Source organism: Pseudopodoces humilis, chromosome 4 (genome assembly GCF_049639895.1).
Source record: "Pseudopodoces humilis isolate 2021_Gansu_Grassland_sample_001 chromosome 4, ASM4963989v1, whole genome shotgun sequence".
Classification (NCBI taxonomy): domain Eukaryota; kingdom Metazoa; phylum Chordata; class Aves; order Passeriformes; family Paridae; genus Pseudopodoces; species Pseudopodoces humilis.
Genome location: NC_142203.1, coordinates 4,429,752 through 4,572,500, shown reverse-complemented (window position 1 = coordinate 4,572,500; position 142,749 = coordinate 4,429,752). Strand labels below are relative to the sequence as shown.

At 43.7% G+C, this 142,749-nt stretch overlaps 1 protein-coding gene across 5 annotated transcripts; it reads left to right on the top strand.

Annotated features, from left to right (window-relative positions):
• The first annotated feature begins 22,798 nt into the window (after positions 1-22,798).
• On the top strand, positions 22,799-111,907 carry ZNF462 (zinc finger protein 462). 5 transcript variants are annotated; one of them, XM_014260813.2, is made up of 13 exons: positions 22,799-23,048; positions 62,053-62,303; positions 63,350-68,463; positions 69,341-69,505; positions 71,098-71,372; positions 74,614-74,732; positions 78,856-79,047; positions 93,896-94,160; positions 96,674-96,810; positions 102,158-102,381; positions 104,757-104,889; positions 109,303-109,417; positions 110,330-111,907. In XM_014260813.2, the coding sequence occupies exons 2-13, from the start codon at positions 62,084-62,086 to the stop codon at positions 110,529-110,531; spliced, it is 7,161 nt and encodes a 2,386-aa protein (XP_014116288.1). In that variant the 5' UTR covers positions 22,799-23,048; positions 62,053-62,083; the 3' UTR covers positions 110,532-111,907. The 5 variants fall into 5 exon arrangements, with proteins under 5 accessions (XP_014116288.1, XP_014116286.1, XP_087910452.1 ...); XM_014260811.2 differs by having other exon boundaries at positions 62,924-68,463; XM_005532224.3 differs by having other exon boundaries at positions 22,800-23,048; positions 62,924-68,463; positions 71,269-71,372.
• The last annotated feature ends 30,842 nt before the right edge of the window (positions 111,908-142,749 follow it).

Below are 142,749 nucleotides of genomic sequence, written 5' to 3'. Positions count from 1 at the left end.
GAAACTAGGAAAGTTTGGGCTTGCTCTACAAGTGGCCCAGGTGCCTCCACAAAGTCCAAAAATGGGAAACTTCAAGTACCCCAGACTGCACAAATCTGGCCAAGTGTGGCTGGCCACAGTGTGACACACTCAGTCCACTGAAATGTCTGCAAGATCAGAGCAATTTTCCCTTCAACTCTGTGAGCTCTTACTCCTATTCTTACTACTTGATTGACCTCACAGAATGATGAAGTGTAGCAGAATCCACCCAAGAGCAGTTCAGATCAAAATTCAGATCAAAGAGAGCTTTTCATTACCTGAAAACAAAAACACACAGAGACAAAACTGTGGATTATACAGGTGAGTGTTTCTAAATGAGCCTCATTCCTTAATTCCTCCAAACAGCAAGCATGCAGTCAGGTCAGGGAGAATTGCTAACCTGAAACAATAATTATGATTTGCCTTTTGTGATTTAGCAATTAATTAGCACATGACTAGTGAACATTAGGCTTATACAAGATTGCAAATCTGTAGTCCCAACCCCAGCTGGAGGCTGTTAGACTACACTGCTAACATAAGTCTTAATAAGTAGATTGGTAATCTCTGTTATGGGTTTCTTTCCTGTTTAGAGGGTAAGAAACATCCCATTCCTCTAGGTCTGAACCAGGATTAATTGATTGGTCTCATATGAACCTGAAAGCCATTAAGAGCATGAAGGATGAAAAGCAATTCAAACTGCTTTATTACCATTTTCTAGTAAAGTACCAGTTTAGACTCTGGACCTACTGTGAAGCAGCAGGTTTCCAGATATTGACTGTGCTGGCATGTGCTTCTGGAAAAGAGGAAACGGCTGATTCCTAAAAGCAGAAACATCTGCTCAAGTCATGAACACTCTTTCTGTCTGAGGCCAAACAGCAGGACTGATAAAGAGGTCCCTGTGCTGCCAGCCACATCGGCCAGAATCACAGCAAAACAGTGGTGAACTGTGAACCACACTGATCCTCCTTCATCCTCAGCCTAAAATATTTGTTTTATGGGGCTCACCATAGCCCTTACCATGTTGGCTTTCACAAATAAGGCACAGAGAGTCATTTTCCCCACCCCAGTATGGGTGGAGGAGCAGAGCTGTGTGTGCAGGAGAGTCATCAAGGAGTCCAGAGAGACTAAACTTGCCCATCTGGGTACTGCACTAGAAGAATCCATGTTTTTGATTATGGTTTTTCTCATGCACCAATTTCTTGGTCTGTTTGATGAGTTTGCTGGCCCATTTAGATCAGTGCATCTAGCAGAGTGCTCCTGACAAGGTAACAAAAATGTATAGAAGAATTTGGCCCCATCTAACATGCTTCTTTGTCTGCCCTGAGTTCAGTTTATTGGACAGATTTCCAGAAGTAAATAAGGGGCAGTGACCATTCCAATCCTTGCTTGAAGCAGCAGAGCTACAAAATCCAGGCATAAATATAATGACACTTTTGATAGGTAAGTACTACTGGTAAGTGAATGTGATGGAAGAACCTGACTACCACTGGGATATTGGTCTGATGTTTTTAGAAGAAAAAAAATCTCTCCCTCTTTTATCTTGAATTAGAAGGGTGGACTTTTTCATTTGCATCAGGAGAGCAACATTCTTAAAGTCAGAAGAATGACAGCAAAGGGGCCAGACAGTAAAATTCAACCTTGTATCAATGAGCAGTGTGTGTAGACTTATATTCTGCAAAATAAGCAGAGCATGAGTTGAATTTCTCCCACTGAAATCATCAGATATTAACCATAGGCATTTCCTAAAGTGGAACGAGGGTCACAGAGAGAAGGAGAGTGCACAGCCAACCTGTGGGCCACGTTTTCCAACTCCTACTGCACCTTCCTTACAAATTGCTTACCCCTGTTGCCTGCTTCACAGCATTGTGAGGACATTTCCTGCTTCAGAACTGATGCTGCAGCCTTTGATCCTGCCTGAGTCCCACAGATGAGAACTTACAGCAAGGGGTTCTTTCTTCTTCTTGCTCCCAGCCCTCACAAAACCACGTCTCCACCCGCACTTCAGCAATTCACTCGAGCACGTGCTTAACATTAAGGTCATGCAGGACTTACGTCTGTGATTAAAATTAAGCATGCATTTAAATGCTGTGTGGAACTGGGACCTCAATGAGGATGGCTGTTGGATCAACCTGCTATGACCTCTGCTGAGCTGATTATAACTCAGCCTTTTGTAGCACTCTGTTTTTCCCCAAAAATCATAGTTTACACACTGTGGCTGGTAACAGAAATTTAAATGGTCCTGGTTTTTGGTTTTTGTTTTGTTTTTTCTTTTTCTCCTTAACACTCTGCAAATGACATCAGTTTTTCTAGCCCTGCAAATATTTAACATGAGAGGAAAGATGTCCCACACCCCCCAGCTTCCCCCCAAACCATTCTGTATCACCTTCTGTACACCAAGGAGGCATGTGAAACATAAATGCACCTTGGGTGCTTTTAACGCTCCAGGAAGGAAATAAAATCAGTTTCTGTAAAAATTTCAAGTTTCTGCTAGCCAGGTTTAAGAGAAAACAGGTGGGTGTTGTGTTTGTGTGAGTAGCAGAACAAAGAAGAATGGTTAATCACCCATACCACAGAGATTCCTGACTTGTCCTCTTTTGACCACTGGAAAATGTGGTGGCATAAATAATCAGGCAGATTTCCTTTACTTTCACTTCTGAAGGAACATTGCTTCCTTGCTGGAAGCTCAGAGAGGATCTCTGAGTACGCCTGACTGATTGAGAAGCAGAAGGACATTTTTGATTTTCCTTTTGCAGATTCATATCTGTGGATTATGTTAGTCTACTTTCCCAAAGGGAAGAAAAAAAAAAAAAAAGAAAACAAAAGCAAAAACAAACAGGCCATGGGATCATCTGCATCACTGCTGTAAACAGATTAGCCCCATGTCATGTGAAAACTTATCACACAGCTGGGATTTAACCTGTGAGGACTCACCCTTTGCTGTGTGGCCCTGCATGTCCATTTCACCCTCAAGTTCCAAAAGCAAAATATTTCAGCAGCGCTTTTTCCAATTTACCTATCGCCCATATTATGAACAGGGACAGTTGATCTTCCTTCTGATTTTTAATCCTTCCCCCTTTCTGTCCAGAAGGACTGCTTAACCTAAAACCTTAATCCTTAAGCTTGGAAAGTCTGTAGTCACTTGCCTTCATAACCATGTTAGCTTTATCACTGCATCATGAGAAGTACTATTTTTTTCCTTTTTTCAACAGAAAAGTCAATGTGCTAAGCTTCTGATATTTCACCCTCAGATACAGCTCGTGTCCTCGCCCAGCTTCAGAGCTGGGGCACTTTTTAAATGTAGGTTTATTTTATCATCCCCAGCAAGCCAGGAAATCTTGGCTAATAGAGAACCAAAGGGTTAGTAAAAATTTCATATCTTACCCTGACAGAGAAGAAAAAGAGCTGTTTACCTTGAGACAATTAAAAACAGGAGCGAAAGCCCAGCACGGTAAAGTCAATGAAAGCTCTGCTATCCACACCAACAGGCCAGAATTTTACTTGGGATGTTTTATTTGGTTCCTGGGTGCTCTTAGCTTTGGCTCTGCTCTCCTTGGGCAGAGGATTTACAGCAGCTTCAGCCCTTTTTTTTTTTTCCAGTGAGGAACCACTTGTATAATTGAGCGTATGATGTTTCCTTTTTCTTTCCCTGAGAGTGGCTAATAACCTCACCCTTTATTAGAGATGGGAAAAAGCACATAAGAAAGAGATGCTGAAAATCAAAATTCATTATTTCTGCCACTCATGGAAGACTTTTTCTTCATTAAGTGAGTTATCTTGAGGGCATAAGGGAGCTTTAAATCCTTTTTCTCTGGTTCAGGCTTCTGTTCTCATACGCTTTTACCACTCCTTCCAAACATTTCTCCTCTTACAGCCTTGGCACTTCATTTTTTTGTTTCTTCTACTACCTCTTCACAGGATTTGTTTGTTTAAAGACATACAGAACTTCTCCATGATACATGAGGTGCCTCTGTTAATACAAGATATGCAAAATATGCTTCACATTTTCATGCCTCACTATCAGATTGGGTAGTATGAGATTAAATAAAGCATGTGGATAGTCTTGTTTAGCTCTCTGGTATTCATGAAGGAAAAGCTGAAACCTGAATATTTACATTTCAAGTCTTAAATGTGTTTATAGTATAACCATTCATACTTTTTTTTAAACTTTAACTCATGAAAAAACCATCAAAGACAATATATTCCACTTTTTCCTTTTTTTTTTTTTTTTGGAAAAGGCTAGCTTTTCATGAAAAATAGAGAGAATTTGTAATATAGCAAACAAAGATTGACAAGTTTAGACTTCAGTGGTTACTTCATGTGAACAACTTAATCTTTCAGTATTTCCATTTTCTTATTAAAAAGTCATGAATGAAAATGACAATCTAGTAGTTAATATCTGACACCATAAAGTCACCAAAAACTGAAGAAGGACCTATAAAATGTCCATTGCATGACTTTTGTGAGAAAAGCAAAGGAGTTAAGCCTTCAGTCCTTAACATCCAGAGCTCCATGGTTCATCTATAGGGAAAACATGCAAATACAGCCTTCATTGCATGGAATTTCCTGGAATTACAGATTTTTGTGTATTTCTGGCATGAGAGCCTGCAGACATCTGGAATCCTGCAGGGGGAAGTCAACCCAGCTCTACTGAAACCAGTGCCATGACACTGTTACCTACTGGACAAGGATTTTGGGGACAAAAATGGAGATCTGTGTTCCCCACAGCACTGCCAATGTGCCCACAACCAGCACAGGTGGCTTGTGTTCCCATCAGATTCCTCCTCTGAAAGGCTTGTTAGGTGAATGGTAAGATTAAAATAAAATAAAATAAAATAAAATAAAATAAAATAAAATAAAATAAAATAAAATAAAATAAAATAAAATAAAATAAAATAAAATAAAATAAAGTAAAATAAACACTCCTGATTAAATAAAAAGCAAGGCATCAGAGAGCCTGTGTAACTTCTGTGGAAAATTGAGGCCTGCCCTAACATATACATCATTTTTTGCATGTCTGTCGTGCTCCTAATGCAGAAAGTGATGCTGTAGAGATGTTGTAGTGCCAGGATTCTCAAATTTAATCAATTTCCTTCTTCTTCACTAACATTATTTAATTAATAGCATCAAGCAAAATCAAGGCGCCATCCTACACAACTATTTGCCAGCATCATCAAGCAGAAGAAAAAGAAAATATGCAATTACCTGAGGTATGCAGAATTTGTCACGTTGGGTCAGATTGATCCCATCTCTGACAATGACCAGCAGCAGATGCTTGAGGAAGGAATTTGAAGGCAGAACAGCCACAAAGAGATCTTTTCCTGGTATACTCCTCCACATTCTGAAAAAAAACAAAAAATAAGGAAAGGCTCTACGAAATTGAATATATTACTGCATGCTGTGAGAATTTAGTGGTGTAATTGCCCCTGTGCTTAGTGTCATGCATGTCCAGAAGGGGCTTCTAATCCAATCTCATACTTTGAGCAGCAGCTGGCTCACAGGGCCTGTAACTCCACCAAAAAAACCCCGACATGCTGCATCCCAAAACAGTCCTTGAAAATGGTGTCAGAGAGCAGCACCTTGTCAAGACATCCACTTTTACTTCAACACAGCTCTGATTTTCAGCTCTGGCCAGGTCTGGGAGCCACCACCTCCACAAACCCTCCTCCAAAATAGGTTTAATTGGGAGTGAAATGCATCAGACACCTAAGCAGCAGGAGCAAAGTCCACCAGGCTGCTCCCTGTGCAGTGGAAGCTCTAAAGACAGAGGAATCTGAGGGCCTCTGGGGGAGTTAACACCGTGAGGACGACGGCCACAGTGCTACTAATACTCAACCCTGCAAACTATTTGGCCAAAATAGAACAGCCAATCCCTTCATTTCTGTAGAACAATCCTCACTATATTGAGCTTGGATTGAGGAGCTTGAAGCTTGCCAAAACTTTGACTTTATCAAATGCTCTACAGTAGCTCAGCCAAAATCAACTCACTTTTGACTGGTTGAAGAAGCTTTCTTGTTCTTTTCCACTTGGGGTTCGTATTATGTGCATCACTTGGTTATTATGTCTATCACTTGGGTCTCTGAGCATTTCCAGCAGGGCTGAGCAAGCCAGCTGAGGTCTGTGGTGTTTGTGTGTGTTTCTGTGGCCCTCTCACACTTTTCCAACAGGTATTTTGTACAGTTCTGTGTGTCCCCATGCACGCAGCACACACACATTTGCTTGTGGCTGTGCCTTTGCATGAGCCAGGGCAATTTCAAAGAAGCCCAGCTTCCTTTTTAAACAGTGCTGCAGTTTGCAATTGTCCTTATAAGACTGCTTCTTGTGGCCCCAAGCCCTGACAAGATGCTCCTGGGCAGGGTGGGGATCCACTGTGCTCTGCAGGCATGCAGGGGACTTGTTACCTCGGAAAACAAAGGGAAAGCTGATCGAGGCCCCATGGGATATTGTTCCCCTGCTTTAAATCCTTTATGAACTGAAGGATTGAGGGATTCTTCTATGAAAGAGCAAAGTGCAAGAGCACCTAGAAGGAAAAATGTTGTTTTTGTTTGTCTTCTAGGTTTGTTGAGATGTGTGGCAGGAAGGGGCGAATCCTTTGAAAAGGACCATCAGAAGTTGCAAAAAAAAAAAAATTAAAAAATAAAATAAAAAGCCTAGCAAATGGGTGCAACAGGCAGCTGCTTTGTGTGCTGCAGCATGGCCTTGCTAGGTGAGACCTGAAGCAGGGTTTTGGAGGAGGAACAAGGGGTAGCATCCTTCCCCTGCCTGTAAAGTTAAGGTCATGCTGAAAACCAAAGATGTGTGGGTGCTCCTCCCTCTCCACTCTGCTCCTGTGCTTGCAGAGAGGAAAAAACCCAGTGCCTGAGCTGAGGGAGAGGTGGCAGAGGCTGCTGGTGAGGATGAGGATGGTGGGACTACATCCAGAGGGAAGCACCACTTGGAGCCAGGAAGATTAGATGCCCTCAAGGTCAAGCCCTGTTGTGGTTGATGGGAAGGTTTCCATTAATTTGGGTGGAATACATTTATGAGTGGCGGCACGCATTGTTTATGTGGTAGTGAGTGTGCAGCTCCCCAGTTAGAGGAATGAATCAGAAAGGTGCAAGCTCATCATGCAGATGGAGTCCTTTTTAGATACTGATCACACTACAGGAAGTCTTTGATCTTCAAGGAAAACCTCACTTTGCCTTCAGCAACAAGGAATACACACACACAATGAGGCAGAAATGTCCTCCTCAAGCAACACTTGCTGTTGTTACACCGTCTTCACCCCTGCAACAAAACAGGAGTGAGAAAGTGACAGGGCTGAAAAACTCTGGACAGGATGAGGCTGCAGCTCAGGACACTTTGCTGCTTATGAAACGTGGCTTCCAGACTGATCAAACTCGACTAGCATTCGTTTTCCCACAAATTGTTTCTATATTCGGCAATTCAATTTCCAGCACTCCTGCTGCAGCCAGCCCCACCAATTGCTGAAGGACAGGGCCTGGGTTTGAGGGACTCTCCAGGTGTCAGAGGCATTTGTGAAGAAATCAGATCATCAGCAGTGTGGTTTGTACCCCTCTTTGCCACAGGAGGTGAGGAGAGGTGCTTGTGGATGCCAGAGTTAGAATAATTTGTGGTTACCCAACCCCACTTGAATTTAAAAAGTTTGTTTTCCTGACAGTTTACTTAGTGGCCATTAAAAACAACGCAGTGATTAATGAAAAGAAACCTGAAGAAGTGCCTGGATTAATTGGTGGCCTTTTGTGGTGTGTCTTTTAATATTTTTGAATAGGTTTGTGTTCCATTGCATGGCTGAAGTGACCCAATACAACCCATGTTTCTCAGGAAGATCTGTTGAAATCCTGTTCTCTTATGTTTCAGAGAAAAGGAGAGAATAGGGAGTGATTTATGCTCCCAAGATCTCAGGGAAAAGAGTCACCAGTAGCAGGGAATGGATTAATTTGATTTTTGTCCTCACCTGCAAGAGCATTTCTTAATAAACCAAAGAAAATGATCAACAGCATTCACATTTCAAAACCTGAGTGCTTTTTTTACCTTTCACAAACACTTTTCTTGAGACAGGAAAGAAGTTGATGGCCCTCTAGACACACATTTCCTCATCTGTACAGCATTTGGTTCCAATACTTTGTTCCAATACTTTGTTCCAGGTCACATCTTTGGTCTCCAAGGCCCTTCCCAGACCTGATTTCAACCTCGAGTGCCCAGTGGAGAAAAATGAGCTGAGAAGGGCTGGTAGAGCAGGATGAAAGGCTGGAAGGAGGGAGACATCCCTTCCTCCAGTCCCAGTGGAGATAAATGTGTCCCTCTGGGGCCGGGCATGGGCACAGCCAGCCCTGCTGGAGAGCAGATCCTTGTGAAGGACACGGGAATGCTGCTCCTCACTGTGGTCCCCAAGGGATGGGACAAATGAGGGAGGACACACCTGGCTGACAGGCACTGCCAGCAGTGGAGATTTTAGGGGATTTTAGGTAAGCAGAAGGCCCTGACAGAACTTGGCAGAAGCGAGGCTGAAATCATGAGGAAAACAGCCAGGACTGTGATCTTGATGTAGTGACTGATTTTTTTGTTTCTTTTTTTTCCCCCAGTAAAGGGATGAGCAGGAGTTACTGCACTTCCCACCTGAGAGCATTCAAGCAGTGGGGTTCTTTTGTACTGTTGAATTTTACACAGCAAGAAGAATTACCACTATAGAGTGAAACTTTTTCATGTCTCTTGCAATCTTCTTTTTATAGTGCATGCCCACAATGCTAAAAACTGCATATAAACTTTATCTTGCTGGTCTGGCTTGGAATCTAATTTAAAAAAAAAAAAATTAGGAATAGTGTGTCAGACTTATTAAAACTGAAAACTACAAAATGTAAAAAAACCTATTCACCTTGTGGTGAGTACTTGCATTTAGGTGTCTTCATAAGGTGCATCTATTTGCATCACTGCAAATCTCTTAGGTGTTCTGGTGTTTTGTGTTTTCTTTTCATGTAATTTAGTAACTTGTAAAATAACTTAAAACAATAACAATGGGATATAGAAAACCATGAAATAAGGACTGCAGAAGAAAAATGTCATCTTGCCTGCTATTTTCACAGAGGTAAGTTGATGAAAAAATCAGTGTTCGATGGTTAAACTATGAAAAGGATTGAATAGGAATGATGGAATTTCTTGATTTTGTAAGGCAACATTAGAGACAGTGGAGAGTATTGGTGTCTTTATATCACAGAACTCTCTAGGAGCAGACACCTCTGTGTCCATTTGTGAAAATTAACAATGAGGAAAAAAATAATAGACCTCCAAACCTGCATTCTGGCCTCAAAATGCCCGCTCCTCAAGTGGCTGATGTTTGAACAAGGTTAGATATGCAGGGACAGAAGAACTGAGGAGGATTTTGAGCTTGGCACAGTAGGAGCATCCTGGTGGCAGGATGTATGTGGCTTGGCTGAAACTCCTTGGCTGGTGGGCAAAAGATCTGGAATCAGATGGGTTCCAACACTGAAATGGCAGGAAGCCTTGAACAAAATGAAAAGGTTTGGCAGGCTTCATAACCTAGGAGTGAAATGAGGCTCCAAAACATATTCCAAGGCTTCTGCAACTGGGGTTGTGGGTCAGGGAAGAAGATTAGTCTTAAGGGCTTGTCTACACAGGAAATGGACTGGTTATATTGAAATAATGATACTACAAGAGCTTGGCTGGTTCATTTCCTGATGCAGATGAGACCTTAGCAAGGCAAAGAAATCCTTATGAGAGTGAAAGCATGAAGCTGGCACTCTTTACCCATCAGGATAAACTGTGGCTATCTCAGAGCTTAGCCCGAAGATGGCTTTCAGTCCTGCTTGCAGGGGAAGACTAAGTTGAAACAGCTTATGAACAGGTTAGCTGGGAAAATGGGCTCCTGGTGCTGAATGCTGAGACAGCACACTGCCTGGGAATGCCAAGTGTCCACAGCCTGGGAATGCCAAGTGCCCATCTCCTGGGATTCACAGCTCCTCAGCTCCACCCTTCAACCCCCTCACCCCTCAGCCAAGGGACAAAGAGCAATTGTTTAACCTAAGGACTTAACAGTAGAGGAGGATGGATGTTTGAATAAACTCTTGGAGCACTAAGCTGCTGACAATTGATAGTTGATCAGCCCATCAGGTAGCATTTGGTGGAACAAAACTGGTTTTGCTGGACACCAGCTGTCCAGCCCCAGGAGTGCAAGACCAAGAGTGAGTAAAAGGCATTTTGAGCTCCTCACCAAGCAAACCACACCTGACTTGGTGTGCCAAAGGATTCTTGTTGCAGTGAAATTGCATGGCAGCTTGATTTTACACTGAAGACACTGAAACTCATGAGTAACTGGCTATGAAGGCAATCACTCAGTACATTAATCCCACGGACAATTACGTAGGTAGGCAAACCTACCTACTTAATTTATTATCCAAAATTTATCGGAGTCCTTTTTTTTTTTTTTTTTCCTAGTATGCCATGAGTGGGTTCTTGCACTGGAAATTCCCATTTGCAGCTTGAAAGTTGTCAAGAGGGAAAATAGATATCACTGCAGCTCTGGGCTTTCACACCTGGAGGGCACAAGAAACACTTTGAAATTAGGGAATAAAAACTTCAGAGGGCTTCTATGAAATGATCAAAACAGAAACAGTTAAACATGTGAGCCCAGCTCTAAAGCTGGTGTTTGAGTTAGAGGAATGTGAAGAATGACAATTTAAGAACATACGGAGATGAATGCGAAGGTCCAAACCTCTTGGAGCTATTGCTCCAGGCTCTCTGCAGACTCACAAGTACCTGCATCAGCTGTGTTTGAAGCACATTTATCAGAATTTAATTTGCAGTCACAATGACTAGAAACACGTTATACAACATGCACACTTGGACCTTGGAGAACAAGCGGGCACCAGGGAGAAGCTTCCACAGGCAACAGCACCTGCAGCAAAAAAAAAAAATCACTGAGAACAGAACAGGCAAGCAGCAACAAGTATGATAATCCAGTCCAGAGACAGGGAGCAATTTTCTGGAAACTCAACTGAACTGGTGCTCACTGCAGGTTGCAGAATAAACCTGATTATGTACCCTACATATATAATTTATCTAATTTTCCTTCTGAAGAGCTGCAAACTTGCTATTGCCCTCATCTTTTCTATCCAAAACACGAACCCTTACTGTTTTCCATGAAGCTACTAATTTTTTTGCGGCTGTTCTGAAAAACTTTAACCTTGGTTCCCCACTTTGCCAATCAGTTCTGCTGCATTTCCTAATATCCACGATGTCCCTTTCAACCTGTCCCAGATACCACCACTAAGTATGAACATGTGACTCTCAACCTTCTCCTGAATCCCCTTCTCTGGCTACTACTTGCAATCAAGTAAAATTTGAACCTTTCTTTTTATTTTCTTTTTTTTTTTTTTAGATTCCCTTCCCTTTTTCCCTTCCCTTTTCCCTTCCCTCTTCCCTTCCCTCTTCCCTTCCCTCTTCCCTTCCCTTCCCTCTTCCCTTCCCTTCCCTTCCCTTCCCTCTTCCCTTCCCTTCCCTCTTCCCTTCCCTTCCCTCTTCCCTTCCCTTCCCTCTTCCCTTCCCTCTTCCCTTCCCTTCCCTCTTCCCTTCCCTCTTCCCTTCCCTTCCCTCTTCCCTTCCCTTCCCTTCCCTTCCCTTCCCTTCCCTTCCCTTCCCTTCCCTTCCCTTCCCGCGCCTTCCCGCGCCTTCCCCGCGCCTTCCCGCGCCTTCCCGCGCCTTCCCTTCCCTTCCCTTCCCTTCCCCTTTCCCGCGCCTTCCCCTTCCCTTCCCTTCCCTTCCCTTCCCTTCCCTTCCCTTCCCTTCCCTTCCCTTCCCTTCCCTTCCCTTCCCCTTCCCTTCCCTTCCCTTTCCCCTTTCCCTTCCCTTCCCTTCCCTTTCCCTTCCCTCCCTTCCCTTCCCTTCCCCTTCCCTTCCCTTCCCTTCCCTTCCCTCCCTTCCCCTTCCCTTCCCTTCCCTTCCCTTCCCTTCCCTTCCCTTCCCCTTCCCTTCCCTTCCCTTCCCTTCCCTTCCCCCGCGCCTTCCCTTCCCTTCCCTTCCCGCGCCTTCCCTTCCCTTCCCTTCCCTTCCCGCGCCTTCCCTTCCCTTCCCTTCCCGCGCCTTCCCTTCCCTTCCCTTCCCTTCCCTTCCCTTCCCTTCCCTTCCCTTCCCTTCCCTTCCCTTCCCTTCCCTTCCCTTCCCTTCCCTTCCCTTCCCTTCCCTTCCCTTCCCTTCCCTTCCCTTCCCTTCCCTTCCCTTCCCTTCCCTTCCCTTCCCTTCCCTTCCCTTCCCTTCCCTTCCCTTCCCGCGCCTTCCCTTCCCTTCCCTTCCCTTCCCTTCCCTTCCCTTCCCTTCCCTTCCCTTCCCTTCCCTTCCCTTCCCTTCCCTTCCCTTCCCTTCCCTTCCCTTCCCTTCCCTTCCCTTCCCTTCCCTTCCCTTCCCTTCCCTTCCCTTCCCTTCCCTTCCCTTCCCTTCCCTTCCCTTCCCTTCCCTTCCCTTCCCTTCCCTTCCCTTCCCTTCCCTTCCCTTCCCTTCCCTTCCCTTCCCTTCCCGAACCTTCCCTTCCCTTCCCGAACCTTCCCTTCCCTTCCCTTCCCTTCCCTTCCCGAACCTTCCCTTCCCTTCCCTTCCCTTCCCTTCCCTTCCCTTCCCTTCCCTTCCCTTCCCTTCCCTTCCCTTCCCTTCCCTTCCCTTCCCTTCCCTTCCCTTCCCTTCCCTTCCCTTCCCTTCCCTTCCCTTCCCTTACCTTCCCTTCCCCTCCCTTCCCTTCCCTTCCCCTTCCCTCCCTTCCCTTCCCTTCCCTTCCCTTCCCTTCCCTTCCCTTCCCTTCCCTTCCCTTCCCTTCCCCTTCCCTTCCCTCCCTTCCCTTCCCGCGCCTTCCCTTCCCTTCCCTTCCCTTCCCTTCCCTTTCCCTTCCCTTCCCTTCCCCTTCCCTTCCCTTCCCTTCCCTTCCCTTCCCTTCCCTTCCCTTCCCTTCCCTTCCTTCCCTTCCCTTCCCGCGCCTTCCCTTCCCTTCCCTTCCCTTCCCTTCCCTTCCCTTCCCTTCCCTTCCCTTCCCTTCCCTTCCCTTCCCGCGCCTTCCCTTCCCTTCCCTTCCCTTCCCTTCCCTTCCCTTCCCTTCCCTTCCCTTCCCTTCCCTTCCCTTTCCCTTCCCTTCCCTTCCCTTCCCTTCCCTTCCCTTCCCTTCCCTTCCCTTCCCTTCCCTTCCCTTCCCTTCCCTTCCCTTCCCTTCCCTTCCCTTCCCTTCCCTTCCCTTCCCTTCCCTTCCCTTCCCTTCCCTTCCCTTCCCTTCCCTTCCCTTCCCTTCCCTTCCTTCCCTTCCCTTCCTTCCCTTCCCTTCCCTTCCCTTCCCGCGCCTTCCCTTCCTTCCCTTCCCTTCCCTTTCCCTTCCCTTCCCTTCCCTTCCCTTCCCTTCCCCTTCCCTTTCCCTTCCCTTCCCTTCCCTTCCCTTCCCTTCCCTTCCCTTCCTTCCCTTCCTCCCTTCCCTTCCCTTCCCTTCCCTTCCCCTCCCTTCCCTTCCCTTCCCTTCCCTTCCCTTCCCTTCCCTTCCCTTCCCTTCCCTTCCCTTCCCTTCCCTTCCCTTCCCTTCCCTTCCCTTCCCTTCCCTTCCCTTCCCTTCCCTTCCCTTCCCTTCCGCCCTTCCCTTCCCTTCCCGCCGCCTTCCCTTCCCTTCCCTTCCCTTCCCTTCCCTTCCCTTCCCTTCCCTTCCCTTCCCTTCCCTTCCCTTCCCTTCCCTTCCCTTCCCTTCCCTTCCCTTCCCTTCCCTTCCCTTCCCTTCCCTTCCCTTCCCTTCCCGCACCTTCCCTTCCCTTCCCTTCCCTTCCCTTCCCTTCCCGCACCTTCCCTTCCCGCACCTTCCCTTCCCTTCCCTTCCCTTCCCTTCCCTTCCCTTCCCTTCCCTTCCCTTCCCTTCCCTTCCCTTCCCTTCCCTTCCCTTCCCTTCCCTTCCCTTCCCTTCCCTTCCCTTCCCTTCCCTTCCCTTCCCTTCCCGCGCCTTCCCTTCCCTTCCCTTCCCGCGCCTTCCCTTCCCTTCCCGCGCCTTCCCTTCCCTTCCCTTCCCTTCCCTTCCCTTCCCCTTCCTTCCCTTCCCTTCCCTTCCCTTCCCTTTCCCTTTCCCTTCCCTTCCCTTCCCTTCCCTTCCCTTCCCTTCCCTTCCCTTCCCTTCCCTTCCCTTCCCTTCCCTTCCCTTCCCTTCCCTTCCCTTCCCTTCCCTTCCCTTCCCTTCCCTTCCCTTCCCTTCCCTTCCCTTCCCTTCCCTTCCCGCGCCTTCCCTTCCCTTCCCTTCCCTTCCCTTCCCTTCCCTTCCCTTCCCTTCCCTTCCCTTCCCTTCCCTTCCCTTTCCCTTCCCTTCCCTTCCCTTCCCTTCCTTCCCTTCCCTTCCTTCCCTTCCCTTCCCTTCCCTTCCCTTCCCTTCCCTTCCCTTCCTTCCCTTCCCTTCCCTTCCCCTTCTTCCCTTCCCTTCCCTTCCCTTCCCTTCCCTTTCCCTTCCCTTCCCTTCCCTTCCCTTCCTTCCCTTCCCTTCCCTTCCCTTCCCTTCCCTTCCCTTCCCTTCCCTTCCCTTCCCTTCCCTTCCCTTCCCTTCCCTTCCCTTCCCTTCCCTTCCCTTCCCTTCCCTTCCCTTCCCTTCCCTTCCCTTCCCTTCCCTTCCCTTCCCTTCCCTTCCCTTCCCTTCCCTTCCCTTCCCTTCCCTTCCCTTCCCTTCCCTTCCCTTCCCTTCCCTTCCCTTCCCTTCCCTTCCCTTCCCTTCCCTCATGTGTGTATAAACTTTCCAAGACCCAGAGCAGAAATCACACTCACAATAATATAACTAACAAATCTGCTAAATCTCTGCTCAATTATATCACTTCTCATTACATTCCATGTCAAGTTTTGATGCTCGGCATGTTTTACTATTAGAATAATAAGTACCAGCTTGATTGCAGCTATATCTTTTGAAAGACTACACCGAAAGGAGTACCACCCACTTGCAGTTGTCAGATTTTCAGATAAATTAGTTCATTACTGAGGAAATGATGGCTTTTTTTTTCTGCCATCTTCTTTTGAAATTAATTCAAATATTAATATATTGATTGGACAGGTGGCATTTACATAGAGACTGATATGTATAAATAATTGTTACCTTTCTGAAGACAGAATGGGATGCTGGAATATTTTTGCAATTATAGGTGAGGATTTTTTTCCAAGTGTGCTGGTACTATTTATGGACTTTTTTTTTTGTGTGTTCTTTTCTGCATCTTTGTTTTGTCCTACCCTCTCCCTATTAATGGGATCCACCCAGACACCTCAAAATCCTGGGTTTCCATAAAATAACTGGAAAATCCTGATGTTTTATGTGCTAGCAAAAAAAGGAAGCAAAGTGTACCCAGCTGTTTCCACATGTTAGTGTAAAAAACATTACGATGTGCAGTCACAAGACAGGTAAGGATGTCCATAAGTTATGAAATATATTTGAATTTTAGTTTTTTTTTTTAATATAAACTGTAGCACCAGTCTCCTTAAATATGAGGTTACATTTCATTGACAATAGGATTGGCTATCCCTGACTAGATCAGTCTGCAATGTAATCACTGGAAATATGAACTCACACCACAAATGGTACATCTTCAGTTATTCTACAGAACACAATTGGTGTGAAGATAAAACCTGGAAAAAATGCCTTCTATGTAATTGTCACAACACAAGTGTAGGTGAGATGTTGCAGAAGAAGGGCTCCTTTGGAATACAGCATATTAAAATAAATTAATGCAGAGAGAAGCTCAGCAAAAGTGTTGTATAAAATAAAGGAGGTCAGGATGGGCATTAGGAGACAATAACTCTGGAGAGATCAGAAAAGGGAGCAGAGAAGAAATGTAATTCTTAAAAACAGACTAAGACTTTATGAGCTATCACTGTACCACAGATAAAACACCAATGGGGAGTAAGATTTCATTTCAATACATAACACCTACAAGTAAAAAGAGAAATCTCTAAATTACTGAAAGGAACTGGTAAAGATTATTAACCCAATTAGATGCAAGAATGAGCCAAGCAGAAGGTTTAAATTAGCAGTTTATCCATTGGAGTCAATGAAGCCAGCCAAATTGCATCAGCTGAGGATTTGGCTGATCATTTGGAGATGTGGAATAGCGAAAAAAAAAAAATTAAAAGTGCCATAAACACATGGGATTAGGGAAAATTCGATCTTTTAGCAGAGATGAATGGCCAGCAAAAGGATGAGGAAGACCTTGATTTTCTGCTGGTCACAGATTTAAAACCTTAACTAAAATCTTCAGAGGGATTTTGTCAAAACCTCTCTAGAGTAGCAGGGGCAGTGACAAGCTCAGAGAGAGGAAAGGTGTGCCCAAAACAAATGACATTGTTAGAAGAATAGAGCTTTGGCAGGCACTTCAGCAATGTTCCACTTTCTGCAGTGTGCATCCCTCTGCTCCCAGGGAAAATGAACTGGAATTGACCCAGGGGTACCACTGGGACTTCAGCAAAAGCTGATGAAGAAACAACTTCATTAGGAAATAAACTATAAACTGAAGTAGTTCAAAAAAGTAGAAGATAAAATACATTGTTTCCTTTTTATATCTTCAAAGGCATGCAAGATGGGAAATCAACTACGCCTGAAATCTGTCCACAGGCAACAAAAATACCTACTGGAGTTGCTTCAAAAGAAGAAACTTGGGCTAACTTTGTAATGTATCAATAAAAATGTCATCAAACTGCATATACCAGACAGATTATTCTGTGGTAGCAGGTACTTCCCTACAAAGCCAGAGACAGCCTTGATCAATTTTATGGTGTGTCTAGAAAAATTAGGCATCAGAAAGGAAGGGGAACTCAAGCCTTTTGGAGGCTGTATATTATACAGGTAGATTAGCACACACACAATAAAAATTGTTTGGCTGGTATTTGAGAGCTTAAGTTTTAAAAATACCAAGGTGTTAGAGAGACATATCAAGAGATGCAAGAGTTGTGTTTAGGTGTTGGGAAAAAAAAAAAAAAAAAAAAAGAAATGCTTTTCTCAAGGGTATACAAGCAAAAATTGATTTGTATTGAATTGCACAGATCTAGTAAAATACCTGAGGAGGGGGACACACACTGAAAAGGACCAGTAAATAAATATAGCCAGAAATCATTTGTATCTCACCCATAAATTCAAAATCATTTCACAAATCACTCAGTAACTCTCCCTTCTGAAGACAAAATCAAAATGTTTCTCTCCTGAAGTCTTCCTAGCAGTGAGCATAATGCAATACTGGGATACCATATTCCAACCAGCAAACTGTTGTCATCGTCCAGAGGTCAGATGATGTAAAATGACTGCAGTTTCAATCTCATTGACTCCATCTAAAGCCATGCTGAAGGTAAATGAAATCCAGCTGTATCTTTTGAAGGACTGAATTTCATAAAACTTAATTTGCACCTACAGCAAAGAATATTTTGCTTCTAGAGATTTCAAAAGTGAAAAAAAAGTGAATTTGATTAAGCTTCATGGTCACTGCTTTTTAGCAGTAAGTGAAGTCAGGACGTGCTTTTAGTTGCTTAGAAATCCTTGTTATGGTAATTGCAGATTTTTGCAAAGTCAGTTTGTTGCTTGTATTCTAGTGGTGGATAAAACATTCTTTTGACTAGACTGCATTCTATTATTTTATTAAATCAAACCTATCATTGAAGAGTGGATGCATGATGACAAATTACTTAATAAAGATCTAGGGCCATTTGTGGTTCACGTTTTAGTGACTAACGGATGTGTTTAGTTTGGTTCCAACCCAGTTAATTTTAACACTGAAGGAATTACTTTTCGTTAACCCTGCTGCCAGTTTCACTGGTCCCTAAATACAAGTTTTTCTGCTGCCTGTACTTTTAGACATGTTCTGAGGCTGGGGAAGTGTGACCTGTGGTACCCACCAAACCCACCTTGCGGTCTACCACAGCCTGCCAACACCACACATCCATTATTCCCCTCTCACGCCTCAGTTAAAAGGTTTTGGAGAAGGACTGGTTCTCTTTGCAAAGTGATTTCTTGAGTCCTGTTCCTAGTGAAGAGTTTCTGAGGAACACCAGGGGCAGGTATAAAAACCCAACTGTGAGTTTACCCAAGCATTTGACTGCCAAAGATTCAGCTTCCTCGAAGGAGCAAAACCTCTATTTCTAATAATTGCCACTTATGCATCTATCAGAGAAGGGAGTGACTTCCAATATCATGAGCATGGTCCTCACCAGTGCACTTCTCTTAAGCATTCTCAGCAACATAAAAATACATCTTTCTATGGGTTTTCAATATGTGTACTACATTCTAGGGTGTCCTTGCAGACAAAGTGATCTCACCTTGAAGAGCTTGCTCTTGGAGATTTCAGTCTGAGCTCGCCAGGCTTTAAAAAAAAAAAAAAGCGTTTCAAATTTTGTTAGCTGGCTAAAATTTTATGTTCTAATAGGAGCATTTTCTGAAGAGTTCTTCTAGAGCCTAAATTTGCACTATTTACCTGTAAACCTTTTTGAACACACTGTCTTCTACAAGAGTACTTGCTTAAAGAAACTTCTTGATGAGATATCTCTTGTCTTTCATAGATCAGAGCAAGACTTCAGCACTTCCAGACAACCAGCTTCTCCTCAAAATCCTTTCACAATAAGGAAACTCTTAGAGGTTAAAAAATATAAGAGAGTTACCAGGGTAAAGGTCAGATCAGCACATTACTAATCTTTTTTAGACAGGAAAGTGAAATTCTCTCAATAGCTGGAGAACATAATATTCTACAGACAGACTGATATTTAGTTGTTCAGCTAGCTGATACAATACTTACTTGCTTCTTGAATAAGGATTCTGAAGCCTAGGTCTGGTAGGATAAAACAGCTGTGAAGAAGAGGAAAATAAATAAAAGTTCATACAAACTTGTAGGAAAAGGAAGAGATTTCTTCCAAATCTGGGAAGGAAAAAAGAGAAGTCACTTCCAGTTCTGTGGATGGACTTTAACGACAGTGCTTCGCTGCTGACTGTGCACAAAGATTGTGCTTTCAGTGTCTTATTTTCCACATGGCTTTCCTGATGTCTCCTGCTCACTAAGGCTGTGTCCACTGTCCATGCTGAACGTACCAGTTTGCCATTCTGAGAAGCTAATCAAACCCCTTGGAGAAACAGGTTTGGCTGGGAGGTGTGGGCTAGGGGGAAAGGAAAGTCAGAACAGCATCATCTTGACCTCTCCAAGCTGTCTTCTCACCCCTCTGCCTGTGTTCTCGCTACCTTGGGGCTCACAGTGCAGCCCCCATGGGCTGCAGGATGCAGGTGTCAGCCACGGCCACGCAAACCTGACTCATCACACATCACACAGCCCCAGATTTAGGGACGAAATGCTTGGGATCAGGCTCAGGCTGGTCAGATTTTCTGCGTGAGGAAAGATGCAGTCAGTCCGAGAGGCTGGGAAAATGTTTGTGTTTGTCGGGTTGTTGGCTGTTGTTGTTTTTCTTTCTCACCCCTGGCTCTTCCCTCCCCTGGCTACATGGTGGGGAACATCGACCATCTACCTCAGATCAATGAGCAAAAAGGCTTAATTTATTTATTTACTTATTTTTTTAAATTTAAAACCAAGACCATCCCTTTTCCTCTGGCTTCAAACCAACACGGCGGTGGGACACCACCTTTGTTGGGAAGACAGGGAGAAGCTGAAGTTCCCCTCTAGGTTCCCACCCCCGCGTGGGGAGCGGGGCTGCCGTGGGCTCTGTCCCCCGGCGACCCAAACGCCAGCACCCAGAGGGGACCAAACTGTCCTCATGGCCCCTAATGGGACACTTATCCCTCCGTGGTAATTAAGATCAGGGGGCTGTCAGCACGATTAACCTCTTTATTGCCGGGCGCGGCACCGGGGAGGGACCCCCGCACGCCCACCACCAGCGGAGGGTCCCGCACCCTCCGGGCTCGGCCCGCTCCTCTCGGTAGCCACAAATGCCGGTTCCTAAGCGAAACCAGCGGACCGAGGGCTCGGGGGTCTCCGGGGATGCTCCCCCCTCCTCTTTTCCCCGGCGTCCGCTTCCTCGGAGCCCGGCGTGTCCACCTCGCTGCGGGCTGTCCCCGGCGGCGCTCGGAGCGCGGTGGGGACGGCAGGAATCCTGCGGGAGGAAGTTATGGAGCCGCGGAGCCCTGGGGAGCAGCCCCCCGGGCCGTGCCCCCCAGCTCTGCCCCAGGGAGCCGCGGTTCCTGCGGTCACCCCGAGCTCCTCCGGCCGGAGAGCGGCGGGGGCGCGCCCGGAGCCCCGCCGTGCCCGGGGGGCTCCCCCGGGACCCGGCAAGGAGCGACTCCCCCTCCCCCCCGCCCCAGGACCGGGGGGATAGGGCGGGAAAACACTTCCAGACTATCTCCATGAAGATCCAGTTTCTTTCTTTCTGGTCAGAAGTAACGTGTTTTGTGGTTGTGGGTTGCTCTTTCTTTCTCGCTCTCTTTTAATTTTTTTTTTTTTTTTTATTTCCCCCCTCCCCCGGTTTGCTCCCCCCCCCCTCACCCCCTTTTGTTTTTGTTTGTTTGTTTGCTTGGTTTTTAAATTTAAAATATAACGCTGAGAGACAAAGAGGTGAATTATCTGTCTCGGCGTTGGTGGTACGTCAAAGATTGCAAAGCCAAGGCGCTCTGTTCCTGCGATGAGGATGATTTATAGAAAATTGCAGGCAGAACACATGCACATTCTGGCAGCCGTAAAGTCAGTCCCTCCCTTTTCCTTAATGTTCTTTTATCAGCTTCTTAGGAGGTGTCCGCTCCGTTTGTCTGCATGAAACCAGTAGTCTTAGTAGGAATCCTCAGTTTTGGTGTTTTTTCCCCCCTTTTCCTTAAGAAGGATTCTCTAAATCCAACAGTGCTCCTTCTGCCCAGATATTATCCTTCCTCCCATTTCTCACAGCACTTGTTTGGGGTGGAGGGAGGGAGCGGAAAGAGGGGAGAGGAGGAGGAGGAGGAGGGAGAAGATCTTTCTCCTGTTTAGTCATTAACTTGCACGGCTCAAAGAAAAAGAAGATTTAATGGGAGAGGTCCTGCATGTGTGCTTTGTACTCACGGCATTCTTGCGGATGGGAAGATCGGAGGGTGCATGGGTTTAATATTTGACCAGCACCTGGGTTGACCGATTTTTATTTTATTTTATTTTATTTTATTTTATTTTATTTTATTTTATTTTATTTTATTTTATTTTATTTTATTTTATTTTATTTTATTTCTTTTTCTTGCTATGGTTACTATTCTTGCTTTTGGTCTTCAGCTGAGCTGAGAGAGACAATGAAGTTCTAACATGCCTGACTTCTCCCAGAGTCAGTAAAACGTGAACTCAGAAATTTCCAGGAGATCACCTAAGGTTCACCACTCATAAGTAACTTCCTCGGAGCAGGGCAGGATCTCCCCCTCCACCCGGACCGCCTCTCCGTGGTTCTAGTCTCTCTTCCAGCCATGCGAAACTGCGGAGCTGGAGAGCTCGAGAAACCCCACTGATGTTCCAATACCAGTCATGCCCTTGTGCTCAAATTGATTTTGCCTCACTCCCGCGTATTGATTTACTGAGTCTGCACGTAAACCCTAATTCCTCCCGCCCCTCCACCCCCATCCCCCTTTCCCCGCTAGACACAACCCCAGAAAGAATCTGACCTGGTGCTGTGGAAAGACTGGAGGGGAGGGGGGGGGGGATTTGCGCTGAGGTGGGGGTGTCGAGAAAAAGAAGTAGCTCAGGACAATGCTTAATAGAAACGAGACTAAATAAAAATGCAGGCTACAGCCGCTTTGTCTTTGTCTGCTTGCCTTCATCACCCAGATACCTTTCTTTGTGAGCCTTGATCGTTAGTTTCCACGGTTTTAAATAATCAGTCACAAAGAGGCAGACAACTAGGTGTTGGGAGGCATAAAAGTTATTTTAAGTGGAATTATTTATTTTATTTTGCGGCCAAAAACCGTTTCACCAATGTAGGAAGTGATTTTGGTGATAGTAGTACAAGCTCTCTTTTCTCCCAAATGCTTGTGAGAAATAAAAAACCTGGAGATGACTGTCTTTATTTCCAGGAGTAGACTTCAAAATACGTGCCAGAAATGGACAATTTGAGTGTCCTTTCTCCACATCAAATGCGAGCTGGAAGGGGGATTAAAAACCAACCACGTGGTAGATCTGGTTTTATACTTTGCAACCTCCAGCTCCATTTATGTTCTTTACCCTGCTCAGGGAAGATTAGCCTCTAGATGGATGTGTCTGAGGGATCACCTCGGGGGCAGATCTGCATGCAGAAACCGGTTTTTGTCATGGCTGGAAGAGAGCTATGACCCAGCAGAGCGCTCCATCCGAGCGGCTCCCCCAGCATCGCAGGGGCTGCTGAGCGCTCCTGCACTGGAAGCTTTGTGAAGGCAACAGCTTGGAAGGGGAAGATCTTCAGATCTTTCTCCCTTCTTCTCCTCCTCCCTGGCCTGTGAGTGATTCAGTGTCCCAAACCTTAACTTTTTGTTACCACCTTCCTCCTCTTAATCTCCTTCATCTTCAACACCTCCTCCTCTATCACTACCATCTTCTCCTCCATCTGTCTGCCTGCTGGATCTCTCTCTCGCTTGCTTGCTTGCTTTCCCCCCTCCTCTTCCATCTCCCTCCTCTTTCTTCTTGCCTTTTCCTCCTCTCTTTTCTTCTCTTTTCTTTCTCTTTTTCCTCCTCTTCCCCTACACGTTGTTGTTGTTGTTAGAAAGGATTCTTGCACCCCCTGGTGCTCTTGCGTTTTGTGTGGTAGGAGAGGAGATTGTCTTCTTTCTCTCTCTCCCTCTGGTTGCTCATTATTCAGAGAGAGACACAGAGGGTGAGAGAGAGAGAGAGAGAGAGAGACGGATATCTCAGGTCATCTGCAGCTGCAGCAAACCAGTGAAGGAGAGAGAGAGAGAGGGAGAGGGAGAGAGAGAGAGAGAGGGGGGGAAAAGCAGGGAAAGATGGCGATCCTCCATTGCTGAGACCTGGCAAGGAGCACATGAGACTCACAAAACAACTTCCACAACAATAACAAGAAGAGCTAGGCAGAGAAGAAGAGGAGAGGAGAGGAGGCAGCAGCAAGAGCAGCAGTGCCGGGACGCTCCTGTAAGTTCTTGCAATTAAAACCCATCTCTGGCTTGGCATTGGAGAGATCATCTCTCGTTTGTGTGTGTGTGTGCGTGTGTCTCTCTGTGTGTGTGTGTGTCTGTGCGTGTGTTATTTTGTTTGGTCTTTTATGTCCGTCTTTCTCTCCACCACCTTCCTCTGAAATCCATTCATTCGGTCAACGGAGGAAGGAGGAAGAAAGAAAGGAAAAAAAAAAAAAAGAGAAGAGAGGGGAGCGAGAGCGGGGTGTTTTGTTTGAGAGAGAAGTCTCTTGCATGGAGGAGGAGAAGAGGAGGAGGTGCTGGTGGTGGTGGTGGTGGTGGTGGGAGGAGGAGGAAGGCGGTTAATTAATTTTTTGTTGTTGCATTACGGGGGGGTTGGGGGGGGGGAAATATGGGGAGATAAGTGAGATACCAGCCGAGCTTTCGGGGTGGGGGGTGCCTGAGAGGATATGTGTGTGTGTGTGCGAGGTCTGGATGGTGCTGTGCGTGTGGACTTGGATCAGAGACGGGAGACACACGGAGGAGAGAAAAGCTCCGTGCTGGCACGACCCAGGCAATCGGGTGACCTCTTTCTTCCTTCCTTTCTTTCTTTCTTTCTTTCTCGCTCTCTTTCTTTCTTTCTTTCTTGTTTTCTCTCTCTTTCTCTCTTTCTCTCTTTCTTTCTTTCTTTCTTTCTTTCGTTCTTTTTCTTTCTCTCTCTCTCTCTCTCTCTCTTTCTTTCTTTCTTTCTTTCTTTCTTTCTTTCTTTCTTTCTTTCTCCCAACCACTGTCCCCCTCCTCCTCTTTCTCCTCGTCCCCTCTGGCTGCCCCTGGCCGCTGGCGAGGCAGGTCCCTCACGCCGGCGGTGGTGCCCCCACCGCGGCTCTCCTGGACTTGGGATGCGGGGGTCCCCGGCGGCGTCGGGGCTGGGGGGCTGCTGGTGCCCGCAGGAGGTGGCTTGGAGGAGGACAGCGTTCAGCTGGAGAGCAGGAGCCATTACACACGCTTGTGCTCTCCTTTGAGAGAAAAGAGAGCGAGAAGGGAAGAAAGGAAGGGGAAGGAGCCCACTTCTACTTGCTCAGTTCCCCGATGTCCCTACCTTTAAACCAGGCAAGGGAAGAAGGCGCTTTCTTCCCTGCCCCTTTCTCAACCCACCCGGAGCAGGTTTCTCCCTATCTCTCCCCCTCTTTCCCTTTCTTTATCTCCCTGTCCTCCATTTGCAAGCTGTCTGCTTTGGTTCCAGTCCAGGCTCCACAACACAAAGCTTCTCCTCGCTCTCGCACACATGCACACACACAGTCCACAGGCTCTTTATGTCTTCTGGAGTAACCTTCTCCTTCCCCCCCCGTGCCCCCCGGCTCCTCTCAGCATTGTGGTTTCTATTCTCCACACTGAGAGATCCTCCTGGAGCTTCATGTAGTTGTGATCTGATAGGATTCCTCCCCCCCTTCCCTTCACCTCCCTCTTTTTGAGGGAGAAAGGGGGAAAAGTTTCATTTGTTTTTCTGGTGTTTGGAAGGGGAAAGACCTCCAAGTTTTGAGTGCTTTCTGCTCCTGCTTTTGTGTGTGCGTCTGTGGGGGTCTGTTTGTCTCATGAAGCTGCTTGCATGTCTAAGAGGAAGTGACTAGTTTGGCAGAGAGCTGTGATCTGAGTCAGGTAAGCCATGTCATGTTCTCTAGCTCCACCAGAAAATGGAGGAGAGAGAGAGTAGACAAAGCTGAGATGGGAAGTGCTCCTAACATTGTGGATGTCTCTCCATGTTTTGAGGCTTTGCTGGGCAGGAGCTGGCTTAATCATGATTTTTTCCCCCTAAGGTTTTCCCCTTCAGATTTTTCAATGCACAACATTGTGATGGGTCTTCTCGCTGTCTTCATGCTATCAGGAAATGAGGATTGGAGGAAATTGCTCAGATTCTCCTTCACACAGAGAAACACATCCTCAGGCTTTTTTTCTCTGATGCTTTCATGCGGAGGTCACCTTTCTAGATATTTTTCTTTGGTTAAAGACCACAGGATTTTGGAGGTTGATCAGTTGGCCAAGTAAATAGTGTATATAAGCATATATTTTTAGATTTCTGAAAGCATTTGGAGGTAAGTGCATGCAGCTTGAGGCTGCTCAGGTTCTTCCAGAGGGTATCATGAAATGTCTCTTTTTTTCCTAGGTGATGATGCCTATTTTTTGGGATTTTTAACATCTCATTTTCAAGAGCGTTCCTTCTTTTGGATGTGTTTTAAATTAAGATGGAATATTTCTCTCCACTCACTAGGTTGCATTAAAGTGATACTGGCAAGCTTTTAGTAGGTTCCTCAGAGCATCATAACATACATAATTTCTCTTGGAAAAAGCAAAACAGTTTTCACAGCTGTCTTTTTGGTGTCACAAAATACTCTTTTTTCCTTAAAACTTAAAACAGCATTCTTACTGTGATTTTAAGGTCATTATGGAAACCTGAGATCTTTAAAGCGAGATAGGAGTTGAGCAGGAATTCGTGTGCTTTGTTTTTAACCCACCTTTTAATCTGAAGCAATTTTGAGTAGACCCAAAGCAGGCCTCAGGTCTTTTCCCACCCACTGAAATCTGCACATCAGTAGATGCAGTTCCTCAAAAAATTGAGAATACATCCTGAAATGCACGAGAGGGATACCGGGGTGCAGTGCTGCTGGGCTTGAAGGCACAGCTCCACGGAAAGGTGTGAGTGATGTCCATACATTGGTTGCTGTGAGATGTTTTAAGAACAGATACGGGAAGATGTTAAGCTGCAGCACGGGGGACCAGTGGATCTGAATCAGAACATGCTCCCAGATGTGCAGAAAACCAGAAAGATTTGAGGATTGCAGTGACGGGTGATGAACTTGAGATCCGTCTTAGAGATTAGAATCGGTGCCCTTGTTTTTATTTTTGCTGTGAAAGAAATGTTTTAATGTGAAATCTAATATACCTCGGAAGGATATTGCTTTATCAACTGTGCATTTCTTAAGTTCTGGTTGCTGATCTGTCGCCCAAATTACTGAGATTCTCTGGTTGTCTCCATCTTTCAGAAGAAGGCCATGGAACATACCATTTCAGGTATGTTTAATCTTATGTTTTGGCAAAAAGAGAGGTTAACTGCTTTTGGTTTTGGGGTTTTGTTTGTTTGTTTGTTTGTGCTGCTGTTGTAGTGCTTTTGGTTCCCCCCCCCCCCCCCCAACCCGAGGTGATATTTTTGATGCATTTTGCAATCTCTGCACAGGTCTAAATCAGCCATTGAAATAAAACTGAAAAATTGCCCACTGACCTTTGTTTGTTTGGGTTGGATGCCAGCTATCCATCCCCTATATGGACCGTATGCAGAGTGCTTGTGGTTCAGGGCTGTGAAATCTCCTCTTACTTCTGGAGAGGTCAGCCCAGTGCTGGCATTACAGGGTGCCCTGCAGATACACTGCCCTTGAACGTGGTGTGTGCAATCCAAGAACAACTCTGAGATTTAAGATCAGGATCTTTATGGGAGGGCCTCTTACGCCCTAGAAAACCAAACAACATTGCAGTGGTTTTAATGGGTTTTTGTTATTTTTTGTTGTTGTTGTTGGTATTTTTTTCTGTGTTTCCTCACTGTGAGGCTGAAACCTCTTCAGAGAATTATATTCTTGCTAATGGTGCTTCTTGCTGTGGTTCTGCCCAGACAGACTGAAGTTCACCTTCAAAATACTAGCTGAAGAACTTAAGTTAAAAAAAAAATAAAAATCCCAAAACAACACAAAACAATTCTACCTCCCAAAAAATCACAAACAAACAAACAAACAAAAAATGCCCCCAAACCCATTGGTTTTTGGTTTTTAAAGAAGCTCCAGAAAGATGATCTTAATTCATGCCATGCTGGTGACATGAATGTTTCTCCTAATCAGGCTTAAATTTCTTCAGACAGTGGCTTTCAATTGCTTTTGGTTTGAGGCACACAGAGCCTTTTATTGTTCCAATCTCTCATAGAAAGAACAAGCATTGGTACCTTATTCTCAGTATTTAAATATGCTTTCCTTAATCACTTTTCTCACACCTACTAGACATAGCTTATGAACCACTGCTTTAAAAATATTTAAAGAATTACTTGGTTTTGTTTTACATTTTCACTAGCTTCACACCAGATTATGTTGATGAGAAACTTAAGATGTCATGTTTACAATTTCCTTCCCTAATTAAAAATGTTATTTTATTGCAAGAAGAAAACTAAAAATACAGTAATGTGTATGCTTAGACTGAAGAGTATGAGTACATAATGGGATGCTTGAAAGGGAAAGTAGGGCAACTGCAAGTGAAAATGGAAAAAAATACCATCATTCCAATCCAGTAACCTTTATAACCAATTCGTTGGCGCTGTATGTACACTTTGACTTACAAGGGGATTGACTTTTATGAAGACTGATAAAAGGATGATTAAAAAGAGGAGTTGAGAAGTAGATGACTATTGTTCAACATAGATGTCTGGACATCTGGCAGATGTTCCTCTGGGCCCCAAGGAATGGGCAAGTTTAATTTTAGCCTTAAAAAGGAAATGGGAAGAACTTAAGTCTTATAATAGTACAACTTACAGTTTGAGGAAGATTACTTCAGAAGAGCTCCAGAGATGTCTCTTGAAGTCTGGAACTCCCAGAAACCCAGTGTAAATCAGCATTTCCTATTGGGTTTTCCTATTTTTCCAAACAACATGTGTGGAGCTACTATATAAATTAAGATTACCTCAGTTTACTGTGACACTTTCTCTGCGTGGTGTTGTGGATAATTTCCTTAAATGGGCAGAACAACACTGCTTTGAAGTAAAAAATTGCATAAAAAGGACTTGGAAGTGTGAAAGTGGTGAATAGCTGTGTACTACTCTTCAACTAATATTGTCCCGTGTTGAAGCTTCACCAGGCAAACTTGGGGACAAATGCAAAAGTCCCCAGTGAAATAGTGATTGAAAGAAGCTGCTGATGGAGGAAGGAGGTCCTGTTTTTTGCAGATCAAGAAAGGTCTACAAAGGCCAAGATGTCTGTGTTGTTCCATGTATTTTGTTTCTTTATATTTTGTTACACGTCCAATCCATTGTAGGAGAAAAATAATGGAAATAGTCCTAATACGTTCCTCCTATTTTGACTCTTAACAGATATTTTTGTACTTTGAAGTAGGAGATTATGTGTTTTATGAGCTTGTTCTGGATGAATATGATCTGCTACCAGTGCCAGAACGGTATGATTTGCTTAACTTGCATGCTTGATCCAAGATGTGCTCAAGTATGAACTTCTAATTGCTGGCTTCTGCGGAGATGTTGAACTTCATCAGTCCAAATGCCTGCTTGCTTTTCAAACAGTTTCTTCACTCTAGGGTACTAAGCAATCAAGAAATCCGTGGGCCCATAGGAGGTGAGCAGGAGGTCTGTTGAGTGTTAATTGAGGAGAGAATGAGAAATTCCTTCTTACTCTTTGGAGATTGAGAATAATTTTTGAGATGGGGGGTGGGAAATAAAAGGAGTGTGATGAGAGTGGAGGTTGCTTAAACATCATCTAACTTCTCAGAGAGAGGAACTGGGGTTGTTTAATCAAGAGGTGCTGGAGAAGGTGGTGTGATGCAAGTCCTCAGTTGCTGGCAGAGACACAGTTAACATTGTACACGGTTGAACTTCAGCATGGCACTTCTCCAAATGAGTTGACTGTTGAAAATAAAATGTTCCAGAAGAACTGGGAGAACAGGAAAGAAGTTAAAATAGCATGGTTTGTATGCCAGTGCTGAAAGAAGAAAAGGGGGGAGGAAGGGAGATAGATCGACTTATGATAATTATCTTGCTGGTTGTAGCAAAGGAAAAAAAGGTCTTTAGTAGAAGTTTCCAAACTTAGGGGGCCAGGTTTAATAGAAGGGGTCTTCATTTGTATCCTGAGTTTTGGAAGTATTCTGCTTTCAGCTTGGGTTTGGGAAGTTCAGCACATAGGTAAATACGAAGTCATGTGAGACTGTTTCTGGGTTCTGTTCCATTTTAGTCTTCTAACATTGAAAACAATACCAGAGATCTAAAAAGTCTGTCCCTCATCTTTTGAGCTGTGCCAGAGGTTGCAGAACTAATACATCTCTGAAGGGATTTGAAGAAGAGGAGAGAGTTTGAGATGAGGAAAAGGGAGCCTTTGTGTTTGGTGTCTTACAGTTGAACACAGTTTTAACACAATGCAATTTTTTTTTTTTCTCTGGGCTCTTTTCAGCTCTCTGGGAGTTGATGATCTTGGTGCAGTTGTTTTGGTCAGCTTGAGGCAACATATGTTTCTGCAGTAATTCAAAATATCCTGGCCTAATCACTATTTGGAGGAAGTTTTCTTTAAGCAGTGTTTGGGAAAGAGCTTTCTCTCATCTTTGGTTTTGACTGCTTTGTAGTCAATTTTGAGAAACACTGGTTATCAGAACATCAGTCCCAGACCTAGCAGCAGTGCTAGCTGTACATTGTATTTTATTTTGATGAAAACTTTCATCATTTTTTTGGCTGGTTTTTGTGGTATAATTATGGACCTCCACAGCTGCTGTCTAGGGGGAATACAGCGGGGTTTTGGCGTGGGCTGAAAGCAGCTTCTTAGGTTAGAAGATGGTAAGATCCATCAGGAGAAGCAATTAATTAAGTTGAGTTTAGCTGGTAATTGAAGGAAGATGGAAATAGGAGATCTCAGGATGTTCAGGAGTTGTTCTTGAGTGGAGTCAAACACAGTCTCTTTGAGAATACTTGTTTAATAGTGTCAGCATAAAGAGCTGTAGGCACAGCATCAATGTCGTGAGTGATTAGGAAGGACTTATTTAGAGCTTGTTAGGGTAGCAATCATTGCAAGGCCAGTGTGTGGTGAGGATGAATAATTCTGAGAAAGCACTTGATTCACTGGGCTACTTCTATTAGTTTTGAACCAGTTAAATTAAGACTTTAGTTCTTGAAGTGTGTCACTTGTTACTTCCTGGTGGAAAATAAGACCTTCTAATTGGGATTATGTGTGAAGAAGCTAAGTGCTTGCATTATGTGACAGTGTTTTTCCTTCTCCTTCCAGTTCCAGGAATATGCAATTAATAACATGATAGTCATTTAGATAATAGGTACTCAGCAGCCCTGGATGGTGTATTTGGTGCACTTGTTACAGATGCAGGCTCTGTGCTGACCTGAAGATTAGGAAGTGGGATGTTCATCAGAATGGCATTGCTGTTGCTATTAAAAATGTCTGGAAAGGGGCCTGAGAACCCCAGCTGCTGTCGTGGTGTGGAGGAAGTCAGGCCTTCAAAGGATACAAGGATTAGAGCATCAGGAAAAGTAAATGGTAGCATCAGCACAAGTAGAAAATAGGCAGAGCTATTCAGCAAACAGAAAAAAGTAGGCTAAGGCATGCCATAATTATGTGCAGTGGAAACTTGCTGCTAATAGAGCAGTGGCATGGGGTAGAGAGGCAGGAGAACGATTTTTCAAGACAAAACAAAGCAGACATTGCAGAGAATGCTATAGGAGGACTGAGGATTCAGTGTGCTCGTGATAATGTGAAAGAGAAGACTTTGTTTTGAAAGATGCTAAAAATGGAATCTTCTGATGCACATGTGGTCAGTGTTTCCGTGGCCTGGTAGGACAATGGGGGCTTCTTTTGCATTGCTGGGATGAGCAAACCCTTCCTTTCCGGCTGCAGCTCTTAGGTTCAAACAGTGGCTTGGGGTGGTATCAGTGGCTGTGGAAAGAAGGCATCACAGGATATTCCTTTTGGGAAGAAGATGGGTCATCCTGGGCTTTGGACTGTTGTCATGCAAATGCTTCAAAACACAATGGCCACTTACCACAGGAGCCAGGCAAATACATTCCTCCCACACACCAGCCCCCCAGACCTCTCCAAAGAAAAGAGTGGAATGGGGGAACGTAACACTTGGAACCTGTGCTCCAGCAAGCACACCTTTTTAAATTTTCTCCCCGTTTGTCAAATAAACAGCAAAGCTAAGGAGAGACTACTTGTGCTGGAAGATTTTGGTCCAGCATGATGGTGATGTGGAGGGTGGTTCATTTACCTTCTAATGACTGACTTGCTGGAGAATTTAATTGAGTGTGCAGCTGGGAAAGGATCATTAATGAAGACCTTGCTGTGGTCCAAAAGTCAGAATTCAGCTGTCTAGTGATGCTGAAAAGGGTTGGTTTTTTTTTTTTTTTTGTCATTTAATTACTGCCTCCCTCTTGTTGATATTAAATGGGCAGTTGATACAGATCCCAAGTCAGAAATTCCAGAGGGATTGGTGAAGGTGGTTTATGTCAGTGGCGGTTGTTTACCAACTTCTAAAAAAAATTCTTAATTTTCACGTTTTTATTAAACAAAGTAATTACTGCAGTCTGAGCTAAACTTGGAATAGCTTGAGGAGTGCTGGTCTTGAGGGGGATGCAGTGAGTCAAGGATGAGTACGCATCTCTAGTTGAGCAAACTGCTTCTGGAGAGAGAGCTCAAGAGGCCCATAGATGTTAATTTATTTTAACTTGGACTTGGATTCTCCAGTCCTGGTTAAACTCAGCTAGATTTGTGGGCATGTGGGTCTTTGTAAGAGGATTTAGGTCTCTCTGATCAAAAAGAAAGGAGACCAAAGAATTGCTGTCCAGCCCTTGAAATCTTGCTCTTAATTATTTTTATTCCTTCAACCATCTATCCCACTACCCAGCAAAACAGGCATAGTTAGGATTTAACATGGATGTTGGAAATTACCACCCTGGTGCTGGATTCTGCTGCTGTGTGTGTTAAAACAGACCAAGACCAGGAAAGAAAAGCCTCCTTTTGTGAGTGGTTCCGGTGTGTGAGGCTAGAGCAGAGCTGCTCTTTCCTTGGCAGGTGCTTTGAGAGGTGGGATGTGGTTACCTTCGTCCTTGTTTCTGTGTCACTGTTGTAATTCTGACTGAGCCTTTCTTCTCAAGTGTGTTGTTGCTTGTGCTGAGTATTTACAAGCACATATATATATATATATATATATATATGTATGTGTATCTATACATACACAGTACCTACTTAGGTGGTGATGCAGCAAAGTTTGGAAGGCAGTGGCCAACGGAGTCATCTTCTTGTTTTCTTCTGTGCTGGGAGACAAGTGGCACCATGAAGACAAATTATATAAATGAATAAATAAAACGTCAATGTGAACAAATTTGGAATTATTTCTCTCTGTATTCAATTGGGAGCTCTTGATTTTGCGTTTCAGGTTTCCCCCTCCCTTTTGTTTACAGCTGGGCTGCAGGATGTGGAGCCTCCAGGACTGGTGGGCTCTGAAGCCTTGCTCCTATCATGCTCAGCTCAATAGCTTGACAAGTGTAAAAAATGTAGCAAATGGCTGATGGAAAATTGAGAGCAGCCAGACAGCTCTCAGCCTGGTTAATTAGCTCCTTGACTGCTGAATTGTTCCTGCCCTGTCATATGGCTGTGGCTTGCAGCTCTGTGAGAAAGGGTTTGGGTTCCTGGCCAGAAGTGCATCCCAAAAGTTGAATTAATGTAACTTGAAGTCAGTGTGGACAGGTTCCTTTTGGTCTAAATGACCTTTTATCTTTGCTGGGGGCGGGCAGTGGGGAGAAAGCATATCGGCTTTCAGCTCTGTCAGGTCATGCAGAGGCCAAGTTCTCCTGTCTGATCAAGCATATGGTGTGAAACAGCACCAGGGCTGGGCAGAAGCCCTCCAGCAGCCCTTCTGTAGGTAAATGTGACCCAAGGCCGTGTCCTGCCTTGCAGGATGGGTGTGTTTAACCCTTCAGTGGCACTGGCTCCTGGTGTGTTTCCATCCTGGTGGGTTGAGAAGAAGCTGGTGTTGCTCCAGAGTGCGCGGGATTTTCCTGCCAGAACACCCTTGCATGTGTGAGACCTGAAATCTCTGGCTCCAAGGACATAACTGTATTACTCACTGGGACTGCTGAGAGAGTGAGTCAGTATGTTTGGGTCTTTGCATGAATAAATGAGTAAACCTGAATTATTTTAAAATGATCAGATTGCAGAGGTGATAAAACACTACAGTGAACTTTCCTTTCCACACCCTCTACCACTGTGCTGCTCTCCTTCCACCATGGGACAAGGGATGGGGGGAAGACAAAGATTTTCAGTGTGTTGTTCTCCTGAGGAACCATGTAAAAAAACCTGCTGAGGCTGTGCTCAGAAAATGTCTTTCAGACAGAAGTTGCTTGGCAAGGTGTCAGACAGGTTGACCAAAGGTTGCACGAGTTGTGCTCCTGCACAGTGAACATGGAATGGTTGTTGCCCTCCATGGTTCTTCAGTGCTTCCACAGGTTCACCAGTGGTGTACAGGAATATAGTTTGCTTGCTGGTATTCTGGTCTTATCTCTGAAGATATTTATTTTAAGAATTCATGTCTACATAGGTTTGTTAATACTGTACTGTAATATCAGATGGGCTGCTGAGACCTCAAGGGGGTGAGGAATCTATTTTTAGTGTGTTTGAAGGGTAGATGATGTTTCAGGTTGTGGAATGACTTTCTAGGGGGCCTGTCACCATATACTGAAGTTTTGTATGTCATGGCAGTGAAGGCCAGTCATATGATGATGAGTTAGTAACTTAAATGGGACATAAAAAAAAAAAATCCTTCTCTTTGGGGAAATTTTAAAGATAGATGGAGCTGAAATGTCACACAGCCTGTTCTCATGCTTGTTTCCTTGATGTGCTGAAGACATCTAATCCTCTTTACAGGTGAATTAAGCAGTCTGCTTATGAGCTGAAGGCAGTACCTGCTGATCTGTTGACATCCAGATTGGTGGGTTATTCATGTCTCAGTAAGACTTCTAGTAATGGATGACCACAAGAACATTTTAGCTGCCCAGGTGGTGTGAAGAAGACTGTTTGTGATCTCCTTCCACATCAGAAGTTAGTCATGTGTAGGAGGTTGTATGGTAGCAGTGCTGTCCTCTTTGAGCGCTTGACACCCCAGCCCACAGAGATTTGGAGCTTTAGGTTGAAAAGATCCAGCCTGAGACAAATGCATGTGTGGAGCAATCTGAGCAGTGAACCCAGCTGTGCTTTTGAAGCACTGCACTGTGGTGGTAGCCATGAAGAACAGATCTTAACGATTTATTATAGGTAGATTTTATGTGGATTTGCTTCCTATTTTCCTTGGAAGACAGCAAAACTGCAACTTTCACAGGATCCTTCTTACATTCCTGAGATTTTGTTCAGTGTGCAGGCATGTGCACTTTATTTATTTATTTTATATCTGCTCACTGCCTCTGTTAGGAGTGTTAACAAAGGCTTTTTAATAGGTCAGACCTCACCGCTGTCTCATTTTCATAGTTACTGTAGTGCATTTGGTGGATAATAGATGATGGGAGCTAAAGCCCTTATGCTCTAAGAGCTCATTCATGTGAACAGTCGCTGTGCTCAGATTCTGAATTTTCACTGCAGCTACTTGTGTGAGTAAACATTTCAAGATCAGATCCTTAGCTGCATGGAGTAATTCTTGTGGAGCTTTTCAGGGAGGCGTTTGAAAATTACATCTTGAATTGAGGATGCCCTTAACTTTCAACAGCTTCCACCTACATACATGAGATGCTCATTTGTGGTTGCATGTGAGGGCATGGCTGTAGCAGATTTGCAAGATTCAGCAGAAGCATATGCATAAGATAATTCTTCCACTTTCATTCATGCGCTCCTTCTTTCGTTCTCACTCTTTGTATTTTGACAGCAGCAGCATGTATGTTATAAATACTCAACTTTGACTTCACTTAGTGCTGGCATGTCCCTGAAGTATGATTTCATGTGACTTTGCAGATGTTCTAGTGAGAACATTCCTGTTGCTGTGTTGCCTGTGGATGATGTTCACGCATTCTGGAGCCCCATCACTAACTGTGGTGGTTTTTAAAGCCATTTTCCCACCCTATTTTTTTTCCTCTTAATTAAGGGATTTGCTTTAATAGATACTAATACAGTAATGGTTTGTTGAAGACAAAAGTGTTTTGGATCAGGAGAAGTGCAACCTAGGTCCTTTTACAATGGCAGAAGTGTGTACCTTTGTATGTGTGTACATAATACAAGTTCCTTTCCATTTGGTTCATGCTGCTGTGGTGGTTCATCTGGCAGATCATTTAAATATTTACTCCAAAAGATCTTGTTTTCTGTTGGTGTGAAGCAGCATTTCCAGTTATTTTTAGGTCATTTTCATCTTAGCAACCCTGTTGGAGATAAACCAGATATGTGTGCTCCAAACTGTCCCTGCATTTTGGTAGAGATTAATAAAATAAAACTTACTGGTTTGATCCCAAGGGGAGAGAACAGGCCATCTGGTTAACAGAAGGTTAGGCAAAGCAGTACAGCACTGAGATTGCCATAAACCAACCCCGAATATCTGGTGGTGTGTCCAGTTGCTGTGTGTATTAGGCGTTGAAATGGTGCTCTCCGATCTGCAGAGCCAGCAGTTCTGTTACCACTGCTGTGACGCAGGAGATAATTCTGTTGGGCAAGCATCAGCATGGGGGTGGATCTACAGCACAGGATGTGTAATGTCAACATGAAGCATGGGAGCTGGCAGTAAGAAGGAAAGCAGCCATTTCATGCCAGTGCAGGAAGCCCAGATAGATTTTTTTTTCCCCCCCCTCTGCATCTTGTCCTTTTGTTGCTGCTTTCATACTTGGTATTAAACAACTACTTTCTGCTTTGTCATCTGAAAACTTCAGCCCAGTAGGGTTTCATTTCTTCCTCTCTTTCTCTTTCTGAACCTGTGGGTTGCTTGTTTCTTTTTTTTTTTTCTTGTTCTTGTTTTTGTTTGGTTTTTGCTTTTGGGTTTTGTTTTGGGTTTTTTTTGTGTATGTGTCTTTTTTAAAAAACCCAAACCAAACACAAAGCGATGAAGTGCACTCCAAAAGCATGTCTGATGGATTATACAAGGGGCTGGGGAGAGGCTGAAGGGCTGAGCAGATCTGGAGAAAGAGAAGAGTTCAGTCATGTGCAAGTCCTGAGCTTCAGATGAAGCTCCATTGTAGATCCTTTTGGCTTCAGTGCAGACACAGTTTGTTCAAAAGCTGTAACCATTTGAGAACATTGAACTGCAACTGCGAAATGCAGAAGGTATGAAATGCTGGGATACTGTGTAGACCTTGAAACTCCGTAATTACTAAGAAACTGTAGAAACCTACTGTAGCTGTTCCTGCTTTTTTTTTTTTTTAACCAGAAATGCACTTTTAGAAGGCCTTTGTCCTATTTAGCTAAAGCCATGACACTTTTTTTCTTTTTTTTTTTTTATAGCCAAATATCGTTACTAGTTTATCTAAATCTGCAGAAGAAAAGATTTCTAAATCAGTTTACTGAGCGTTCAATGGACTTTAAAAATCAGATGATATTGTCTTCTCTCAGCTCAGTCACACGCTGGTCGACCTGTTTAGGTTTTTTTTTTCCACCCATAATATTTGGAGATACCTTCCTCTAGCTGCAGCCTGGGAAATTCTGGAATACCAGAGCTTGCTTCTTGATGGGCACAGCAGAGCTGAACTTCATAATCAGAGCTCTCAGGGTTTCCATTGCCTGTTCAGCAGGATCTTCAGAGAGTGTATTTCAGATCCCCTTGAATGAATCCTTGTCTTAGACGCCGTTCTGTGGCAGCCCTGCAAAAGCTTGACTTTCTTCATGTATTCCTAGGAACTGGAGTGGGAGTGTGGGAGTAGTCAGCCCACAGGTATGTTTTCCCAGTTGCAATTTGGTGATGGGAGGAGGGGATGCATATAAAACATGGCTTGTGTGTGAAGACTGTTTGTTCTGTTCCTCAGTAACTCCATCCTTAAAACTGCTCCGCTGCTCCTGTTCAGATTTTTTGGTTGGAGCTATGGGACTCTGGCGCTTCTGCATAGGGCACTTGCAAAGAAATGGCACTGAGGAGTCATATGGGACTTGAACACCATCTCTCAGGGCAGAACTCCTTCTTGTTTCTGTAGATACACCATGGTGTGGCTGTTCCATCATCAGAAGTATTAAGGATGCAGGCAAATCGAAGGATTTTTGTGAAAATTAAGTGTGGGCACTCTGTTCTGTCTACCCATGTAGTTTCCGTAGCAGGTTGCACTTTGTAGTGGCTGGTAATTTTGTAGCTTTTTCTGGTGGTTTTGGAACAGTTTTCAGAACATGCTGGAGGAATGTTCATCAGAAGTGCTTCTTCATATGCAGATGAACAATGCCACCAGGTATTGTCTGCACAATTGCTCATAGACCATCTCTGTACTGCAAAGAAAATGCATTGTCCTTGACTTTTTTCCTACTGAAAAAGGTGCTACTTGCTGAAGATAGTTTATTATAAATAACTACTAAGATGATAATCTCACCACAGCATGCTTGGCAGTCTTCCACTGAGTTAGCCTGTTTCAGCAAGGAGCTGTCGCTTAAGATACAAAGCAATCTGCAGGGACATATGATCACACACACTGACTGTTTTCTCAGTCATCATGGATGCCATATCATTTCCTGTGCCTGAAATTAGGAACTGGAATTATTATCTGGTGAACCAGCAGGATCCACCTCCAGAAAGATGGACCTGAGTTCCCACCTCACAAACATTTGGTTGCAGTGAAGTTCTCAGTTAGGGAGTCTTTAGTAGAAGCATTAATGTCTGTTAGACATGGGCTTTTTACCATTTATTTTTGTCACAAGGATAGATGTGAGCTACTGGGGAAACTCTTGATATATTTATATGCTTACAGCAGTCATTACTATTAAAAGTTATGGAGAAATACAAGCCTACCCCTGGCAATGGGGTAGAGAGGTTTTTTTTTTTTATTGTTAGCTTTGTTTGGGTAAATAATGATTTCAGGATCCTGAATGTTTTGGTTTGTAGAGATGTTGTCCAGAAGAAAGCCTATGATAAAGAGATAAGAGACTGTATCCAGTTTTTATGAGAGAATCAGAAAAGGAATATTAGTATCCATACAGACCTGGTGTCAAGATTTGGCTGTAGCCACATACCTGGATGGTGACTTTTTTGAATTTGAAAAGTTTACACTGCTTTGTGGTACATGGCTGTTGAGTTACGTTATTGCAACAGTTACGTGATGGATATCAGTGGCAAACTTCCTTTCAATTAGAGTGCTGGCAAGTGTTTGCCTTTTATTTGTTTAAAAACAACTTGATCAGGCCATCTCTACTGCTTTGTTGACAGTATAAGAGGAATCAGAAGTTTTTCTGACTTCGATGTTACTCATGGATGCTGTTCTGTGGTGCCTGATGCTTCTCAGGCCTAAAAACTTATCTTTCAAGCTTGGGCATCTGTGGTTGCTTAGAAGTATGGAATGTGATATTTAATGGAAGGAATTGGTGAGATTGAGGTGGAACAAATGAAGATATCAGCAGTGATGATGGACTTTTTCTTCTGCTGGATTTGGCAGTTGATGTTAAATCCATGTGTCTCAACGAGATCAGTGAGGAAGCAGGACATGAAGGATTTATTCAGACACTAACTTACTTGCAAGGCTTAATATCAGCTCTTTTTTCCCCCCATACCTTGCAAGAGTATGGAATTGACTCATCCAGACAGGGAGATGCTCAGTCTTTATCTTGTGATGGCATCCTTCCCTACAAACCTCTACAAAGGCTCTGCTCTTTCCCTGTGAAATTGTGGGAGCAGGTTAATGGTGGAATGGGCTCTGCTCACATGTGAGGAAATTACTGGAGCTGGTTCCTGCTGTTCAGTGTCCCATGCATGACTTTGGATTGTTCTTCATCTCAACATCTGACCCAGGTGCTTTTACACTCTGGAATGGCTCTTCAGACTCTGTGGTGTCCATAAGTCACCTGCCTTGGGCAACCTTTAAGGAAAATCCTGTGGAACAGTTAGCTTCAACCTTACTGAAGGACACACTCTGAAGTGAGCTTTGAAGAGCATGCTTTGCAGAGTAGCTTCCTGTTATTTGGTTAATGGTTGACCTAGTTCTATTGCCATATGCCTCCTGGAACGCATTCTAATATAAAATATGTGCTAAAGCAAGTCTGGGATAATAGATGGAATGTCAAAGCCTCTATGAAACAGAAATCATATAATGCTGTTGGGTTTTGGAGGGTATCATAGTTACTAAAAATGGCAATATCTTCACAGAACTGGATTGATTCTGATGGCAAACTCAGGAATGTTAAACAGAGCCACCCATGTTTTTTTGTTTTTTTCAGTCTGTCCTTGTACAAAAGGTTTGTATCTATAATTCCCTGTGCTCCGTATGTGAAGCTAAAGTTAGGTAGTGAAGCATTAAGAGTGGTATTACAGCTGCGAGAAAAGATGAGATTAGATTTGGCTAAAGGCAGGAGGATTTTTTCCCTGTGGTAGGTGGTTTTTCCATTGCAACCATGGATTAGCAAATTTTTTTTCCTTTTTGAGTGCTGGCTAGAAGCCAGAAATGGGTATTTGGGCTTTTACCTGATAACATAGACAGCATTCTCATGCACATACCTACACTTGAGCAAAAATATAAGAAATTTGGAGGTAGTAGGTAAAGTTCAACCTCCAGACTGAATGAGACTTTCTGATGCACTGAAGTTCTGAAGAACTTACTGGCTGTGTTTTCTGGTTGACTTGGTTTTCTGCCCTAGGAAGAGGAAAGGATGTATGATAACAACTGTTTTCATAAGCAAGTGTGCATTATGGTAGAACAGGGGGGAGGGAAAATTAAAGCCACGTTCTGTAACCTCTCAAGAGCTCAGTATCACTAGAGGCTGGCGATTTTTCTTCTGTCAGTGTGGGAAACGGAGCTGCTCACCAGACACCGCCACGCTGTGTGTTCACACAACCTGGCAGTGTCTAACCTTTGTCTCTTGGGTTGAAGATGGCTTTGCAAGCAGTCCAGGTGTGAATTCTGGGCCAGAGGTATGTCACCACAGTGGTGGGGGTGGCTGGGGCCAGCCCAATTTGTCTGCGTGGGAAGCAGTAAGCTGTCAGGACATGCAAAGGCTGCTGTTTCTGATGAGCACAGAGGAGTGCCCAACCTTCAGAGAAGTGGTGGGGATGTCTTGGGAGTTGCAATAATCTTGTGCCTCTCCAACTCCTTCAACTCAAGCCCGTTCAGGTGTTTCTGGTGACTCTCTGCTCATTTGTGTTGAGGCTGGGAATATTCTGGCACATTTGTCTAGGGTACATGCAGCAACAGCATTGTGCAGTTTCCCCTTCTTCCTTAACGTGTAACACTGAACTGAGTTTTTTGTAGGAGAGCTGCCTGGTGGAAAACGAAACTGCAACATTTTCAGCAGGACACAGTGTGTTGTGTGAGCCATAAATCATATTGGTCATGAGAAAAAAAAAAAAAAAAAAAGGGAAAAGAAAATAAAAATCTCTGCTCTGCGACTGACACAAGCACAGCTATTTGTGCAACCTGATCAGAACAAAGGATAATGCTTCTGCTGCAAGATCAGACAGATCTGACGTTTCAGCAGGCTGAGCAAATGAATGGCGGAAGTGGTCCGCCTCCTCTTATCCATTGTCTCAAAGATGCAGGCTCATAGAGAAGAAAGGGAGTTTGAATAGGGCTTCTGAAGGAATATGCTGCTTTGTGTTCTGTGGGAAGAGAGCAAGGAGGAGTTCTAGAAGTTCTCTGCATTGGCAGGCTGACAAGCTCGTAATGGGAAAACGTGGCAGTGGACTGCTGGTGTTGAAGGAGCACTTTTGCTTCTGTAGCTTGCCTAGAAAATCTGATCTGTAATTGGGAAACTGGTGAAGTGTTCCAGGCCTGGAATATGGGCCCAAGCCTGTCTAGAAGGAAGGTCAGTGGGTCTTTAAATCCTCCTGACCTCCTGCTTGAGACTTTTTCCATACTTCTCTTCTTTTGTCTTTCTTTTTTCCTTTTTTCCCTTATTCCTGTGTGCCCTGAATAGTTTGTGTGTTCTGGGGATACCTCTCATTTATGTTCCTGATGGGATTTTTCCATAAGAAGGGCTGGACTTCTCAAATTACTGGGATGGTTAGAACCTTCTACTTGGGAGATTCTTTTGGTTTCTTGTGCTCCAGCTGTCAAATCAACACAACTGGGATTTTAGTAGCAATCTCTCTTTTTAAAAGCGTAATGAAGCCAAGGAAATGTGAGAAGGGAGAGAGCAGGACAGGGATTTATGATAAGCTGGGTAGAATTGAGGGTTACTTCACATTTCAGAACTATATGACTTCCAGACTCAAGGGGTATTTCAGCTGAGAAATTAATCCTTTGGAGGGAAGAGTGTAGAATTTATATCAGTAACTTGGCTGGTTAGATCTCTGTATATTACCTTTTGCTTGGTTGCTTTGACTAGAATATGCTAGCAGTTAGGTGCACCATGGTCAGAAAGCTTTCATATGGAACCAGTTTTCTTTAAAATCAAGCATTCCTTGGTTCAGGGATCAACAGCTGTATTTTTTTTAGCAAACACGCTATTTTTCTTTACGTTAATGGAGATTAGATTTGTGTCTGTGATAACAGAACCGGTCCATGAGATCCCTTCTGCCCTTTGTTTTCCCACAGCCTAGAAGATTCTGTCAGTCCAAAAGAGACATAAATTAATTCCACAGGTTGCTGACAGTCCACCATCAGCATGCACTGGGAACAAAGCTTCTGCTTTAGAAGCCCACTTAAAGAAAGCACATCAGAAAGTCATCAGACTCTCCTGGTTGGAAGCCTGTGTTCAAACTTCCAAATGTGTGATGTCTGGGCTGCCATGATTGGTGTGCTTAGTGTCCAAAAGCAATTGTGAAAATTCACAGAATCACACAGAATTACAGCAAGGGTCAGGTTGGAAAGGGACCACTTGAGGTCATCTGGTCCAGCCTCCTGTTACGTCTTTTCAAGAGAAAGCCCCAGCTCCCCCAGCCTTTCCTCATGAGGGAGATGCTCCAGGCCCTTCCTCACCTCCACAGCCTTTGCTGGACCTGCTCCAGGAGCTCTGTGTCCCTCCTGCCCTGAGGAGCCCAGAGCTGGACACAGCACTCCAGAGGTGCCTCCCATGGCTGGGCAGAGGGGCAGGATCACTGCCTGACCTGCTGGCAATGCCCTTCCAAGTGCACTCCAGGGTCCCATTGGCCTCCTTGTCCCCAGGACACTCTGCTCAGGGACAGCTCTTTGTCCCCCAGGCCCTCGAGGTCCTTCCTTTCTGTTTTCCAGCAGATCACCCCCAACCTCTGCTGGTGGGGTCATTCTTGCCCAGGTGCAGGACCCTGCATTTTTGAATTTCAGAAGGTTCTGCTCTACCCATCCCTTCAGGCTCTCAGGCCCTGAGAAGGGCAGCACAGCTCTTAGGAACATCAGCCACTCTCAGTTTCGTATCATCAGCAAACTTGCTGAGGGGACACTCTATCCCAAGCCATTAAAGAATACTGGACCAGGTACCAAACCTTGGGGACACCACTAATTACAGGACTCTGTGCCACTGGTCACATCCCTTCAGCCACTTCTCAGTCCACCTCCCTGTTCCCTCTGTTTATCCTCAGCAGAGGCTAAAAAGCCATCCCAGAGAATCTGCCATGCTGGATTTGACCCAAAAAACACCAGCATGTGCTTCCAGCTTCTTTGACCTAAGGGGAATAATATTGGGGATAGGAAATAATACTGCTAGTGTTGCTCCTGTATTCAGCCATGGTTGCAAACTGTGTCTAAACAGTGTTGTTTGGACAGAGGGATCAAAAATGTTTATATTCCAAAGATGGCTAGTGGAAGGAGTTCACTGAGCTTTCAGTCCATGCCTGAATGTGAGGATGAAGGGAAAAATCTCATGGTTGCACATAAATCTCACCAAAAAAAAAAAAAAAAAAAAAAAAAAAAAGTGTTCTCTCAAGTGATAAAGTTTTGAGTCTAAAAGTGAAAGAACTGTATTGGCTGGGCACTAAGCAGAGATTAAAAGGTCAGCTGTATATCAGTGAAGGCTGCAAAATGATTTCTTACAATCTTCTGCTTACTCACCTCTTCAGGTAATAGGAGAGACAGCAGAGGATCTTGGCTAGGTTTGGAGATCTTGAGAAAATTATCCTTTGAAGTTATCACATCCCCAAAATTATGTTGGGCAGATCTTGTCTTTGTGGGATATTTTTATTATTTTCTTGGTAATATGACTCCTTAAGATAGGAGACAGCTGGACCAATTTCTGCTTTCTGAAAATTCAGAGCACTGTGCCAGTCATAAAGCTGATCAATTTTTTGAAAAAAAAAAAAAAAGAAAAAAGCAGCTGTATATATATATATATATACAAAAGGCCTAAATTAAAGAGGAAGCATGGAAGATTGGCTTACATGAAACTTTGAATGACAGTGATGTGCTTGGGCTCTCAGGCAGCTGTTAGGTCAAGCAAAGTGGATGTCTGAAGTCCCTGTGGACAAAACTTGAATTTTGGAATTTATCCATTACACTTAAAATGTTACAATGGACTTTTGGGCTGTCACCGCGTGTTCACGGTGGACCTGAGCTGAAGAAGACAAATGTATTTGTATAGCCTTTAGATCTATCTGCCATCTTTTGTGGTTTGTTTTTTGTTTGGTTTTGGTTTCCCCCCACCCCAAGTGAAGAGGATTGAGAATTGGGTCAGTGCCTCAGGGATTGTGCAGGTGGAGGCGCCTGTTTGTTTGCAGCTCGAGCAGAAAGGGAGTGTGGGATGAAAAAATTCCATGCAGAGAGTGCAGGAAAGTCATAGATCTCCTTGGCCGTTGGCTTTTCTGGTGTATCAGAAGACTTTCGGATCTCTCCAAGATCGAAGTAATGACCTTGCTTTGATGTATGAAATAAATAACACCAGTGTTGTGCTTTTGAGAGCCCCTGATCCCAAAGAGATAAGCAAGGGTTTTCCTTTGTGTTTTGGAGCCATTCCATTCAAAACAAAAGCATCCCACAGGTCAGACAAGGGTATCTGAAAGGATTTAAAGAGACATTTCCTTTTTTCTCTCTGTTTTCTGTGCCAGTAATTTATATTTTTTAATGTGTCAGACCTAAAAGCTCGTCATTCAGTTTGTATCTGTAAAAGACAGAAAATGTGGGACTGAAAATGTTTTGTGGCTTAGTCAAGAGATGTGTTGGCTTTGTAGCCTTTGTGGACCTAAAGGAATACTCTTGTCTTCCTTTTAACTGGAAAAAAAAAGGAAAAAAACGATCCTGCAAAGTAGCAGATATTTAAAATAGTTAGAATAGTGAAGAGGACTAGGATGCAAATGTTTGTGGTAGTAAAGGTTTGAGGTCCAGAAAATTGTGCTTCACCATGGGAGCTTTCAGGTAGTCCATTCTTCCCTTTCTGAGGTTTTCAGGAGTGACATTTGGAGGACTGAAAGCAGCCAGTTTGCCTGTCTGTGTACAGTGTTACAGGAGTCTGGAGTCTGTATGAAGCTGTAAAAAAATGCAGTGGTTGGAACCTAAAACTAGAAAGATGGTCATTATGTAAACAATTCTGAATTTCTAATTGAATTGCAGAAAAAAAAAAAATATCAAGATATATTGGGATTTCTAATGGACTGTCAAAAGTTGTAAGGGGTCAAGCGTAGTTTCTCCTTAGATGCTGTGGTGGGTGACCAACTTGATTTAAGTTGGCTGTGGGCAAATTGTGTAGCTGTAGAAGCTGAATCTTCAGCAGGATGACTCCCAGTGATGCAATCTTGTGTCAATTTAGGGATTAAAGCAGAATCCTGCTGCAGGGAGTCCAGGGGGGTGGTTGTGTTCCAGCAGAATGTGCAAGAAAATTCTTCTTCTCACCTGGCAAAGGAGTGGGAAGCAAATAAACCAAATTAGGTGAAGTGATAAGGCTGACTGTGGGTTTGTAGTTATCAGGGTTTGATTATCTGTACTGTGGTTTTCTCCATATCTCCATTTTAGGCTTGAAACTATGGACAAGTGATTTGCATTTTGTTCTCCAAGTGGAATCTGTGAAGAAGGTTGGTGGAAGATGCTTTTCCTCTTAATTTCCAAAGACAGATGCATTTATCTCTTGTCTCTACAGCAGAGGAAGAAAAAGGAAATAGAAGTTTTTATTTTTTAATTTTTTATTTATTTATTTAGTCCTGACAGAGCTGCTGTAGACTTTCACGTAGTAATTTCTAAAGGATAAATAAATTCCTCAGAAGGAAGATCTCTACTTTCCTCTGGAACTTAGCAGCACTTACATCACCCCAAACTTTAGTCCTGGTTTTACAGATGGGAACCAGAGGCTTTTGTCTTGTAGTTACTATAGAGGAGGTTGTTGCACAAAAACCCAGTCATAATTTGTCAGCATGTCAGTTTCCTGGGGTAACCTAACATTCTACTGTAGATAGTCCAACCAAGCAATTTGAAATTATTATTAGCAGTAGTATTTATTACTCTAAAGGCATTTCAGTAGATTCAAGGGTCTCAGTGATAGCAGTAGTAACTCAGTTTCATTTTTCATTTTTTTTTGTTAGTCATCTCAAAATCTCAGGCTTTGGTCTGTCAAGGGTGATAGATCTAGGAAACTTAGAGACTATGTAGTTTTGTCTTCTGTGCTTATGAAAGACTTTGCCAGTAAGCACTGTCATTAGATCCTCTTTTTTGATAACTGATGCAAAACCAAGTCAGTTCCAGGGGAAAAATTGTTCATTAACTTGGTTTGGAAGGTCAGCTGTAGAGGCCTCACTTTAAGTGCTTTTTATTTTTTTATTTTTTTTACTTTATAAATCAGTTGCTCTAGAAGGATGAAGGAGAATTTTGATTCCCTAATTGTCAGGCTGTTTTCACGTCTTAATTTATAGATTGAGTTTTGGAAGGGTTCTTTCAAGATTCAGAACTCTGTATAGCAGCAGTCTGAGTGAAGGAGCTAGAAGCCAGTGGGAGAAGAAAGGAGATCAGGAATGAAGAAGCAGAAAGATGTTGAAGCTGTTCCCCTTCTTTTTGCAATGAGTGGCTCTTTTAACCTGGAAATAGCACTCTGATTAGTGGTGTCCCATCATGAAATGCAAGTGAAGATAAGATACAAAAAGATGACTTCCTCTTGACAAACCACTTTTTCTCCATTTCTGTCCCATGTTCTGTGTCAAATCTTCTCTCCCAGGCATGTGTGCAAGTCCTCTTGTCTTCAGCTTGAACATTTCCTTTCTTCTAGCAATCAAGCCTACAGATACAGACCCTGTGTGCTCCACTGAAAAGGAAACCACTTTTTTTTTTTTCTTTCTTTTTTGACAGTGAACCTTCACTGCTGAAATGATCTCTTAGTGCAGGTGGCTTAGAGGTACATGATATCAATTATTTTGTCAGCTTTGCAAGACATCTGAAGGGCAGACTCTCCAGGAAGGGTGAACCATAGTCCCTGATTAGCATGTCTGGGTTCTGCCTTCTTCAGCTTCTGAGACCTGGGAGATCCATCGCAGGTTCTGCTTTCAGGTGAGGAGAAACCCCTGTTCCGACCCTCCACTTCATAATAAAAGGCTTTAGTGAGTCCTGATCCGCATAAAGGTCTGGTCCTCAGCTGGTGAAAACTGGCAGAACTCCAGCAAATTTCTAGAAATAAAAACCTTGAGAAGTCTCTAAAACCACAGCAGTTACAGGGGCTTGCACAATATTCTACAGCTTGCAACAGTACAGCAGCATGAAGCTGGGATGACACTGGTGGCTTAATATTCTTTGTGATCTCTTGGGGGTTTTTTTAGGCGAGAACTTTGCTCCTGTTCTCTTGGTGGCACTGGCTTGGGTGGCTTTGTTTTTCTTTGAAAACTGATAGCAGAAGACTATCCAACCTTCAGGAGTGGAGCCATTATATGTGGGGCTGTGCAACAGGAGCCAAAGTTTAAAAATAAAATACCAGGCTGCCTTCCTGAGGATCCAGACATAGCAAACACACACGCACATACGCAGGACCTCGGCTGGCCACGCTTGTATCAGTTACAGAGCCCAGAGCAGCAGACAATGAGAACCAAAAAGGGAGTCTTGTTCCTCAAAAAGAAAAGGGAAGAAATACAAGGCTTCTGTAGCCTCAGGTGCCAGTTTCTGGTGTGCACAGGAGGTCCCTCAGCGGCAGCAGGTTGAGGGACAGACAGCTGCCACTCATTCCCGGTGATGTCTGCTGTAGGACCTTCCTTCTCCCTCACACATTTTCTCTGCCCTGATGAGGACGTGGTCTGAGCTGAGCAGTCTTTTTTGAGAATGTGCTCCTTTCCTAAGAGAGAAAAGTGGTGGCTTTTACATCATACTGGGTGCTGAGTGACCAGGATGACAAACACCTTCAGAAGAAAGGAAGGAACAACTATTTCGGCTGCAGAGCCATGTTGCTGGCATGTTTATCTGTTGGACTGTAGAAATAGAAGACGATCAGATCATCTTTCTAGAAGACTTGGAGGATGAGAGGCGTACAGAGGAGATAGTGGATAGACCAGGAAGAATAATTTATGACAGAAAAGCAGAAAGATATGGCCTAGTGCCAGGAATACAACTAGGGAGGCGAGGCAAGTTATGTTAGAAAGGAATGGTGTTTTGAAAGAAAAGGTGACTCTACTCAGACAAACAAGTCTAGGAACCTAGGAAGTTACAATTCTTCATTAATTATGAAAGTGGAGAGGGATGAAGAAGGCAAAAGATTTAACCCTTTTTTGCCTGCTTTCCCAAAGCGCCGATCTCACACCAACTCCCATGGTGATTGTGAGCTGGGCTGGCCAGGGTGGGAAGCCAGGGTTCCTCCAGGGTCTGGGTGTGGAGCAGCTGGGATTGTCCTTCTCTCAGGTGACACTGACAGAAACTCTGTGCAGGAGGCAGCTGTACCTGCCTGTGTGCTGAAAGGTTGGAGCCCATGCTTTTGACTGCATGGTGTGCCCAGATGCACCTCTTAGAAAGTGCAAACTGAGTTTTCAGCCAGGTGTCTTCCAGCTGTACCAAGAATGTTTGTGTATCTCAGTTGACAGCTACAGGCAGGAAGGAAAAAAAAAAAAACCAACCCCCCATAAAAAAGGTGTTTTTCCTCATCTCTGCCCAGGCAAAGTAGCAGTCACAGCTGCCCATGACACACTTGGCTTTTGGCAGAGCTCAGGCTGGTTCTGCTCTGCAGACATAGGATGAAGCATGCTCAGTGTGCTTCCTTTCAGCAGGAATGCCAGCAGTATCTTGGATTACTACAGAGGCTGCTCTGTGTCTGTAAGCTCCTTTTGCAGAGTTTGGGTTCACATGAAACGGGATCAGGAGTCCTTGGTAGGCTGTGCATGGCTCTGAGCACAGAGCCTTTTGGAAAGATGTGTTTTCTTAGACATCCAGACTCTCAGTATGGAACACTTACTTTATTGAAAAACTGTATTTTCACAAAAACCATAGTAACTTCATATACTGGTTGAACATAGGCCGAAGGTGACGTGTAGCCTGAAGGTTTTGTAGGACGTGATTCTTGTACAATCTAAGCATTTTTTTTTTTTAAAAAAAAATCTATAAAATAACTTTGTCTTGCTTGTGGTGATGTACAAACGGTGAAGGATAGGTGCAACTGTCGGCATGTGAAAACTAATAGCTTGGTTTGCTGCTGTCATAAATTTTGTCAGCCAGGGTGGAGTGGAAGTGTGCACATGCTTTGTGGCTCCAGCTAGCATGTGTGAAAGAGAGGTCTGATTAAATCAAACTTCCTCTTCTATGGTCTTGAATGTCTCCTGCTTAAAAAAAGACATTGGTGAAGACCCAGAGAGTTCCTCTTGCAGGTGTCTTTATGAAGATGCTATAAAGGAGACTCTCTTTGATAGCTGCTACTAAGTATTGATGTTTTGACAAGATCAGTTGCTAGGACAGAACTAATATTATGTTGCTGATTATTTAGAAGATTTTGGGAAGACTCAGCAGTTTGGGCAAAGTCTTATTAACAGAAAAGCGTCTCAGATCATCCAAGAATTTAAGTTTTTCTGGCTGCCAGCTGTGCAAAACAAATACTCTTCCTCACCCTCATATAAAGCTCACCCCCAAAACCAGGTTTTTTTTCCATGTTCATCCTCCATTGTAGTGGCAAGTAATGTGAGGGTTAGACCATGTTCACCAACCCCAAACTCTGTCTCCACTGGTATTCTTCTCTGTAGCTCTGCAGACACTTTTCTGAGTTGACCTAAATGCTTCAGCAAAAGGCCTGGACTCTGTGCAGAAAGGTGGAAATGGCAACTCCAGCTAGAAAATAAATACAAAGATAAATAAAGAGCATCAGTTGTATCCTTGTGTGTGGTGTTTTGATTTACCTTTCCTTCTGGAATTACAACTTCTGCCATTCTGGAGAGCTTTTTCGTTTCTTCTTCTCCTTGTGGAAAGTTAGTACTGGGCTTCCAGGGACAGTGACACAGGAAGGTAGCGTGGCATCACAGGGAAGGGCTGGAGTCTGGAAAGCCTCTTTGTGCTGCTGGCAGTGCCACAGACCAGCTGTGTGACCTGGAGCCAGGCTGATTCACTTCTTTGTGGTTCTCCATTAGCAGGTAAAGGAAGACGTTTTTTTTTGTGGTGCAGACTGACTCAACTTGCTTTTCACACAGACAGAGGCCACGAACAAGTGTGGCCTGAACTTCATGAGTCAAATAAATAGGTTATGATTGGATTGGCTGTCAGTATTGCTACCTGAAGTACTTATATTTGTTTTTTTTGTTTCTTATGTGCAACTTAAAATAGTGAGTCTTCAGATTTTGTTCCGAATTTGCAGCCATTTGAAAACCAGGGAGATACTTCAGTCTTTGCTATCTCTGAGTGCAAGTCACTTCTGCTGACTTTAATGACTTGTCTGTGATAAATGAATGGAAACCTGAAACATATGATCCTGTCTTTTGTCATGCTCCAGTGTTCCATAAACAACAGAAGGGAAAATGAAATTTGTGCAGAACTGATTGTACACTTCTCCCATAGACACTTTGTCAATGAGGTCATAAATTAATGTGGAACTTTGACTCTGCGTGCATTCCTGCAAACAAGAACCCACGCCTGAATGAATGCTTGTTGCTAGAAATGAATAAAAGAAAACAGCGCAAATGCCTTTTATTCAAACAACTGCTAAAAGGGATAAAAGTCTAGAGTGGACTGCAAACCACATTACGTTCTTTTTTTTTCCCTTCCATAGTGTTCAAGGATGTTGTCTAAAAACAAATCAGATGTCTCAGAATACTCTTTGTATGAATTCTGGTGTCACCAGGTTCATGTGTGCCTCTTTGGGGATGAAAGAAGCAGGGAGGATATCCACCTGGCTGGCAAGTGGTGTTGCTGAATGCTGTGTCTGAAGAGCTGTTCACTTAGCTGGACTCTTAATGCAAGGAGAATGTGTTGTTTATAAATGTGATTGTCCTTGTCTCCTCTCCATTCGTAAATGAAAAGACACACCCTGTCCTTTTCAACCACCATAAATCTTTATTTTTTTTTAGCAGCTGAGTCTAGCATAGGTCTTTGCACTTCAGGTTTTGTTTTCTGGGTTTTTTGCTTGCTTGGTTTTTTTTTTTCCCTTGCTTGCTTGTTTCCATCTTTATTCCTTTAGTAAGAACAAAATAGAATTCTTTATGCGGTTCTGCTTTGAACTTAATCCTGCTTTATTTTAAAATTTCCTTGAGCTGGAGGATTCAATGACACTTGATCTACTGAAAGTACTTAGAAGTGTGTCCTGGAAAGCAGCAAGTTGGGAAGGTTTTAAGTGCCTTCCCTTTAAGTCAAACCTTGGTTCCTTTTTATTTTTTTAAATAGTTCTACAATAGTCAGTTGAAGATAATAGGAAGTATGTACCCATTTCCTTTGGCGCTGTGGAATGAAGCACGTGTGTCTTTGCCATTATCGTAGGTGAATTTACTTTGTTAACAAAGTACTGAGAGCAAGAAAACCCTTCCTTTGCTTTCAGAACATTACTTCTGAACTTTCCAGAATAAAAGGTAAGCTATATTCCATAATTCTGTTTAGATCTCATCAGGCTGAAGGTTCTGTTTGGTTTACAGGTGGATTTTAAACCACGGTAGGTCTTCAATGTTCTGTTTTTCTTTTGCATACTTTTAAACCTTTTTTTTTTTTTTTTCATATTTCTTAGCTTAAAAATATCTTACCTGCTCCTGTCCACTCTTGCATGCACAGTAAATGTCAAGGTTTGCCTAGCCATGGAGTTATTTAGACAGAGGGACTGCAGTTCCAAACAGCCTTTTTGGGTCCCAAAGCACTTAGCCAAAAGCAGAATACCTGTCCTGAAGAGCCACTCTCCCACTAATTTTCAATAATGTAAAAGCATTTGCAACAAAATAAGGGTTTTTCTGTGGACAGGTCTTATTAGAAGACCAATTACTTGCCATTTGTTTAATGCTTCTCTTGAGGTTTGTCTTTATTGCTTCTTAATATACACGAAACCAGAATCCTGACAAAGCTTGGGCTGCCTTTTCTTGAACTTGTCTAACAATCTTGGTGGGGTTTTAAGTGCATTTTGTTTTTTTCCTAATTGGAGAAGGTTCAAATTTTTACCAGGGACACATGTAAGTGCTTTTTAAAAAGTCGGTCCACCTTGAATTTCCCAAGGAATTCCTCTTTCAGCTCAGGAAAACTGAAAATCTCTTCCGGTCTCCTCTTGTCTGTTACAAAAATCATGTTTTTGGGTGTAGATTCCAGGTTGCTCAGTTCTCGGGTGGTTTTGGGTTTTTTTGGTTTGGTGTTTTTTTGTTTTTTGTTGGTTTTTTTTTTTTTAACCTCAAGAGATACTTTTTATCTTGATGCACTAGTCTTGAACTGAACTGTCCTTGTGACAAGAGACATTGGGGGCTGTATATGTAGTGTGGCAACTGTTTACATATTCTGGAGTGAAAGTTTTTGCTTCACTTTCTCTTCTATCAGATATCCTGTATCTTAAAGGCCAAATGAGAATGGTTCTTCAAAATGAGAGTCATCTTATGACAATGGGGACTGATTATTTTGTTCTAAAATTGGATTTTGGTACCTTCCTAGATAAATGTAAATGCTTGAAGATTGCTGAGTTTTAAATCATTAAATGCAAAGCATTTGCAACAGATGTCAAAAAAATAAGGTATTGTGTATCCTGGTATATAAGGTATCCTGGGCTTGCAGAAGAGAACTCTTTAAGAGTTCTGTAATGTCTACATATTTGCAAGGATGGTAGGTTTTGAAGGATGCAGTTGCTTATTATCTACACCCTTATTACAGAGAAAGTCTTAGTTATTTTTTATTCTTTATGATCCATTTCCTGTTTGAGATTTCTTAGGAAGAAGAAGAAGAAGAAATTGGATGTCAGTGGCTGACCCTCAAACAGCTTGTTTAAAGCAAAAAGGATTAAACTAGGACAGAAGAACTCTATTAGGAACTTCAATCTCTTACAGTTTTTGATACAACTGAGCTATAATACTAAATTTCTCCTTAATTTGAATGCATCCATAGTAGTCAGAGGCATGAGATGTTTATTACTGGAAAGACATGAAATAAGGTGAACAAGAGGTTGGTTGTGTTTTTTTTTTTTTTAATTTTTGTGTAGGAGATTGTTCTTAATTATTACCTGCATAACAAAGTATATATTTTTTTACATATCGGGACTAACAGTTTTTTTCTGGTTTTAAAGTAATAGTTTCTAATTCCTCTTTGATTTAAACACTTCCTGGCTGGAGAACTTTCAGTAAACCTGGTCGATTTACAAGTGTTGTGATCCATAATTGCAAGATCACTTTTTTTTAATCACAGAATTCCCTTTTCCCACATCCTGAAGTGCTGATGATGAACTGTAGATGTTCCACTTGGTTTCTCCTAGAGAATGTCTGCCATCTATGTATCACATTAATGATTATGATAATGAGCCAGAGCGCTACTTTAAGTATTTTGTACTTGAGCTTTGTATTATCACACCAACTGCAAAAATTTGATTCCTGGAAGGAATGAGAGTGAAAATGGGGGCTGAAGGGTGGGGAGCAAGGTTCTAATTTGGACCCAGGATACTGCACTCATAATGCATCTCAACATGCAATCTGAAGGACTCTTACCTATAGAAGTTGGTTGGGAGAAAGCATTTCGGGCAGCGTGTTAGCAGCAAGTTGTTCCTCCTTTTCGGCAGCATCCCTTCTCAGCTGGCAGGACCAGCATCTTGGTGCCACCACCACGAAACAGGCAGAGGACCTTCACTTGCCCAGGTGGAAAAGAACTGTTGGGCGGGGTAGGTGTCAGCCTAATGGTAATCACTGGTCTGAGATCTGTCAAGTGCTGGAAAAGTATATGCTCTTTTACCTGGGGCAGAGATGCTGGCTGCCATACTGCATGTGAGTCACTGGGCAAATAAAACTGTGTATTCTGTCTGGTATTATAAATGGGTCAGTGATGGATTTGTATTACCTGAGGAAATGAACTGGCGGACGGAGAAGCTTCTGCTTGCTGCCCTGCAAATGTCAAGTATAGCAGAAAGCCTGGGGGAAGGGGAGGGATAGCTGGAGACAAAGGCAGTGTTAAAATAGCCAGGGTGTCAGTGGTGGTCCTCAAACAAACATGTGCTTCTGAGAGGTAGGCTGGCAGAGCTGGACAATCTTTAGGCTTTGTTAATCAGCACTTTCTTACCCTCCAGCAGGGTTTCAGCAGTGGATCTTGCTTTATAATTGGAGTTAGGCATGAGGTGGGTTTGGGTTTGCATGAGGTGGTGTGCTGTTGCACTCAGTTTTTCTGTCTGGTACAGAGCACGAACATTGGTTTTATGGGGTTAAAACCATTCCTCTCAATGTCCTTTTCCATCCTCTCCACATGCTCTCTTGTACTTTTAAAGTACCTCTGGAGCATGCAAGATCTCTGGATGAACTGAGGCTCCGTACTCCCCAGGGTCTTTACAAAGCTGAACTCCCACAGGTGATGAAAGGCAGAGGGCTATGGCTCGCTTGGATCTGATCCAGGCAATGCTCCTTTGGTTCCCAACTGCCCTGTGAACTTCTCTCACTGAGTCTTGAGTGACCAAACAGGGTAATGGGGTGCCAAATTAGGGAAGTGATGTCTGGCTGGAAGATTACTCCTCTCACCAGCCAAGTTCAATTTCTGTCACTGCGGCTACATCAGGTCCAGTTCAGTTTCTGCACTTAAAGGAGGAACATGAGTCCAGAAAAACAACTTTTCACATACATTTTTTAAACTGGTGATATTCTGACTTTGTTTGGCGTCACATTTTTTCAGTTGGAGGCCCAAAGCAGAGCTTTGCCCTTCGTATTTGTGGTTTCTGTGTGCTAGTGACTTGATTTTCACCTCTGAGACTCCACTCAGAGTGCCTGCATGTGTTTTAAACCAGCTGTGTTGACTGGTCTAATCTCAGATCTCTTAAGATTAAAATTCTGTGGCTCCTAAAATAATCCAGCAGTTTCTGTTTTCCCATGGTTTAGCTCTGTCACCAGTTTATAAAGCTGTATTTAACCTCTGTAAAAATACTGTGCTTCTTGCAAACTGAGATTTGGTCCTCTTTAAAGCTTGCAGCTCACCAGCCACAGCGCTGCCAGTGACCATGGAGTGGAGCATGGAGTTCAGGGTGAATGGCAAGATGACTTCCAGAGGCACTGGAGGGTGTTCTAAGGGCAGATGGCTATCGGGAGATGATCTCTTCTCTCTTCAGACACGACTTTGTGACTGTTCTTTCAGTCCACGGTCCAGCGGGGTATGTGGTGGAGTTTGTCATATTTGATTTGCCACTGGCAGGACCCCCTTTGAAACAGCTCTGACTTTTCTTGGCAAGGAAAAGATCTTTGCTGGGGCTGTGCCAAGCTGAGGAGCCTGCTCCTTCCAGGGCGAGGCTGGTAATGCATCCTTTGTGTGAAAGCTCCTGGAAGGTATTTGCAATGCATGAGAAGGGATTAGGTTGTTTCTGGAGTGCCCGGGCACTGCTGTGTTCTTCAGCACCACCTACTGACATCTCCCTCTCTTTCTTTCTCTCTCTCACAACTCAGTATACACCAGGGTTTGCACCTCTTTCTTGACTCTCAGCAGCAGCACTACTCGAGGTAATTAACAGTACACTCTTGGCTGGAAATAGAAACCCCAGACCCCAGTGCATTCAGTTCCATTGTGCCATATGGGGACCACTAATGAGCAGGGTACAAAAGCCAAGCTGCTTGGCTCTGGTGTCTGTTTTCCTCGGCTGGGCCAGCCCAGTTGCCTCTTGAACACGTGTGTCTGTGGAGAAGAGCTTTGAGAGGCTGGGTTGTGCCGAGGAGGTGAATGACTTGGCTCATGTCCTGTGAGTACGGGAAGCAAGTGGCAAAACCACACTTCTGTTCTAAATCTTTGCCCCATGCTGTTTCACCTCCCTCTTAAACTAGTTTTCTAGACTAGTTTTGTGCAGCAAATTAAGTAAGGGAGTAAGGGAGAAAGTCCTGCTCTGGCCATCCAGTTGTTCAGATTCTCATATATATATTTAGTGTCTTTCTGAATTCTGTAGGGATTAATAACTTGCCATGAAAGTAATTCAGAAGATCAGAAGAACCCATCCTAGCCTTGCTTAGAGTATTTAATGTTTGAGAGCCTTTCTCATCAGGGAAGTTCTTTATCCTCAGACTCTGTTGCCTATGCTCTGTTTCATGTACTGCCTCACAGCTAACCCAGAGGAAAGAGGGACAAAAAAAGCCATAATTGTAATTTGTATGAAATCTTAAGTTTGTAGTTTAATAAGATCGTGGCATTTTATTTGCAACCTGCTTTTATTTCAAAAGTTTGAAGTTTGAAAGTATACTTCAGCATTGAGATGGCCTCTTAATGTATTTTTTTAAACAGAACAGATATATATGTAGACCCCAGGACAGAAAGTAAGAGAAGAAACATTATCTGTGAGAAAAGAAGGAGTCATCAGCACTTAGGTAGATTGAATCAGTAGAGCCCCAGCAGTAGCAGACTAATAGATGCCGCTGTCTGTGATTCTCCTTTCACACCTTCTTCTAAAATTCATGGTGTGCCTTTATTCTGCTGTGGTCTTAGAGTGAGATGGCTAATAGGTATTAATATTCAATAAGCATATTTTTCTGGCGTTTTGGATTTTTTAAATTTGTTTTGACTTTTTTCCACCCCCATTTTTTGAGAAGTCATAGGCAAGGGAATACCAGTTGAGTTGACACCAGTGTATCCATCATTTGGACCCATTTCATCTCATTTATGTGAGAGGTTCCATGAACCCTTGTTTTCTTGAACTAATGAAAAAAAAAAAGAAAACCCAATCGTGCTTCTGGTAGCAATGAGATTCATCTCTTCCATGAGCTTTAAGAATAATGTGGTTTATATTTTTTTTTAAATGTAGGTTTTGCAAGCTGTGATAGGTTGAGTGTGGTATTGAGTATGTTACATGTCTGTATTCAGGAACATAAATAAATAAATATCAACTGTATGGGGAGATCAGCAAAGCTGGCCATCCTATTTTCCATGACAGGGGATTTCTGAAAAGTTTGGAAGACAATGTACAAAGAATGTGTAGAAGACCTACTGTTGTGGAATCAGATCTGAAACCCACTTCAGGTTCAAACACTCTTCTGAGTAGCTGGATAAGGACATTTTGGGAAGAAAATGAGTTTATATCTTCTCAGTTTAGATTGTTTTTACTAGTGATTTGTAATGAATCTCCAATAGTAAAGTTCTTCCTGAAAATACCTTGCATTTTGATACACATTTCCATGTAAATCGAGGAAAATATTTACTGGAAGAATGGAATCACAGGCATCAGCTAATGTATCTCTTATGTCCTTAACTGTTGAGTTTTGGAATAGAACAAACAACCCAATACTGGATATACTGAGATACTGGTAATTAAAGCTGTAACCAGGGATGAAGTTTTATCATTAACTCCTTTACAAGAAAATATGAACCACAAAGTAAGTATATAGTAGAGTTGCAACTCAGCCCATGGAGTTCTATCAAAACCCACTTGTATCAGACTGAAAAGGGAAAAAAGTGGAAAAAAAAAAAAAAAAAGGTATTTTAGTTTAGTTTATGTTGGTACCAGCTCAGAGAAGTAACTGCAAAGACAGACAGTCCTTAACCAAGAATTCCAATAGATTGACTGGAATTCAGTCATTGAAAAAGACCCATGAGTTGAGTAGGTTTACCTGACTGTAGTTGAGAGTTGAATTTATTCTCTGAATTCTTAATTAATTATGGGGTTTCCTTTCATAAATGAAACATGAGGCTGGTTTCCTCCAGTTGGAATAACCTTCAGGTTTCCAGTTTCTCACACGTGTAAGTTTTTGCATTACTCCTATGATTTTATTTGTTTAGTCCTAATTTTTGCTGTTGTGATTTTATACTATAAAAAGTGTTTAAGAAGAAAAAATCAGGGAAAAAAAAAAAGCCCAAAACCCCAAATCCAAAGATCAGAGCAGCAGCTGCACTGTACATGGGCTGAACCTGGCCAGGAGCCCAGGCAGCAGAGCTGGAAGGTCCTCAGCACAGCTGTAGGCACTGGTATAAAACCCAGGCTTCTCTAGCAAGGAAAAATGCCTGAGGTGTTACTCATGGGAATTTTGAAAACTTGTCTTATCTGTAATTACATGCCAGCAAAGTTCATTTCTGTGGTGTTTGGTAGTTAATTTTTGGAAGGGTGGGGAAGACTGGAAAAACCTGGAGGACCATGGAGTCCAACCATCAGCCAGCACTTCTCATGTTCACCCACTAAACCATGCCCCCAAGGTACGCATCCACACATCTTTTAAATACCGCCACTGGGGTTGACTCAACCACTTCCTTGGTCCATGCTTGGGGGAAGAAATTTTCTCTTCAGCTCCATTTTTTTCACTGAGTAAAATGAAAGCTGTGAGTTCAACCTGTGAGTTGTGTAATGTAGGGATGAAGTTGCCTCTGATCATCTGACCAGAGGAAGGGCTGGAGAGCTGGAGATGCCTTTGTTCCACATGCATTGTTACTAATGCTGAGCTGGAAGCTCACGGAGCGTTGTGTGGTCTGACTGACCTTTTTAGTTGTGGTTGTGCATGTGCATATTCTTAACTTGCAGAAGCTCTGCTGATTCCATCTCAAAATATAACGGATGGGTAGTCAAACCACAGAAGCTCAATTTTGAGGTCAGTGCCTTGGGCTTCTCAATTAATTTTGTATTTTGAAGTTTTAAAACCAAACTTAAACATAACGATTTGTACTACTTTGGCTGCTGCCAAATTCTGTAATTACTGTTGTTCAACAAGCACAATTATCTTTTGTTTTGGATTTTTAAAAACCTCAAAATCTAATACAACTGTGTCTCAGATGTTCTCGGGCGTTTATGAGCATAGAGAAGGATTCTGCAGACGATTTGAGACCACCTTGTGTCTTTAAAATGGTGGCTTTGAGAATCTCAATTGCCCAATGTTTTGAAAGCTTTTAGCTCATAAGAAAAATAAGAATACATCCATATTTAAGCATTAAGGTCCTGTATTTAAGAAGAGGTTGTAAATGCAAATTAGCCAGGCAATGGCATTTTAATTATGTTTTGTGAGGTTAGCATTGCATTAGTAAGGGTATTTTAGAAGTCAAATATTATTTATAGGCAATGTGGTCTCAAGAGATTGCTTGTGAATATGTTCAAGGGCTTCTGGGATTTATGGATTAATTTAATGGTGGTTTTGTTTGGTTGCTTCAGGTTTTTCTTCCCACACTTCTGCTGCTGAGTTACTAGATTCGGTAACTCCTGTCTTACTCCACCTCCATTCACCTCTAAATTTTCTTAGTGAAAATGCAAAAGGTTATGGAATGTGTTAGCTTAGCTGGCCGTGATGGAGACGTGTGAACCTTGCTTTGTCTCTGTGCCTTGGGATGTGTCTTGCCAGTGTATTAACATCTGCACTTGAAAATGGTCTTTGCTGCTCAGTGGGTGAGTCTCTCCCGGTGTCATGTCCCAGGTGGACAAAAAAGAAGAAAGATGCACGTTGTGTTACAGTTCCTTTTGATATATGAGCTCAGACTAGCAGTGTGTGTTTTCGGCCCTTACGCAATGGCAGGATTTTAAAGAAGAACATGGAAATGGTAGAGCAGAATCCCTTACAGAACGCTTCATCCTGCTCTCAGCAGGTGATGCATGGTGAAAACATCACACTGAAGTCCGCTCAGCTGTACCTGATGTTTGATATCCTCATGAGAAGCAGTAGGATTAACCTCTTCTTGGACTTTGTGCTGCCTTTTTGGTGCAGATCCTGCTGACATCCAAGCTGGAACCCATTACAGAGTCTCCATCAGCTTTGTAATCAGCTATTAATTAAATATTATTAATATATATTAATAGAATATATATTAATATAATTAATTTTATACTATTAATAGCATCAGCTATTAATGATACCTCTCAACACAATGGTTGGTTTAAGCCTGTGTAGAGAGCAACCAGCATCTTTAAGGGTGCATTCTCCAAGTAGCAGCGTGTGCTGGAAATGGATGAAGATGGTGGTGGTTTTCACCTCTTGAAGCGGCCAGGATTGTCTTTTTTTCATTTCCTCAGCGTTGGTCTCCCTTCTGGTTTTCTATTTCGTAAGCTGGCCGGAAGTTTTCCAAAAGAGACAGAGCTTTCCAAAAGGGAGCGTTTTGCGGTGATGTTTCTAAAAGGTCTGAAGTTTTCGGGGGGCTGAGGAGGGGGAGGGCTGAGGGGAGGGAAGAGTGAGATTTTTCTGTTCGCGCGTTGTTTTTCATCTCTTCCACACAATGGAGCTTTCAGAGAACCTCTCTTAAAAGGCATAGCTACAGCCTTTGTGTGAAGGGTGTGTCTGCTGGCAGGGTTTGCTGATGCAGACAGGCTGGGTGGTGATTAACAAAGGTCATTAGACTTTGGAATCTGGCAGGGGAGTGGGGTGGTGTGTCTTCTGCGCCAAGCAGGAGAGCTCCCCAGGGACAGGCCCGGCTGGAGGCTTCCCGCCTGCTGTCCCCCCTCACTCCCCCGCGCCTCCTCCTCCTCCTCCTCCTCCTCCTCCTCCTCCTCCTCCTGCTCCTCCTGCTCCTCCTGCTCCTGGGAGGCTCAGCTGCGTGTCGCCTCTGCCTGTAGGACAGCTTGGACCAGTGTCTTGATGCTGTGAATGCAGCGTTTGTGGAGCGAACCGCCACATTTTGTCATCCATGGGACAGGGGAAGCCAACCCTGAGGAGATGGTTTGGGGAAACCCAAGCCTTCTGCTGAAGGAGAGAAGGTGCAGCTCTGAGGAGGGCACAGGGGGAGAGCAGCGACACGATTTGGAGGGCAGACCATGCCAGGAGAAAGGGAGATGTGATTCTGGGAGATGGTGATTTTTAAATCATCACCTAAGGAGGAGGAGTTTAAGAAAGGGAGGGGGGGAGAGGAAAAGAAAGAAAAAAAAAGGCTGGTGTGCTTGAGCTGAAGCTGAGATAAGTGAGGCCATGTTGTGCACAGGCAAGAAGCTCTGAGGCTCTGAGTGCAGGAGTTGTCTGAGCTAAAATGGCTGCTCCCAAAGCTCAGAGGACTAGGGCAGCTTAGTGAGTCTTAAAGCTTCAGTGACGCAGGGGCTCATATCTCTTGAAAGTGTGATAAACACATTCAGTAGAGCTGTGGCTTGTTTGGCTGAGATGAAAGGACTAAGCTTGGGGGATGGGTAGTGAAAACTGGATGATCTGCTTTTCTGTGAAGTGCTCTAAATGCAGGAGTCGTCTGCTCCATGGAAAAATTTGTTTTCAGGTCTAATGGACTGTGCTAAAGGAGACGTGGGGTGGGGCTTCACTCTCTGCTGTAATTTGATCCAGAGCAGATAGCAACCTCTTCCACACAATTTGGTCTGGTGCTTGCACATAAAAGCTTGAGTATCTCGATTATTGTAACTTTGTTAGCTGAAAAGAAGCTGGTGCAGCGTTCATTTTCTTTATTGGTGGTGAGAGGGAGTGGGGGGAGAGAAAGGACACAGTGCAGCCTGCAAAGTAATGTAGGTAAATATGTGGAGAGCCTTTGTGCTCAGACTGTCCGGAATTTGACTTGCTAGAAGTTTATTTTAGCAGGCTACCAGAAGAAGCACTCTTTCATCTAAAATCCTGGTGCAGTACCCTCTCTTGTTCCTGTGCCTTAATGCTTTGGAGCTTTCTCCTCACTTTGTAGGTTGCTTCCTTCATACTCCACATAAAAGAAACATGGGGAATTTAGATTGCTGTGGGCTGCTGTTGTGTCTTGGACCTCTGAAATGCTCCGTTTGTCATCCTTTTTCAGCACATGCATGGAAGCTTAAGGATGCAATTGCTGTATTAGCATAGGAAGATAGATAGCTCTTGTGCCTAAGCACTGCACAGGGTAGGAGGGTCTAAGTCTTTTGTTCAGCTTGTGCTTTGTGTCTCCTGTCCTTCATGGCAGTGCAACCTTCTGTTGAAGGATTAATTGTCACAACTGAACCGCCGTTCTTCACTGCATCTTACCTTGCTTTGTACTTGAAGGTATGCAGGGCTTTTGGATGACTCTAGAGTCTTTGTAACTCATGTTTCCATTGTACTTTTTCAATATGGTTATTCCTATTGCTATCCCTTTCTTCCTCTGGCTGTCTCCATCTCCCAGACTGCTAAAGCAGAAAGGTCTTGTCCCTAGAATAGACTGAAATGAAACTGTAAACATTTTTAGAAAGAGTGGAGGTGTCCATAAAAGCTTAGTGGAAGTAGGGCAGAGCAAATTATTCTGCCTTGGTTTGCCTTTGGTAACTGCATCTAACCTTGCTGTTAGGTGTAGGTTTTCAATATCAGAGCAGATAGAATGCTTTGAGGAAAGGCAGATTTCTCCCTGTGAAAGCTTTTGATGCATGGTAGTGAATGAGGCAGGAATTGGCAACTTACAGGAAGGTTAGAGTGTGTCTCCTGAAGGCAGAAGCCTCTGTCTTCTGATTGTAAATTCCAGTGCATGACTGGGAGTAGTGTGCCATTTCTCTACACATGGGCTGTGGTCTTTGAACAAGACCAAATTCTGAATAACAGCCCTATGCAGTGGAAAAGCCAAGAGGACAAAGTCCACTGGATCAGTAGTCACTTGTCAGACAGTTGACTGTTCATAGAGTTGAGTCAGCAGCTTGTGAGCTACCTGGATAGAACTTCTTGTGGATCTGAGTAGACGCTTCTTAATAGGGTAAAGGAAGGTTGAATTTCACGCCGCTGTGTTTGTGGAATCTCTGCAAGTGACTGAGTCATCAAAAGCTTGGTGTTACCTTGGTGTTTCCAGGATTTGTTCCAAAAGCACTGCTATAAACTCATATTTTTCTTCTTCTCTCCTTCCCCTGTATTTGTTGCAGATTTTTCTAATGTAAAAGATCATCCTGAACCATGGAGGTCCTGCAGTGTGATGGCTGCGATTTTCGAGCTCCATCTTACGAAGACCTAAAAGCTCACATTCAGGATGTTCACACTGCTTTTCTGCAGCCAACTGATGTCTCTGAGGAGAGTCCTAACCAGCCACGGTCTGGTTCCATCAATGCTAGCAACCAGACTGAAGTTGAATTTTCTTCTGTAAAGGATGAATTCGCAATTGCAGATGACATAGCAGGTAAAGCTCAACTCCAAGTTTGATCTCAACTTTTAAGATCTCAGCTCTTACCCCCTATTTCCCATGTGTCTTATTTCAGTGTCTTTTAGTTTCTGCCTTTGTTGTGGTTTAAACATTTGCATTATCTTTATGGCTATGTCAGCAAAGCAGATACCTAGCATCAGCCATGCTGGTTCTGAGCATGGCTTTTTTTTTTTTCCTGCAAATGCAAGCATGGAGGATGGTACTGTTTCCCAGCTTCTTTTCATGGGGTTCTTCATACTGATTTTTCATTTTCAGCTTTTCATGGTTGTCCTTTACTACCATGAACCACCTCAAAATTACAGCTTTTGTTAGTTTTCATACTGAAACTAGTTTTATTTTTTTCCCCCAAGAAGGTAATTTTGGAAACTATCCACCCAAAACTGTACACCACAATCATTTATATGTAGAAATTATGCATAATGGTCACTTTTCTGACCGTTGCCAGGTCTGTAGATACTACCATAAGTGAGTGAGGGAATCCTGGAATGGTTGTTGTCAGTTCAGGATGTGGTTACATTCTTAACCATACAGGGTGGGTGGAGGAAAAGCTTTTTTTATTTTATTGATTTACATATACACCTTAATTCTCATTTTAGGGCAAAATGCAACAAGTCAGATGGGGACTGGAAGTTACTATAGCCAGAGCCAGACTTTCTATGGCCAACATATGGCTCCAAATCCTAAACCAACCAGCAAGTTTTTCCAGTGCAAGTTCTGTGTGCGTTACTTCCGTTCCAAAAACCTCCTCATAGAGCACACACGGAAGGTTCATGGAGCACAGGCTGGGGGGAGCTCAGTGGGGCCACCAGCTTCTAGTTCCCTAAATTACAACATCATGATGCATGAAGGGTTTGGTAAAGTTTTCAGTTGCCAGTTCTGCACCTACAAGTCACCCAGGCGTGCAAGGATTATTAAGCACCAGAAAATGTATCACAAAAACAACCTGAAAGAGAGTTCAGCTCCTTCTGCTGCTGCTGCTGCTGCTGCTGCTGTGTCTGAATCAACGTCTGCTTCTGTGCCAGTGCAGGAACCCTGCAAGGAGCTGCCGGCAGAGGTGGTGGAGCGGAGCATTTTGGAGTCGATGGTCAAGCCCCTGACCAAGTCTAGGGGAAACTTTTGCTGTGAATGGTGCAGCTACCAGACACCTCGGAGGGAGCGCTGGTGTGACCACATGATGAAGAAGCACCGCAGCATGGTGAAAATCCTGTCGAGCCTGAGGCAGCAGCAGGACGGAACCAGCGCACCCGAGGTGCAGAGTAAGAGTGCCCAGAGTGCCTCTCCAAACTCGAATTACATGTCCATGAACACAACAGGACGTGAGATGTCGAGTGCTAATGTCTCAAACTTCAGGGGATCTATGGGCAATTCACTTATCAGGCCCAACTCTTCTACATCTTCAAAGTTTTCTTCTGTGTCTTACCCTCAAATGAAGCCTAAGTCACCTCACAACTCGGGCATGGTTAATTTGTCTGACAGATCCCGCTATGGAATTGCTGATATGACGAATTCTTCTGCTGACCTGGAAACAAGCAGTATGCTAAATGACTCCAGCTCAGATGAAGAGCTAAATGAAATGGACAGCGAGAATGGCTTAAACTCCATGGATCACCAGACCTCAGGAATGTCTGCAGAGCAGCTGATGGGATCTGATGGCAACAAACTATTGGAAACAAAGGGAATTCCCTTCAGAAGATACATGAACAGGTTCCAATGTCCTTTCTGCCCTTTCCTGACGATGCACCGCCGAAGTATTTCCCGTCACATCGAGAACATCCACCTGTCTGGGAAGACAGCTGTGTACAAGTGTGACGAGTGCCCCTTCACCTGCAAGAGTTCTCTGAAGCTCGGTGCCCACAAGCAGTGTCACACAGGAACAACATCCGACTGGGACACCATGAACTCCCAGGCTGAGAGCATTGCCTCGTCCCTGACCGACAGCACGGTGTCTTACGAGAGTGGGAATATCAATGGCAGGAAGTCAGCTGGGATGATGGAACCTGTGCAGCCGCAGCCGCAGCAGCAGCAACCGCAACAGCAGCAGCAACAGCAGCAGCAGCAGCAGCAGCAGCAATCACCCCAGCCCCATTCACAGCATCCTTACAAGTGCACATTGTGCAACTATTCCACCACCACTTTGAAAGGCCTCAGAGTTCATCAGCAGCACAAGCATTCATTCTGTGACAACTTGCCAAAATACGATGGGCCACCATCAAACACACCGCAGGAGAGCGAGGCAGATGCTCACCCCTCTGCCAGCACCGTGAAGAAGAGCCAGACCTCCATTCTTGGGCTCTCATCTAAAAATAACTTCGTTGCAAAAGCCCCTAGGAAGGTCTCAAATGACTTCCCTTTAGATCTCTCTCCCGTGAAAAAGAGAACTAGAATTGATGAAATAGCGAGCAACCTGCAGAGCAAGATCAGCCAAAACAAACAGCAGGAAGATGCTGTGATTAATGTAGAGGATGATGAGGAAGAGGAAGAGGACAATGAGGTGGAGATAGAGGTGGAGTTAGACAGAGAAGAAGAGCAAACAGAACCAATGATAGAGGTTTCCAGTTCTTATGCACCCCAGCAAATGTGGGGCAGAGAGGCTAATGATTCCCAGAAGGAGGCGAGCTTCAGGAGCATGCAGCACGACTACAATTCCACCAACGGGGCGGAGATTGAGCTCACTTTGTCTGAGGATGAGGAGGACTACTACTCTGCTGTCAGCATGAAGGACCATCAGAGCCCTAATGCCTCTGTTCTGGGCAGCCAGTCCAACATGTATGGTACCGACCAGAACAATGAGAATTCGGAGTTCAGTGACTCTGGCAGGCTTTATTATTGTAAACACTGTGATTTCAGCAACAAATCTGCCAGGAGTGTTAGCACCCACTACCAGCGAATGCATCCCTACATTAAATTCAGCTTTAGGTACATCCTGGATCCCAATGATCACAGTGCAGTGTATCGGTGTCTGGAGTGCTACATTGACTACACAAATTTTGAAGACCTGCAGCAGCATTATGGAGAGCATCATCCTGAAGCTATGAATGTACTGAACTTTGATCATTCCGATCTGATCTACCGCTGCCGCTTCTGCTCTTACACAAGCCCAAATGTTAGAAGCCTGATGCCACATTACCAAAGAATGCATCCCACAGTGAAAATTAACAATGCAATGATATTTTCAAGCTATGTCGTTGAGCAGCAAGAAGGGCTGAACACAGAGTCTCAGACGCTGAGAGAGATCTTGAATTCTGCTCCAAAAACTATGGCAACCTCCACCCCTGTGGCTCGCGGGACCGGTGTGCCAGCTGGTTTTAACAAAAGTGCCACCAAGAGTTTCAGTCCTGAATGTGAAAATCAGAAGGAACCTTCAGTCAACACTGTGGTTGTTTATGACTGTGATGTGTGTTCATTTGCAAGCCCTAACATGCATTCAGTTTTGGTGCACTACCAGAAAAAGCACCCCGAAGAAAAGGCCTCATATTTCAGAATCCAGAAGACCATGCGTGTAGTCTCTGTAGACAGGGGCTCTGCCCTCGCTCAAATGTCCTTTGAGCTGGGGGCTCCCATCTCCCCAAAACTGTCCGGCTTGGCTTCCCAGCCACCTCCTCCCCCACCACCACCCCCAGAGCTCTCCACTGAGCTCTACTACTGCAAGCATTGTTCCTACAGCAACCGCTCCGTCGTGGGGGTGCTCGTCCACTACCAAAAGAGGCACCCGGAGATCAAGGTCACAGCCAAGTACATCAGGCAGGCCCCGCCGACCGCGGCCATGATGCGGGCAGGGGAGCTGCCACCTGGCATCCAGAGGCCACCAGTGTCCATGCAGCAGCTGGGCCGTGGCGGGTCCGAGACCTCCGTGAACCCTCCCGAGAACGAAATGTTCTTCTGCCAGCACTGTGATTACGGGAACCGGACCGTCAAGGGCGTGCTCATCCACTATCAGAAGAAGCATCGCGACTTCAAAGCCAACGCGGATGTGATCAGGCAGCACACGGCCACCATCAGGAGCCTTTGTGACCGTGGCCAGAAGAAATCAGCTGGCAGCCTGCCCGCCCACACCTCCGGCACCGAGCGGGACAAGTCCAAGCTGAGAGCCCTCAAGTGCAGGCAGTGCAGCTACACATCCCCTTACTTCTATGCATTGAGGAAGCATATTAAGAAAGACCACCCGAATCTGAAGGCCACGGTGACATCCATACTGAGGTGGGCGTTTCTGGATGGCTTGATAGAAGCTGGTTATCACTGTGAATGGTGCATTTATTCACACACAGAGCCGAGTGGCTTGCTTGTGCATTACCAAAGGAGACATCCTGAGCATTATGTTGATTATACCTACATGGCAACCAAACTCTGGGCAGGTCCCGATCCTTCCCCTCCTGCCCTGGTGATGCCAACAGAGATGAAGACCTATAAATGCAGAGACTGCATTTTTGAAGCATCTTCTATTTGGGATATTACTAATCACTACCAAGCATTTCACCCCTGGGCCATGAATGGAGATGAATCTGTGTTGTTAGATATCATTAAGGAGAAGGATACTGCTGAGAAAACCATGCCACAGCCTGATGAAGGTGGGGTCAGGATGGATTCTGAAGACCAGATAGCGGCACCACAGATGGATCAGGATGCAGAGTGTACAGAGGATCCCAGCCTTTCCCATGAAAAAACTGTCCAGCTGGCTTCTGCAAATCCTGCCATCTCCTCCACTCCATACCAGTGTACAGTGTGCCAGTCTGAGTACAACAACCTACATGGCCTCCTGACACATTATGGCAAAAAGCATCCTGGCATGAAAGTGAAGGCAGCAGACTTTGCTCAGGACATAGACATTAACCCAGGGGCCGTGTATAAGTGCAGACACTGCCCATACATTAACACACGCATTCACGGCGTCCTCACGCACTACCAGAAGCGGCACCCGTCAGTCAAAGTCACTGCTGAGGACTTTGTGCATGACGTGGAGCAGTCGACTGACATTGCTCAGAACGACGTGGAAGAGACAAGCAGGATTTTCAAGCAGGGCTATGGTGCTTACCGGTGCAAACTCTGCCCCTACACCCACGGAACCCTTGAGAAGCTGAAAATCCACTATGAGAAATACCACAATCAACCTGAGTTTGATGTTTTTGCCCAGTCACCACCGAAGGTGTCTGCCTCAGTGGAGCCAGACATGGTGACTGAAATCAAGGCCTCCCCAGAAATTGCTGCTGAGGATGTTGGAGAGGTCTCCATGCCAGCGCCTCATTTCTCCAGTTCTCACTTAGTGTCTCACACAGTTTTCCGGTGTCAGCTCTGTAAATATTTCTGCTCCACTCGGAAGGGGATAGCAAGACACTACCGCATCAAGCATAACAACGTTCGGGCGCAGCCAGAGGGCAAGAACAACCTCTTCAAGTGTGCTCTGTGCTCCTACACCAACCCCATCCGCAAAGGGCTTGCAGCACACTACCAGAAAAGACACGACATTGATGCCTACTACACTCACTGCCTGGCAGCCTCCAGGACAGTGAGCGACAAACCCAATAAAGTGATCATTCCATCTCCTCCCAAGGATGACACTCCTCAGCTCAGCGAGGAGCTCAGGAGGGCTGTAGAGAAGAAGAAGTGCTCACTCTGTTCCTTCCAGTCCTTCAGCAAGAAGGGCATCGTGTCCCACTACATGAAGCGTCACCCTGGTGTTTTCCCTAAGAAGCAGCATGCCAGCAAGCTGGGGGGATATTTCACTGCTGTGTATGCTGATGAGCACGAAAAACCAGCTCCGGCCGAGGAGAGGAACGACTTTGAGAAGCCCGAGGTGGAGGCTGAGGCTCAGGAAATTGAGTGGCTTCCCTTCAGGTGCATTAAATGTTTCAAGCTGTCCTTCAGCACAGCAGAGCTGCTGTGCATGCATTACACTGACCACCACAGCAAGGATTTGAAGAGGGACTTTTCCATACTTGGAAGTGGCACCCGCTCTCAGAGCCCTGTCTACCAGTGCAAACACTGTGATACAAAATTGCATAGCACGGCAGAGCTGACTGCACACTTGAATGGTCACAATGAGGAATTCCAGAAGCGTGCCAAACGTCAGGAGAGAAGGAAGCAGCTTTTGAGCAAGCAGAAATATGCAGATGGTGCTTTTGCAGATTTCAAACAAGAGAGGGTAAGGATTTGTGTGTCTGGTCTCTTTCTCTGCCCCCTGCTCCCCACCAGGCAGCCCACCAATGCCCACTTGCATGTTCTCTTGGACAGCCAAATGACCACAGGCTAATGAGTGACTCAGAGTGCCAGTGAGCTCCATAAGTCAATTACACATCCTGCTTTAATTTCCTCATCCATCCGCCACGTCTCCCTAGGTTCTGTAGGAAACCTTGTTCCTTCCTATCGCTTCCTTCAGTATTTTCTTCATCTTCTTTCCTCCCTCCCACACTTCTGGAGGGCCATCTGTGTCTGACAGTCGCTTGTTCTTTTGTGGCAAGACTGCCATGTACTTTCTTGCAGATCCTCTACAAAATGTCCCACCCCCTTCTTCCATGATCCTCTGAATAACACATCAGTTTTCTTCTCAACCTTCTCTCTCTCAGTCCTTCCTCTCATTGAGCGCTTAGGATTAGCATAACATGAATCTGTCTTGTGGCAGGAGCTTTGGGCAAGTGCCTCATAAGGAGAGGACCAATTTTTTTCTCTGTTTCTTGCCCACTTACCCCCTTCCTTCTGCTTCGGTTTGAAAAAACACACTTGTGTAGGAAAAGCTTTGCAGAGAAGTTGGGGAGGTTCTGGGGTCGTGGAGGAGGAGGAGGAGGCACAGTTTCAGGCCAAACTGACATGGTTTTCTAGAGGACCACTGTTAGCCATAAACCGAGTGTTTCTTCTGCATAGATGTCTTGTCCACTTACTTTGTAGGAATTAATGATCTCAGGGGAAATTTACCTTGCAGTTCTGGACATCAAGTATCACATCAGGTCTAAAGTCTGGTCTGCACTCCTAAAAACGAGGTGACAAAGCCTGCTTCAGTGATTTATGCTTGTGTGCTCAAACAGGCCTTTGGACACCTGGAAGATGTTTCGAAACTCAAGGAGAGGAAGGTGGTTGGCTACAAATGCAAATTTTGTGTGGAAGTCCATCCAACACTTCGAGCCATCTGTAATCACCTCCGCAAGCATGTCCAGTACGGGAATGTCTCTTCTGTGTCAGCCACTGTAAAGGTAAGAATTCCTTAAAGGTGACTGAAAGTGACTGAAACTGCTTGCATTGTTCAGCGTTAACGCCTCGTTGATAACCTGTGGAGTGCTCTTGTGAGGTTGAATGGGTTTTGAGCCGGGCATTCCGGTTCAGCATGATGTTTTAATCTAACACTAAGCTTCTGAAGTGCATTTGGTTCATTTCAAGATGTTTTAACTTTTTTTCACTCTCGATCCAGGGGCACGAAGAGTCTTTAATTCTCATTTCTTCTCAGCCACAAAGGAGTTGATGTCACTGATGACCAAAGGGCTTGGTTTATGGGCAGGAAACTTTCTCTCAGCTTCTTTATGGGCTATGTTTCTGCTTAGTTAAGCTCAAAAAAGAGTTGTTTGTTTTTCTTTTTTTTCTATATGTGTGTATGATTTTTATTTTAGGAAGTGTGCACATACAAACGTGCGAAGCTGCTTGTGGTACACCCTTCCACATGGAATTTGCACACTGGCTCCAAACAAAACTCTCAGTGGCCAGCTGAGCCAGTGATTCCCTTGCAGGTGATGAGGGGCAAAAGTGTTGTTCCTTTCTCCCTGTGGAAAGTGGTGCCTCCTGTGACATCCACAAGGAGAGGTGACGTTCCAAAGTCTGATTTCCAGGATGCTTATTAGCAGGGGAAGTGAAAGTGCACCAAGGTTGTGGGAATTGGCTCTCAGTCAGAGGCTCCTGCTGCCTGACTGACAGGCCTATTTTGGTGACATAATCTGCTTTTTGTGGGGAAGCCGTGTCCTCCACAGCCTAACTCATGCTACCTGAGACAGCTTTCATTGCCCTACCACTTTCCTGACCTTCCTGCCTGTTACTCCTGACAGATTCAGATGCTTCCCTCCTAAGAGTAATTTCCCTCTTCTCCTCACTTCTCAAGTGATGCTTGTGTAGGGTCAGTGCTTCCTTTTGAGTAAATAAAATCTTTAATCAGGGAACAAAAGCTGAAAGCCATGGCCTAAAGAATGTGCTGGAAGTGCCTCTTACAGGGTATTTAAGTAGCTGCACAAATGCATGCTCTGGTTAGAAATGGAGAAGTTATGAAGGAGAGTTAAAAAAAAAGGACTTTTTCTGTTTGCTCTATATTTTTAGAGGGTTCTAGGGTCTTAGTGTACCAGCTCATTTCTTGAGAGTTCAACGCTGATGGACAAAGTCTACTGAAGAGTAAGACAGTGTATTATTAGTCTGCAGGGTAGCTACAGTCAGCTACAGCAAAACAAACTAAAGTTAACTTCCCTGTAACTTACTAATTATTACCTGATCAAGTTTAGAAGATTCTCACAGCAAGACCATTGAAAGATGGATTTCTTGTCTTTTTGGATGATCTGACACAAACTTGATCAAGGAGTGAGATTTTTTCTTTTTTTTTTAAACATATGCATGCATGTATATAACATATTTAATTAATGTTTTTCCCTCCCAGGAGTAGGTCTTTTTTTCAGAAAGCCATTGATGTGGAGTCTGTGTAGGGATGTGTTTAGAGAAATAATGCAGTGAGAAGTCTGATGAGCACAGGGGAGAGACTGAGGGGCAGAAGGGAGAGAGAATTGATGGCTTTGGGGGGATATGTGTTTTTTAGCAGGAAGCTGAAGATCCTTCAAACACAACTTTGATGGAGGGTTTTGAGGGAGCCAAAGACCCTGGCATGGTGGAATTTACAGAAGCTGAATATGGAGCATCCCTGGAAGATGAAGCCAGGCCTGGGGGCTACCACTGCAGCCAGTGTGACCGGGTTTTGATGTCTATGCAGGGTCTGCGATCTCACGAGAGGAGTCACTTGGCTCTGGCCATGTTTGCCCGGGAAGACAAGTACAGCTGCCAGTATTGCTCCTTTGTCTCTGCTTTCAGGCACAAGTAAGTTCTGGCTTTTTTTTGCTTTTTTTTTTGCTTTTTTTTTGCTTTTTTTTGTTTCCTGAAGAACCACGGGCTAGCAGTGCTGTTTCGTGGGCTGGCACTGAGGAAGAGCTCGCTCGGCTTGACATTGAGCCACACTTTTCTTGTGGTGTTTCCACACTGCAAAATCTTTGCCCATTACAATTGGCTGTTTGTGAAGGATTGCACCTTTATATCTTCCTGAATTCATGTTAGCCCTCTGTTTGCATGTAGGAGAGAAGCATGCAGGCCACAGAATAAGGATTATTTCAGTAGGCAAACATTGCAGCCCACCACTTTTGCACCTCTCGTGTCAGATGCATGAGACTTAACAAGCCAAGAAGAGTTAATTTTCCATATTTAAGAAACTTCTGCTGCATATAATCACCTCATTTGTAATTAGTACAGTTCTTTGCGGGTTGAGTTTTCATTTCTAATGTTAAAACAGTGTCACAGACTTACCTTAAATCAGATTTTTTTTCTTAACTATGGCATGCAATTTCAGTCCACAAATATTTTAAATTCATACCAGTGTGCTGTAGGAGTGACTCCCTCATCCTGCTTCCTTTGTCTGATATATGGTCATCATTAATAGTCAGATTTCTTATCATTTGTTTTCCTGAGATTTGACTTTAAGTTTGTTAGTTTTAAAAATAATTTTAATAATAAAATAATAAATTATATAATAAAACATTTAAATGTTTTAATTTCTTCTTATATTTATTTATTTAAATATAATAAAAATATTTAATAAAAAATAAATAATAAAATAATAAAAATAAATAAATAAATAAATAATAAAAATATTTGTGTCCCCCCAAAAAATGGGGTTTATGATAAATTTTCCACTGGCACCCTGGGCCTGATTCACAGATCTATGTTTCCTCTTAATTTCTGGGGACAGAGCTGCTTGTTTGCTATTTTAACAAAAGAAGGCAGATCCAGGTACTCTTTTGATGCAGGCATTCACACCGCTCCTAAATTTGGTGCTGATGTCACCGTTTCGGAATCAGATGTGTGTGGAAGACATTTTTTAGTTCCTTGTATTAAAAAAAGCAAGGTTTCTGCTGGTGTCATGGCATTGCAAACTGGTGCCACAGTCGGAAAGGTCCACAGGATTGAGCAGCCAGGGGTAGGAGACGGACTTGGGGGAATGATGTGCACTGCTGGGTGTATCCCACCCTGCTTTGGCAAGGCTGACAGTGAGGGCAGCCCCTGCAGGGCTTGCTGTTTGCCTGGTAAACTTGCCTCAACAATCAGACTTTTGTTGAGTTTGGTGCCTAGTCACTCTGTTTCCTGCTGAGGGTAAGTCATGTCCCAGAAGCTGTGGGATGGGTAAGTCAAACAGTGCTGGATGGCAGGGAAGAACTCACCACCTAACTTGATAATAGGTGTGGTCTCTGTTGTAGAAGTTGTTTGCTTCTTCTTTTATTTTTGTTTCTGATGCAATTATTCTCCTGGGAGATTAAGTTGTTGAAGGAAACCAAACCAAATGTTTAAACAGCCCACTATTCTCCCAAATATGACCAAAAACTTTAAAACCTCCTTTTGGAAGAGTGCAGCTGGCAAACCATGTGGTTGTGAATATAGTTTTAATTATTGCCATGTCAAATACCTTAAGGTATATATGTTTATAATAGCTTAATATGTATTACATACCTCTTTGGCAGTCTACTTTAATTGTTAAGTAATCTCATTCCCTGGAGGCTATTTAAAACAAGTTTTGTTCTATGAGGTATTCACTGCAAGTGTTCAAAGCTTTACTCATTTAGGAGATGTTTTCTCCTATTTCTCTAGAACACTTGTGCATTTTGTCTTGTTCCAAACTCCATCCTGGATTTCTGCTAAGTTGTATTTGTATGAAGTGACCCTGAGAGGAGATACAAGTTCATTTTCTATTTTTTTGCTGTTATCAGATGCTTGAATACACAGGCTTCAGTGTTAGCTCTCATAAACACGGATTTTCTGGCTCAGGCTCTTGTCAGTGTGGGACTAAAGATCATGTGAAATCTTGTGTAGTGTGACAGGGCTGAAACAATTGCTATTTGAGCTACATGTTGATACTCTGTAAAAGACTAGGACAATTTAGGACAAACAAAATAGCTACGCCTGAAATACACCTAGAACTGAGGTGGGGGGTGGAGGACAATTTTGGCAAATTGCAACTCCTGCAGTGTCTCTGCCCCGTTGTTGTTGTTCCATCACCATGTGTGAGATGACTCAAGCAAAGACGAGGTCACAAAGCATAAATGTGTCCAAAGTAGAGGCTGCACTGGAAATGTTGACACCTTGGGCTCAGACTACCTGCCTGCCACCCAGAGACAGCGAATTCATGTCTGTCAGCCACGGCACAGGAACTGCAGAGCTCTGCAGGATTCACTCAGTTAGAATGAATTTGATCTTCTGTTAGAAAATGGGGAAACATCCTTTTTTCTCCTCCAAACTTTACTGAGCTGTTAGGACAAATTGTGTCGAGAGCAGTTTTTGATCACTTCGCAGTATTCAGGCTGTTGGTACTTCCATTTTTCCCTGAAGAAAAGAAGCCTGAAGAGGCTGGTCTTTGCCACCCCTTCTCCTGCTGAGCTTCGTGTAGAATCTCCTACTCTGCTGCTTCTGAAACTCTGCTGCCTTTTAATCCTGGAACTCATCAACTGTAGCCTGCTGGCACCCTCCCCAGAGGAGGATCTCTAATCTGCTTTTGCTGCTGTAACCAAAAGAAGGCTTCCTCAGTAAAGCTGGTCAACAAAAAAAAAACCAAACCAAAAAAAAAAAACCATATTTTTTTTTACCCTTGATCAACAGGACAGGAGGGGACATATATATATATATATATATTCACGAGAAATGTTTGGCAGGAGAGAAATTGTTTAATGATAATATAATAAAGTAATTTCTTGCCTGTTTCACATTTCACCGGTCCTTTCAGTTTGGGTCATACATAACTTAATTCTTACTAATCTTGCCCTATAAGTTTATTTAGGTGGCTTGCTCTCTGTACAAACAGAATTGGTGTCAGCTCTGCTCCTTTCCTGCACATTAGATTTGACTTTATTGTGTGAGCAGACCAATAGTTGAATATTGAATTTGTTGAAGAGAGAGTGTGAGAGTGTGAGTGAGGATCCTTACCTGCTCTGCTGTTGCTGTGAAGTGCTTTGCTTTGCCTCTGAAGGGACAGCTGAAGCAATTGACCCTTTTCTGTCTCCCTTTTCTGTCTCTTCTCAAGCCTGGACCGCCACATGCAGACCCACCACGGACACCACAAGCCGTTCCGCTGCAAGCTCTGCCCCTTCAAGTCCTCCTACAACAGCCGCCTGAAAACCCATATCCTCAAGGCTCATGCTGGTAAGTTGTTCCCTCTCAGTCTTGCAGCTGAAATGGCCCAGTGTGTTCTTGTGGCTGATGACAGATGCTGGGTTGAACCATGTGTTTTGTCACCAGAAGTGGGTAAGATTTTTCCAAAGGCTGCAGTCGTGGCTGGCCAGCCAATGGAACCTGTTGGGATAAGTGGAGGTTTGGGTAATGGGAAGGGCAAGGATTTAAAGTGATGGGTACTTCAAGAACTTTTTTGCTCTCTTTTATATTAATGATGTTTTTTTTCCTTATTTCTGCTTTTCTCCAAGTGGATTTCATCACCTATACCATAGATGTCATAACGAAATTGGTAGTGAGCTTTACTCTGCTCTTTGTATTCATGTTTGTGCTTTAGGTGACTCTGGGAAAAAGACTGTGAACAACAGCACCTTGGTTTTTGGTAGAGTCTTACGCTGGCTTTCATGTTAAAACCAAACCCTGTGAAAATTTGGAGTCAGGTCTGTGTGCAGCAGACAGAGAATATCAAAATTGCATTACCAAACGTGGAAATTTGTCTTGCAAATCTCTGTATTTCAGTACGGAATCCATACAAGCAAGCAAGCAAGATATGCTTCTGAGGAACGAGAATTGGGAAGGTGATGTGTCATACAGAGTAGGTCACCTGAAATTGTTGCACCTTTGACTATTAAAGAGCGAGACTCAGGATTTCCTCATCTTTATTCCTTGGCTGTAGACTTTTGGTACTGTCACGTGTCCTGCATTGGAAGGTTATCCTTTGGTTTGCAATCCACACAGGCACTCTGATGCAAATAATAGAATAGTGACCGGTCTGAAAACCTGAAAACTAGCCCAGTTGTTAAAAAGTTGTGAGTAGAAACTTCTTGAACAGGAGTTTCTGATAAAAAGGACCACAGTTATGTTCTTTTTTTGTATTATTTGCTTACTCAAAGTCATACACTCTGGGGTGGAGGAGGAAGATGGAAAAATGGGGAGAAAATTGTAGCTGTCTGCTGATACAAAAATAAATTATTGTTGCCATTGATCCAAAGGCATTTTTCATCTACAGAAGTATAGGAGGGATTGATGGTCTTGTGCCCTTTGTTTCCTGTCTTTTTTTTGGGGGTTTCACAGAGCTTGTGCCAGTTTCTGTGCTTGGATGGATAAAATAGCCTAGCTTAACTTTTCCCACCTTCCTTTTGTATGGGAAGACCATGGCATTCTGTCCCTTCTAGGAAATCCAACTGCATGCAGCAGTTCCAGTTCACAGAATCCCACATCCTGTATGGAGGAGCCATGGTTCTTAATTTTCACCAATCATAAAGTAATGTTTTCTTTATGCTGTCATGCAGCTGGGCTCCTTGCTTGACCCTGCCAGATTGTTAGACCCAAACTTACCATGCAACTAATACTTACTTCACACTTCTCTTCATGTAATTCATTGATGTATTTATAGGAGTTCATGCTTCTGAACTTGGTTTAGTGGATGGACACCCCTTGAAAGGGCTGTGTTTTGCATTGTACGAGAACACAATTTCATGGTTGCCTAGATAGTGCTTGCACAATGGTTTGGGTAATAGGGTTTCCAAAGGCTTATGGATATGTTTCTGCCTCAGTCCCATTTCTACCAAATGAATGGTCAGATCACAGAAAAGTTGCTTGTATGTTTTTCAGTCAGAGCTTTGCTTTGGTATGTTTTGAGTCAGTCAATTCAGAAATGTGTGTTACTGAACAAATATGTCTGACTTCTTCAGACTCCCCAGTTTTTCAGTGAGATGCTGGTTCTCTGAAACTCTCTTGTGTTACCTTTTTTTAATTTTTTTTTTCCAATTCTCAGTTGTCTCATTATCCATTTATTTAGAACTTAGAAGTTCACTCCTTCTGAATTTTTCCTGAAATCTCCTGGAAATCTTTAAAAGTCCCTAAAATCCTGAAGTGTTTTACTCAGTCTGCCTCTCTCCCTCATTTTCTGGGTATGGATCAAAATTCAGTGAACTACAAAATCCGTTCTTGTGTGACAGCTGGTACCAGTGTTTCTGGCATTTGTTTTTCATCCAGTGTGTGCCATCTCCTTTGGCATGGAGCAGAACAGTTTACAGTTTCTCTAAATGGGCTTTGTGTTGTTTTCATTTGAACTTTTTCACCTGTTCTTTCTTTCTTTCTTTCTTTCTTTCTTTCTTTTTTTTTTTTGCTTGTGTTTTGGAGGAATGCTTGTTACCAATTTCTTAATCAGCAATTACTCTGGAAATGCAGAAATGGGTGATGGTATTGGCCCTGTTCAGTTTCTGTGTACAGAAATGTGCTTTGAGTACATATCAAGTGTTGAGACCCACTACATAAACGCTTACATTTATTTATTTGTATGTGTATTAATATGATCACTTAATGAGACGCAAAGCTAGCAGTCAAAAAAAGTGCAGAAGACTTCTGTTGGGCCAAACTAGCTTTTCCTCTGTAGTCAGACACATCCTTTCATGTTTTGAAGTCCATTGGAAAGGAATAGTGGGCATATTTATTAGTGTGTCTAGGCTGCTTGGTATGTAATCATCCTTTATTTGCTTTAATGTCTTGTGGTGCTTTTAAGTTAACAGTTGGTTGGTGCACATTGTCACCCAGGGATTTCTTACACTGACAAAGCCATGATGGTCTATATCTGTATCCCACTGGTTTCTTGTAACCTTGGAATATCTTTGGTCCATGAATTGCTGTGTTCCATTGAGCAACTTGTTGTGGGTGCTGCCCAGGAAATGATGTATTTCTGTTGGTAAAAAGGAAATATGTAACTGGTGCAATGCACAGGTGAGGAGTGTCACTTGGGAAGACACAACAGGGCATTTTTTGTTCCACCACTTCAGACTCTTCAAGTGATCTGTTCTTTTTCAGATGCACCAAAAAAGAGAGTTCTAAGAGTTTGTGTTTTGTCCTGATGATGAGCATGCTTTTTCTGGAAGATGGGTGGGAGTTTTTGTCGAGGGTGGTTGCTAATCCTTTCAGGTGTGCTTACTCTGAATGGCTGCAAACACGTGTGTTTTGATATTCTCTTTTGGTTCACTTATTTCTGGTGTGGGAAAGAGTGCTGCTTGAGAACCTTCTTTGCTGGATTTGTCAAGAGGTGGAAAGCTTTTTCTGCTTCATCCATTACCAGAACTCTCGTTCTTCTGTTACTGTTCATGAATATTTCGCTCCTGTATTAGTTTTGGCACTTTATGTACAGCTCATATGTGGCCAGTGTTACTCTTGTACATGGAAGTGGCACTTGCAAAACAGTAACTTGGCACCTGTATATAATATCACATTGTTTGTGTTGGGACAGTTTCACTTTGTGTTCCAATTGCCTCCATGCCTCCGTGCAAAACAAATCTTGTATCAGGATTTGTTTCCCCTTGTTTGCTGTCTCTATGGCTTGGAATGTATTCAAAATTAAATCCACTACTGTGCATTACTTCTGTTCTTTCACTTCTTTTAGTGCTTTCTCATAACACACTTCCACACAGCCTGGTAGATACACCCTTTTGTACTTGGCAGTGCCGTCTCCATCAGCCTTGGCTTGGTTGCCACCTGTGTGAAGATTGATGCTGCCTAATGGCTTTTCATAAGGAAAACTGTAACCTTTCCCAAATGTGATTGCACCACACACTTTTTTTTTTTTACATTTTTTTTCTTTCTTTTTTTTTTTTTTTTTGTTTGTGGAGGGCTCTTTGTTAGAGCTTTGTAGTGTCCTTCTTGCTTGATTAATAGTGACGCTGGATGTGCTGCATGCAGAAACAAACAACTTCACCATCTCCAGTTGCTGTGCTCCCAATCAAATTTGGAAGTGCCGTGGTTAAGTTACTCCATTTTCATCCCAGAGTCTGTTTTCTTCCCATACCATGCAACACAGGCATGCTGAAAGTCTGGTCTCTGTTTTTCTTGACATCAGCCGCTGTACAAGGATCTGCAGTTGCCAGAAAGTGATACTTTGGTCCAAAGCAGGTGTCTACACCCACTGACTCCAGACTGTTCCAACAAGGAGACATGCCTAGCTTGTGTCCTTTGGGATCAGTCTTTCGCTGAAGAGTCCATGGGAATTTTACTGACAAGTTCAGTAAGAGAAGTGTGAGGGCCCCATTTTGTTTCTTTTGTGAGCTGATGACTTGCCTGTATTTCGCTCACCCAGGTGAACATGCCTACAAATGTTCCTCCTGCTCATTTTCCACCATGACAATCAGCCAGCTGAAAGAGCACTCCTTGAAAGTGCATGGGAAAGCACTGACACTACCAAGACCCCGCATTGTCAACCTTGCAGCCTCACACGCCCACCACACCTCCAAGAACCACACTCCTGCTGAAGAAGTGGAGGACTCTAATGGTAAGAGGTGCCTCAGAGCAAGAATTTAATTGTCTAAGGTGCCGCTTAATATTTTTATTGCCAACCAAATTGCAGCTGGCAGCTTTGCACCAAAAGCATCTTCATTTGGTGGTTAAGAGGAAACCAGAAGTTGCATCAAAACCAAGAATAAACTTGGTGTTGTAGGAAGTGATCTGCTTTAGGTCCTCACCAATTCATACCACATTAATTTGTTCCCTCACTGCTCCAGCTGACTTTGGAACATGTCACTGCTGGCTTTGCTAGCAGAGATTTACATTGCAGAAAATATTTCAGACTCATAATTTCTATTCATAGCCAGTGGGAGAGGGATCTTCAAATTCCATCCATGCTCCTGATTTTCCTTTATATTCATAGAGTCATAGAGTGGTTTGGGTTGGAAAGGGAACCTTGATGATCATCTCCTTTCACCCCTCTGTCATGGGCACCTTCCAGTATCCCAGGTTGCTCCAAGCCCTGTTGAACCTCACCTTGGACTCTTCCAGGGATGAGGCAGATACAGCTTTTCTGGGAAACCTCTGCCAGGGTCTCACCATTCTCACAGGGAACAATTTTTTCCTGATATCTAATCTCATGAGTAGAGCACTTTGATGAAACCACGTGATTAAGCTTGAAGTGTGAACCTCTAATAGTAGGAAGTGTAATTACTGTTGTCTGTTGTACAGGGGACACAAAAAAGCACCTTCAGATACTCAGCTGCAGGGAGGAGAACCTGAGCACTGTTTCCTTTTCAGTGCTTCTTCTGAAAGCTGTTAACCCCCGTGTGCTGGAGGGGTGTGTAGAAGATGCTTGGAAAGCAGCAGAGAAAACAGAGAAATAGACAAGATGGTGTGGGGTATCACAGAAAACTTTAAGGCTTTTTGAGTAGTAGCTTATTGAGGCATTTTTTGGTGTCAGTTAGGAGAAGATCTCTTCTTTGGGAAAAAAAAAAATCCCCAGCCTTAATTCCTGGATGAGTTTCATTGACATGGAAGGAGAACATTTGCAGATGTTCAAAGAATTGGAATTTATGGAAGGAGTGTTAGAAGAGGGGAAAATACTTTTTTTTTTTTTCCCCAGAAGCTTGAGTGGTTCTAGCTGCTAAACAGCAGGAATTTTGTTGTTTGCTTTTTTGCTTGGCATATTGGTGAGCTAAGGATGGGAGTTAAATACTATCAGTGATCATTTTGTAGCATTTTTGGTCTCCTATTTTCCTTTTCTTTCTCACCAGAAAAAAAACAGCCAAAAATACTAAAAATTAAATGAGAGAGACTGAAAGAACAGAAGTTCAGAAAACTGCTAAAAGGAATTGAAAGAAGTAAATAATCAGCATAGAAATACGTTATTGAAGGGAAAAAAAAAACCAAAACCAAAATATTTTTGTGATTTAGCAATTTACTGTGGGTCAGAATCAGAGATTTTAACAAGAGATTTTCACCAGCTGCTCGCAGACAACCTTTTGTCAATGGGTTGTCTGGAACAGTGCAACTATTTTTTTTTTGCTAGTGCTAGCTTAAGCTAAGCCAACAAGCTGAGTACATCTTGAGATGTGTTCTACTGCTCCTTTTTTTGTTGTTGTTGTTTTTTTTCTTTTTCTGCTTTTGAAATAAAATGTTCCATCACTGACTTAAGAAGTGGAGAATAGTTTTCAGTGGCTGTCCTAGCCTCTTATGTGTGTTAGCAGTCTTTTGTTAGTGGTGTGTGAGGAGATAACAGAAGGACAATACTCAGTTTTGGGAAGGATGGTTCAGTTACTTGTTTTTTGTTTTTTGTTTTTTTTTTTATTTTGCTTGTCCTAGGAGCTCAAACTCTTGATTAGTGGAGTTAAAATTCAGGATGTCTGCTGTAGCCTATAGAGGATAATTTTGAGGCTTTAAGAGCTCTTCCTAAAAGTAGTTAAAACAATGACTCTGTTAACAACAGCATTTCATTGGGTTGGCTTTGTTAGCTAGATATGTATTACTGCCTGAGACCAAGGCCAAATTTGTCCCAATTAGCTAGATCATCTTTAAACGGGGTTAATGGTTAAGTCACTTTGACAATAATAGAAGCCACCCACTGGGGAGCTGGTCAGACAAGTACAGGTGTTACAATAATAGTGTTAGCATTTTCAGCGTTGCTTGAGGAAAGAATAACCTGCTCTAAGTAATTTTTTCACATTATACAGTTGGCTGCAGATCAGGTTAATGGTGGCTGCTCTTACGGCATCACATGTTTTTTGGGTTTTTAGAAGGCAATAAATCACCGCCTCTGGCCCAGGCCTGTGAGTCGCAGGTGGTGTGCAGGACTAGATGAAATACAGGTCCCTGTATTAATAATAATAATAATAGGAAATGCAGGCACTGTTAGGTCCAGCTGGAGTATTAGGAAGGGCTCACATGGTGCAGAGTGGCTGTATTTTTGTCTGTGGGTGTGTATGAATAACCTGCAGTGTGAACTGTGATCAAAGTTAATTCACCAGGGATGCAGCACTGAACCTGGGCTGGGGTGGACAAAAGGCTGCGTCCCATTGTTAGGGAACTTGTTTTGTAGGTTGGCAGGTGCGTGCAGCAGGCTGGTGTAATTGAAATGGCTGCAGAAAGGAGCTGTTCCTGCCTGGGGATGAATATTGTGGTTGGAGCAGGAAATACAGGAGTGTGGCTCGGGGAGATCTGGGGAGCTGGCAGAACTTGTCGATTGCTGAGCTCTGTAAAAATGTAGAAGAGGGAGAAGGGTGCTGAATTGTAGTAGCAGAGTGCACGTCTGAATAGAGCTGCTCTGGGACAGCAACCCAGTGGAACTTCATGATGCTTCTTTTCCCTGCAAAAATTGTTCCCTGGAGGGCCTTTCTTAGAACATTCCATTTGTTCTTTTAGATCCATCCATTCATTAAAAGGGGTCGATGCATTTTAGATTTCTGTGGCTCATCTCTCTCAGTTCTGTGTTGGTAGCAGCAGACTTACCTGGAGTACTTAGCTGCCCATCCCAGAGGTGTTTTGGGGTGTCTGATAGACTTTCCTTGGAACTGAAGCTAAAGTGGAGTAAGGTGCTAAACATTTTGCGTAGACCCATCCTTGCCAGCTGTAATTCCAGTGACAGCTGTCATTTGAAAACATAAAAACCTCTTCAGTCCAGTTAATAACAATCAGAGTGTGTGTGCTTCTCTCAGGGCAGTAATGTAAGAAGGTGATGGTGTCACTCTTGATGAGTCAGCAGAGAAGGCTTTTTTTACAGATACATCATTCAAAGATCCTGCCTTTTTTATTGTACCCATCTTTGCCTGCTGGGCAATATTTTAATATATAAAGAACCTGTTTTCACTGTATCCTCTTCTAACGAGAAGTAAGGCACTCTGGGTTTTTTTGGGGGGATGCAATGATATTTTGGTTTGTGTGTGTTCTTCTTACAAAAAGCCCAGAAAATACTGGTCATGAGTGCTATTTTTCTGGTTTTCATAGTATAGGGGCTATAGGTTTGCAGTGTCCAGCAGTTGCTCACACACTGAGGTTGCCATTGCAGTAAAGTGTTCTTTTATCCTCTTGATAGTTCACATGTATTTTTTGTCTTGCAAGAAGGAAATGGTGGGGATTTGCTGTATATTTGCATGAGTGTTTGGCTTGTTTGTTTGAATTTACTTATTTGTGATTTACACTAAAATGTTCTTTAACAGTTCTGAGAACCTGAGCAGCAAAAGTTAATTGTAAATTGAAATACTACAAACTGCTAGGAGGACTGGATGAATCTCCTCACAAGGTCTGCTTCTGTGTTATTTCAGCCTGTGTGAGAATAAGAGCTTGCATTCATGTTAATCTCTGGCCAGAATGGGTTTTTGGGATTTTCTGATGGTGGTGTCATCCTGTGGGGCTCTGTGTGTCACAGGTAAGTGTTCCCAGCTCTGCTCCTCTTGAGGGCAAGGCAGTAGAATCCCAAAATCTGCATTGCCAAGGCAGCACATTGGAGTGCTCCCATGTCTTTCCATAAGAAGGAGCTGCAAGTTGAGGCAGAGACACAAAAGTTGTGTGGCTGAACGTGAGAAAACACAAACAGCGGCAGGAGTTGTGTGCAGAAGGATCATCAGCTGAGGGCAGAGCACATGGCCACTGACACTGTGCTTGTGTGAGTGCTGTTATAAATGTGTGCTTGTGTTCAGGGGCTGTGGAGGTGGTGATCTGCCCTCCCCTCACAAACTGGAGAGACACACGAGCTCAACCCCTTGTCATAAAGTCTATAAAGCAGAGTGACTCAACAGATTGATGAATGGTTTCATGTTGTGCCTTCAACCACAGCAAAAGCTTCTTCTTGAGAGCCTGTGAAACACCTACCCTAAACTGCCCTGCCTGCTATATTGATTTTTGGAGTAGCCCTTTATTTTTTGAAAATAACTCCTTTGACCTAACCGTATTGTGTAGAGCAAACCACTGCTCTTTATTCATATACTGGCAGATTTGGAGCCTCATAAATTTCCTTGTATCATGACTGTGTGCAGTAAATCAAAATTATAGCTTTTTAAAATTTTAGTGTTTAAGAATATTGAATTGTCAAAATAAAGCAGCAAAGTGCAAGGCTAAACAGATCTGGATGTGGTTTCTAATGTCTCCTCAGTCATGGTGCTGGGGTGTAAGACCATTTCCTTTTACTGGCCACCAGTTCTTTATCTGTAGAAGGCAGCACACTTTTTGTGTGCCCTTGAAGCTCAGTAATTATGTTTTTCACAGTTGTGCAAACCAAACAGGATCTATCACTAATACCAGCACACATCACAAAACACGTGTAAGGTCAGAACTAGAAGATTTCTTGAGTCTCCCAGTACATGGTATGTCAACATCTTCATTAAATTTAATTACTTGCAGCAGCAAATGCATTGAAAACTGCTAAGTGAAACATCCAGTGCCCTGTTCCAGTTTTTTGTTTTTTTTTTTCCCTGAACTTTAGCCTTTGCCAGTGGAAAATAACTTTGCCTCATCTAGAGACTGAAATATAAATACATCTGCTTGCTTTGCCAGAGCTAGGCTGGGCACAAAACTGCTTGACTAAGTCTTGTTTCTTGTGCTGTTGTTCCAGAACTGTAAATCCCCTCCCATTTCTGTACACTTTTCCAAAGTAGATATTGGGTAATCAGACTGTGTGTCTTTCTTCTGTGCTGCCTCACAGATGAACTCCTGAAGGCTGCAGATGGCCTTTGGCTGGTTTTGCTAAAGCAATTTCATGTACTACCAGAATGAGAGGAGAACTATGGGCAGCAAGGCACCATTTCAAGAAAATCCACTAATCTGGTGCCACTGAGTCATCATTTTGCCTTCCACCTTTCAGAAGAGAGGCAGGCTTTCCATATGGTTGGACATACTACCCTGATTTTTGGGTTCTCCTGTTTTGTTTTGTTTTTTTAAATCCATATAATGGATTGTGGCTGACTTGCTTATTTTTGTTCATGTGCACTGTTACTCTTGATAAGGGATATTTTTCTAACCTTGCAATCAGGGCAGAAAGTTACTAAGGTGGTCCCTTCCCCTTTGGTGCTGTTTTCTCTGTCATTGTTGCTTGTGCGTCTTTGTGTTTTATGGCTGCTGCTGTCTGGGAAAAATCACAATGGTCAGTCCTCACAGCCAGAAAACTTCGTATTAGAGCAGAATTCAGTTCTGGGATTGGGTTTTTTTTTCTTTTTTGAAGGAGGGGCTTGTACAAAGACTCTTGTGAAGTTTCAGACCCTTTTGTTTCCCTGCAGTTTCACTGAAAGGGCAGAGAGCCAGTAGTGACTGCAGGGCAAATTCAGGCAGAGCTTCAACAGCTAATTGCTTTAATTGCCAGGTGAGTTGGAGGGACTGCATCCATGTTAAGGATGCAAGATGATGATTTGCATGCTGCAGAACAGAAGATGCCTCTGCTTTAGTAGATACAGTTGGGCTGCAAAGAGCTGTCTGCTTGTTCTGCTTGTTCCCCTGCTTTTGTGCCCCACAGGAGTGATGCCTCTTGCTCACTCTCAAGTGTTAGATTAACCTGTGTTACCTTCAGGCTGCCTTTTTTTTTTATTTTCCCCAGACATGTTACTGCTTTCTGTAACCTAGAGCAAGTTCCTGCTTTCCCCTGTCTCCTTCCCATGCAGCCACACTTCCTTACAGTGCTTCTAAAACCCTGGTAATTGTTGGTTTGTGTCTTACTCCTTGTGGTCAGTGTTAAGCTAAATATCAGATGCTGGATCAGACAGGACTTTTCTCCTTCATCAGATTGGCAGGGGCTGGTGGAACAAGCACAGGACTTGTTCACCTCCACTTTCACTGAACAAACTCCTCACTGTTCCGAGGTCCTGAGGCGCTGGAGGGATGACCTTGTTCTCTGTAGCTCTCTTCCACTGGGGTAGAGCTGTTTGGCTTCTGGCCTTTTCCTGCAGCATGTTGAGAACTGTTTTGTGGCTGGTGGAACAGAGGGAGATGTCATTGGCTGTGCTGAGGGGAGGGTCAGCTCGCGGTTCATTGTGCTTTTTCTCTGGTGCTGTTTTCTGTGCTCGCTCTGAAGGGGCAAAGGCAAAGCTGAGATTGAACAGGACCCATGCAGCTGGGAGAAGGTTGGTGTCAGCCTTGTAAGGAGCTGGCCACCCTGCTGTGATGGGATTGCTGTGGCACTGAAAGCCTTGCCTGGCGTTGGGAGAAGACAAAAAAATGATTGGGCGGATCAAGAAATAAATGAAGAAATATCTTCTGGGTTCCTTCGGAGCTGAAGGAAGTTACCTGATGGCACCCACAAGTGAAAAGAAAGAAACATATCCCAACTCCTATTGTGGGTTGTTTTTTCTTCTTTTGTTTCTTTCCTGAGGTTTTTGCTCTCTTTTGGCTCTGGTTTCCATGTTTAGGATAGAGGACAAAAGTGGTAGATGCTGATCTCTTCTGTGCCTGGGCAATTTGTGATCACTCAACACAGAATAAAAAAGGATGCTGTTGGCGTGAAGGGATGCAGGGTGTGGCTTGACCACGGGTGTGCAAGAGGGTATTTCTGCAGTCCATCACTCTCATATATTTGCAGGCCTCTCTGTCAGCCTCACTGATATTCCCCCTGTCACCTGAAACTCCAGTTTATCCCATTGATTTAAAACGTGCTGGAGGGATTTGGTGCTTGGCAGAGAGGTAAAATTTCTTTGCTCATTTTAGCTCTGCTGAAATGGATGTGTGTTATCATCATACTTGACAGCCCAAGATTTGACATTTAGGTAGCTGGTTTTATTTCTTCTTTAAGGAACATTGTTACTACAAGTGCTTGAGAACACTGCCCGGAGTGTTCTGAGCTCAGAGCTGGTGACAGAGATGGAGACTTTGTGTTGCCAGTAAAAATATTGTCAAGGTGTGTGCTGGAGGTCTCCAGAACAAATCACACAAGTTCAGGTTCCTGAGCACTGTGGTTAGAATGAATCCTTGGTACCCACATACTGCCACTGTCATTTCAGGGCCAGCTTTAGAGCAGAATGCCAATATGTATTGCCTGATAAATTTATTTTTTTTTTTTTCCATCTTCATTTCAAGCTTTTGAGGAGAGTGAGCATCTAGGTGACAGAAATATGTGTCTTCGTGGCACTGTGTTTGTACTAATACAAATATTTAGAGGATCATATAGAAAGAGAGATGTGAAAAATACCTGATTAATTGCCCTTAAAAATAAGGAAATAAGGAACAGTAGCATGAGGATCATTTGGTTCCTGATGAAAAAGAAGAAAATTGATTGGTGGATTATTGTCTTGAGTGAAGAATCAGTTGAAGCAGAACTTTGTACATTTAAATTCCAAAGAGAGCCTGTTACCACTAAATCCTTTCAGCAGATTGATTAAGTTACTTGATAAAGTTATTTCCAGTTCTGTTTTTGTTCACCTCTTCTGTAAATGCACTTCTATTTATGAAGTTTGAGTTTGGTTCAACATAATAAGGAATAGCTAGACAAACTTTTTATTTTATGTGTTTTATGGAAATAGGTAAGCTCATGGAGGTCCCAGTGTTTGACATGTGTCATAAATCTTAGTTTTAAGTGCAATCCTGTATTTAGGCAATGGAATTTAATTCTGTTTGCCATGAGAGGGTTATGTGCAGCCTAAATGTGACCAGTAAGCAGCCAAGTCACCTAAAGAACAGAAAGTTAGATTGAGTTGAGGCTGGGAAAGAAATACTGTTTTAGGAAGAAGAGATGAAAACAAGGGATGATGAAGCATTTCCTGAGCACTGAATTGATCCAAATCACAGCATCAGCAGAGCAGGGTTGTGCCTGCCTTGAAAGTTCATGCAAATAGGAATTTCTGCTGGTGTTGGATACTCTAAAAGACAGGGGCATGGGGATCTTCTGGACTGATCTTCTTCTTCTTATGGAAGTACTGTGGTATAACTTATTTCATCAATTATATTACTCCTTCCTAAATCTTAATTAGTTCCTGCTGCTTTCAAATGCATCATCTTTTACAGACTATGGTAGCCATTCTTGATCTCAACTATGAAACTCCAAAATTTTTGTACAGGCAGCAGTGTGAGAGTCTCTGTGTGGAAGTGATTCAGGTGATAAAAAATATTTATTGTTTTCTTCTTAATAGGTGAAATTTATGTGCCTTGGAAATTAGTTGGATATTATCACAGGAAAGATGCATAGCCTCTATCCTGTCTCAGTCCCAATCAGAGCTGTGGTGTGCACACAGCTTCAGAGGAAATACAAAGTTATAAAGTTACATACGAATGTAGCCTCTCTCACCTCTTCTGAATAAGCAGGATTGCATAGTTCACGTGCCTTTCTCATTGCTCTCTTCTGAGGCTTAGAAATACATGTAATGTCTTTCTCACAAAAGCTGGTCTGGCATGAGCCAAGAAGTGGCCTTTAGAGATAATGCTGAAAAAAATTAAATAAATTCCACCAACACTTTTGGGTTTTGTTTTGTCTGGGTTTTTTGTTGGTTGGTTGGTTGGTGTTTTTGCTGTTTTGGTGTGGGCTTTTTGTTGTTTTTTGTGGGTTTTTTGGGGGGGTAATAGTGGTGTATGAATCCCTTAAATGGCAATTTTATTCCAGGGCTTTATTTTCTTTTCTTTGTGATTACTCTTCTCTTTCTTCTTTTGGAGTGTGCCAGTGAGGGCACAAAACTTGTTTCTGTTATCTCTCACTCATAACATTCTGGCAATGCAAAGGTTCTTAAGCAGAAATCGGAATTCAGGTGGAGGACTAAGCTCACACTCTGTTCTTAAACATGCAGTGAACAAGACTTGCACTGTCTGCTTCACTGAGCTTCTCCATGAACGTTCATCTCTCTGAGTCTTACTCTCTTCTGTATTCCCCTCCCCTCAGCTTAATTTATTGCCAGAACATTTCACCCTCCCACATACTCTTCCTTCCAGGTCAGTGCTGCATGGCATAAAGTGAACAAATGTGTGCATCTCCACAATCTTTGTATGACACCCTGCTTCACCACCTTCCCACTTTTCAAGCTGTTGCCATTCATGGCTATGTGCAGCCCTGCCACTCAGTCAGCTGGTGATTTTGTGTCCTGTTGAGTTTTGGAAGGGACCGTGTTCCTAAATCTCCTAAATTCCACCCTTATGCTTATCTTAAGCAATTTGAAATATTAATTGGACTTGTGTTGTTTGTTGGTGTTCTTTGGTGCAGCATTGCCTCTTTACTTGGTTTTACAAATTTGTTTCTTTCCAGAGGAAACTGCTGCTTTTCTTAAATCCTTGAATTTTTTCTGTTGTTCTTCATAGAAGTTTTCTCTTTATGAATGAATTTGGATAAAATTAAAGAGCATTCCAAATATTTTCCTCTTAGTCTCCCTAGAACATTTCCTCACAGATCCAGGATGTCATAGGCCTGTATTAATATTTAATTTCCATTTTTCCCCTCACAAAGCGTTACTAAGCACTTTCTGTTATTTACACATTCCCTTTGGGTTTTTTTTCCTTAATCTCATGAGCCAAACATCTCCGTCCCCAGCTCTGCTGTCCTTACAAAAAAGCTGCTCTCTTTTGGTTGGTGTTTCTTTGTGAGCATACCAGGAGAGCATGGTGCCTTCACTTTCATCTCCCAGTGACTCCTCCTGGTCCTTGAGCTATTCAGTTGTTAAGATTCTGTAAATTCAATAGCGTCACTTTGCAGTGCATTCCAACAGCTGCTTTTCCTGAGCAGTGTTTCTCCCTCCACCCCTATCCATCACTGTGAAGGCATGGAAGTGTTTACATTACATATGTCTCCTTCTGTCCACCCTAAACAGATTTAATTTCCTCCCTGTAGTAAGTCCTTTTCCCTCTTGTTTCTCAGCTGTTGCTCAGTGTCTCTTACTTAGACATGTCTGGGTGAATTTCTGGGCTGTTGTTGTTGGGTTTAGGAGCCTTGTGGAAGTGTTTTGCTGCTGCATATGGTGTTCATTGATACCTCTGAAAATACCTACAAACAACTGAAACATCACTGCATTTATGTGTAAATTTATGTTTTCAGTTCAGGATCTGAAGCTGCATATTTTATTTTATATTTTTTTTCCTCCTGGAAGGATCCCAAAGTTTTGTTTTCATTTTGGTATCTCAAACATGTTGTGTACTACACAGGATTCGGTGAAACTTGTATTTTCATTTTGCTTCTGTGGTGGGTTTTCATGGTATATTTTATTTGTACGTCTTTTCCCTAGTGTGTGACCCCATGGTATGCAGGGAATCAAGCTGAATTTTCATGACTGTCATGCCTTGCTCTCCTGGCTGAGGTAGAAATTTCCAGATTTGTTGGCAGACTCATTTGTCCCAGTCTTTGGGACTGTGCTCTGGATGAAGTTTTCAGGGTGACAACATCCCTGCCCAGGCATTGTAGTGTTTTAGGCACTCTGGAAGTGCTGTGGAGGGACACAGTGAGAGTGAGACTTGCTTGCCTGTCCTTACCAGAATGTAATTTAGATACAGGTGTGTTGATAAATCACCACATGGGCAATCATTTCTCCTCCTTTCCTTTCAACTTCTGGAATTTTGGGTATAAAAACGCTCTTCTGTGTTAAGGAACAATAATGCCTTTTAGATCCATAGGTGCTGGCATGGGTTACATTATTTGTTGGTCTTGTTATTTATCCTGTGCAGGTAATTTGTAGGTAGGTGCCATATGCAAAATGTCAAAACTGAGACTTGCAGCATTTGCCACAAAATTAGTTTTTAAAGAGGAATCTCAGTGTTTTGGGTGTGGGCTTCTCTTGTTTGTTTGATTGTTTAAAATTAGTCAGGGCTAAGTGTTCCATCTTCTCCCCTTTCATTGCATATATGAATGTGCTTTATTTTCTTGTGCCACCTCAAGGCTGTTTAGTGAAAAAAAAAAAAAGTGCCTTTTTTCCTTAAAATGTAAATGGTACTTCCTGGTGTTTCATTTTTCTTAATTTCCCTTCCATTTGTGTTTATTCACTGCCGTTGCGTTTCACATGTACTTAATACAAATTTTCCTAGATCTTCCCTTTGCTTATTTTAAATGTTTTTTGGCTTTCTGACTTTGTAGGCTTTTAGAGCCTGTTCTGCTTTTTTCTGACCTGGATGGTTAAACCCTCTTCCTGCTCTAGGCCAAGGCTGTTAACACTTTTACCCAGAGTGCTCCCAGCCCTTTGTGCTTGGGGGTGCAGGAAAAAGAAGAGGTGGAACTTGCGCTGTGTAGGGCCATGACTCAGTTTTTGGGTCAGTTCTGATGGAAAATCCCCCCCCTCCTTTCCTCCTTCATTCTCCAGCCTGGCATCCCACTCTTGGGGCAGCACCTCCAAAATCTGCCTGGAACATTAGCCCACTCTTCCAGCAGGAATAGAGCAAGGAAAAGTGCAGTTTTTAAAGTTCATGCTGTTGCTCTGTGACTGCAGATTTGCAATCCCTGGCCCTTCTCTAAGACACAGCTTCTGAAAAATTAAATTAAAAAAAAAAAAGCTATCCAAAAGCTCACCCCCATCCAGTGTTTGTCACTTGCTGGCAATTTGCTCCGTGCTGTGTGCCAAAATGCATCTTTGGAGGTCAGCTGCTGTCGTTCCACTGCCACTGCTGGTTTTGGAGTGGGCAGGATGAAGGTGGGGCTCGCTGAACCCAGTGGAAAACTTCCCGTGCCTTCAGCCAGCTTTGGGCTCTGTCCAGGGTGTTCCTGGTGGAGCTGGGCTGCACCTTCATGCCAGGAGAGCTGTCTGGCAAGCTGGTTCTCAGACACCCAACAGAAGCCCTATGCACATGTGTTAATCCTGAGTGTTTTCCTTCAGGAAGTGCTAAATCTTGCACTGCAGCAAGTTTGCAGCAAGTGTAATGAAAGGATTTGGCAAGGGAAAAGGCAAGGAGTACACTAGGCCGTGCATGCTACCATGGTTCAAGGGTACAACTCCCTAGAAAAACCCTTCAGATGGCTTTTTTTTTTTTATTCCTGTAAATATCAGAGCTCTTTTGAGTGCAGTGGAGCAATATACTAAAAACTTGCAAGGTGGCCAGTGTGAAAGGTAGAATATTCTTCTGGCTATTCCTGATGATAGGGAAAGCTACTTGATGAGCTTTTTTTTTGTTTTTGTGTGTGGGAACTGACATGAAGCTATCTACTTCTGCAGTTTTCACATACCAGATTCCACAGGGCTGTATAAATAACCCATGCAAAGTTTGAAAGCTGGAATAAGAGGCACCAGATGATAGGAGGAGTGAAAACATCTGAAGTACAGTAGATCTTGCAGACAGCAGCAGAACTTCTTTCTCCTGAAGAGAGCTGTGTTTAGACCTTTAGCTTTCTTAGCCATGGATATCTCTGGGGCTTTGGCCAGGAACATTGGTGATGTGGTGGAAATTTTTGATCCTTTCTTCCTGAGGAGGGGAACAAGTGAGCCACAGAGTAGACTTCAGTACCCTAATAGTAATTTGACTTGTACATACTAAAAACAAAACAAAACAGAGAAACAAACAAAAAACCAAACAAAACAAGCAAAAAGTACAAACCAAAAAAAAAAAACAAACCAACAACTATTTCCAATGCTATTAACTTTCTTTTTAGGCTGCTTTGCCCTTGCCAGGAAATGTGTCTTAACTGTGTATTGAGCTTTTAGAATCATTGGACCTGGTGGCCCAGAGAAGTGAGTCAGCAAATCCCCTCTGAGCCCTCAAGGGTCTGTTCCAAAGGGGAGTGAGCACACAGGTGCTGCTTTTGAGAGAAAAGAGCCTTCTGCAGAGGGTTTACAGTTCCTCAGACCTGTCTGGTGCCAAAGTACGGGATGTGGGGAGCCTGCTTCAAACAGGAGGGAAGGAAAGCCTTGACATTTAAACAGGTGGAGCTCATTGTGAGCCCTCCTGGTGAAAAAATGTGCTGTAGAAGTGGTGGAAGCAAGAGACAGTAAATGCTGCATTGTAACCCAGCCTCACACAGCTCATGGGGCCTGGACAAGAAAAACAAAACCAAATTTCATTCATTTTACCAGAATCTTTCATGGCTCTGCCTTTCTCTTAGCTATGTACACCTGGTGGTGAAGCCAGAGGAGCCTGGAGACATTTACCTGCTGTGTCTTTTTTTGCTTCAGGGTTTGTTTTGGAGGTTTTTTTATTGCCATTATTTGTTACTCACTTCTTGGGCATGTGTAACCCCTGCCTGTGGCAGTGGGAAATGAAAGAGCAAGCATTTTGCTCTTTTGAAGACAGGTGGAGAAGTCCCCACACTCGGTGCTGTATAGGCGTGTTTGCCTTTTGTTTCCCCATACTAATTGGTTGGAATGGATGGTGTCAAGTTCCCACAAATGTGTGTGTCTGTTAGGGAATTCTTACATTATCTAGCCTTGGGGAATTCAGCTTTGGAGAATGAAGTGCACATCAAAGCAGGAGGTGGCTGGTACAGTTTGTGTCCTGACTTCCCTCCCACCTCCACCCCCCCCACACCCCCCCTTGCTTTTTTCCCCCCTTCTAGAAAGCTTAGGAAAAGAGCCTTTTGTCTTCTATTCAGGAAAATTGCACTGAAATTCATCTGTGCTTTATTCATCTGCTTTGATTTGTGCCATTCATGGGCAGCTGTGGGTTATGTGGAACAAAGCAGATGAATTCCTAACCTCCACATTCAAGCAGTGTGTTGGGAAAGGTTCAACGCCACCCTCCCTCCCCCCACACTCCTTTTTTGGGCTATCCAACCAACATATTACAGCTTTCAGTTTCAGTACTGAGACATCTCTGGACTCTGTTCATCCACATGCTATTAAAATGGTGCGGCAGAGAGTTCTGCTCACTTGTTGAAGGGATGTGTCTTTAGAGATCTTTTTTTCTCAGTATAGCAAAACTATATAGCAAAACTATATAACTATATAGCAAAATAGTGGTTTGAAAGTTTGTTTTACTGGAATTTATGATTAAATTATTTTTTTTACCCCCAACAATCATTTAATTTCTAACATCATCAGCATGCTTAGGGAAGAGTATCCGTTTATTTTTCTTCTTTTTTTTCTTCCTTTTTTTCCATACAGATAGATTATTTACAAGTATCCTGTGCCAGATCTTCACCTTGTATAAACTGGCAGAAAATATTTGGGGGGATCTTGTCTGATTTATGTGCCAAACACATAAAACATTTGGCAGTATGATTAACAGGCTTTACTTTAATTTTTAAAAAATTAAGCGTTTTAAAATCAGGATTCTTATTAGACCACTTTAATTTAAATGTGTCACTCCTTTCCTCCCCAGATCAGGTCTAAAAAAGCATAATTTATATTGCTCACCTTATAAATTGTAGGATGCACTTTAAATTAGATTAAGAAGTGCTGCACCTCTTAATCCCTTCAGAAAGCAGGATTAGTTTCATAACCAACAGCTTGATCAACCCCCTCCAAAAGCCAGTAGGTTCTGGAGCAGGCATCACCAAACCTTTTTTAGGTTTGTGGATCCACCTGGAATGACAGCTTCTCTGTGTTTCCCTGCAGACTCTTCATACTCGGAGCCTCCTGATGTTCAGCAGCAGTTGAACCACTACCAGTCTGCAGCTTTGGCCAGGAACAACAACAACATCAGCCCAATCCCACTTTCTGGGAGTGCTGCAGGAGTGGAAAAAGCGGAAGCCATCCTTAACTGTGAATTTTGCGAGTTCTCTTCGGGTTACATACAGAGCATCCGGCGCCACTACCGTGACAAGCACGGAGGGAAAAAGCTCTTCAAGTGCAAAGATTGTTCCTTTTATACAGGCTTTAAGTAAGTACTGTGCAAAGCAGATGAACTGGACTCGTAAAGGGTTTTTTTTTAGTGCTTGAAAAGACTTCTGAGGTCTTTGAGAGCTGTCTGTAGCTAGCAGGAACATGGCCACTGCTGACCAGGGAGAGGAGCAGAGGAAATGCCATGCCAGATCACAGCAGCATCCATGTAATCCATTTTCTTCTCTCCCACAACAGCCGGTACCATCTGCTGCAGACAACAGCACAGTAAGTCCTTGCAGTAGGTTTCGGAATCGTAGAATTGTTCAGGGTGGAAAAGACCCTTAAGATCATCAAGTTAACCATTAACCCAGCACTGCCAATCCCAACATTAAGCCTTAGTGACACATCTGCACATCTTCTAAATCCCTCCAGGGGTGGTGACTTCTCTGGGCAGCCTGTTCCCATGCCTGGCAACCCTTTCGGGGAAGAAGTTTTTCCTTACATCCAATCTAAATCTCCTCTGGTGCAACTTGAGGCCGACAGCTTCACAACATCCCCATTGTCTGTTTGGCATTTTCCTTCTTACAAAAGTCATAAACTCTCCTTTTTTCCCCAAGTTCCAGACCTGTCTCTCTGTTCAGTCAGGCCGGTCTCATCTTGTGGCACATGGAGTCAATCTGCTCTTGCACCTTTGGGATTTTCTCCTTGGTGAACATCCCGTGTTCCTGGATTCCTTTATCCTGCAGGATGGGCTCCCAGGGGACTCTCTCAACCAGGCCAAAGTCTGCCCTCTGGTAGTCCAAGGTGGCAGTTTTGCTACACCCCTCCTTACTTCTCTGAGAATCAAAAACTATCACGATTCCTTTCTCTGTAAGTGTGAAAATGTTCCCCGCAGAAATAATGTAATTTCCACATGCAGACAGCATGAAACATGGGACAATCAGGTGTCCCACAGCGACAGGGGAATTTATAACACCTTACTGAAGAAACCCTTCTGATGTAATTTTATTTTCCCCCCAATCTTTCTAGCTTAAATGATGGAAAGATGCTATTCTCTAGCATATCTGATAGCATACAGAGACATTTCAGAAAATCCAATTATTTGAATATAAAGGTTCAGTGCCTTGTGTGTTTGTTTGTTTGTGTGTGTGTGTTTAGCTACTCCTCTGTAAGAAAAGAGGAAAAGGCACCTGTGCAGTTCATCATTTCCTCCTGATGTGCTGGGCCCTCAAGCATAACACCCTCAGCTGACATTTGAGGTCTTCAACTTGTTAAGAGTGACAGTAAACAGTAGGACTGGATCAAGGGAAGGAGTTCTGTTGAAGAAAATGTTGTGCTCAAACCTGAGAGAATCCACACGGGAGCAGCCTCTAGTTACATGTCTCTACCATTTTTTGCTTCATCTTTGCTCTCCCCATGTTAAAATCTGCTGCTTATGCTTAGGATCCCGATTGCTCTCTGTCTTAAATACTTCCAGAAATTTGCAGGTCCAATCTGTGTCTTGCAAGTGCCATTTTCTTTCACTTTTATATTATGAAATAAGTCAGGCAGCATTTAAATACATTCATAGAAGCTTATTTTCTATCTTAAGAAAGGGGAGGAGGAGGCAGAAAGAACCCCTAAAACCATTTCAATCCCCTCTTCAAGCCACCCTAGAAACTTCAAAGTATGAGAGCAGTGACCAAAGTTGATAGAGATATATCTGCAGCATCCAGTGATTGCTGGATTGGGTTCAAAGCCACTTTTTTACTATTGTCCAATGCATCAAGCCCCTTAGCTCTTGCAGAGTTTATCAGCTACTTTAGGAAAAAATTACCAAGTGCCCCAAGTTTAGAGACAGCTCTGATTTCAGTAGCTGGGCTTGTGGTTAGGTGGATGTATACTAAATTTTTTCTGTTGTGCATATCTCTTGCAACTTCTAAGTATGCAGCCAGTGTAATGCAAGCATGAAATTTCTGGCTCAAAAGTACTGTAGGGTATTCATTCATTCTTCCACACTAATAAATACAGCATTCTAAGTCTTGGGTTTTCAGATCATTACAGCTGATGCTTTGAAAGTTACACCAGTCAGTGCCAAACTCACTATGAGCACAAATCCCTTTGGTACCCACAATCTGAACAGTTCAGCTGCTTAGATCAAGATGTTTAAGGATGTTTTCTGCCTGAAATAAGTTTGTCCTCCCCTCTGCAAGTCCAGAACAGTTGACAGATTTTGTTAAACTTACTAAAAATTTAACCTTCGCCAGAGAAAGCGCACTGGATGTTTCAGCCTGAAGACAGATAATGAGCATGAAGGATGGGAATTCTTTTGCTATCTTAACTATAACAGTGTGACTATATGGAGCAGCCCATGCAGCAGAATATCTTGTCACAAGTGTTTGTTGCTTTGAGGGTACGAGCCTGCGGATTCCTCTGCTCATGTGTCGCTCACGTGAGCAGCCCCTCTGCAGGGCCGCGCCGACAGGGCTGAGTGGCATCTGCACCTTTTTACACCACACATTCCTGACAGAGCCGTGGCACCTCGCTGCTCCCCTCCTGACTGCTGCCATTGTCTCCCCTCCTCTCTCACAGATCTGCTTTTACTATGCACGTGGAGGCCGGGCATTCGGCAGTCCCCGAGGAAGGACCCAAAGACCTTCGCTGCCCTCTTTGTCTCTACCACACCAAATACAAACGCAACATGATTGACCACATAGTTCTGCACAGAGGTAACAGCGTCTGTGTCCGTGTCTGTGTCCACTCAGGGGCATGCTGGACAGTGCCTTGGTCTGCTTCCATTAAGTATGTCAGACTGGTTGCATTAAATTTTTCCTCTCTCTCTGTGCATGAGGACAGATATGTTGAAGGAGTCACTAGCCCTTGGTTATCCTTTGTTTCATTTCTGTAAGGTGCATCTGATTTGTTTCCAGTAAAATTTGAGGTTTGCCAGTGATGAAACAGGGCAGATTTGGGATAGCTTTTAAGCTTTCCCTCAAGAGAGGTGAGCAGCCATCAAACACCTGCTTAGCAAGAGTTGCCCTAATTTGCAGCTCTGATCTAGGCCAGAGTTGTGCCCTGCCCTTGTCCTTTTTATCTTAAAGGCCTTGCTATCATAAACTCACCCAAAAGGTTTATCAGCTAACCATAGAGGCCTCAAAATATCCCTTGATAAATTCCTTGGGTATTTTCTCCTCGGTGTTCTTAGGGACAAAATAATTACCTCAGTTTTTGCTTTACTCTGAGACTCCTTTTCTGTTTACACCTTCCATTTTTAATTTTTTTTTTTTTTAAAAGCCTGCTAAAAGTGGGTTGAAGGATTTCTATATTCTATTAACTGTGGGCTTGCTAGCTCAGAAGAGACAGCAGTTTGGGCTCTCTGGGCTGGGATTCCTGCCCACAGCTATCACACTTGATGCTTGTGGATGGTCTGTTGGCTGCCGAAATCCAAACCCATGTGTTGGGATGGCACTCTGCCTGCCTGCAGGTTGGGCAGAGTTTCACAGTGGGGTACTGGTGGTGAGCAAACACGGGTTTTGCATGCCATCTTTTTCCTGGAGGAGATTCTGGTGTGACAAGCGCTGTCGTAATTCCGTGTAGCGTACCACTTCTCAGTGTTGGTAGCTCAAAGTCCTCCTTGTACCAGCACAGTGAGCTTGGCAGAGTTCAGATTTCTTTCTGCTGGCTCTGAGGGAACATCTGGGGACATTGCCTGTCAGTGATTCAGAAAGCACATCACAGAGCTGCCACATTTGGTTCCAAGGGTTTGGACGATGCTTTGGCTTTTATTTCCCATCTTTGAAGGGCTTGCCTTGTCAGATTTTGCCCAGTTTGCTCCATTTTGTGGCCGTGCCAGGGCTCCAGCAGACCATGCCAGACCCTTAAAACACGGGGAACTGGATGGGTTTAGGGTATTTCCCATCATGGGAATGTTGCAGAAGAGCGCTTCATGAGCTCAAGCAGCTCTACTGCTTTTGCAGAGCTGTTTCTGACCAGTTGAAAGGAGGTTGTCGCCTCCTGGGTGAGTGAAACTGTGGATCTTAAGTTTTCATGCAAATGGAATTAAGAGTCCCAGAGGCCACAAAAGGGTTTTCTTTGACATCACATGTCCAGGGTTCTTATTTAGAGTAATTTCTGGCGCATATATCCAGGTAAAAAACAGCCCTCTGCTGTTGTGTTTAATTGTGTGGCAGCTGGAGCAGATGATTTTGACAAGATTTAACGTGCACTGGAAGAGAGACTGAGGGGTAGTCAGTGTAGTCTGAGATAGCCTTCCTGTTTTATGGCCATTGCATTGGCAAAGCAAGGGCATAACCCTGAGCTGCAGCCCAAGAAAATTAGTTTTGAGGTAGATGGAGTTGTGCAGTATGTAAAATCAGGAGTGAAGGACTTGATCCATTTGTAGTTAATGCTCCCTTTGTGTAAAAGGCATGTTTACAGATGTGTGATTCTTGCATTACTTCCGAGTTGCTGCACCCCCTAATCCTTGGTGAAACAGCATGTGCTCAAAATGGAGAATATATTTGCCTCCTAATGAGTGGCTGCAGAGGCTGAATTTCACAGGGTTAAAGGAGTATCAGCTAAAAGCCTGAATGCCTAGTGATGGGGGGGGGGGGGGGGGGGGGGGGGGGGGGGGGGGGGGGGGGGGGGGGTGGGGGGGGGGGGGGGGGGGGGGGGTGGGGGGGGGGGGGGGGGGGGGGGGGGGGGGGGGGGGGGGGGGGGGGGGGGGGGGGGGGGGGGGGGGGGGGGAAATAAGGCAAGAAATTTTGCTTTCCTTGAAGAAGAAGAGGTTCCAAGAGCTTATCTCAGGTACCACCTGCCCCTGAGCAGTGTCAGGACACTAAAGCCTCCCATCTGTGGGTACAGATGGAGCACAGAGTCATTACAGGTGTCTTGTCCCAGAGGGCTGACGCAGCCAAAGGCTGCTGCAGGTCAGTGAGGAGAAGTTTGGTTCTCTAGTTCTTCCTGGTCTTTATGGCAGGCAAGAGGAGACAGAGAATTCCTGATCTAGCAGCATGTTACACTTTAATTTATGCTGGACAATATAATTAGTGTGTCACAGGTTGGAACAGAGCTCTGAAACCATCTAATCCAACCAATCCCCACCTTTCCCCAGCCCAGGGCACCAGGTGTCACTTCCAGGTGTTCCTTGGACACCTCCAGAGATGGGGACTCCAAACCTCCCTGGGCAGCCCCTTCCAATGCCTGACCACCTTTTTTTTCCTGATATTATCTGTTCCAGTAGCATTCCCCTCATGCATTTTGAAGTATATTGGTGTTTTTCCAGGGCTGAATGCAACTTTCCAAGTTCACTGTTGGCTGTACTTTTAAATCCTTGGGCATTTTTCTTCCTTATCCTTCTTTTGGAGAACTAGTGATTTTCTTCTTCCATATCAGAGAATAACACCCATATGTTTTTGAATAGCAACCTTTAAGATAAATTTTCAAATTTACCTACCTCCCCAAAGGCTTCCTTGCTGCAGATCCTGATTCTTTGCACATGCTTTTTTTCTGGCATTTTCCATTGTACATACTGCTTCACTGACACCTGCAGAACCCTTGTGCAGTGCTTGCTTTTGAATACCAGAATGCAAATGCTTCTTGGTCTGTGAGTGTAGTTTGGATTTCCAGGCAAAAATGTGTATTTTCAAAACCCAAGATGGCCAAATAATTGGTCTGTGAATAAGACTGGGTTGTTTGGTTTTTTTTCTGTTTAGTTTTGATGGAAGGGAATATATATGCTTTGGTGTGTTGCTGAATAAAGGTTTCTCCTTACAAGGAGAAAGGACTAAGAGAGTCCTGAACTCTCTTGTGCCTTGAGCAAAAACTGTATGTCTACTTTGGGTTACAGTACTGCTCACAGCTAGTCATTAATGTCCCTGCAGTTAATTCCTTGATTTTTTCAGGGACAGTTCCAGACAACTGGCCTGGATTTTAGTCTAATGGAAGGGTTTGATTTCTTAAACCAAGATGATGCTTTTGTTAGGTGTTTATTTTGTTGTTAATTTTTTAATTACACCTCTCACAGAATTGTTCCACAAGTCAGGGCACCTTTTTGTGAGGTGTCTACAGTAATCTTTGAGTAGGCACTGATGAACTTTGAAGGAGTCTCACAGGGGTAAAGAAGCTACCTCTTCAGTTTTTGTATGGGGCTGTATGGTTTGCTGTAATTTTGTTGGTTGTCCAGACATGATAAATGCATTCTAAATGAGTAATTAAATAAACAGGGCTTTGCAGGGGCAAGCTGGAGGTGAGAGCATCACCTTAAGAAATGTAATGAACCAGATCCAGGTAGCCCTGCAAGTTCCAAAATCATAGCTTGGAGGAAGCTCATTGACATGAATAAGATAATGCAAAAGTTATAAATCATTCCCTGAAATTGAAGTCTTTCGATCTAGAGTTGGTATTTGTGTCTGTTTCCCTTTTCTCTGTGTTGCCTTTGATTTGGGCAGTCTGTGTGTGTGGTTGTGAGGTAATAGGTTTTGTTAATGTGAATAAGAGCATGCTGCTTTACCTCAGACTGGTTGATTTAAAGTTTTATACCATCACATGTTTTAGCTTTTTTAATGTGTGCCAGGTGTTAGAGGAAGAGTAAATGTTAAAATATTTTAATTAGTATTTCTGTTTTTGAAAACTTCACTTGGCTTTTGCACTTCTGAAACTGGCTGTGTCACTTACTTCTGAGAATCCAAAAGCACACAGCTGCAACAACCTTGTAAAAAGTTTTTCTAGTGGTCTCAAAACTAAAGTTTTAAATTCTGCTGTGTCTTAAACCCTATTCTTCCCTCCCCTGTTTCCACCCTGAATGGCCACTGTTTGGTTTCTTTATAGTTAGAGAAGCTGTTGTTGGTGTAGAAAAGAATCAGAAGTCTTCGGGTGTTTGTTTTCTTGGTTCTTTTTTGGGTTTGTTGTTTTTGTGTTGTTTTTGTTTGTTATTAGGGCTTAGCTTTGGGGAAAACTTCAAAAAGAGCAAGTTACGAGATAGACAGGCTTTGTGCTCAGGGAGAAGCTGGGCAGGATGGAATATTTTGTTGAGCTGTAGAGAAAAGTCTCACTGTAAAGGGAATGTGTGTTTCTGTAGTTGTCTTTGGATGTAATTTTACCCTCCTCACCAGAAGAAAGGGCCCGTTGGCTCCGATCCATGTGTGCACTGCCACGTCTCACATTCCTTCAGCCTTCATGTCTACCATAAGAGATTCAGGCCTCTTTTTTTTACTCCTGACCTTGTGGATGAGCCTGGATGAGGAGGATCAAAACCCTCCTTTAGTATGCTTCTAAATGCTCCTCCATAAGGAGCATGAGTGCTAAGTTTCAAGTGTTCTAGCTCAAAATGCCAGTTTGGGTAACAAAAGCCTTAATGAGGATCTGCTGGTGACCCTCAGCTAAATGGTCAGATTTGGGGTTTCTCTTGTGTGCACAGCGTGGAGGGAACCACAGCAGATGAGTGTTGAGGCACATCAGATTCTGGCTGTGTCAAATGACCGAAATTAATTGCTGCTCTGCTAAACATCACTGCTTTGTTAGAGGGAGTGCAGAGTTTGAAAACTTAGCAAGAGCATTTTCTGTACATCATGCCTGCAGAGTTTGGGCTTTCTGAAAGCTCTGGGTATGTTGGGAAGTTTCTGCTGCTGGCTGAACTTGCACAACTTTTTTTTGCAGGGAGGGGTGTTGCCTTGCTCACCTTCTCAGTCCCCAGAGGGCAGGTTTGGGTGTGATGGTGAGGACACCAGCTCCAATTCATGCAGAGCCAGCAGCAGCAGTGTGATGCTATGGGATGCACACCCTGCAGCTCCCCTGTTTATTACTTTTCTAGAAGCAGTTCCCAGCTGCTGTCAAGTACTGAACAAAAACACACTTTTGGTCTTGGCTGATTTATGGCTGGTTTTGTGTTCCTGGGCTCTGCTCCTCTGACTCACAGATGGAGTCTCACTTGGCCCAGAACCTTCCATTCCCATCCTCTTCACCCAGTCACAGAGGACACCTGCATTTGTAGCTTGTGGAGGTTAACCCTGCCCTGGCAGGGGGGATCTGGGAAACTCTTCCTGGTGTTACTGAGTGGATGTTGTGCTGTCCCCACAGAGGAGAGGGTCGTTCCCATTGAAGTCTGCCGTTCCAAGCTGTCCAAGTACCTGCAGGGAGTCGTGTTCCGCTGTGACAAGTGTACCTTTACCTGCTCCAGTGACGAGAGCTTGCAGCAGCACATAGAGAAGCACAATGAACTGAAACCTTACAAATGCCAACTCTGCTACTATGAGACCAAACACACAGAGGAGCTGGATGCTCACCTTCGAGATGAGCACAAGGTACGACCCAGTTAGTTTTAATTTGTGGCAGTGTAGCCTTCGCAAATGCTGAACTGGTTTATTTGCATGTCTGACCAAGCCAACTTGACATGGGTTATTTTTTCCTCTCCCTCCCCAAACATGAACACTAACCCCATGTTGCACTTCCTTTTCTCATTTTTCTCTCTGTTTTTTTGTTCTTTTTTTTCTTCAGAAACTGAAAAATAATCGTTTCTGAAGCTGTTTGGATTGATCAGAATTGGCAAACTGCTGCATGCAGAGTGTGATTATCTGGAAAAGGCTCTTGTGTGTGCTGGGTTTATTTAAATGGGGGTGGGGATAGGGTTGTGGAACAATACCGAGGCAGTGTGATTCAGCCCCTGTAAAAGGCAGGAGATTCCAAACACGGGATTGCTCTGGTAACTTCAGCAGAGTGACATGCCACACATATTTTAATAACAAAGAGGTCTATACATCCCCGTTTACATTTAACAAGGGAAAGATAAACAACAAGTCTAACCAGGTCCTCAGTTGAGACTACTTTGGAGTTTCTGTGGATTACCTGAGTGCATACCAGCTCCAGTCTTTGAGAAGTCATTAAAGGCTTTCCACTGACTGTTAGCTATGAATTTCTGTAGCTGTGAAACTCTTTAAGTTCTAGAACTGAGATGTGTTTTGGAATATTTCCTAGAGTGCTTCCTTGGCAGGTTTCCAGGGGAGGCAGCTATATGCCTTCACCTGTTGGAGCTTAGCTGCCTCACTAAAAGCTTCATTGACTGAATGCCTTTTCCTTAAAGGCAAATATATATGGAAGGTGTTAGCAACAGAAGTCCCTGAAAAAAAAACCAAAACAAAACAAAACAATGCAGCATTTTCTTGCTCAAAAAATATTTGGGCTATCTTATAAAATCAAACTTTGTTAGTCTGTGTTGGCATGCTAGACTCTTCTGCCATCTTTATTACTTCTGGAGAGTCTTCTGCAACTCAAAGGGTACAGAAGGAGTCCCACAACTCCTGGTCATCACAGCAAGGTGCCTGGTGTATCCAGGAGGAGCTATTGCTTGGGTTTTCCTCAGTGCATCAGGCTGGGAAGATCATTCCCTTAACTTAGCTCTCCCTTCTGATCTGGATCTGCAGTGGTGGTGCTGGTAGTTTAAGGTATTGTTTCCCTTTTTTTTTTTTTGTGGGTAAATTACACCTCTCCAATTTGTGTCTTAAGTTCTGGGCTCAGATACTACCCAGTTTGTATACTGCACCTTAAAAAGAGTTCCTTTACATGAGCTGAGTTGAATCAAGTGCCTTGTATGTGGTGTTGTTTAAAACATCTGTGGGTGATGTGTTAAGTTAGAGAACCTCATCACAGTAAGCCGGTGCTAGGAGTCTTCACACCTCTGTATTGCTGTGTAGATGTATCCTACGGCCTGCTTCCCATCCTCCTCGGGATCATTCACATTTCCTTTCCCACAGAGGGGTAAAAAGCAGTCAGTGGGTGTTGATATTTCATTCAGCCTCTTGCAGGACGCGTTGTGCTGCACTCGCTGCTCCGTCTCCATCCGCTCTGCCTGCGTGGCTCGGTGCCTGTGCTGCTGGAGGGCTGTCTCTCTGCATGAAAGATGAATCCAAAACCCTTCCCAGCAGTGATCAATGAGCTCAGAGGGCGCTTGTCATCCAGCTAGTATTAGCCTTAGTGTCCTGGTCACGCTCCACGCTCTCTGCCTCCACTGTAAATCTGGGCTGCTGCTCTGCTGTTCCTGTTGGATGTGGTGCAGTTCCTGACTTCTGTGCCCTGAGCTGCTCCTTTCATACTGCTGCTGTGAGCTGTTAAGTAGCTGGTGCATTTCACCCCAGGGTTAGCTGAATTTGACTGCTGGGTGAAGTGTTCCCATTATAGTCTGTGTATCAGTTTGCAAAGCACTTTGCAGCCTGGCGTAATGAAAATTAATCTGTTATTAATGAGCGAGAGTGTATGTGCCACACAGCAGCCATGTGCTTAGTGGAAAAAAGAACCATCCTTTCATGAATAAAGCTGAATGAACCCATCACAGAGAGTTTCCCTTCAGCGTGGATGTGTGGTAGCAGTGTTTGATCACAGCGGTTGAATAATGCCATAAAAATGAGGATACGACTTGATGTTTTACATCTTGGATGAAGAAATGAAGGGGGTTTGCTGAATCTCATTAATTTCCAAAACACAGGAATGAGAAATGCAGAGTAAACAGCAATGGAGGAATCACTGCCACTGGAAACAAATGGGTATTAATTTGATTTTGGGGACCTCATGTCACCTCGAGCTGAACAGCCTTTTGGGGTGTACTCGGTTTTGTTTTGCATTTGTGGCCATTTTTCTGTTTGGTTGGTGATTGTGCTGAGTGCTAACAGAAGTGTTTCTTTCAAAGGTGAGTCGTAATTTTGAGCTGGTTGGACGGGTTAACTTGGACCAGTTGGAACAAATGAAAGGGAAAACAGAGAGCTCTAGCAGTGATGAAGAAGAAAAAGAAGAAGAGCTAAGCCCCAAAGCTCAAGAGAGAGGTCAGTGCAGCTCTTTGATGTGTTGGGGGGTTTTTTGATGTGTTTTTTTGGGCACTGTGACCTGCCTCACCATCCAGCCATGCCACGTCAGCTGTTGAGTGGACAGCACATATTCTGCAGGAACAGGAGCAGTAACAGAATGTGGCTCTCCTGAAGACACAGCTCCTCTGGGAATATTGTGTTTCTAATCCTTCTTACAAGTTTTTTGTCTGTTCAGAGACAATACATGCTATGAGGAAGCACAGATAGCATCTGTGACTAATCTCCCTGTTCAGATAACATCTACAGGGGCTTGGAAAACTATGTAAGTCTATTTTAGTGGGCTGTCAGATTTTCTGTTTTGGTAACCAGTTTCCAGCTTGCATTTGGCACAGTCCAGGTGAGGGATGAAGGCTGCTTTATGGGCTGTTACTTATCTCTCTGACCCATCACTCTTTGTCAGACAGTCCTGCTTGCAGTTGCTGCAGTTGGCAGCTCCAGAGCCAGGGTACATCCGTGCCGACCTGACTGTACCATTTTATATTTAAATATGCTATAAATATGCCTAGGTTTGTACCTAAGAATAATCCCACCGACTTCAACAAGGCTAGGCCATATACTTTTGGTTTGGTTGAATTTAGATCAGCAGAGAAAAAGTAAGTTCTCTGTTAATTAAATTAAAGATTTCCTTTCCAAGGACTTCTCCCATGAAAGGCAAGTTATTCCAGTATCTGGTGTAACTGTGTTGTCTGGTGCAACAATGCAACAATTCTTTCATCTCTTTAGTGCCTTCATGGTTTGAACAACAGGCTGCCCAATTCTTGATAATGACAACTCCACTTAGCCAGGTCCTGTGCACTTCAGCTAAAGGTACACCACCACGTTTGGTGAACGTTTTCCTCCTGGTTTTTCAGCTTAAAAAAAAGTCTCTGTACATGTTTTCAGGCATTGAAAAATTCCCATTTCTGGATTCACAGGTAGTTTACAGAACTAGGGGAGTTCAGACCATGCTTCCTAGATTTTAATAGCAAGACCCCAGCATCCTGGGCTTAATTTTGTGTCCCTGCAGCATGAATTCATGTTTGTGCTTATCAGCAGCGCTTCAAGAGCTGTTAGTGATGGCTTTTTAACTTAAATGAGAATGCAAGCCAATTGGGTAGGAAACCAATTATGTTTTAATGAGAAATACCCTGCACAAGGTCTTAGGCAGAGAGCAGAACAATCAGAGGAGGGATGTCAGTTCCATGTGCGTTTCAGAGTTTGGCATTTCTCGGGGACGGCTCCGACCCTCTCGGCCTCATGGCTGGAGCAATAATTGTGTCATGATTTGACTAAAAGCACCAGCTCACCTCAGCTGCAGATGCAGCAGGCTGATTAATGTTGTGTGTAGACCCACAGCTAGCGGGGGTGAGGAGTCAAGCTGTCCTTGGGAGGATTACCTTCGCATTACACACAGGCACAGGTGCTGAGGTGACCTTGGGGGCTGTGGTGCCCGGGCCAAGGAGAAGAAAGTGCTCTCTGCCAAGCCCCACAAATCCCTGCAAATGTGCCACGGGGCGAGGGGGGCAGCCCAAGGTGAAGTTCATTGCTTAAATTTGCTTTAGGTTACACCCTGGAAGTATAAAAACATTGCCTTCCATGCTGGAAGTTTTACATGCGCAAGAGTTAATAGACGTGTTATCCTCACCTTTCAGAGTTAAGCAAGGCAGCATCTTGATGATTCTGTACATTTTTTTTTTTTTTGGTCACCTCTGTCTCTGTTTTCTTTAATCTCTGACTGGCTAAAACGATTTCTGCATGGTTGTTTGGATGATCAGCCTAAAAAAATCAGGCATATTTCCAGGTTTGCTTTGCAGCATTTCTTTCTTCTCTGGCCTGTAGAGTTGATGTTTCACCATTGTTGGGTTCTTTTCTCCTTTTCAATCTCTTAAGCACTTGTAGTAGGTTATGGTAAAACAGGTAGAAAATGCAGAAAACAGTTATGCCTACTGCAACAAGGATATTAGGAAATTGTTGTATCGATTGTGTTTTTCCTAGACAAATTGTGTGAATTACCACTCTTAAGGTGCAAAATTCTTTGGAAAATATCCCAGTGAGACAGGAACTGAAGGATGCTAAGTTGCATGCTGTCATCTCCCTAGGCATTTTCAGAAGATCCTTCTGACACAGCAGTGGTTTGCCCTGACAGCAGAGAGCCAGACCCATGGTTTCAAACAGAGCCTGTCACCGTGGCTAATGCTGTCACAGCTTTCAAGCCACATCAAACTCTGCAATCCTGGGTGCTGCTGGGGTGCATCTGACAATTCCAGCCTTTCTGGTGTTAGCAGGAAGTGGGGTTTGCTCAGAGTTCCTCTGTGTGCTCCAAGTATCTGTCTGAGGTCTGTGATTTGGGGAGAATCAGGATTTCTTCCCTAGATTCACCGCTTGGACTTGAGCTGCTCTGTGCACTACTGTAGATGTAAATAAGACCTTGTGGCTTCTTCAAGTGGGCTCTTGGACCAAACAAAGGCCACTGTCCATGTGGACAGGCAGAGCTGGGCAGGAGAGCTGAACTGCACTCTTGGATGGCAAAGGAAAGGAGTCATTTGCTTGTGGTAAAGGACATGGTATAAAAGGAGATGTGTGGGGAAAAACGAAGTGTCTGGCATAGACCATGCCAAGACCAGCTCACCCAGGTAGAGCTGTGTCTCAGAGAGGCTGTTACTGATCTTTATGTCTTGGTCTTAGCATATCAAGAGGTGTTTTTCCGTAATAGGCAAAAATTAAATGTCCATGAGTGCTTGTATGTGTGACAGAGCAAAACCACGGAGAGGTCAGGTGTGTGTGCAGTGCAGTCTGTTGCTTCTCCTCTGCAGGACCCAGAGAAGACCAGCTTCTGATAATCCTCCAGGGAAGCAGCCAAAATTCACATCCCTAGAGACAAAAGTTACTGGCGAGTAGGACGAACAAGACAGTGTTGTCTGAAGAGGTGGTGGATTTACTAGAGTAACACTTGCTAAACTTCATGGGATTTGCAAGTATGAATTATGGACTGGCTTGGGTTGGAAGAGCCCTTTAAAGAGCATCCAGTCCCAACCCCTGCCATGGGCAGGGTCACTGTCCACTATCCCAGGTTTGCTCCAAGCTCCATCCATAGCTGTATTCTTACAGAGAATATCAGCAGCATCTGCCTCTAAAACTATTACCCACCAAAAATATTTATCCCTGTGTCATGACTAGTCTGTGTTTATACATTTGTGCCATGCTTAAGGTGTTAAAAATCCAGATGTAAACTGAGCTGGTGGCATTTGCTTGTGTTCCCCAACACAGCAGCTTTATGATATTTAACCCCATAATAAATAAGCCCCCAACAATAAGAAATACAAAGTGGATTTTTTTTTTTCTCCTTTCACAGGAAGAGTCCTAAAAAATTGTGTCAAGAACCATTCCATATAAAGCTGAAGTAAAGGTTAACTAGTGAGAAGTTTGTCACAAAAATGCATTTGCAGGATTTAGGTGTGGATAATAGGGAATGTGCAAGCAATTTTGAGTTCACAGACTGATCCTGAACAAAGTCTGAGAGTGAAGAAATCAAGTGAGCAGAGATCAGAACCAAAATTAAGCAAAATCCCTTTTCTTTTATTATGTAGTTCAGGAGGAGTCAGAAAGACATTCTGTTGATTTCTTGCTTAAGATAATCCCTGCTAAGGAATTAATGCTCTGAGCAGATGGTGCTGTCTCATTTCCAGCAAAAGAATCAAGTGAGATAGTTCATGCAATTATTTTCAATGGTGGTGCGGTGATCTTCTTAATTTGTGAGAAAATGTTTCATCTTTTGTCAGAGCAGGCTGTGTTCACATGGAGCTTGGCTTTCAGGAATGTCACTCCCTGAGCTGCCAGTGACTTCACTCGCATCACAAGGTGCTTGACACTTCTGCAAATGAGGCCCCAAGCACTTTGTGTAAACGATTAGGATGAAACACCTTTGCAGTTAAGATGCAGGACTTAATCCGTGAGGCTTCGTGATCTTTTACAAGGATCACAAGTTAAATGTACCAAATCTGCATGTTTCCTGAAGTTTGTGCTGCCAGTTCCAGAAATATGGATGGTCTTGAATGGGGGTTTTTTGATTCTGCTTTCAAGCCACTTCAGCCCTAAGCTTTGCAGTTCTGGTTTAGAATTTAAATTCCACAGTCTCTCCTTTTGTTGAAATAGAGGAGCAGGGACTGGTAACTTGTTACCCTTACTAGCAGAGATGCTTTAAGATCTAGGATGGGATTTGTCACTTGCAGTGTCACTTTCCTTTTCAGGAGCTGCATTTTCCCAGATGTTTGACAGGAAAGTCCTTTTGCTTCTCTGGAATGAGAGGTGCAGCAGATGGGACTGGAGTAGTGTCACAGTGGTCCCTTCTTGGCCTGGAATTTCTGAGTTCACAGGCTGTGCTGTGTTTTTCAGATCCCATGATGTTTCCTGACAGCAGTGCTCCAGAGAAACGCTTCCCGTGCGAGTTCTGCGGCCGATCCTTTACCGAGGGCTCCGAGTGGGAGCGGCATGTGCTGAGGCATGGCATGTAAGTTGGTTTGTGTTCCCTTGCCAAACAGACAAAGGTGTCAGGAGATCTGTGGACATTCCCCTCCCACCCCATCCCTGCCCTCCCAAAAAGCTGCAATAAATGCAAACACAGTTCTGTGAAGACCAAACCTCTCTTTGGATGCAGTCATCGAATGTCTCTGCATCCTTTTTTAACTCTGCTGCCCAAGGTGGCTGTAAACCCTAGGGTTCAAGTGTGATTCTAAAACCTAAGATTGTCCCTGGGGGAATGCCTCTTGGCCAGGATTCACTTCCCCTAAGTGTGCTGTTAATTTTTTAAAAAACTTTTCCTCTCTAGGGCAGTTTGCACGCTGTGGGATGATACATATCACAGATAGGAATCTCTGGAGCAATCTGTTTCTTTCTTTTGATGTAAATCTTACTGGTAGCAGAGATTGCTTTTTTAGAGTTTCCTCAAAGAGTAGATTTCATTCAAGGCTGCTGCCGTGTGGGGATCATCTGAATACAGCATTGTGGGTTAACTGGGATGAGAAACAATAACTTCTCTTGCCCTTAAGAGAATGTAGATCTGAATATAAGTACTTGAAATGTTGCACCCTGTGAAAAGTTTTGTTGGATTTTATTAGCTCTTTGGGAATTGTGCTCCTTTGGTGTCTCCTGTTTACAAGGGACCAGGGGGATGAGCATAAACTTCAAGTGCCACAATTTGAGTTCTTCCCTCTGATCTCAAATCCGCCCCGGCGCAGAGCAGACAAAGATTCCGTTTCAGGGCTACAGTGTCCCACCAGCACCTTCATTCCTCTGCCTCTCCTTTTGGGCCAGTGGCACGGTGTGATGGCTGCCTTTTTGGAAACCTGCCGCTGTCCCTGCTCTGGCAGGCACAGGGCTGGCTTTGCCGTGGCCCCTGCCCGACCGCTGCCGTTCCTTGCAGGGCGCTGAACGAGAGCAAGCACAGGAGCGGCGAGGACAGCCAGCCCAAGGAGGATGTGGAGGAGATGGCCAGCACGCTGCCCGAGGAGAAGGAAGGCATCGAGACCATGGTGGTGGACTACTCCCACGGCGGAGAAACGGCGGACAGCATGGTGGCTGCTGACCAACCTCTCCTGGACACGGCGGAGGCCAAAAGCGAATGAAGCGTTTGGTGCGGTTCTAATCGACAGTACTTGAACAGTGATGAGCGGGGCAGGGCGGGCGGGGAGGGCTGAAGGAAGAAATAAAGCTGCTTTTAGGACTGAATGATCTATTTTCAAAGCACTGGTACCTGTGTGAGTGTGTGTATATTAAAGTTATTTAAGTGATGGAATAAGTGGCTCCATTACATCACTGCATCTTTTTTTTTTGCCCCCTCCTGGATCTGACGATGGGAAGTTATGTTCATCTTGGACTAATGAAGCAACTCCCCGTGTTTTTCCTACATTACACATCGTGCTTTGCAGTGGAGACTTCGATTGTTTTATGAGTGGAAGCGTCGTGAGCGTGGAAGAAGTGGTGGGGGGACAACTTTTTGGACGCACAAGTTTGTGTGCGTTTTTCTAGTTTTAATACGTAACGCTTTTCCAGACTGAACGCAACTGCTTTAGAAAACAGAGAGAAAAAAAAAAAAATTAAAAAAAAAAAAAGGAAAAAAAAAAAAACCACAGGGGAGAAAAAAAAAAGAAAACAAACAAAAAAATTAAAACAAAACAGAAACTGCTTTGCTTAAAACAGTCACCTGTTTCCTAGTACCTCAGAATTAACCAAGGGAGATCTCTGCATTTGTCAGTACTACCTGTTGTTGTTGTGGTTAAATGTAGAGAGACTGCTGGGCAAGGTGGTGAATGGAGGAAGAATTAAAAAAGTTTTAAAGAAAGGAAAAACAAATTGTGCTTAAAATCCCAGTGTGGGTTTTATTTCTTAAAATACTGTGATTTTTTTAATTATTTTAGTAAAAAAAAAAAACAAAAAAAAGAGAGAGATACTTTAATTCCTAGATAACTGTTTGTGAATTGTCATCCTTTATTCCAGGTAAGCTGTTTGTTAGTATTCAGTTATAATTTTAGTATTTGGTAGATTTCATGTGACTGATTGTGCGGTTTTGTTTGCCACACGTTTTATTTTCTATCTGCCTGAGGTGTTACAAATACAGCACAATTAAGTTTCTCATGTAAAAATGAGTATTTCTTTTTGAGTGGGGGACAGGGAAAGGAGACTAGATCTTGTGAATAGAACCTTTTTTTTTTTGTTGTTGCTGTCGTCGTCGTTGTCCTCGTTAATTTTAAACATATGGAGATAACAAAGACGTTTTAACTTTAAAAAAAAAAAAAAAAAAAAAACAAACTAAAGAACCAAACTTACAGCACAGCTATGCAGCTCATGGGCCAAACACATGGGTCCTCATAACCGTTCTGTTGCTTGTCATATTAACATCGATCAGTCTCACACCAGTAACTTTTCGTTGAGATTGGCTGCCTTTTTTTTTGTTGTTTCTTTGTTTTTCTTTTTTTTTTTTTTTTTAATTTTCGTCTGTGGTTTCGTGAGTGTTTGTTTTTTTGGTTTTTTTTCCTTGTTTCTTTTCTTGTTTGTTTTTTTTTTTGTTTTGGTTTGGTTTGGTTTCCTTGTTGTTTGTTTTGGTGTGGTGGGAGGGAGGGGTTGTCTGTTAACACATCTTTTTGCAAGCGGAGGTGAGTTGGTTACACACGACATTGAGCCTTGGAGAACTACTTTTAACTCGATTCAGTGGAGGGAGTTGCTGAGTTTTTTTCCCCTCCTCCTTAGCTTTTTAGCATTGAGGGGATCAGTGTAGAATGGATAGGAACCTGCATACCTTAAGTGGCTGATCCTGTAACTACTCCTTGGCTAGAAAGCCTATATAAACTCAATTTGGGGATTTTGCCTGAGCGGCCAATACAGGATCTAGTGCCCATGGTATGTTCTGATTGTGAACAAAAAAAAAAAAAGAAAAAAAAAAACTAAAATTTTTTAAAAAAAAAAGAAAAATGAGGAAAAAAAAACTGAAAAAAAAAAAAAAAGTTTCTTTCCAAAAAGTAGAAAGTACTTGACTGAAACCTAGTTTTAGAAATGCATGTGTCTTCGTTTGATTTCTTTTGTTTTTTGGGGGGGGATCTGGGGGAGGGGGAGGGGGGGAAATAGGAAGCTCTCCAGGAAATTGTGTCCTGGAGAGCTTCACTTAAAAGTGATGGCAAAAATGTTGCATTTGTGGAATAAGTGCTACTTGAGAAGCATGGTGTTTTGCTTTTGGGGATTCATCAATTGTGTGTTAGGGGGATTCTTTCAATTTTTCTGTTGTTTTTTTCTTTGTTTTGTTTTGTTTTGTTTTTTTCTAATAGGGAGGGAACATCATAGAAAAAAACACATTGGAGGGACAAGTATAAATACACATTTTGTGTCTGTATTTGTTTTTTAATTGGCCTCATTTCAAATATATTTAAACAGTTCCATACCTGGATTGGGTGTTTGTAATGGTTACCAAAAAGGAAAAAGAAAAAAGAAAAAAGAAAAAAAAAAAAAGAAAAATAAAAGAAAAAAAAAAGGAAACCATGATTGTGACATGCTTTTATCACTACTTAATTTTTCAAATAACATGTAAATATTGTAATCCATTGGATTTTGTTTTGCTAACCTGTAATAAAAAAAATACGGGACCATTATCCTTTTAACAAGCTTAGAATGTCATATTTTTTTCCTTTTTTTCTTTTCCCAAAAATGTATACCTGATATATTGTGGACACACATTTTAGGTGCATTATTATGATTCTGTTGACTGTAATGACATAGAATTGAAAATAACATTTTTTTTCATTGTTTAATTTATACAGAGGACTTTTTCAGAGTTTGACAGAAGGAAATAATAGCAAAATGCTAACCCATTGGCTTCAGCACTCGGTATTTCCTGATTTTAAAATTACTGCTTACTGATGGGGGATAGGAAGGGGATACTGAACTGTTGCACTGACGGGTTTGTTTTTTTTAAAAAAAAAAAACAATGAAAATTAATAAAAACTTTTTAAGAGTGAGTGCTTGTCTGTGTGTGGTTTTTAATACTGGCTTGCTCTGGGGATGGGTCTGGTTCTGCACTGGGCAGCCCTTGTTGGGGAGGGGAGCAAAGTCCTCTTTTTTTTCCCTCCTGCACCCTTTCCCCCAGTGTTTTATTGGGAATTTTTGATTTGCAGGTTATGGGGGGTGACTTGCCCTAGCTCACACAGGTCTGGGTTCTACAACATCCTCAGATGTGCCCCAGCCTGACATCCATTAGAGGTCAGGGGCACTCTGCCAAGCTCTGCTGACTCCTCCTGAACCCAAACATAGAAATGAGGAAATTTTGCAGGCTCTATGGGAAGATCAAAATAGACAGAGACAGGCTGGTATTTGGATTACCAGCTCAGGCCTGTCATGAGCTGTTGCAATATTGTATTCCCTGGAGTCTGGTGACCTGCTGGATCCAGCACTGACACTGTGCTTGAGCTGAATATTCACCCAAAAATCTGGAGCTGGGTGTATTTCCTCATTCTCCTCCAAAAACCCAAAGTGATGCTCATGATGTTCTCGTGGAATCTTTCTTTGCTAAATACAGGTTTTTAAAGGTGTGTTGGTAAGGTGCCAGAAGGTTGGTTTTTGGTTGGTTTATTTGGTTGGCTTTTTTTTTAATCTGGTTGTGTTTTAATCAGATCCTGTCCCCAGTTTAAGCAGCTTTTTTGGTTGCACTGGAGTTGGATCTTAAAGGAATGGGTATGAAATGAAACATCATGAAACTTTTGATCACTTCATAGCGTTACATGCTCGTGCCTTCTTCCCTAGGAGTCAAAAAGTAGAGAAATATTACATTTCCCTGTTAAACTGCCTATTTCCTTAACCTGTGTTTACAGGGAAAGGGGAGGAATGGTGCATTTTGGGCTGCCAGGCACTACCCTTTTTTCAGGGATCTCTGGAAACAATTATTCAGGAAGACCTACAAGTAATTTGTACATAATGTGTTCTAGCCCAGAGCCTACCTGCACTTTCACTGAATTGAAAGGAAATTCACTAAAAAGGAAGGGCTGCTCAGTGATACATCACTAACAAGAATTACATCATATGTAATAATGTAATCATGGAAGACCTTGGGATGAGTTCTAGGGTCTTGCAGTTGCATTTTCCCATCCATGGGATCCATCCATTTTCCTTCATGTCAGGATTTGAATGTGAGTTCGAAACAGCATTTGATCTCCCCATGTTTAGATATCAGGCTGGGTGTGGCTGGATCCTCAAATCAGAATGTTTTTGGTTGGAAGAAACCTTTAAGATCATCTTTTTCCAGCACTTTCTCTGTCCCAGACTGCTCCAAGCCCCATCCAACCTGGCCTTGAGGGATGGGGCAGCCACAGCTTGTCTGGGGAGCCTGTGCCTCAGCACCCTCACTCACAGCCAAGAATTTTTTCCTAAAATCTCATCTAAACCCATTCTCTTTGATTTGAGCCCACTCCCCCTCATCCTGTCACTACAATGACAGTCTCACCCTGCCTTTCTTTAGGTTCCCTTCACGTCCTGGATCACCTGTGTGCTTGCTCAGACCTCACTGATCGCTCACTTCAGGACTGAAATCGCAGGAGTGGCAGGCAAGAAGCCAAGGGAATGGTCACTAACAGTGATCCTTCACTCCCATTATTCCCCCTCTGCCTCCATGGGCAAGTCCCTTTCTTCCAGCTGAGAGCCCTGGGAGCGTTTGTGCCGTGGGACAACTGGGGTTCTGCACACACTGCGTTCCCAGCCTCATTGTCCTCCCTTTGCTTACGGAGCCTGGGTAAATGTTTGCCTCATTATTGCTATCTTGACTGCTGGCATTTCTCCCCAGCCTGGAGGGTTCAGTGGCTGAATGCTCCCCATGCAGAGCTCCTGCCTTTGTAGCCACCCCAGAGCAAAGGCTTTGCAGGAGTTGCTATGGGAATAGGAGTACCAGCCTGGTATCTCCCTCCCTTCCAAACATCCAGCCTCCCTGGAGAGGAGTTCAGCCTTTGAGGTTGTCCTGTGACTCAGGGCCAGCACTCAAGCTTGGCAGAGCCACATACAAGTCTGGATCTGTGGGGTTTCCAGAGGAAAATCCACTCTCTGGGAGGTGGATGTGAAATGTTGGTACTCCCGTTTATCTTGGAAGGCTTCATGTGAAGCCACACAGCAAAAGTCAGTCTCCAGCCTTGGAGGAAATAACACAACTGCTGGTGTTCAGTTCAGTGGAAGCTGGCCCAAGCTTCTGCTCTCTTCCTCACCCTGAAGTCTTCCTTCAGTGATTTTTCTGAGCACACAGGACTTTTCCACCATGAGAGCCAGCTCCAAAGCAAAGAGATCACAAACACCACTGGCCTGGTCTAGCATCAGCAATAATCCTTTTGGCAAACTCTTCATCTCCAGATCTCCCTCATGAGCCTGCTTCCCAGTTCCTGTTTCTCTGGTGTTCTCTAAACCCTTGACTTCTCTAAACTCTTGACTTCTCCAGCTCGTCTCTTTTTGCAAGCCCATGTTTTTGGCACAGTGGAGGTTGTGCTCACTGACTCACAGCCCTTCTCTGAGCAGCATTTCTGCCTGTCCTGTGTCTCATTTCTGACCAAAAGGCAAATCTAAAGGTATGAGCAAATAATCAGGCACCTAAATGTATGCTCAGTGGCATTTCATGTAACTAAGACAGTGATTTCTTGGGAGAAGCAAACAGGATTTTATCAGATTTTCTCCTCGGGTTTATAGGCATGACTGCCAGGGGACAGCACACAAGAGCCCTTAACATGTGGAAAATGACCATCACAGAGAAGATACCGATCTCTATTTCAGATTTAATTCATTCCAGCTTGGATCCTACAGCCCCTTCTCCCCAGCACTCGCACAGTATGCTGCAAATCAAGTGAAACACCCAAAACGGTGTCAGTGCAGGGAGATTTGGGGTTTGCTTTGCTCTTGGGGTTGAGACGATGCTCTCATTTTTAAAGCTGGAGGAGTCTGAAGCAAAGTCCCATCAGCTCACAGAAAAGTGAGAAAAAAGGCTCAAAAAATAAGCAGAATGAAATAAATTCTCATGCAATGCACTGCACTGAGTAGCAGCAGACAGAGTGGGCAGCTAAGACTCAGGTAGCACTATTGACTTTCCTTTTGCTGCATTTGAGATCTGTTTTGTCCCAGCAGAATGTGGAATTTGATCAGATAAGGTGTGTTTCCTCTCTGGTTCAATGTCTTGGCTCCTGAAGTAGAAAAAAGAAAATCCCATGGTGAGCAGGAAAGGAATAATCTGTCCCTAATGAAAGTCTCACCTTAATCCCTTTTGACAAAAGCTTTATCCATAGAAGTAGAAGAAGTCCTACCTCTTTCACATTCATTTTGTGTTCTGGTAATATAAGTTACAGTACTTTTGCTGCTAATTCAATTTTAGTTTTGATTGAACACCTGGTTTTTCGGATGAGAGCTGAGAGGTAAAATATTTTGTGTTAAAAATTTTTGCTATTTAAGTATCCTAAAAAGAAATGCTTCCTAAAAGTCAGTTGTGTGAGCTCTATTACTCTGACATTGTTCATAAAATGCATTTTTCATAAAACAATCAGTCAAGGATTGCAATTGATTAATTTCAGCTAGGATGCTTAGGGAAAAAAGGAAGTCAGGTGCTGGGATGAGAATAGACATGCTTTCCTTCCCAAATAATTTCTCCCTTTGAATATTTGGTGTAACAGCAAATATGCCTCATCTCGATTCTTGAATTCTCTGTAGAGTTTATACTTCTATTAATGAAGAGCTTAGCTCAGTCTAGCCAAATGTACATGCATGACTTCCAAATCTAAGTGAAATGTGTCTCCCTGCAGCTGTTCTGTTGTGCTCTCAGCAGCATTTAAAGGGAGGCAGGCATTCACCAGCAATGCCTTAAATTCATTTAGCTTGTGCTGAAAAGTTTTCTCTGCAACTGAAGAAAACCCTGTTTAGCTACTGTGCCAAATATTGCTTCAAATCTTTGTGGAATCATTTAGACCGAAGTCACTGCAGGCTTCTAGCAGAGATGCTGCAGTTAAATGAGTTTTAAACCATTGCAGGTAGTTTTGGTCTGTAAGGACCATCAGATAATTAGCAGGCAAGGTCTGTAAAGCACTTAAAAGGTCTTTGATGAGTTTTTTTCCAGAAAAAAAAAACCCCACATGTTTTCCTCTGCTTGGACTCTACAGGAGTTCAGGCACGTGATTGTTGAAACCAAAAAATATTCATTCAGAAGTGGAAAGGGTTTGGTTTCTCATAGATAAATAAATATCCAGCACTCAAAATATGCCGCCTGCAGAAAGGCATGAGGCCTTGGAGACGTTCTGCTGCAGCTGCAGAGTATTTCTTGCTAATGCTACGGGAATATCCTCCTGGAAAACAGGTTAGAAAATTATTTTTGCTCCCCCTGCTCCTCAGCTGCTCCTGTGAGGACCTCTTTCCTCAGGGGACTGCTCTGGAAGCCAGGTGGCAAACGCTGGCCAGGATGTGGCCAGTAGGAGTTTGTTTAAGGAGACATGGTTATGGTTGTTGGTTGAAGTGCTGCAAACAGGACTTGTGTTTCTTCAGCTCAGCCACAGAAAAAATATTTTGGGGGGGTCAACAGCTTTAAAAATGACTCATCCCCTCCCTGAGGAGCTGGTTGTGCTTCTGTGCTGTTGACCAAAAGCAGGAAGGACAGGTGATCAGATGTTGATGTCATATCCCATGTAAATGACTCAATGAACAGCAGCAAAAAGAGTATCATTACGTTCTTACCATCAGATCAAATGTATGTTGTTATTTAATCCATTTAAAATAAAAAGTTTAGCAATTAGGACCTCACTCTGCAGGGTTTCATGCTGTAACCTAGATTTCTTTCCATGTAATTTTATTGGGAAGCTGACAAGGAGATGTTTTTTTTTCCCTCCCATTAATTTGTATCAAATGGGTGCTGTGACTGAGCCAGTGGGCTGTTCCTGGGGACACTCTGCATTCTGGGAGAGCCTTAGATGGAGAGAATTCACCTGTTTTTTACCTGTGGGGGAAAAAAAAAAAGGTAGACCTTCTCCTCAGTGCCATCCTTGAGAGCAAACTTTGGGATTATACACTGTGAATACAAATAGAACCATGATCATGTACCTTCACCAGCCAGCAGTGGAAAAGTGCCGTGCTAACAGGTGGTTAAAGTGCTCAGGGAAGAAGTGATCACTTCATTTTCCATGCAAAATTGGAACCTTGAACAACACAGCTTTCCAAGATTTCTCAGTTAAAATGTCCAGATTAAATTTCAGAGAGCTTCCATCCTGAAACCAACACCAGCAAATGCTGTAAATGAAATATCAAGGGTGTAATGAGGCTGGGCTGTTCTCCAGCACTCAGGTGAGTTTCTGCTTTGTGAGAGGTTACTAATTCTGTGTTCATTCATATTTTTCTGCAAATACCAGGAACTCCATTCCGTGGCTGGACATGCACACAAAGGTTGTCTGCCTTTTTATCAAACTTTGCTATTATGCTTATTTTTATTTTTTCTCTTGTTTTTCTTCCTTTTTTTTTTTAATTAAAAAAGATGTCTAATTGGAAAGGAAATGATGGAAAGGGAAAACAAAAGCAGAGAGTGATGATATGAGCTTGCTTCCTAGTTTCTTTCTGTCTTTGGGGTTATCTGTAGCTCTTGCCCATGCTGACATGGTGCTTTTTCACAGAGCAGAGGGTGAACTGAGGTACTGAGACATCTGAGCTTTTGGGGCTTGAGATGGGTGTGAGCTGAATGCTCTCAGGTCCAAACTGAGCAAGAACTTTGGAGACATCAGGGTGTGAACACTGCTCCAGCCCCGTGCTAGGTCAGACCGAAGACTCACCTGTAGCCTGTCAGAACCCAGATCAACACCTTGTGGCTCAGACCCATCTCTAATTTGAAAATGTAAATTGATGGTTCCTAAACAGCCTGGCTCAATGCTGGACTGCTTTGCTCTGCACCAGGTTGTCTTCAGCTGACTCTGAGCAGTGGGGAATCTTGTTTGCTTCTTCAGTAGGAGGTTCCCTGCACAGCTTTGGTTGTCTCCAAATTCAGTCTTTCTTTTAAAGGCAGTCACAGTCCCCTCTTGATTAACTTTACTGTGTGAGGAATAACTCTCACTAAACCTCTAATATTTAACTTTGAGTCTCTCAAAGCAGGAAGAGTTGTACAAACTTGCATTCAAAATCCCCAAACTTTAATTCCTGTTTATAGCCAGTGACAGGCAAGGGCCTGAAACTATGTATAAATATCTCCTATCACCCTTCCAAGGTCCCTTTCATGGAGGATCAGTTGCACTAGAGGGGCTTTTGTTTTTCATGAGGAATTTCAGTTATTTAAAATCTAATGTTTCTTTTCAACAACAGTAGATAGAGGTTGAGTCTGTTAGTTTTCATCCTTTGCCACTAATGCTCTTTCAAAGAGAATAATTAGAAGATGGAATGAGAAAAAGTGGAATAAGACAATAATCTATTTTGCATGGCAATATCATAAAAAAATCAAATATTTCTGTATTTTCTGTGTTTCTGTAGTGTTTCCTGTAGTAGGAAGAGAGCAGAAACCTTTCAGAAAAAATATTGCAATATAAAGGACAAATAAGTTGTGTCTTGCTGTTGGGGCATAAAAGGGGTTTAACATCCCTTTTGCCAGATGAAGAAGTGGTAGAAGAAGAAGAGGGAATGTTGTTTTGAGGAATTCTATCACAACATAAAAATAAATTCTGGTGAGTTGAGTCCTTGTCCATGGCCTTAGCCTGGAGACATTCAGAGGTGGAAAGGATTTAAGCTAAATATTTTCTCCAAGTTATACATTTTTGCATGAAGGGCACACAATTATTTACTATTCTTTTTAATTTTTAATGCTTATTTTAAAATAGTTTTTTTTCTTTTTAATCTTTGAATCTGGTGGGTTATCATGCATCAGGATTCACTGCCTAGATGAGTAATGAGTAAAATGCCATCAAGAATTGTCAAACAATTTAAGCAAATTTAGTCAGATGATACCCTTTTTCTGAGGGAGAACAGATTTCCACACCTCCTTGGGGCCTGTTAAAAAACACTTCAGAGGAAAGGGAGGATTTTCTACCCACTCTGGGGAAAAGCAACCATCATCTCTGTGTCTGGGGCCAGGAGAAGACCCTCTCTTGCTGGACTTTGAGTCTGACCAACCACTTCCAGACCTTCCCCATGGAATCAGGGGGCTGTTTGGGTGTCCCATGCTCACCACCTCCTTGTGCAAGCAGAGAAACCCTACAAGTCTCTGCTGTGCCCATGGCAGGCTTGGAGCTGAGGTGAGGATGTTATCTCGCTTGGAAAACGGAGCTTATGCTCCCAAAGCTTGTTGTGATGGCGAGGAAACAACCTGGGCAGCAGCAGATGGCTTTTTCAGGAGGATGTTCTGGGAACATGTTCAGGTTTTGCCTTTCATGTGGTGTGTGTGCATGCTGGCAGCTGACTTAGACTAAACAAGGGGTAATTCTGCGTTGTGGTTTCCTTCTGTCAGCAGAGTGTGTGATTGGGTGATGTTCCCACTGGCACATATCAGATATTATTTTCCTCCCCCTGGGATCCCTAGTGAGACTCCATCCTGACTGCAGGTCCAAATTGCAGCCCTCACCCCTTTTTTTCCTACTTTTCCAGACTCTGGTGGTAATATCCAGTCCCTCACTTCCCTCCTGGTGATGGTGGGGGCCTCCAGCCCTCCAGTTTTGGCTCCCCTCTTCCCTGGCCTCTGCCACAAACCCTCCTGCAGATGTCATCCACCCTGACCTCCTCTTCCATCACGAGGACCTTCATGCAGGACCCTTTTCTCTGTCCTGATGTGCTGATAGCCCCTGGTGGAGGCCAGCACAGTGTGAGTTGCAGTCCACACCTCATTTCCTGGCCAGATTTTTAAACACAGCCTCATGGAGGTGAGGGCTGTAGGCCTTGCTCAGGAGCATCTCTTCCCCTCCCCTGCCCTCTGGCTCCCTCAGGAATATGTTGTGAGGTGATTCTGCAGTCAGGGGAAATGGGCAGTGTATCATTGTCCCCGATCTAAAATCACTGAGCAGCAGCTGAAATCACCTAATTCCCAGGACAATGGGAGGCCTGCATGCTGAGGGGTGGTTTCACATGGCTAATGAAGAGCTCAACAGTGTTTTAGTGATAATTTTGTACTTAACTTTTAGCCTGTTATGTACATGCTAATTAAATGTTTTAACATGCTGTACATCTTTTATGTATTAATAAGCAACAAGTGTACAAGTTACACTTTTTATGTGATTTAGAGCTAATTGCAGGGTGGTGAGATTTTCTCCTTTATATACCTATTAAACCCACATAACTGCTGTTTTTACAGTTGATGGGTGTTCAGTTAACATGTAGTAATTGCTCTTTAAGGGCTTCAGTAAGTGCATGTTTGAGACAATTTACAATGTTAGCAATTTCCTGGTACTGTTCCTCAGAGGTGCAGGGGAGTTAATCACACCCAGCTCTGGATTTCACTGAGAGTTCCTGGAGTCCCTCGCTGTGCACCAGGCAAGCAGCATCCAGACATCAGGGATTCCACTTGCAAGGGTGATAAACACATTGAGAAATGCTTTATTGGCTTTTGCACAACTCTTTAGGCTGAAAAAACCCTTTAATATCATCAAGTCCAGCCACTAACCCAGCACTGCTAAGCCATGTCCCAGGGTGCCACATCTACATGTCCTTTAAATCCCTCCAAGAATGATGACTCCATCACCTCCCTGGACAGCTTGTTCCCATGCTTAATAGCTCTTTCAATGAAGGAATTATTTCTAATATCCAACTAAACCTCCCCTGGCCCAGCCTGAGGCCGTTCCCTCTCCTCCTGTCCCTGTTCCTGGGGGCAGAGCCCGACCCCCCCGGCTGTCCCCTCCTGGCAGGGACTTGTACAGAGCCAGAAGGGCCCCCTGAGCCTCCTTTTCTCCAGGCTGAGCCCCTTTCCCAGCTCCCTCAGCCGCTCCTGATGAGATTTGTGCTCCAGCACTTCACTGCACAGCATTCTGCGAGCAGCTGGGATGTAGGGACACGTTGTTAGAAAAACAAATCAGGAGGGGCATCACTCAGTGTTTCCTGGTTTATCCTGCAAAGCCACAGAGGAAAACAACCATCTGTCCTCTTTTCCCTGGGTAGATCAGGCAGTCCCTCTCTGTTTGCCTCCAGTCTGAAGGCAGGGAAGCTGTGAGCCCTGGTCCCTGCTCCTACAGTCGGTGCCACCTCGGGCAGGTCACTCTGTGCCCCCCTGCCCCTCTGTGGGTGTGACACTCTGCCTGCCTTCACTCTGGGGGAATATTGTTCATTCCAGGCTGCAGGCTCCTGCACTAAGCTGTCCAAATGCTTATTGAAGGGAGATTTAAAACCAGACAAACAGCACCACCCTCCTGCCCCATTCATTTAGAAATTCTGTGGGCAGGAGGAAGCTGCTTCCTGGAGGCAGCAAGGTGTTCCTGCCATTTAATTGACAGTCATCTGAAATCCAATCTACCAGACAAAGCAAAGGCAGAATATCATTTGAAAACTGGATGCCAGAGAGAGAGAGACCATGTGGAAAAGAAAGCATTTTTTTTTTTTTTTGTTCCACTTCATTCCTTTTGCATAGTGTTGTATCCTTTTGACAAGGCAGCATAATAAAGCTTAACTCCCTCTCTGCTGTCCACCCTCCAAATGCTGACTTAAAAGAAAACAGCAAAGCACTATCTTTAGTGTCAAATGAACAATGGGCTCTCTTCCAACAAGAAGAAATGAGCTGATTTTGAAAGAGTTCTGGAGAAAAGTGCAAAATGTTCTTACTTCTCATGAAATAAATATTTGAATGATAGTCACTTGGCTCATCCTGTAATGTGTCAGTGTAGACTTTGCACTCCAGGTTTATATAAAATATTGGTTGGGGTAGAGAGAAGGGCCAGAAAGCCCATATTGCAGATAAGAAGAGACAGAGACACCATAACATCTAATACACTTCAGAAACAGTAACTAATTAATATTTCCACCACAAGATGGTATATTTCATCCTATCCTCACTGGTGAAGCCTGGCCAAAGCCTCGCAGGCTGTGGGGTGTTGGGAGGCTGGTTTTCCAAGCCTGGGGAAGCTCAGGGCCTCGGGCAGCACTGCACATTCCACCAGAGGCTACAGGGAGCCGCAGAGACCCAGCACAAAAAGCAGGAAAAGTGCTTTATCCTACAGGGTAAAGCCTGGCTGAGGTCAGCCAGGATCTGACAAAGCTCAAGGCTTGAGCCAGAGGTTTTGCCAAAGCTACTTGGACCAGGGGTGAGGAGTTGTCTCCACAGGGACAGGGACAGCCTTGATTCTCCACTGCTTTTCTGATTCTGTCTCCTCGTTTCTCACTTTTCTTCTTTATTAAGCTGTTCAGCATGGAAAAGACACTTTGTTTACAGTGTTTACGTTGCTGTTACTGTTGTTGAGAGCTTTTGGAAAAGTTTGGAAAAGCTAATATGAAACATGTTATGGTGGGTTAAGGAGCTGTGGATTTAGCATTTTTGAAGGAATGCCTTCAAAACCACCTCAGGGTGTTTGGGAAGGCCACCACCTGTCTTCTCCCCCTTCCAGAAAACAGCCACTGCTGAAATGGAGCTTTCAATACATCCTTCACAAAGTGATAACAATGAAAAATCCCTTGTATGCCTGTGCTAGCTCCCGTGCCCACAGGAAAACACATACCAAAATGATAATTTACCTGGATGTGCATAATGTCAGACGGCAGCGCTGCCCCCAGAAGCTGTCACGGATCTGGCAGCTCTGCATTGTCTCAGTTACTCACATGTCTCCCAGTTATCCTCCTCCTCCAGTGCAGTTACATATTTCCCACTGATGATGATATGTGGAGACTTGGCACACGCAGCTGGGAGAGGGAGAACAGCCTTAAAGGTCAGGCTCGGGGGTAAGGTTGGGATGAATCGTCCTCAGTTTTCTGCACCACGGAATGACTCCTGTTTCAGTCAGCTGTGGCATTGCTGTCCTACTCCTACATGGAGCAGGAATGTGGGGGAAGTGAATCCCACAGGAGTTTCAGGGTGGGCAAAGGGGATGTGAAATGTTCTGTGGGAACCTGGTTCACAACGTGGACGGAGATTTTGGGTGATTCTTAGCTCTCACTGCCTACCTTCTGGCACAAGAGTGGCTGTGGGAAGGTACCTGGAAGAGCAAAGAGCAACAAAATGTGTGTTCAAAGCAAGTTGCTTTGGTGAAACCTGGGGGCATCTGATGTTCTGGGTTTTTCACAAAGCTTAGAATTTAGGATTCTTGCTTGTTGAAGCAGAGAGATGGTTAAATACGATCATATATATATTATATATATGTAAACTGTTTGTTTTTAGTGCTTTTGAAATTGCTGCCCATGAGTAGCCAGCATCACCTAGAAGCTCCTGAGGTGGTGGTGAGAGTGATAATGTTAATTTGGCAGAGAGCAGCAACGTAAACACTTCCAACAATGCTCATTGCCCTGGGAAGAGCTGTGAGGGGAAGAAGGAGATTTTGAATTAAGGGTGTGGTGACCAAAAAAGAGAGCTTGTTCTGGAAAGCCTGTAGGCTTCTATCTGCATCTGAGGTATGATTCAGTGTTGATGCGGCAGTGTGATTTTCCCGAGGAGCTGTTTCCAAAGCAATGATGGCTGGAAGCTTCCCAAGGGTGAGGTTTTCTGCTGATTCCATGGATGAAGAACCTGCGGTGCAGGAGCATCACCGGGGCTAGAATCCCCTGAAATTGAAACAGTGGGTGCCACTCTCCCTAAGTGCTGGCGGCCTTTGTTTAGGGACAATGTGGTGCTAAGAGCTCGACCGGTGAGGGAAGGTTTTAGTGTTGACTGGAACCCAGCACTCCTGCTCCACCAAGCCCCACAAACTCACCCCTACCAGCCCAGAGGACACCTGGAACTTCAGCACCTGGGCACTAAATCAAACAGACACTCTGCAGCAGGAGTTCTCGCTCTCCAATTTCTCTTAAAACTAGTGCTGAAGGCTGGGGTGTCAAACGGGGGCACAGTGACCAAGAGGGATTAAAGTTGGGTTATCTCATCCCTGTGGACCCTGTGGAGAAGAGATGCAGAGGGAAGGGGGCTTTAAAGATGGGTGGCGCCTCAGCCAAGCAGCAGAAGTGTCCGGGAGTCAATGCCTTTAGTGGCAGCCTCTCTGAAGCTTGGTAAAGAGGCAGGCAACTGAGATGAGAAGCTTCAGTTACCGTCCCTGGATCCAGGCTGGACACCGGAGAAAAAGATGAGGTCAGGATTACAGAAACAGCACAGGCTGAGGAAAGGCAGAGTGTGTCAGGCAATGTTTCCCTGGTGTTTTTCCATGACCTCACCAGGCTCGGTTTCTCACCTTCCGAAGCCCAGGATGAATACCAGGGAGTCTCACTAACTGTGGATCCTAAAGAAGGGCATGCACTTTGCACTATCCTCATGAAAAATACCCCTGTGCCAGGAAATGGCATCATGCCTTTACACTTGCAAGTATCCCAGAGTAGTTGTCTTGTTTCCCTGTTGTAACCTACCACCAGCTGCTGCCTGAAAACTGGAGTATTTTCCCCTCTCTGTGCCTTTCCAGAGACATAACCACAGCAGAAAAAAAAGAGTTTTCAGCTGTCAGTGGACTTGCACTGGTTCAATATTCTTTCTTGTTACACAGAGTCTTGTTACAGGTTTTCCTAAACCTTAGTTTAGAAAAGGTTGAGGCTCACATGATGCCCAGAGCTGTTTTGTGTTCTTACAAAAACACACTATTTTGCTCAGCTTCACATCTGTGGCTTGTTCCTCTCCATCAAGAGGACTGCAAAAAAAACCCAGAAGTTTTGTCAGCCTCTCCTTCCTCACCCACCCTGGTCAGCCCTTGTTTCCTCTAGCACTTCATGCTGCTGCAGAAAAAGAAGATTATGAACGTTGTCAAATTACCTCCAGAAAGACTGAATAAATACAATAAGACCCTGAGTACTATTAAAAATATTTTTCTCCGTGACAAAAAAGCAACACCGTAGAAGGCCAGCTCCTGAGTATTCCCCCGCCTATGGCAGTGACAGCAAAGATGCTGATCCCTTATGGGGGCAGCTGTAGCCCCACATTTTGGTTCCATTGCCAGGACAAGTGCTGCCTGGCAGAGCTGTGGCAGGTAGATGGTGCAGGACACAGAATTATTTGGGTTCACTGGGCATGGAGAAGAGGGAAGGACAGGCTTAGTGGGGACCATGAACATGGAAAGTTGGGAACACCAGAGCATGGAACTAGAAGGAGGGTGAAGACCTGGTGTTTGGGTGGCTGTCACACAGTCCAAAAGGAGCTTGGATGGAGCTGCTCCCCCCCAGCTGCAGAGGGGGAGTAAAAAGGAAACCTTGCTGGCTTCACACACACACACACACATGCATCTTGCAGTGTCTCTGCAAGAGAAATTTCCTGATGAACTGGAATGTGTGATAAAACACTTGTGAAGTTTTCCCCAAGGCAGCAGCTCTTCCACTGGCACAGATCACCACCCCTCCACTGGCTGATGGATTTACCTCCCTTTGTGCCCCCCAAAAATCTGACCCGAGGCTCTGGCCACTGCTCTTCTGTGCCCAGCCGGGTATTCAGAGGTGCAGATTTACACCAACAGGTTCTTTGAAACCCCATCCTTTGGTTCCAGTGACAAAAGAAGTCAGCCTGGAGCATTTTCAGTCCTTTGGAAGATGCTCTTATGCCCCTCTATAAATATCTAGCTCCCTAATGTTTCTAACCGTGGTTGCAGTGACATGAGCTGCGCCTCATAAATTTGTGAAGCTCAGGGAGTTCTGGCTGCTACTGCCTGGAGAGCAAAAAAGCCTGAGGAACCTCCAGGAGCTGAGTGCATACATAATTTCAAAAGAGTGGCTGACTGCTGGAGCTGCTGCTGCTGGGCCTCACGTGGCAGGGCTGAGAGTCTGTGTCTGGAGCAGGATGAGCAGCGTGGCTTCACCTGCGCCCCAGCTCTGCCTCCTGGGGTTGAGTGCTGCTTGGCCCAAGGGATTCAGCACATGCCAGGACAATGCAAGGTGTCCTTCTAGGCAGTGTGGCAGGGAAAAAAATGTGTGTTTCTTGACAAAGAGCTGTCCCTGACCAAGGCTCAGCTGTGCTCTCAGAAGCGCCTGGAGAAGAGCAGGCTCAGTTTGCCCGTGACCTCCCCACCCTTCGTGCCTCAGTGTGCCACGACCTGCCCCTTCCTCCTCACCTGCCAGGCTCCTGTGCTCTGCCTCAAGTGCTGAGAGCATGTGGGGTGTGCTCATCCTCCTTTGTGAGCAGCAGGAGTGGAAGGGTCTGAGAGGAGAGCTCTGCTTTTCATTCCGCTCACATTAATCTTCTGCAGGGTGGTGACAGGAGCTCAGGAAACAATTTAGTGATGATCCACAGTCACAGACCAAACCTGTATCCTGCTGTCTCAGGGATGTCATCTCCAAGGCGTCTAGGGAAGGGAAAAGCTATGAAGTGCTTCTGTAATTACTCGGGTCACCAACGTAGTTCTGCCTATGCAGAGGATCCCTGCTCTGCAGCAGCTGTCTGGCAGATGGAGATTAAATGTAAACATCAGAACTGGTGAAATAATAACAACAACCACAATAATTACAATAACAACCGTAATAATGGGGGTGTGGAGGTGGGGGGGAAACTGTTCATAGGAATTTCTGATTTGGGTTTCTCACCAGGTTTGTCTGTTTAGGCCACGCTCCAGCTTTGCCAGTTCAGTGTGTGCATAAGACCTCAAAAACTCAGCTTTTTCCACCAACCCATGCACATAAAACCCTTGCAGGTTACTGCTGCTGCCCCAAGATCACTGGCTGACCAATGTCTCTTGTTTCTGCACACTCTCCCATCTATAAGTGCCTCTGCTCTGTTGCACTGGTATTGATCCTTGCTGCAGGACAGGCCACCTGTAACCCTGCCACAGGATCCTGCCTGGATCCTGGACCCCAAACCAGGGACCCAACAGTAGAACACAGTACAGTTTCCAGAGTTTAAGGATTTTGCCAAAATTTTCAGGATCATTGACTCAGCCTTCTGGAAATTAAAGCTGTGTTACAGACCGAGGGAGTGAAAACTCCAAAGCCAGGTTTTTGTGCCTGAGTATTTTGGTTTCTGCAGTCTCAATCCTTTATCATTATAACCTGCCAAGAAACGGAGGTGGGCTCGGACCGATTTATTAAAAAATAAATTTATATAGATATTTTTGCATTTCCTCTAATTAAAATCCTGTAATCTCTGCTTTGAATATGGTCTTGAATGGCTCCTGACACCATTGCTGTTACATCCCACCCAGATCTTCCTGCTGGTGGGCAGGCAAGGTGACTTTTGAGAGTTTCACTCTCATTTTCTCAGCATGGAAGAATATTCCTGAAGGCGCAGAAAAAAGGCAGGAACACCATCCATTCCACTTCCACAAACTGCTGAGTTTGAAATCATTGTTCTCTGGATTGCACTGGCTTTAACCTGGATTCTATTTAATCCCATCATCCAACTGACAGCATTGTGTGAGGATGTATGGGATGGCTCTCAGGAGATTACTAGGCAGGCCGGGAAGGATCTTTTGGTTTGAACTTGCTGTATTATATTACTCTGGAAAATAAGAAAAGCCCAAGATTTGCCCTGATTTCGCAGAGATGCTGAATGATTGCGGGTGCTTTTGATTTTTTGGAATAGTATGCTTTTAGGAAAAAAAAAAATGAGGTCAACCTGGAGTTTCTGTGAACTAGATTACTTTTTTTTTTTTTAATTTCTTTCCTTTTTTTTTATTTTTTTTTTTTCCCCTGGAAAAAGAAAACTTCCTTCCTTCCCAAAATTAATTTCTCTGCAGACCTTATGACCCTGAGCACCTTGCCACCTTGTTAACTTGCTGGTTGCAGCACTTTTTTGCTGCATAGGTTGGTAAGCACACAAAGGCCCCCCACGGAAAGTTCTGCAGTGCTTTCATAACCCTACAACTGGATGGGAGAGAAAACACCAAGTTCACCTCCTAGAAGCTGCCAGTGTTTGGTTCCAGAGTTATTTCTCTGGCATTAGAAGGGATTTTACCTGCACTGGTAGGTAAGCAGTGTGAGAATTTGGCTCCAAGTCTCACAAAGCCTGATGGATTTGAACACAACGTGGGGACTCCTGAGATGCTGTCAGTCAAGTCCTTTATTTATGAAGTTTTCAGCTCCCTTGATTGTTTTAGCTTGTTATGACACAGTTGAGGCTAGGTTTTTTTTCTCTCTTATTTTTAAGATCAGAAATACTTCCCACTCTTTTCATGAGTGGTGTTAAACCACAGGTTCCAAAGGGGTCTGCAGCTTTACATTGCCACCCTGAACAGCCTTGTTTCCAAAACCCAAATGTCTGCTCTGTTCTGCCTCTGAAAGGCAGGAGTAGCTGCTCCTTGAGGCCTAGATAATTTATTTTTCCTTCATGTTTGCTGATATTGATGGTTACATTACAGAGAAAGAGCTGCCTGTTCTGGAGGAATGAAATGCTTGGCCAGGATTTGATTTCAAAACTGAGCAGGCAGGAGAGCATCAAAACTAAGGACAATGGTGAAACCAATGGCCTTGGAAAAACATCCTCAGAATTTGGAAGGAAGTGGCAGAGGTCAGAAAAGATTTCTTACCTGAGAACTGACTGAAGGAATGGAGAAATGTTCATTGTGAAGGAGTTAAACTCGGGGCAGATAGTTACTTACAATACAAGAGAAAAACTCATGAGGGAAATGAAAGTTTCTAATGATCATGTTGGTGAGGAAAATGCTGAGGAAAAGCACCCATTTGTCTGAAATTAAGACCCAAGGATTGTGTGCATCTTTCTTTACCCACCCTGCACGAGGAGCTGAATCTCAGCCCAATGTTTGTGCTTGGACATCTCTGCTGGCACACGGGGGCTCCTTCTGCATTCGTGTTTAGGTGAGAATTGGATCTCCTGGTACTGCTAAAAAACACACTGGCATGTGATAACTGCAGGCTCCTGGCAGGATGCTCCCTCTCCAAAGCACATTCCTGAAGGTTCAGTCAGCGCTGCTAGGGCAGCCCTTTGTGTGTGTGTGGAGTCACTGCTTGGTATTAAGTACCTAAACCCTTGGTGAGCTGCTTTGGGGTGGCATAAACAATGTCATCTGGAGATGACTGTTCTTCTCCTCCTTTCAGTCCAGAACAATTGGGGTAATAGATGAGGTTTCCTGGACAGATGAGTGTGACTCACCCAGCTTGATGGACAGAAGGGAGGGGAAATGAAGTAAGGGGCCAAAAATAGTCTTAGAGACATTGGCTTGGAAGGAAGGACAAAACAGGGCACAGACTAGAAAATAAAAGACCTACAGTGATGTGACATTAAGACCATCTGGACAATGTTTGGCAGCAGTTGAAAAGCAAACAAAGCCCTGAGAAGGGTTTCTAAAAGTGAGGGGAATATAAACGACACACTGATGGGCAAGTGCTCAGAAAGGACTGAGCTCTCCTCATCCATCTGCATTGGTGCCTCCAGTTTTGAAAAGGGGCAGCCCAGAGGCGAGGAACAAAAGCAAAACCCACCAACATTCTCTCAGGGAATATCACAGCTTGAAGAGAGAGATTCCACCAAGTCTTGGCTTGCTTACATTTGGAGGAGCTCCCTGAGAGATCTGGCTGAGACAAGGGTGTTTGAAAGGCAGGTAGCACACGGTAACACTCACCAGCTATGCAAATAAGCCCCAACAATAATAGGAGAGCTCAGGGGCTGACATGCACAACAGTGCAAATGGACCTATCTGTTTGCATAACATCTGCCAGAATGATTGAGGTTGCTATTGCCAGAGAGCTGAAGTAACAGTGATTTTATCAAAAGTGGTGGAAGGAGAACCTCAAAGGCTTGAGCTCCTCAGGGAAAGAAATAAGACTTTTGAGGTTGTCTTTGGTAGCTGCTTTGGCCATGAGAAATGCTGTAGCTGAAGGGGAAAGCAGGACCTGCTCCCTGCTTTTCTGAAATGAGTTAAGGTGGTTTCCTGCAAACCTTTCTTTCCTAAAGAAAATCCCAAAGCTGCTGAAGGTTTGCTGTGCTTTCCAGGCTGGTGGTTTGGAACTTTTTTCCCCCCTGACTATCTTTTTCTTAAAATATCCCAAACCTTACCAAACCCAAAGATATTCTAACTACAACTTTTTCAGGCTGTGAGTCAGAGAGATAAGGAGAAAGAAGAAATGCCAGGGAAAAAAAAACCCTGATTAATTCCTTGTTCCACTCCCCCTGATAACATTGATTTTGATCCAAGTGCCACAGCAACATTGTTGGGAATGTTTCTCCTATCTCCAGTCCAAAATTAGAGTGAAGGAACTTTGCTGGCAGGCAGCTCAGCTTTGTTTTGGGGAAGCATATCTGTGTAGACAATCATGGTTTTGGACAGCAGCTGAGGATGTGGGCCCTTATCCACCCAGACTGATGGATGGAACAGAAGTTTTCCTACCCAACAATTCCCATAAAGCCCTTAAAAACACCACTGCTACTGAAGTGGACAGGTGTCATTCTGTTAACAGCAGTTTCTTTGGACAGGGTGATGGTTTGCCATCCTTCCATATAATGTGTCTGTGCCTCCTCCTGCTGCTCAAAGAGCAGGAAAAAATGATTATCAGCTTTGGGGTAAGACATGTGGTTTTGTGGGTTCCACAGTTTTTGTGCTATTTTGTTTTGTGTGTGTGAAACAGGAAATTCCCCCTGCCCCCTCCTTCTTCTGACTCTCTCCTTGTCTCCCCAGCCCTGATCTCTGGATCTTTTTATCACAACTGCTGCAAAGTTCCTTCTTATCTAAATTGGCTTTTGTGGTCTTGCATCTGAAGGCTCAGCACAGAGGAAACAATCCATTGCAGGAACACAAACCACAGGGCTTCAAACTGTTGATTTCACACTGATTTCCCTGCAATTGGCAAGCAAACCCCTGACTTCCGACTTGGGCACTCCCAGTTGCTAAATTCCCAAGAACTGGGAGTAGGAGTTGAATTATGTGAGGGTATTTAGTGGGGGAAATAAGGGCCCATTAATCAGAAATTAATATAAGCGTAATTAAATGTTCTTCTTCCATGTTGACCTTCAGCACCAAAGGGTGGAGAGGAGTGTGATCTTTCCAAAAGTTTATTTTCCCCAAGGTTTTCAGGTTCTTTATTGAGTTGGGGAGGATGGCTGGGGACTCTAGCACATGACCAGCCAGGGCTGGAGGAGACACCTGGTTCCAGCTGAGCTGTGGTGACTCAGGGACAAACAAAGGACACAGCTCACAGTGGTCAGACAGCCAGAAAAACCTGCTCCGGGGCTCCCTGCAATGTCAAACCCACAAACAAGCCTGAGGAAAATGAAGACAGTGAGTTTGAACATCGGCAGTCCATTCACACAGGAGAAGAGTAAAATAATCCTCTGATGGAGGTGCTTTATTTGAAAAGTCAGTTGGCAAACAGGAAACCAGAGAACAAGCCTGGAAGAGATAGCTGCTCCATGGCCATACCCCAAGGCTGGTTGGAGTTATTTAAGATGGATGTTTGTCTAATCTCTTCTTCAATCTCTCCAGAGGTAGAGGTGATACCGATGCCCTGGGGCTCAGCTGTTCCTGCTGCCTGGATGTTTTGTTTCCTGAAGCTGCAGCTAATGACCTTTTCCTGCAATTGACAGCATAATTTTTTGTCCCATCTGGGATGGAAATGGGAGGCAGGTTATTCCATTCCTCCTCAGAGCAGCTGAGGAGCAGCTGAGGACCTCTCTCACTCCTCCCTTTGCTGTTCCCTGAGCTGAACAACCACCAAGGCTTTTCTTGGTCAGGATTTGCAGTCTCTCAGTCTCACTGTCAACTCTCCTCTGCATTTGCTGCAAGAAACCCTCATTTTTCTTGAAATCTGATGTCCACAAAATGACCAAATTGCATGCAAAACCTATGTGTGAAGAAGCAGAGGGATGACTTCAGATGTGTTAGACATAACTGCTGCATTCCTGCATCCAGACATAAATTGTCTGTATCACTCTGGGTTTACATGTAATTTGTGACCAGCTGTAACCCCCAGATATTTTTATGCTGTATTTGTACAATTGATGATTCCTTCCAGATCTTCCAGATTGTCTTCTTTTCTTTTCTTTTCTTTTCTTTTCTTTTCTTTTCTTTTCTTTTCTTTTCTTTTCTTTTCTTTTCTTTTCTTTTCTTTTCTTTTCTTTTCTTTTCTTTCCTTTTCTTTTCTTTTCTTTTCTTTTCTTTTCTTTTCTTCTCTTTTCTTTTCTCTTCTTTTCTTTTCTTTTCTTTTCTTCACTTTTCTTTTTTTTTCTTTTCTTTTCTTTTTTCTTTTCTTTTCTTTTCTTTTCTTTTCTTTTCTTTTCTTTTCTTTTCTTTTCTTTTTTTTTCTTTTCTTTTCTTTTCTTTTCTTTTCTTTTCTTTTCTTTTCTTTTCTTTTCTTTTCTTTTCTTTTCTTTTCTTTTCCTTTATTTTGCTTTCTTTTCCTTTATTTTCCTTTCCTTTGTTTTCTTTTCTTTTCCTTTGTTTTCTTTTGTTTTCTTTTGTTTTCTATTTTAGACAGTTATTTTGCTTTCTTTATCCCTTTCCCAGGTTAATTTCCTACCCAAGGTCAGATTGAATTCCTCAGACTGTTTTTCAAAGCTCACAGGCCCTCTCATTTACAAATCTAGAAACTAATGAACAGACTTTCAGGCCCCACGAATCAATAAAAATATGGAATAAAAAAATGTTGAACACAGTCTTCAGCGGAATATTGCTGCAAATTGACTTTTCATTATGCCCAGGTAATCTCTGCTTCACTGAGCAATGCCTCCCTAAGAGGAGGCACAGAGAGAAGTCCCGTCTTTGCCTCATGCAGGAAAATGCAATTTGAGATATCAGAGATAAGTGTAGGGAAAGGAGGCAGAGTTTGGAGGCAGACCTGGTTTATGGCTGAGGTTTCACGCTGGCTTTGGGTCTCATCAAACTCGGGACCAGCGTCAGGAATCTCCTCTTCACCAAGCAATATAAGGAGGAATGTGACTTTCACAGGCTGCCAGACTGCACTGACTCACTCCTCGGCATTGAAAAGGGACAAAACTTCTAAAAGTATTATTCCTTCACTTGCTTTTATTGCTTGACAGTGGTCCAAAACTTCCTATAACACTCACCAGCAATTACCCAGACTGCCCAAGACTATCTGTTGCCACGGGTATTTCATATGCAAAATTCAGGGCTCTACTTCCCAGCAGCTCCTGTGAATTCTTCTGATTCTTGAATCCATTCTTGTTGCAGCAGCCAGAGGTGGAAGGGCTCATATAAAAAGAGAAAAGGTGATAATGGATGTGTCTGCATGTTCTACCAGCCAAAGATACAGGCTAAGACACCTATTTATTATTGACTTTTTTTCGCTGCTGCTTCATTATATAAGAAAACTCCAACTTTTTCAGGACTTGAAATGAGTTTACTCAGGTCCAGAAATTCTTTAGCTGTGGTACCTATGTTTTATCTCACCTTTTTAACAGAATGCACCAAGCTGTAAGTACATCTTGCCCTGCTAATCTGAAATTGTGTGGCTGATTCAGCTCAGAAGTACATATTTAATTTTAGACTTTTTTTTCCTGGTGGAACAGCAGTTAAGCCCCTTAAGAAGTTAAGTGATTTCCAACGGGATGCTGACTTAATTAAGTGCACTTTGCTTGCGTTCAGGTGTGTTTCAAGAGTCCCAGTTTTGGTGTATGCTGGAATTTGCCTCCTCTGGGCCTGTAAAAAGCCCCCCTTGGAAAGCATATAAGTAAGATTTCCATCATTTATAGAAATCCAGGCTGGAAAATCCACCCTGTGTTGTTTCTTGGGAACCTGTTTGATGCCAGCACACCTAAATCTGCATAACTTCCTTATGTTACACCCAGATCAGCTGGAAGAAGTGTCTGGAGATACAGGAAGGACAAACAGACCCTACCTAGTGTTTTGTTTGCAGAAATCCAAAGTTTTCTTTAAGGACTGACGCAGGGCGCGCTGCTCCAGAGGGGAAAGCTGCCTGGGATCCAGCGAGGAGAGGCTGATGTGCCCAACAGGAAAATGCAACACTGTCCACACCTCTGGCTGCTCTCCTGACACCAAGTCAGGCGTCAGAAGATGCCAGACAGCCAAAATCAGCACGGTCTGAGTGAGGTTTTGCCTCTTTCCAGTGGTTTCCAGCACAGAGGCCACCACCCCACCACACCAGCGTGGATCCAACGCCTCGTGGCTCCAGTTCATTTTCCTGCTAGGGAGAAGATGTCGAAGAGGAAGGGATTTCTTTGAGCCCAGGGGTTCTCTGCCCATCATGGACATAAGGATTTCTCCAGGTTCTTCTCAGGGAGTGCTGCCCTTACTGTCCAGCCCATTGTTTACTGTAGGATTTGCTGTTTTGGTTGCTGGTTTTCCTGCAAGGGCTCTTAGAGTCTTGATGGTGTTGCCCTATTCTGGGTAATTTTTGGCCCAAAAGAAAAGACTGTTCTTGACTCCAGGAGGTCCAAAGACAGCTGGGAGGTTTTTAACACCAGTGCTTTTCACTCTGCAGCCGTGTTTTAGCACTGCCTCTGCACCATGTCAGTCAGCTCCCAGCACTGGAGCTACAGGTGTTTTCATTGGACCTCCTCCCCATTCCTGCAGGATGTACTCAGTCCTCAAACAAAATTATTTCAGGCCTCTTGGAGACCTTACTTGCCATATTCTTGCTGCATTTTTATGGTGCACTTTCTGCAGATTATGAGCTTTCCTTCAAACTTTTTCTTTATTTTTTTTTTTCCTAAAACCTCAGGAACTGATGGGAAGAGGGACATGCTTTGCCTTCTATTTCACAAATAAGAAAAACACATTATGGACCTAGATGAGACAGATTTTAGCCCAGCTCTGGGTTTCATGGCCATCTCACCTTACAGGCAGTGCAGAAGGCAGTCAGTGAACCCAGCCCTGAAGAGGAGGGATGCCTGGAGCAGAGCAAAGGAGATGAAACGGGTTCTCCCCCAGAAGAGCAGGTTAATCCCCTGGCTATTCTTCCTGTCAGCTTTTTGGAGACAACTTTTGGCCAGGCAGAGGGGAGGAAGGCTTAGTGTGTAATCTAGGAGCTGGCTGTCCCCCAGGCATCTTTTGTGTGATCTCCAGCAGCCCTTTTGTGCTGCCAATCCAAATCCCTGCCACCATGTGAGGAGCTCTGGCTTGTGCTAACTTATTTCAGAGACAGGAGAACCTGATCCCATAAAAAATAATTAAAAAAAAGAAAAGGGCAAACAAAGCCACACCAGGGAGAAAGGACAAAGTGGTGGCATCCCTGCACACAGCAAATGAAGGGTTGCTTTGCCATCTACTCAGGGGTGACATCATCTGACCACATAAGGAGTTGTGAAGGTGAAAATGAGGCTGTGAAATCATGTAATTAGGCGGTTTTCTCCCTGTGATAAAAACTAAATTAAATGTAGACATTAAATAGTTCGGTTAATTAGGGTACCAGAGTGTAGTCTCTTTCTCGTGTTCTAATTTGTGCCATGTTGAAATTGGCTGCTTCTTCCACCTCTGCCTCCTTATAAATAAACCATATGTTTTCTGGATCAATTCATCCAATTTTATCTTAATTGTTTTTAGGAGCACGTCTCCCTACTACATTAATTGTCATACAAGGATTTGTGCACACAGGGTCAGATTCCCACTGGTGATATTTTAATTATTACCACAGTGCAAACATGGTCTTTAAGAGTTTACTAACACACCAGAGGATTTAGCAAACTTCTATCAGCAGACAGATACAAAACAGGATGCTTTCTGTCAGGATTTTGGTGACCTCTTTGGTAATTTCCTTTATAACATGTCTGAAGAACATGGAACTGCCACAAGGATGTCTGACATACACCAAGTTAACACTAATTACACACGGGGAAGAGGAGGGGTGATTGTCTCATTTTGTTGCAGCTGCATTCCTGAAGCATGGGGGTGCTGCATAAGCTTTACAAATTACATTTAGCCAGGTAGTTGCAGATTTAAATGGAGTTTTTTTTTAAAAAAAAAAAAGCACCAAGGAAGGCTTTGGTTTCTTAGCTGCCATTGACATTCAATGGGGCTTATCCTCCTACATCTCTTTGCTGCTCTTGAATCTGCATCTCTCCCGTGTGTATTTTAGTCTCTTCCAATAAGCTGCGTGGTGAAAGACAGGGAGAGCACAAGATATCCTGGAACTTGCAGTATCTTATCTTTATTACAGATTAATAAGCCTGGAACTTTGTGAAAAATAGGTTTTTACACTTGTTCTAATTCTACTGACCATTTTTACAGCTATTTTTTTTTTTTTTTATTTTTCCCTTCTAAAACAAAAAGTAGCAGGAAAAAAAAAAAACACCTCCTTTAGAGTCAAGCAAATCTTTAGGCTTGAACAAAAACATTTTTCCTCAGATGAGCCTTGAGTTTTAAAGTGCACACATATGCAGGAAGTTTTGATAAGAGACATCACACTGAAATGAGAAATGACAAAGTGAAGTTTAGGCAGTAGTGGACCAAAAGTAGGCTTCCTGTTGCTTGAGCTCTCTCTCTTCCTCCTAAAAAATTTCTTTCCCAGTGAGTTCCATTTTAAGCTGCTCTGATTGAGTAGGTTTTGTGTTTTCATTGATGGGGTGGGAGGGATGAGGAATGGGATGTGGAACTCTGACACACAGGAAGCCCTGGTGGCCTTGCTTCCCTCCCACCCCTTCATGCTGTGTGAGCAGTGAAAAAGGGCCAAAGAAAAGGTCAAACCACACCTAAGAGAGGAGCAGAATGTTGCTGGAGCTGAGCTGGGGTGCCTGTTCTTTGGTACTGCTCTCTCTGCCTCCGGAATATTCCCTGGGAGAGGACATCAGCGAGGAGGACATGGTGTGTGAGCTGCAAAGACAACCTGAAAGGAGAGTGCAGACTGACTCCTCGTGTCTACAGCCAGATAAAATGAGCTGAAAGCACCTGGAGAGATGGATACTTGCCCACTTTCAGTGCTGCTTCCCATGCCCAGAGAGACCCAGCTCAGGCACTTCATCAGGCAATGGACAGAGGCACCACCATCAAAGCTCCACTCCCATCCTCTGCAGGACTGTGTCTGCAATCCAAGCATGCAAACAATGGTTCCAAAAGCCACTCCGTGGCTGGAGGAGCCGTGGGTGGCTGCAGAGTCCTCCTGCAAGAGGAGGTGGTGGCACTGCAGGTGGGTGACACGTATCTGTCTCCTCCAGGGGTGAGTGATGGACACGATGGTGGCACTGGGGAAGCAGGACAAACCCAGCATCTCAGCTCTTTGCTCCACCTGTGGATGCTTTCCATGAGCTTGTTTGGTCCTTTGGTCCCGCAGTTCCTCACCTGAGAAGAAAAGGAGCATTGCCCCTGCCCCATTCCAGTGGAAATGACAGGAGAGGGAAATGTGAGGTACTCAGATCCTGCTGTGGGGGCACAGCAGTGTCATGCAGAGCTGAGCTGCAACAGGACCCCTTCACAACATCTCATTTACTCAGCTGGGCCCATCCTCTGGGAGCACAAAGGAGCCTTATTTCAGGCAGGGATCTGGTTTTTGAGGTCAGCACCAGAAATAAAACCTCTGACAATCAAAGACTTTGTAGCAAAAGAGAAGAAGATGCCAGAAACCCAGACAGAGTCCTTGAGGAAGGGAATCTGGAGGAACAGTGGCTCAAACCCTCCTGTTCTGCTGTCCACAAAGCCCTGGGGACCTGAGCCCTTGTTCCACCCTGCTCCAGTGCCATGAACAAGCAGGGTGTGGGGACAGCTTCAGGACACTTGTGACGGCACCACAAAGGGTCAGAGAGCCCCTTGTGCAAAGTTTTCACTGGCAATAGGTGTCAGGCAGTTCACAACCTGATCCCAAAAATGCAGTTTTAAGGAAAACTGAAGTCTGTGATTGACCTTAGTGATGGTCAATGTGCCTTGGCCTATGCCCAAATTGGCAAAAATGGACACATTCATTCAGAGTGCATGTATGTGTATACACAGTTGTATTTTCATTTCTATTAAATTAACTTTCTTCATCATTCCTTTGCATTTGCTTCTCATTTTTCCTTCCTTTCCATGTCCCTACAAGCCCTTGCTGCAACAGTGTTTTTTTTAACACTTATGTTTCTTCTACTCCTGGCAAAACAGGGAATTCTGATGGTTGGAGGTTTGACCAGAAAATCTCAGTTACCTTGCTGTCATTTTTAAATCTAACTTAACCTCTTGGAAACCTAATGATTTATTAAAAATGAATAGGATTTAGGATATTAAATTTCTGATTTTCTTTTGGACAGGACACATAAACTTCATATCTTCTAAAAGTGCCATGAATTCATGGGCCTGTCCCATTCCTAATGGGAATGCTCACAGGTAACTGCAATGATAGGGAAGAAAATTAGCTGGAGGAAAAAGTGTTTTAAGCTAGATTTTGATCTCAACCTTTCCCCACTGCATTCATCTGAGTTTGTAAAGCACACGATATCCTTCAACTGGGTAACTCTGCATGCTCTCCCACTGACATGAATATGACTTGAGTCTTTACTGATCTTCTGCACTGTTCCAGACTCTTATTTCAAAGGTAAAAGTTGAGTCTTCAAGAAGAAAAGCTAATCTCAAAGCAACTGTGAAAAAAGCACTGAAAACTTAAAAACCCACCTGCCAAAACCAAACAAAAACCCCCACAAAGCAAACATACAACAAACAAAACCAAACCAAAACAAAACCCCAAACCAACATAATGCATGATTTAGTTTAAAAATAATCTGAAAAAAAAAAATTACCTATGAGGAGGAATTTTTAATTTTTTTTCACAGTTTATTCACAACAAATCACTATTATTTGCTCTGTCAAAACCAGCAAGGACCACTACACAATTAACAGCACATAGAGATAATCATGGCCTTGCTATTCACAGGTTAAAATCTTGTGCCTCACTACACAAGGTAGCTGTTCTTCATCCCGAACTTTGCTCAGATGGTTTCTATCTACACCATAATCCCTTAAACACAACTAACTTCTTCTATTTGATGGGAGATTTTTGCTGTTGCCACTAGAGGTCCATTCACCACTACAAATATAGAAGAAAGAGGCAAGCAATGCATTTTCTTCTCCAGAATTTATTTATTTAAATCACTGCTCAGTGTTAGTCTTGGTGTAATGATCTAAAGGATGATGACTGTGAGCACCTTACAGAGGTGAAGTCAGACACTGCTGTTTCAGGGTGTGTACAGATTGGTCCTATTGATATCATACTTTTGGTCTGGTAGCAGGCACTTTCGGGTTTTATTTTCTGTTTCCTTATTTGCTGCACCCAGGCCTGTGCTGCCCAGATTCCCACACCTGCTGTGTAAGTGCATTCACCTGTAATAAACAAAAAAAGGCAAGTGTTCCCACCCTCCCCCAGAGTGTCACACTCAGTTATCACAAACTGCAGCAGCCTTTGTTTCAGCCTGGGTAAGAGCAGAGTCCATCCCTTTGTTCCCCGAGCTTTCCTGCTCCCTCTTTCCCTCCTCCTGTCTTTGTCAGAGTCCATGTGAACGCTGCCTTTGCCTCATTTATCTTTTCATCCCCAGCTCAGCACAGCCTCCTGTTTCACTGTGACATCCCAGGGTGTCTGTGAGGTTTCTAACACTCTCCCCCCTTTGGCTGACATTAAATGCAGGCTTTTTGCTGATCATCAGAAACATGCCTCTGTTCAGCTCTGGAGGGAAGGAACAATGCTGCTCTGTAGAGGTGGGGTTTGCTCACTCCTGACTTTATTCTGTTCTCGTTTGTAATCAGGAGTAAAATTCCTGCTGGCTGCAGTGAGACCAAAGCTGGGCTGAAACTCATGGCTTTTGAAAATCTCCTGCCTACATCCTTTGGGTCTGTTTTTCTGAAGGATCAAAATGAGAAGGCACTTACTGAACTCAGATTTTTCTCTGGTGGGTTTAACAGCTGTCCTGTCTGTCCATCCTTTCCCCTTCAGTCCCTGCGGATGATCCTTCTTAGCACAGGGCAGGATCCTGTCCCACCTCAGGAGAAGTGGTGGGAGGAAATCTCGTATGGAAGAGAGGCTTTCCTGAAGCACTTTTCCTCTCTCTGGAACCAAGAGGTGTCAACAGCACAGGGCTGGCTCTGGTGTTTGTCACCAGCCACGGTCTGGCACACCTTCCCACCCCACACTGTCCCCATGCCTGTGCCTTTTCCTTACCTGGACTCACTATTTTTATTTTTTATTTTTTTTTTCCCTGTGGACCATGAAAGCTTGTGAAAACTCTTTGGAGAGACAGCTCCCTTTCTCTCAAGCTGCCTACCAAGCCCATGGATCTCAGGAAGTTTAACCCTTCCAGTACCCACTCATGTGTTCTCACAGTAATTGGACTGATAGAATAAAAAACGTAATTTTGAATGAATCGGTCAATAACAAGCCTGTGGGTATTTTACAATTGAATTTCCAAGTTTCCTCTTCCTCTGCCAGTGGAGATGGAAGTAATGAAGATGGAAGTAGGGAGGTCACCTCAGGATGAATGTTTTCATAATTCACCTTGGGTCCAAATTAGGAGAGGCTTGGTGACCTGCACAGAGACCTCTCATTTGCTCAGGCACTTGGCTGGCACAGAAAATGGTGCAGAGGAACCATCCCTGGCAATAAGTGATCCCCAAGATGTAACTCAAGGTTCTTGGGCAGATGCTGGTGTCTTGCATCCCCCTCTGTGGGTTTGTACACAGCCCTCTCTTCCCCTTCCACTTTCCCCTTCCACTTTCCCCTTCCACTTTCCCCTTCCACTTTCCCCTTCCACTTTCCCCTTCCACTTTCCCCTTCCCTTCCCTTCCCCTGATTTGTAACTGGGGATCAATTCCAACTTTGAGTGCTTCTGCAGCACACAAAAAATTGTTCCTGTGTTTTTTCCAGACCTGCCTTGTGTGTGTGCATAGGAAGGATAATCCTGCCCTGAAATGCTGATGTATGCCACCATTCCTTTAGGATCTGAGTGCTGGCTTGTTGGCTTTGTTTTGTTTTTTTCCATTGTGCATTCTAAATTTTTATTCTTTTATTGCTGGAACAGAAATTAGCAAGGAACACTTGTAATAGGAGTGTAGCAGAAAGGAAACACATTTTTCCAAAAAGATATGGGGAGCTGCTCTGCAGGAAGGATGAGTAGTTTTATCCTTGCCTTACATCAGCACAGTTCTCCAGATTTACAGTGGTTTTGTGTTTGTTTGTTTGTTTGGTGGGTGGGTTCTGTTTGGTTGGTTTTTTGTTTGGGTTTTTTTTTTGTTGGTTTGTTATGCTTGGGTTGTTTTGTTGGGTTTTTTTTTGGTATTTTTTTTGTTTGTTTGGGGTTTTTGGGGTTTTTGTTGTTGTTGTTGGTTTTTTTTTTTTGTTGGTTTGGTGTTTGTTTTTTTGTATTTTTGTTTTGTTTTTTGTTCTGTTTTCAAGGTGTTTTGGTTGTTTCTTTCCCCCCAATATCCTAAC

What these genes read in the sequence shown, in the direction of transcription:
- ZNF462 (XM_014260811.2), top strand. Translation starts at nt 62,084, where the DNA reads ATGGAGGTCCTGCAGTGTGATGGCTGCGATTTTCGAGCTCCATCTTAC. An exon ending in AGAAGTGGAGGACTCTAATG is followed by an intron (nt 79,048 to 93,895) that starts GTAAGAGGTGCC and finishes GTTTCCCTGCAG; the next exon opens with ACTCTTCATACTCGGAGCCT. An exon ending in ACCTTCGAGATGAGCACAAG is followed by an intron (nt 102,382 to 104,756) that starts GTACGACCCAGT and finishes TTTCTTTCAAAG; the next exon opens with GTGAGTCGTAATTTTGAGCT.